We start from the raw sequence: 143,364 nt of genomic DNA, 5'->3' as shown, positions 1-143,364 counted from the left end.
TGGATTTTGATATTTATCTACCTTTTTATATTTATTTAGGTTAACAGTCTAATCATATTCTGATTATTAAAAATAATCTGCTTTTCTTGTCACATAATAAAAAGGCATACAATTCTGTATTCGCACAAGTTATACACTTCAAATGTAAATGAAGCTGTAATAGACTGATTACAAATCATTTAGCTGCACCTGATTATATAATGACTGTCGCTTTTGTATGTCTGTATATCTCCTCCTAGACAAGTGGACCAATTTTGATGAAACTTTGCTCAAAGACTACTAACTTCTGCATTTTATAGAAATTCCACAATCAAATTTATTTGTACATTTGACAGCTCAATCCTGCACCAAATGAAACTGAACGCCAGCATTCACTCATGCTCTGGAATATCAGATAAGAACAGTGTGTCAGTTCAAACACATTTCTGAAAGACTTTGTTCATGTGGGATATTTATTTGATAGCTATATCAACAAGCCTTTCCACAGCCTACCTTTCAGCTGGTTTGAATGCTGTCCTTTTGCAGGGGCAGCATATGAAGCGTGGTTTGTTCACAGTGGTAACACCTGGTGTGCAGTGGGAAATGGACTGGTTCTTATATAGTTTTTATTCTGCACTATACTGACGCATTCACCAACTTATACAAGCACTTTTATATAGTTTATATGGTTTTAGTTTCATGTACTTTTAAAAACTAAACATTTCACTTACAGGCTACCACGGCTAACGCTGCAATGCATTCTGGGTAGCTAGTTCAAATGGGTTGCACTCAGAATCCTGAATTGAAGAATTCAGAAGAAACTTCTACCATCAGTTTTGCTCAACTTCAAAGCCACAGCACTGATGACAGATCCACAATGTGTGAATTCATGTCCAGTGCTCTTACATTCAGTCAGCTGGCTACAGCGGCCGTCTACACCTTCAAATTACATTCTGGTTTCTACAAGTCCTGCTTACAAACCAGAGTTTATGTTCCTAACTTGTATTTCTTTTCAGAGACCTTTGCATTCTTAAGCTCTTAACCGCTGCTCCATCTCAAAGCAGCCTTTCCATTACGTCCCATGACGTAATGCGTCATTCGGTTATGTCGCAGAGACTTTCATTTCAATGGAAATGCTAGATGCTTGGTCAGCACACCAAGAAATATTTCTGGAAGAGAAAAGAGGTAATGAAACACACATGGGTACTGAAGACACCAGTTCAGTATTCAGTATCTACAGGCACTTTGATCAAACACAGTAAAACAATCACAGACAAATGCATAGAAGATTTACCCAAACACCACCTACAGCCACACACAGAATCCAAAGTGGAAGACACACTGGCATTTTTAAGCCTGCTCGAGTGGATGCTGTGTTTGGATTCTGTAAAAAGAATCACACCTGTTGAAGGTCTGGGACATCGTTTTATTACGATGAAACATCTTCCCAAGGACCCTGCAGTAGATTGCTATGTGGAGTCATCCCACATGAGCATGAAAGTGTGCCCACTCCTCAGTCCAGAAAATGAAATCGAAAACTTTGTTACCTCAAGTGAAATCATAAAAAACAGAAAACAAAGCAGTCTAGACTGTCATCCACTTCTGACAACCGTGCGATTGCAGCTGAAATCCAAAGAAACCGACAAAATAGAGCAGCTGCACGCAACAGGATCAGCCCGCATTTAGAAGGCTTGCATAGCATGCAGAAGATGACATGTCTTGGGGTAAAAAGGTCAAACCAGTCTCTGCAGATAAATCAGATCAGCAGAGGCTGGGTGTCAAACCTGGGATAACCCCCCCCAAAAATCTGGTAGAATCCAATGATTCTAGCATGGAAAGTACAAGTACCTGTACAAGTACAGACAGGGGAGAAGGAACAGTCAATAGAGATCCTGCTAAACGTTGGATTTCATTACGGAAAGGGGTCAAAAACTTTTTCTTAAGGCTAGTTGGCTTTTCTTCAAAAATTGAAGAAACTTAAATTCTTTACCATCAACCCTCCCCAACCGGTCATGGCAGATGGCCTGGTTCTGTCACAGGTTTCTTCCTGTTAAAAGGGAGTTTTTTCCTGTCCACTGTTGCCAAAGTGCTTGCTCACAGGGGATCATCAGATTGTTGGGGTTTCTTTCTTATATTGTGGGGTCTTTACTCTACAGTATAAAACGCCTTGAAGCAACTGTTTTTTGTTAATTTTTTAAAATGTAAAAAATAAAATGTAATCAAGTCTTACTTTCAAGGTGTTTTTTGTTTTGTCACTGGTGTCACTGTCTCTGGGTCTGCCACTTTTTGATAAGTGTTAGCCTGATCTCCTTCAAACTTGAATTGATCAGGACCCTAGTAGCTCCAGAGTTGAATTTGAGGTGACTGGAAATACAGTATACGAAGCAAATACTGAGTTTGAAAGTCGAAATTTGACAAGATTTATTCTTCGACACACCCTGAACGTCATTTCTTTAAGCAGTCTTCAGGAATAGTTCTCCAGGCTTCTTGAAGGACACTCAGAGCTCTTCTTGGGATGTTTGCTGCCTTTTGCTCTGATCTCTGTTAAGGGCGTCTTACACTGCTTCACTAATACTGAGGTCGAGGCTTCGGGGAGGCACATCCATGATTTGATGGTGGTCCATTGTGCGTTTTTCTATCCAGGTATATTTTTTTACTGCAGTGAGTTTGGGATCACTGTCATGCTGAAAATGTAAGCGTCTAGATGATATTGCAGGATGTATCAAGTCCAGATCTGATTAAACTTTTCTGCGTTCATAATTCCATCAATCTTGACAAAATCTGTCTCTCTGTCTCGTTTCAATTTGGCAGAGTTTTTTTGGGGAAAAAAATACTATTTTATAGCTGTCGAACTGTGTTTTATTCTGCATTTTTAAATAGATTTAACTAAAGAAATGGGAACAAATGATCTGTTTTTGTGACATGTGGCTAGTAACACAGAGGCTAATGATGCTATTTAGAATTTGTTCTGTTATCTCTGTCATGTGTAGACACAACGCTGGTTCATCCCTTGCCTTTCTATGTTTCAGTGATTCATAGGTCAGTGTTAAATCTTGTTAAGTAAACAAACAAAAACAAAAATCACTCTTCTGCAAATAAGTGAAAGACGAACTATTGTTCAGGAGCGCTTAAAAAAAAGAAGCAAAACATAAAGAAACAAGTGTTGGTTCAAGACTTTTGCACAATACTGTATTATGCTATTGTTAACAAATCCCATGAGAAGACCTAAATCAACATGCTAGTTTAACTCCCCACAACTTAATGTCTTCTGCTGCGCCTCTTTGGCTCTATAGCAAATCAAAATTAAAGAAATAACGTGTCCTTGTGATTGATAATGTGCTAATGTTGTGCTGGCTCTAGCGATGTGTTTTTAATTATATTTTATTTTTTAATTTTATTTACTCGACTAACTGGTACTCATCTTGAAGAATACAAGGACAGGACGAATTGCGCCGCAGTGCATTCAAAACAATTAAGACTCTCGCTGAGCAACTGCCTGAGAAGAAAACACTACAGACACATTTAACACTTAAGTGACACATGCTTGCAGCGAACGTCAGCTAGGCTTCGGGAAGATGAGGCGAACACAACAACATCTTGGCCATATATATTTATTTATTGTGGCTGATGGATTGTGTGTTCAAATGTTCATTTTTTTAAAGACTGATAAGATTCTCTGCCCAGAATGACTGATGATGTCTTAGAAAACAGAAACCTTAGATGGCATCAGGCTCTCTGCTGAAAGTTGAAATATGTCACTCAAACGCCTGGAGTGAGAAATGTTCAGTCTTGATGTCTCAGACGGTCCTGTGTATTACATCACAGTGCTAACAAAGAGAGACCAGACACATCTGTGATTGGGAGAGTGAAGGAGAGCAGAGCTTGCTGAAGATTTCTTTGAAACCTCACTAGAAGCGTGCTCCTTCTGACAGTCACATGGCTCTGCCTGTACGTTCGCTATTTAAAAGACAAAGCATTAAAAAAAATATAAAGAATTTAGTTAAAAACATTTGTCTGGCTTCTGACGTGACTGCATGCTCACCCCTCAAGCACCCAGATTTACAGCACTGCCACAACTGTGACATTTGCTTAATTTTTTCATTGTTTCACATTTTCTATAAAACAAGTACAGTCAAACACTGAGATGCTGTGGTCTAGCTGCAGAGTGACACACGCTTAATGAAGTGCTTTGGTGTTTTAACCCTCGCTCACGGCGGCTCATATGCTCAACAGAATGGAGAACAGAGAAAATCTCACTGAAGCATTCACAACAGCGCTGCATTGTGTGTGTCCCTGCTCATATCGCTTTGCTGGGAGCAAAAGCTCAGATTTGTTGTTTGGCTTAATAAAAGACAATCATCTTGTTTGGGAAACTGGGATAAATACACAACTTGAGCTCTATTATATCGCGATGATGCAGCCATGTAAATCTTTCAGTATAAAAAACATAACAGACATCTCTGCATGGCTGACAGCGTGTTTTCACTTTACAATCTCATCTAGGCTGACAATGCAGAACTGGGCAGAATATGAGCCATCTCTCTCTCTCTTTCTTTTTTTTAAAGAAACTGTTAAATGTCTCGGTTTAAACATCAGATAGTTTTTGTGTGGTATAGTGAATAAAATCTGGATTTATGGGATTTCCAAATCAATGCATTATGTTTTTATTTACATTTTACACAGTGGTTTGTATATAAGTCATTGAGTCAGGGACCTATCCTACATAGGAGGCCTGGCTGGATGGTGTAGGTACTAGAATGAAGAGGATACAGTCGTGAAACTTTACAAGCAACCAGTTCAGGTCAGAATAACAGTTTAAAGATGTGGTTTGAGCCTTAATTACTCAATTCCGTCACGAGACTGTCTCAGTTTCCCTCTTCCCTGCTATCAGTTAGCTGCTGTCCATGAAGGTGACTTAAACCCAGTGCTAAACACAGTCCATAAGACAGATACATCACATCTTGTTGAAGTGATGCGTTGCATACAATTGTGCTTTGCTAGTGTTTAATGTGTTGTGTTATCCTATCGGGACAACACGTCTTTTAAAAAAAGCATTATTTTCAAAAGATGTTGCGTTCTTTTAAGCCTCTGCACGGCTCTTGATTCACTGCTGTGGGCCTCAGGAGATCCCCTCATACCAGCGGATGAGCAGTTCAACCTATCAAGGCAGTCACTAATAACTCCTAGCATGGATCACAGAGGACGGAAGACCAGCAGCTTAACAGCAAGAGAGTCATTTATTCACTAATAAGATCTGATTTCGGTTTGCCAGCGCACATGCTCTCAGGCATGTTTTCTCCAAGTGAGACTCTCCTCCTATTAAAGCCTGACACCAACAACATCCTAACATGAACCATGTGCCTGCTTAAAGACAATATCTGCACCTACTGAATGTAGTCTCTTTCCACTTGCTAAATGCAAGTCATTAAGCAGTGCATCTTTAAAGTGCTTTAAGTTGAATAAAAACACACATCAGTGTGAAGTGTGCCGTTTGGTCGATATCAGTGTTTCTGAGGCTGCTCCTTCTCCTCTCTACATTTAACCTGCCTAAACACACATTCAGATGCATATTATCCAAACTGTGTTAATTCTATATGAGGCAGAAATTCGATATAAAGACGGATTGATTTGGACAACTGCTTCCTGCTGCACGCATTTAACAGATTCTTACCAGCAAATGAAAGAAACTCGGAGAAAAGCCTCTCCAAAGAATTCAAGTCATCAGCCCACTTTGGATTTTCATGATTAGGTCACACTTGAGAAATAGCACTCAAGACTTTATGAAATAGCATGTTAATTAAAAAAAGCAGCAGGGTAACTCAAGAGCTGCTACATCCCAGATTGATGCAGAGCTACATGATGCTAAATTTGTGATGTTTTCATCTTTTTTTTTTTCACGTGATGCTGCTCATGAAGAGTCTGTCAGAGGTGTGTAGTCTAAAGCCCTGCAGAGAGTGGTACCCAAATATGAGCTTATGAGAGACGTATGTAGATCTCCGAGTGACTGTGCACGTGTGCAGGTGTGTGAGAGTAGCTGTCCTCCTCTTTTATTTGTGAAATGAAGAGGATCAGAGCCAAAAGTGAAAGGAACTAATGGCAGGATGTCACTGCCGACTTCCTGTATGAATGTGAGTCTTTGTGCTGAGAAGCTTTTGGACTATAATAAGATGAATGCTTCAGTATGTGGAAAGCTGATAAAAGCATCAATCCTTGACATCTCCTGGCAACCTTTCCAAACTCTGCAGATTCAATCTCTAACATTTAGCCCACTGATGCCCTGAAGGTGCATCAAAGGAACACTATATTTATTACAGAATCAAGGATCTTTATGTGATCTACACTGGAGGTTCTTTAACAAGTAAAATAAATAAATAATTAATGGTTATTTAATTAGAAATAACATTACACACAGAATAAATGTTTCAGGTCTTACATTGGATTAACGAAATAAGGAAACATTAGTGATATTGATGCAGAACTGCAATGCTTTGTTCACCCACAGGGACTTTATTAGCTACACGTGTCCAACGTCTCCTTAATGCAAATATCTAATCAGCCAATTACTTGGCAGCAACAAGGGGAAGATGACCTCAAGTTGAAACCAAACATTAGAATGAGGGAGAAAAGTGATTTAAGTGACTTCCCGCACAAATATAAGCTTTACAGAGAATGGTCTGAAAAACAAAAACAAAAAATCTATCCTATGAGCGGCAGTTCTCGGGGAAAAAATACCTTGATGAAGTCAGAGGAGAAAGGCCAGACTGCTACAAGGTGATAGAAAGGCAACAGTAACTCGTAGCGACATGAAAACATAGATCCATCCTGCCTTGTATCATCAATTCAGGCTGCTGGTGGTGTTGTAATGGTGTGGGGAACATTTTATATCGCGTATCCATCTGCTGAAGACTGCTTGAGTTCACTGTACTTGAATGGCCTCCACAGTCACCAGATCTCAATCCAGTAAAGCAACATTGGGATGCATTGGAAACGCAGATTCTCATCATGAATGTACAATTTATAAATCTGCAGTAACTGTGTGATGCTGTCATGTCAACATGGACTAAAATCTCTTAGCAATGTTTCCAGCATTGTGTTGCACGAGTATTCAACAATAAACAGCTCAGTGAGTGGGCCTCTATTTGCCTTTTCTGTAGCACAAACACACACACGCACACAGACAAATGTTCTTTTTACAGTTAAAGAAAAGCAGCAAGGGTTTACTATCAAAAAGCTGTAACCAGGATCTTATTAATACACAGTAAATGAAATGAAGTAAATGTGTCTTGTATTTTCCTTAAAAAAGAAATCAGCTTTATTTTTCAGACAGGAAATGCAACAAAATACAGGATACAGTATGATGTGTTACCAAATGTCCAAACAGTTACAACAAATTTGTGTGCACTGGGTAGAACGAACAGTAGTCGCACATGTTAAACTCACCAGGCGTACAGGTCCTGTCTGACAAAGATCTAATCTACTTATTGCTTTAATGAAAACATTAAAAAGACTATTTTATGTCCTTAAACATCCTGCACTGCCATTTCCTTTATGTACATGCACAGTCATAAACATCACATATAACCTCTTAGAGTCATACAAATGACCAGATGAAAAGACTTTAAAGGACTGTCAAAAACTAGCTTTAAAAAAAATAGTCTTTCATTTGTCATGATCTACCAAAAACATCACAACATTCCCCAATGCCAAGGGCACAGGAGCTTCCATAAAAGAGGACAAACCTCACCTCTCCCCTCTATCACGCACGTCTCACACTCCCTCGGCTCAGCATAGGAAGTCACATTCATCAACACCCTTCCCCTGATTTAGGCACCCTGGCCCCACCTTGAAGCGCCCCCTTCACTCTCTGTCAGTGCAGGACATCAGCTCTCCTGCTTGTCTTTGACCAAAAGGACGGTGTGCTGCCCTCCACTGGAGGCCATCAGTACTTCACGGTTCTCCAGCTGTTTGCCTGTCATCTTCACAGGACTCCACTCATCATCTTCCTCTCCAGTGCCAAGCTGCAGGTTGGTGCCCATGCCCCAGGCATACACAGATCCTGGAGTAGGAAAAAGTGACAGTAAGGAGAGCGAGCAACCTTTTATTCTCTAAGGGTGTCGACTGTGTGAAAACCCAGGAGTGAAAGTTTAGTACTTGTTGCACTGTGAGTGATGGCTCTGATAAGAATCCTGCTTCACAATTTTGTGTCAGACAGTCAGTCACACATTTACTGAAGACTTTTTTCCATATCTAAAAACTTTCTAACCATTAAAGAATAAGTTTGGACACATTATTGAATGTTTTTTCATTATTTTATATAGATACAAACTGAAGACATCAAATATATGAGGCAAGATATATAGAATTATTTTGCAAAGAAAAAATTGATAAATTATTCTAAATATGTTTTATATTTCAGATTCCTCAAAGTAGCCACTTTTTGCTTTGTTAACAGTGTTGTAAACTCTTGGCCTTCTCTTAATGAGCTTCATGATGTAGTCACCTGAAATGGTTTTTACTTCACAGTTGTGCCTTGTCAGGGTTCATTTCTGAAATTTCTTGCTTTCTTAACAGAGTTGGGACCATCAGTTGTGTTGTGCAGAAGTCAGGTTGGTACACAGCTGACAGCCCTATTTGGCAACTGTTAGAATTCATGTTATGGCAAGAACCAATCAGCTAAATAAAGAGAAACGACAGTCCATCATTACTTTAAGAACTAAAGGTCAGTCAGTCCAGAAAACTGCAAAAACTCTAAATGTGTCCCCAAAGTCCAGTCGCAAAAACCATCAAGAACTATAACAAAACTGGTTCATATAAGGTCCGCCCCAGGAAAGGAAGACCAAGAGTCACCTCTGCTGCTGAGGATAAATTCATCCGAGTCACCAGCCTCAGAAACCGCAAGTTAACAGCACTTCAGATTAGAGCCCAGATAAATGCCACACAGAGTTCCAGTAGCAGACACATCTCTACATCAACTGTTCAGAGGAGACGAATCAGGCCTTTGTGGTCAAATAGCTGCTAAGAAACCACGACTAAGCAAAAAACATCAAGAAACACAAGGAATGGACATTAGACCAGTGGAAATCTGTGCTTTGGGTCTGATGAGTCCAAATTGAGATCTTTGCTTCCACCCGCTGTGTCTTTGTGTGATGTAGAAAAGGTGAACGGATGGTGTCTACATGTAGGGTTCCCAACGATGGTGTGATGGTTTGGGGGTGCTTTGCTGGTGACACTGTTTGGAATTTATTCAAAACTGAACCAGCATGGCTACCACAGCACCCTGCAGCCACATGCCATCCCATCCAGTTTGCGATTAGTTGGACCCAAATTATTCTTCAACAGGACAATGACCGAAAACACACCTCCAGGCTGTGTAAGGGTTATTTGACCAAGAAGGAGAGTGATGGAGTGCTGCATCAGATGGCCTGGCCTCCACAGTCACCTGACCTAAACCCAACCAAGATGGTTTGGGATGAGATGGATGGCAGGGTGAAGGCAAAAGTGCCAACAAGCGCTCAGCATCTCTATGAACTCCTTCAATACTGTTGAAGGAGACTGTTCAAGGTGACTACCTCATGAAGCTCATAGAGAGAACGCCAAGAGTGTCCAAAGCAGTAATCAAAGCAAAGGGTGGCTATTTTAAAGAATCTCAAATATAAAACATGTTGAGTTACTTCACACTTTTTTGTTTCCTACATAATTCCATGTGTGTTCATTCATAGTTTTCATGCCTTCAGTGAGAATCTTCAATATAAATAGTCATGAAAATAAAGAAAAACCATTAAATAAGAAGGTGTGTGCAGATGTGACTGGTAGTGTAAGTTACAACTGGTAGTTAACGTACAGTAATAGCTTCAAGTATCCCTACAAAACAAGGTTAACTGTGATCTCCTGCTAATAAACCTCACATTACTTTCTCTTCATGCCTAAAGTTGGATTAAACTTGCTGCCATCTCACTGTCACCAGCAGCAATGTCTAAACAAACAGGAAATGAGGGGTCATGTGTTTGTAAGATAAATTTAAAGCTAGGACGATTTAGGGCAAAGCATAGTGTCTCATTGCACTTCAATGCTTCAGAAGAAAATAATAACAAAAAAAAAGGGGCTGCAAACAGACTCAGTTGTTTTACTCTTCCCATCCTGATTGCCTTGGTTCTCACCTTCTCTGGTAACTGCATAGCTGACAGACGCCCCGCACGACACTCCTTTAGCCAGCTCTATCCCCATCACAGGTGTGGGCTCGCTCTTCTCTTCAGCCCCTTCTCCCAGACCAAGACGACCATACTCTGCTCTTCCCAGGCTATATACCTGCCCTGAAAGACAAGAGTCCAACACTCCAGCTGACTTGAGTGCTAACAGATGATGCGTAACATCTGCCTGCAATTACACACAGCCAGCTTACCTTCAGCATCAAGGCAAAGTGTGTGATGCTGTCCTCCAGAGAAGTCTACCCAGGCAGTGGTCGAGTTCTTGAAACATGTAAGCTTTACAGGGACAAAACACATCTTGGTGCTTTTGGTGCCTAAAAAGATTCATTTGAAATGATACAGTCACTGTCGCAGTCACAAATAGTACATGGCAGTAGAGTTTACAAAGGATAACGCAGGAGTGACGAGTCACACTGACCCAGCTGGTGATAGTTTGAGAGGCCAAATCCATACACATGGCCCTCTTTTGACACAGCAAAGGTGACGTACGCTCCACAGAAGGCGTCAACGAAGTGAACTTTCCCTTTCACTTTTACCATCTGTGGAACCAGCAGCCGCTCTGAGATCACAAAAATAAACAGGAGTGATGTATAGAACATTAAAGACAGTATAAAAAAGAAACATTTATGTAATCAGATATTAACATAAATCTACAGTTTTTGATCCACCAAAAAACAGAAAAGGTGTGTGCTACGTACCAAGGCCTTTCCTGCCTCCTCTGTTTGAAAAGTGTTCAGGCACTCTTCCCAGCTGCCCCTGCTCAGCTGAGCCAGACGTGTATAGATTTCCTTCCAGCGTCACCATTACCACGTGATCATTACCTAGTAAAGAAATCAGTTACACAAATATCCCAGTTAGAAACTCATTTATAGTGCACACATAGTAACATAAAGCACTAAACAAAAACCTTTTCTTTTTTACCTGAAACTATTTTAACAACGTGTTCTGTTAAAGGGACTTTAACTGGTAGAGCACACGTTTTCATCGGCTCCAGAAGACCAATAACTCCATTATTATCCTAAGAAAACAGGGTAATATGCAGACAACATGTTAGACAGTCAAAACATTAAATAAATTTCAAAGTCTTTTCCCTACATTGTGTAGAATTACAAGAAGATTATGATTTTATTCATTAAAATTAAATGCTTTCTGATTCCACTGCATACATACTACAATATACTAAAATAGTTTTTATACATTCATTTTACAGCATTGTGGAGGTATGTAACAACGACAGGAGAGGTCTCAGTGTCTCACTCCAACAACTTTATTAACTGACAGAACTTCACATATAGTCAGCGCCAAAATCTCCACCCCCACACTTCCTTTCAACTTGTGTGTGAGTGGAGCCACCTGGTGGTCCGCCACACATACCCCCCCTTGAACACACAGTCAGGTCTCCATTCAGTCCAGGACCCTGGGTCTAAGCAAACGACCCGCACGACTGAACCTGGGAGGGAGAGAACAGGCAGAGGAAGGTCCATCCTGTGAACGAGGCTGGTGAAGGCGAGCAGGAAAGGCAGGAGGAGGCTCAAACGTTGGTGGTCCGGGGGTAGTCCTGGGGGAAAACCAGAGACTGTCAACCCCAGCGCAGGAGGTCGGCCACGGCGAGGGGCCTGGGCCGGCACTACATCACTGTCCGGAAGAACATGTGCTGGTTTAAGTCTGTCAACACACACAGTCTCCCTTCGACCCCCAAAATCCAAAACAAAATGTTTCTGGCCCGGTTCAATATCAGAGAGGGAGTAACGCCGCAGCAGCAGCCCCTTGAGGGCGGCGTACTTGCCCTGGGCTGGGGGATCCCGGAGGAGAGTCATCACACGGCGGGTTGACAGCGGGTCAAGTGAGGCCACCACATGGTGGTATTTAGTGTCGTCGGCTGAAACTCCACGAAGAGCAAACTGAGCTTCTACGTGCATGAACCATGAAGGAGGATCGTGAAGCCAAAAATCCGGCAATTTAAGCGCCACAGCGAACGCAGCCATCGGCGGAGGTGGTCCGGCGGCCGCCGATGCTTCCAGGCCAGAGCTGGCTTCGTCGTCGAGCCTTAGCATGTTCACTACAGGGGTCACCAATGTGGAGGTATGTAACAACGACAGGAGAGGTCTCAGTGTCTCACTCCAACAACTTTATTAACTGACAGAACTTCACATATAGTCAGCGCCAAAATCTCCACCCCCACACTTCCTTTCAACTTGTGTGTGAGTGGAGCCACCTGGTGGTCCGCCACAGCGTTAATAAATGTTTAGGAACAACATTTAGGGTTTGGATAATAATATAGTGCTGAAGGAAAAATGATTTGAAACCTTTGAACAAAAACAATTACATAGAAAGTAATGGAAGGGTGATAAAAATAGTTGCTGAGACAGCACACAGGACCAGACTCCCTAACTAGCAGGGATAGCACTAACCCTGAAAGAGCCCCAGATGTACACCGATCCATCCTCTGTGAGTGCGGCTGTGTGGCTGTCCCCTGCCGATACCTGGACCACCTTCTCATTCAGCGTCACCTTTCCCGGGATCATCTCAGACCCCTCCTCTGATGTGTCCCGACCAAGAGCCCCTTCGTCATTACAGCCAAACGTGTAAATCTAAACAAAGAAAACAGTTTACATGAGAAACTAAGAAGCTCTTTGTTAAACGCTACAAACAGGTTGCCATTACATTTTTTTGAAGTGAGAAATAAGACAGATGTTTGCTTACATTTCCAGTTTCGCCGAGGCACACGGTGTGCATGCCTCCAGCTGTCACCTGAACAATTTTCTCTGGCAGGGACAGAAGTGCTGGCTTCTTCCTTTCAATGACATCTTCCCCTAAACCCAACTGTCCAACATCACCTTGGCCCAAAACAAGAACCTGCCCCGCCTCTTTGAAATGACTCCTGTGTGAAACTGAAACACATATACAACCAGTTTCATAGTGAGCACTGAATTTTATTGGTTTGATGGAAAACACATGGAAAATGATGAAATTAGTAAAAAGTTAGTAAAAACACTGACAATGCAGTGTGATACACTTGGGAGTCAAAAGCCTTCCTCTCACATATGTCCATAATACTTGCTTAACAGAAATATCTTACTTCAGCAAACTCAAATACAAGTGGTGTACATGTTTAAATGCAATGCCACTTTTTAGCTGGACTATCAGTTGTTCAAACTGAATCTGGTTACACCTTTATAAACTCCTGTTTTGAAAAGGGAAGTGACTTACCTTTCACCTTTTTGGAGTCTTTATCATCTTCCACAATAGCAGCAGACTTTCTCTTGGTGGTTGTCTTTTTGGCAGGCATGATAGCAACACTTTTGGACTTTAAGAAAATATAAGGTTGTGTGTAAATTGGGTAAGTTTCTTAACTAAATGGATAATGTGAGTTAAACAGTACAACAAAGTAATTTAAAGTACGCTAGAATTCTTACACCACACAAAATAAAAGAAACAAAAAGGCTAAACAGATAGTTATTAGATACCACAAATGTCTCAAATTTACAAGGCAAGGCAGATAATTAAGTACATGAACAGCCGACATTTAACCTAAAAGTCATTTGCATGTCTACCCTGGGGATGAGTAAAGTATACATCCATCTCTCTATATTACTTACCGATACTCGTAATGAGTATTTTAATTGCAGACAGAAAAGCAACGTGGACCACAATAACAAAACACTAGTGTAACCTGGAGAAAACCAGGCTACACTAGTATGATCTCTCTAAATACAAAAGCGTTTATAGACCACAATCACCCTCAAACCAGAGTCCAGACCACAGTGGTCCTGACTCTTAGACAGCACTACAGACTAGCCAGCAGACCAACATAATACACAAAAAGCCTTTTGTTGTTGTTCTAAGACTGCCCAGCAGTTCTTAGGGTTCAACAGCTGTCGGAGCCTAACTTCAATGGTTCTTTCACCCCACAAACAGCTGCGCTTCAGTCACCCCTGCTTCTCATGCTGATAAGAGACCACTGCCCACAAAAATAAGGACACGTGGTACAGTTTGAAATGAGAGTCAGTTTTAGCTTTTGGTCCCCACTATAGATCGTACGACAGACGCTGGGATTTCATAAGGAAGTGCTTGGATAGTGCTATCATCTCCTTTACAGCGCTGGACAGTTTAAATTAAGCTGCGTGATCTAACGCTGGCAGTGCCCATGTGCCCTTGCTAACATTCAGTTAACTTGGCTGCTGAACGAGTTGTATGTGGTTTAAAACATTGACTGTAAATGATCGTGTCACAACGAGCAACGAACACAGCGAGAAAGCAAGATAGTAAATATAAGTTGTTACAGCTTAACCAAAGTTAGTTGGCCGGCATTGAAAGTAAAGCTTTTCAGCCAAATGCCGGCTAACTGTTTGCTAGCCAATGCTAGCTGGCTAGCTAGGGTGTTAGCGTGACATTGAATGAATGAAACCGAGAAACATAATTTAACAATGTAACTGCGTGCGATTCAGTGGTGCAGTATTTCTCGATACTTGTTTAATCCATCTGTAAAGTGTAGGAGGTGATAATTAACTGACCTGTGAAATGTTGAAGAGTGCAGTTTGAAGTGAACGTGCACAGCCTGGTTCCCGGTCTCGAGACGTGCTACGTTACGTTCTGTGGAACCTTTGGAACGCCCGCCTCATTAAAGAGACAGTAACACTCAGAGCCACAGGAAGATGGACACAGACAGATGTTTACATGTATATATGTCTATCTATCTATGATAAAGTGCATCCGGCGAAGCCATGTATCTGCGTAAATTAAGTAATACTTGGTGCTGGAGGAAGTACTCCTATCATCTTTCTCAGAACTGGGACAGGTAGCTCTGGTGAATGAATCGGGCTACAGATCAGTTATAAATGTAAAAGTACTAACGTCTGGTGGAACACTCAGTTTTTATTATAACCAAAGATATGAGAGTATTTTCTACTCCTACTTCTTCTTATTTTGGCTGTTTCCTTTAGGGGTCGCCACAGCAGATCATCTGGCTCCATCTCACCCTCAGTACCTCAAGTACTTCAAAAAGTGCAGAATTTAGGTAAAGGTACACGTCAATAGCTGTAATAGGGCAGTGTATTATTGTTAACAAACAAAAACACCCAACAACAACAATGTAAAAGTAGTGGTATTTTCATCTAAAGTTGAATGCGTAATATAAAACCTTTACCTTATATAGTTAATATTTCTGTTATCTTGTACAGCTCAATAATTAAGCAAGCTGTATGTAATGTAAAGAAAATGCTGACCAGCTGATATTAACACAGAGACTGTTGGGAATCTTTTGATTTTCACCTTAATCCATCTTGTATCACTTTTATGTCTAATTGATATTAAGAGATAAAAATTTATCAGTAACCTACAAACCTTTTTTTTTTAGGTTGTCTGTTGTATATTTTGTAACTAGATTTCCTTTTGTCCAACCCAGACCTTAAAGATCTGTGAACATATTTTACCTTCAGTCTTGTCTTTCTTTCTTTAGCTGACGCTAAAGCTACTAGCAAAACTCTCAATTTTCTCACTGTGAAGACCTTTACCTACACATTTAATCCCAATAATATGAAAAGTGCAATTTCAACTATACCTCTCGGTTTTTTGTACACGATGAAGACATACTGCTGTAGTAAATGAAAGAAATCTATTAGCACAAACAAATAAACAAGTAAAATTACAGAAAAGGTTCTGGCAGCTAACTGTCCAGACTTTTCAGTAATTACAAAATTGAAAGATGTTGGTAATTCACACAAGATTAGTTTTTCATTGTTCTAATTATTTACTTATTTTTACTGTGGGCCCATTGTAAAAATAAATGACTATAGTCCATATGAAAAAGCAGGAACTTTTGATTATTTATCTATGGCTTAATTACTCCCATATGGGAGATTTTATCAGTAGGAAAACCTGTAAAATTTCTAAAAATATAGTTAAAAGTTTAAAATCTATTCCCTCCTTCACATATTCCAAAACTACCATCAAGTGGCCCAGATTGGAGTCTTTGCGGGAACAAATCTGGCCCCCAGGGCTCATGTTTGACACCTCCACCCTTTGGTGTCACCTTATCCAATAATCTAAAATATAACCTATTACTTAAAATACATTTTAAATTACACTAAAGGCCTTTAAACCAGCAATTAAACAAAAAATCAAAAAATCAAAAGACAGTGCAAAAACTTAAATCGCCACCAGGTGTTGCTGCAAACCCACTGTTTCTTTAGGCGTTCCAGCTTAGACAAAAGACTCAACCTGAACAGTCATTGGGTCTACTGGACCTCAGTTGCAGAGTTGTTTCACAAGAAGGTTCGAGGAATTGCAAGATTTTTAATTAGATCCAGACTATTTACAATTAAAAAGAAGACTGTCAGCTCATACAACTCCACATTCAATTAAAAATGAACTCAGATTTACAGAAAGGTGCACTTTCATATTCCCATTCTTGTAGCATTTAATCATAAACTCATGTTCTGCTTAAAAAAATAGCAACCTATAATACTTTTATATTTAAAATTTCTTTTCAAATAAAAGGAAGACAAGATATACAGAAGCATCAGATAAACCTATATCAACTTACACACACAGCACTGAGAACCCTGTAAGCTACTGGCCAGACAAGACAAGGTAAAACACTTCTGCAGTTTCAAAAAGTTCCAGCCAAACTGAGTTTCTGTTGACCGATTATGCGTTTTCAGGTGTGGTTTTTTTCTTTTTTTTGTGATAAATCCCTGATCTACACTTGAAGCAACTTACATTTAACTCTTAGTTTAGACACTATCGTAACGACCTTATTTAAAATGGCTACAGAATGTATTGCATGTTCAATCTTTAAAGGGAAGTACAAAAACTTACAAAAGAAAAAAGTATAAATGAAGAGAGATTATCCAGACGCGGTGGCACTGGATTTTGTAATGGCTCATGCAGTGGGTTGCAGAAATCAGTGATATGAAAACCAGTATTGGGTGTGTTGGCACGCATTAAAACACCAACAGCCTCCTGACCTTTTTCTATAGCTATTAAAAGGCCGACTCACATCACAACCACAAACACAGGCAAGCCAAATAATAATAATAATAATAATCATAATAATAAAGAAGGCTCAAAGAAAAGCTGTCACTACCCTTGTGATCAAAATTGTAATAGAAAATATTTTGTGCATTACAGAATATTTTGCAATGAGATCTCTTCCAGTTTCACTCTAACGTATCACAGCAGCAGTCTGTAGAGTGGATAACAAACACACGATATCCCAGAGATGTCCAGTTCTAAAACAGAATATTTAAGTCTTCAGCCAACTCCTGACCGTTTGTGTCTATTATTACTGTGTGAAGTGTTATAGGTCATCATTATTGTTACCATTTTTATTCTACGTTATTACATTAGCAAAGATGAGTTAGCTTTTCCATATACAGTAAAGAAGAAGAAGAAAAAAGAAAAAGGCAACACAGGACGAGGCCGCATTAAAGGTTGTAACTATATCCGAGTCCCTGAGGGGCACCACACAACAGCAGAGTGAGAGTAAGCCCTGTAGGTCCTTTGCCACTTCTCCACTTTATTGGCACGTGGTTCCCCCTGCCGTCTGGGAGAAATACTGCATCTGGTCTCCACCCACCAACACCTCGGTTCAGTGAAAGCAATGTAGTGAGAGGGCGATGGAGGACAAGCAAGAAGCATTCTCGTGTGGAGTCGGTTCCAGGCTTTCCCTGATAACAGTACATTCAAGAGGCGCAAAAGGGCGATCTGTCTGCATAGGGAGCAGCTGCTTCTTTGCCGGAGATCTTAAGTGCTTCTTTATCCGGAAGCAGGGATGTTAAGGCCGATGGAACCTAAAGAAACAAACAGCTCTCATGAGGCAAGATCACACCTTTGTAATCCTTAAGCTTTTAATGTACCTTATATTGCTATTTAAGGTACAGATTTTGCTCTAAAAGTCTTCTTCTGCCCGTTGTTAGTGCTGGATTCTGCCATTCAACCAGGCATGCACAAGAAAGATGACTACATGGATGTTTACTGGTCACAACTCTATTAATGTAGTAGCAGATCACCACTGCTGCTAATTCATATTTAAAGTGTTTAGGTGCAAGCAACACAAGATGGCTTTAAGTGTAAAGCAATCACAGGACACAGTGCATGTGTAGCTAAGGCAGCCGATGTCTACAGACTAAAATAAGTGACATCCTGAAGGTCGTTAACAATTGAAGGAGTATGAAATAAACAGTGTTGACACAGTAGCAAGGTAACAAGCTCCTTTGGCTAAAACCTGCTGTTGGGGGGCAGATGTCTTCAGGATGAGCGCCAAGGTTGGCTGCAAATGGCAGGAAGTGTTCAAAGATGCATCACTCTCAAGTGTGCATTACATATTTCATTGTTTCCCTGACACAACCAGGAGAAATAAATAACAACAAAAACAAAACTGTGTGGTGTTTGCATGGCTTCCCTGTGCTCCAGGTACCCGTCTTCCTCCCAAAGGCCTAGGTTTTGGGTGGTCATGCATGTTAGCTTAATGGGTGATTCTAAATTGGCCGTAGATGTGAACGCGAGTGTGAGAGGTTCATCTGTCTCTCCTTTAGCTCTGCGATGGACTCATGAGCTGTCCAGAGTGTTATAAACCAGTTTCTCGGTTTATAACAGCTGAGATAGACTCCGTACCCCACCAATATGAAGTAGTGGTGTAGAAAAACAAATCAGCAAAACACAGTACCTCACTCATTTGACCAAAGCAATCAATCAGCCAGTCAAGTTTCAACTAAAAGGTCTACCTTGTGTAAATTCTGCTCTCTTCATGAACCTCCATTTCAGTGCTCTTATAATCATTGAGCTCCTTCCGGATGGCCGCCTAGACAAAACAGCAATTTGGTTAAACATGAACTCAGAAAGAAAACGAGACAATATACTGCTAAAAATTACATTAACCTAAAGGAGTTGCACATGTTTAACATTTAAAATCATATGTTTGTAACACTGTCTTGGACATTTTGTAAAGTGCTGTATCAGAAAGCGGGTGTGCCGATAAAGCCTTTATATGCAGCTGATTACCTTGTCGGCAGGAGTGAGCTTAGTCCACGGCTTGTCTGCTCTTCTATCGTAGTCCTGGGCATCTGTGACTTCCACATACTCGTGGAATCGCAAGATTTTTCTTGCCTGTAGTTCTGCAACCGTGGGTCTTTGACTCAGCTACAATAAAGATGTTTTTTTTATGTCAGTTTAATATCAGGTAAATACATGGTTTAACACTGGGATGTTTGCCGGCGTGCTGCTTCACCTTTCTGGTCAGCCGTCGCTTGATCTCTCGAACTTCGGCTTGTCTGTCAGCCTGATTTTTAGCTGAGGGGAGAACAAAGATGGGAGAAAGAATAGAAGAGCCAAATTTAGACTTTGGCATAAAAGGCTTGGTTTGATGGCAGGTTTAAAAGCAATTTCTAAAATTAGATATGTGCTTGTTGTTGACAGATGTGAAATGTACTTTGTTGACAAATGCTGAGGCAAAAGCATCAGACGAAAGAATGAGGAGGGGTTTTGCTAAAACCCAGAAACAAAGGAGTCCAAACAAGTCAAGGATCATGAACAAAGACAGAGAGAGTTAATACTAACGCTGGAGGATGTTTCTTTGCTCGAGTTCCTCAGCAGTGGGTCTCTGACTTAGTCGCCTGAAATAAAAAAAAAGAAAAGAAAAAAGAAAAATGGAGTCCTATTTTTACACATTTACTTCACTTGGACATTCAGGTAATAAGCAGGTCAAGGATCTTTTAAAAATTGGTCTAATTTCTTCAGGAAATGCAGTTTCACTGCTGTCATTTTAAACAATACAATGATACCGCTCATCTTTACCTCGTGAGTGCAGTGCCGATTTGTGTGCGAATGGCTTCCCACTGCTCTCTGCTCTGCCAGGTGAGGCCGGTCTGTCCTGGAGGGTGGTCATCTCGGCTGCTTCTCTCCTGCGTAAACCTATCCCTGTCGGGAGCAGAGGGACGGCTGCTCAGCTTCAGAGCCAGGGTGTCCTTTCTCTTCACCCTGCTGGCCAGTGCGCCTGGATAAAAGCCAAGCGGAGAGATGCAGTAAGCTGAGAAGGAGCAGCAACACTGCACAGGTTTACAAAGAGTCCAGAAAAGCCACTAAATGACCTCCGAATCAGTTTGTTATGCTTACTCATCGGGGGCTCATCCTCCTCATCTTCTTCTGAGTCTTCATCTTTATGAGGCACAGGACCATCTGAATCACTGTCCTCCCCGTGCATGTCGTGTTCGCCTTCCTCATCCTCATCCTCCTCATCTTCTTCCTCGTCGTCGTCATTGCCGTTTCCCCGTGGGATCACACAAATGCCAGCGTCACCGACCAAGCACCGGCGACTCCTTGGCTCCAGCTCTGGCTGTGGAATCTCCCCATCATACTCCTCCTCTTCCTCATCATCTTCTTCCTCTTCTTCTTCCTCTGAGTAGTCATCCTCAGATCTAACAGGAAAAAAATACATGCATATAAAACATTTTTTCTGGTTTTTTTGGGCTAATCCTGAAGACGTGTTTTTCAATGAATTTAACTGAAATATGTCCCTCCAGCTATATCTGACTTTACAATGATGAAGACTGGACTTTTTTTCAGCTTGAAATGGATATACAAGTAAGTCCAAAGTGTACACAGCTTAGAAAATGGATGAAAAAGATCCGAAAGCTACATGCAAAGACAGATCACGTGCAGACTCCATACTTCTTCACCATGTACTGTCTTTGTATACACTGATTCATAGACTTTTCTGTGCAGAGAAACTTACAGTTTTAGTGGTTGAATGCTGACAGGCAGAGGGCGACCTCCTCCTTGGTACTCTAGAGGTGTTTCGAAAAGCAGTGTGTGTGCCCGCTGCGACCCATCTGGATGTGGCTGAGCCGGGCCGGGACTGGACAGGGCTCGCTGGATCATGATGTGCAGCGGTACGGGAGCCGGGCGCTGGGGAGACTCATTGGTCGGGCTCGGTGGGTCGAAAAGCATTGGTATGGGTTGGGGGAGCGGATGGGGGTAGGAGTGCTGATGGTGGAGGTGGTGGGTCTGTATGTGTTGGCGGGGTGGAGAAGGTGGTATGTGAGTCGGCAGGGGAGGGGACGGAGGAGGGGGAGGCAGCTGGAAGCCCAAGGGGAGGCTGCTGTGTTCCTCCAGAGAAAGTGGTGAGGGGATGATGGGATGGCTTGAAGCAGAGTCCTCTGTGTTGCGTTTGGTGACTGGGGTGGTCCTCTTAGGAGGCATCGGAGGAGAGGGTTTGGCCGGAACAAGGCTAGCGCCCCCTGTTGCTTGGGTGAAGTCACCTGCAAAACGAAAAAGAGCTAATCCAACCATAACTGCTAAAGAAAAACAGCTACAGCTTAGGCGTGTGAGTGATTTGCTAGCAAGTGCTTTACTTTTGAATCTAGTTTGTCACTGTGACGCAAGTGCACAAGCATCAGTCACACATGTATAACATACCCGGTATGACAGAAGACACACGAATGCTGGGATTACATGTCTGACTGAGCATTACTGCATCCGTACAGCAAGTTGGTTCACATGACGGCCATGAACGCACACTTTGCTCTAAAAGACCAGTGTGCAGCGAGTGCTCCAGGTCACAGAGACAAAAAAGATGCATCCATGCTCTTCACAGCCAGACTAACCCCGCACCGACACTTTTTCTATTAGCGTAGTAAAGCTCCTGAAGCTCCTAAACAAAAAGCTCAAATGCAAACCTTCCAGTTTTGCATGCACATTTGCATATTTGCTATTTGGCTCTTAAGACTTCAGAGGACAGCTTTAAGGCAACATTTCTGTTAAAAGCAGACATAATAAGTGAACAGTGCTGACAGACTTACAACATGCAGTAACCTACACTGTAATGGACTTCCTCTCTATAATAAGTCGAGCCCTTATGTTAGAAACATTTTGCCTTTTTATTCTTCGACCCATTCAGTCATCCATTCAAGTCCACCCATCCATCCCATTTGAGTGAGAGCTGAGTGGATTAGAGACATAAAATTCATTTGATGCATAGCAGAACACAGCTGGAACCCGCTAAAGGCCCTCCCTTATTCAGAGGCAAAATACACTCAACTGCACTCACACAGAAGTTGTCTCCTGCATACAGTAAGCACACTCATTATCAGCTTGTTATATGCATGCGGCTCTTATATACCAGGTCCAAAGCAATGAAGGCCGGTGAACAAGTTAAAGGCTTTTCAGAAGACATATGTTGGCAGCAGGAAAGGATGCGACATGATGAAGTGTGCAGACTCTGAAGAGGGCATTCCAGAAATTGGCACCCCAGCCAAAGAAATACCAGGGGGGCATCCTTTTACCTGAGCGCAGGCCTCCAGCCCGCCGGCACAGGTAGACAGGCAGGGACAGGTAGACATCATAGTCGCACTCTCGCTTCCAGCAGGACCAGTAGAGTGGAAGCTGAGCGTTTTCTCCCCCCTGCAGGGCGGAGACTAACAGGGACGAGATGGAGGCCTTCAGCTTGTATGTTTAATGAATGCAGCTACTTTCTGGTGTCGTGTTGTTGATTTCATAAGTTACGGCTGTGGTCAGAAGTTTACATCCACTCATCGTGGGCATGAATTTCATAGTAATTCTGGGCATTTAATGATTGATTTGAACTGTTTCAACTTTTCTTTTTCCAGGGTGGAATGATTGTGCAGCAAACATCTTTAATGAGTTAAAAAAAAAAGAATTTGGTGCACACAATTTAAATTATTTTGGGTTTCCTCTAATCCACACAGAGTCACGGATCTGACTTTTAAGTGTAGTCTACAGATTTTCCTGACTGAGGTCGGGTCTTTGGAAAGGCCATTCGAGAAGCTTAATGTTATCCTGCTTTATCCATCCCAAAACCAGTTTTGTTGTGTGTTGGGATCATTGTCTTGTTGGAATTTCAACCATCTAGCTGCTGATTTGAGGTTGAAGAAGTTGAAGAATTTAGAGGTAGTCATTCTTCTTCATTATTCCATCCACTTTATGCGATGTACCAGTACCCCTGACAGCAAAACAGCCCCAGAGCATGATGCTACCAACACCATGCTCGACAGTACCATGTTCCTAGGTCTTGTCTGACTACAAAACATTTGTCTAGAAGGAATTTGGTTTGTCCATGTGGGCAGCTGAAAATTTCAGTCGAGCTTCAAGGTGTCGGTTTTTTCTTTGTCGATATCCTCTCAGTCCAGTAAAACCAGTTTACCGTCATTCATATCATATTCGGTCACCTTTCTCACTCAACATGTGTTAATAGACCTCTCTGCTGAGTCATACCTTTTATTAATCTCTGGCTGTCTTCCACAGCATGTCTTTATCCTGTCTTCCTTCTCTCACCCCAACCGGTCACAGCAGATGGCCCCGCCCCTCCTGAGCTGGAGGTTTCTTCCTATTAAAAGGGAGTTTTTCCTTCCCACTGTCGCCAAAGTGCTTGCTCATAGGGGGGGGTCACATGATTGTTGGGGTTTTTTCTCTGTATGTATTATTGTAGGGTCTACCTTACAATACAAAGAGCCTTGAGGCAACTGTTGTTGCGATTTGGCACTATATAAATAAAATTGAATTGAATTGAATTTCATATTGACAGTTTCGGTCTTTTTCCAAAACTTGGCAAAGTAGTTACATATCCATATAACATGATCTTATGTAAGTAAAGTGTCTGGTTGAGGTGTAACTTGCTGAGGAACATTTATCCCAACATTAGTGGGGGTGAGTGTATATATTTGAGCCTGTATGTATACTTCTGATCGAGTGGATCGAGAAAACCCAGAATAAAATCAAACTTGTGCCCCAAATTCGTGTTTTTAAAGTCATTACACACGTACGCTCTACGATCATTCCACCCTGGATGATCATGACGATGCCAGTGATGAGCGGATGCAATCTTTTGAACACAACTGTATATAAACAGAGTTGCACTATGAGGGAATGGTACTGTTTCCCGAAGCGATAATCACTAAACAAACACATAGGTAAGAACATGATTACTATCCTTGTAACTGTAACAGTATCCGCTTCACGGTGTGTTTTATTAACACCTTTTGTCTCAGTTGTTCTTTGTCCATAAACTTGGCCACAAAGCAAAGAAGCCTCCTGGCTTTTAAAATACAGTCACTTCATAGTAAACTGTCAACAAGTGTACTGAGAAATTAGATTTCGAGGAGTTCTCTGTAGTGTAAATGTTAACCTGAAACTAGTTTAAGTTCCTAACTGACTCATTTTGTATTCTATTTGTGTCAAGAACAACAATTAGTATAATAAACTGATGACAAATGGGGCATTTTTGTAATCCCCCCCTCCCCCCCTACTGGGAATTAAAACACGATCCCAGATGAGGCAAAACCACAGAACCGCTACACTGTATCTGTGGAAGCAGTGGCCCACAGCCACAGGAGTCCTTGTTATCCTCATAGCGTAAAATGCTGGAATACGTTTCTGCTACAATAATCCAGGCTTAATAAGTAATTAACTGGGGAAAAGCAGCTCGTGCTGTTAAGATAGTATCGTATACAGGATGTTGTGCTGAAGAGTTTACCATCAGTAGTGCACTGACGCATAAATGTACATACTGTATACGCCAGCTGGAAAACTACACGCTAACTGAGCAGGGGTTGGATTGTTGATGTATGCTTCCTGTCCCTGCAACATCTGTTAACCTAAGAAGCTACTGTTAGTAAAAGCTTACCCAGCATGGCCGCGTTGCCCCTGTTCACAGGCTTGGGTGGAGGCAGAGGGGGCTGCTTGGCGGGCTGAGAAGTGGGGGTAAGGGCAGCGGCCGAAGACTGCTGAGTGTTGGAACACGCAGAAGACACCGATCGAACAGGTTTGGACGTCACACCCGACGGAGAAGAGAACTGGCTCGTGGGGTGGTTGGATGGAGTTCGAGGTGGACACTCGCTGCCAGGTTCAGGGGTGGAGCTCACCAGCCATTTTGGAGGCATGATCACCTGTTTGGGTGGCAGAGGTTCACGTAGGGTGTCCAGGTCAGGAGCAAAATGGCTGTCTGATTCTAAAAAAAAAAGGAAAAAGCAGCTAACCATATAGTTTTATATCATAACATGTAATTCTGCTTATATAATTTTAAAAGTTACAGCACGTCAACTGAGACTGATAAACTTAAGCAATACATGATTGGTTTTCAGCTGCAGTGCATATACTGTATTCTATTTATGCATGATCATAAGAAATACACTTCAGTGAATTAGCAAAATCTCACCAAATATCCCAGTGGATTGCTATAAATGTTTCAGCTCAGAGACTCAGCGATGAGCCACTTTTCTACAGCTCTAAGCACTCCAAGCACTCTCTGTGATAGCACTTGTTTGAGAATGGCATTATCTAGGGATCAGCTGTGAAGATAAACAGAGTAGGCGGCTGCAATTACCACCAAAAAAAACCAACCTCCATCTGCCCACCCCACTATACCCGCGAGCCGGCCCCCACGCTGTTCCCACCGCTGCGCCCACGCCATTCCTGCCGCTCTCAGGTTCGGGGCTATTTATTTACAGAAGTGTTATCAGTGTGATGCCATGTAAATCAAAGAGGAACTAATCCAGGGGAAAGCAGGAAGTCAGACTGAAGAACAGAGAGAGAGGAAGCAGGAGATGTGATAAAGATAGAAATGCGAGTGGGAGAGGTAAAAAAAAGTAGCATCATAAAAAAGAAAAAAACAAGGTAAGATGAAAAGAAGAGCAGAGCAATGACACATGAAGGAAAGTGGACAAAATTTTCTTTCTTCTTTGCTGCAATGACGTGCTATAGTGTTTGCATACTTTTCAACTCCTAGCATGTTTACACATTGGCACAGAATAACCTGTCACGTGAGCGATAACCACACAGCTGAGATCTAAAAACAGAGCTAAACACCATTATTTTTGAACAAATTCTATTTTTCTGGGAAATCAATTAGCTGTGGCACTTTACCAATTATCACTGAGCTCACTGTGCTAGCCTTAAAGGGCAATAATGAGTATAGCGATCGCGCCACATTAATTAGGAGAGGAGAAGAGAGGACGAGCTATTCCCTCATGTTCCTGAATAAGAAGCATAGCTGGAGCAGGCCTCCCGGGAGCTGACAGGAGCCCGTCTATATCTGGGAGGACAGCATATAAGCAGAAAAGTGACAGCAAAAGGGAGGGGATAAGGTACCCAAGAATCACCGACTTTTCGAATATGAAGGAGGTTAAGGTGTAAAAGGTGTGCACTTCATCGGTTATGGCCTTACACTGACAACAGCAGTGCTGCTATGATTGCAACTTGTAAAAATTGGTGGAAAAATTCAAATTGCAGGGAGGACAACTACTGGAAGTGACTCACCTCTCCGGGCCCTCCCCTCCTCAGCAGATGCATGCCGAGGGAGTGTAGGCTTCCAGTCTCCTTCTGCAGGCCGACTCCTCCTGCCGTCCTCGGATGGGGCCTTCTGCAGTCCTGGCCTCTTTTGCCCGTCGTCAGGGTGAAGCCTGCCACCATGTCTGCTCTCTTCCATTTGTCCGTGAATGTGGCCCTGCCAGGCCATATTAGACTTCCACTCGCCCTCCCCTTGCGCCCGTGCCCCAATCCCTGCGCTTCTCCGTCCTTCGTCATGCAGTCCTGTTCCCCTGGAGCCCAAAGCTCCACGGCGGTCTCCATCTGAGGGAGAACAACGGCCCCTTCGGTCATCTGGCTGGGCGAGCCATGCAGGGTTCATCCTAAAATCTGAATCTGAGGGGAGTTGGCCCTGGTTGCATGGGCTCCTGACACCACTGATGACTCCTCCTCCTCCAACAGGCAGAGTGTGGCCATTCTTTACATACGACTGCTTCACATTTTGTGCTTCTCCATCTAAAAAGATTGGTCAAAAACACTTGGTGAATACTCAAATAAATACATTAGAAGACTGAATGATATTCTGAGCTACTGAGAAAGTGCGGAAGGACATTACATGCTAAATTGATACATCTTTTAAAGTTTTACATACTGGTAGTGCTGTGTTCAATATTCTACAATTAACCTGATGCATGGCAAGATAACTGATAACTATCCAACTGAGCCATAACACTGTTAAACATACTTTTTGCTGCTTATTTCTTCTTTAAATCTGGATTTCAGATACAGTGAGGGGTGATTTTTGGGGAGATTTTAAAGACTACAAAATCAATACAGAAACTGTTCAAAAATAATTGCTATTTGCAGTTTTCTTTCCCACAGTAATAAAATGTGCCCTTAACTCAAGCCCCATGGACAGTCAGTGTTTGCCGTGATGAAGAAGCTGCTGTAGATTTAATAAATGGGCTCCTGCAACAGCGGGACCAGCAGAACGTTTGCACACCCCCCCTTTCTAAGCTATTTTGCTGCAAGGCACAATTTGTTCCACTTTTCCTCAGCTCTGGAGAGTGGCAAGTAATTTTAAACAGACATCGCATTACTTTGAGAAACAGCAAGGTGAAAGCAGTTTTTTCTCAAATTTGTTTTTCTAAATTTGTCTCAGGCACCTGCTGCATGGGAAGACAGCATGGGCGTTATTGCCTCGGGGCTGCTGCTGTCAGACGCAGACAAAGCTTTGCAAAGATATCACATTTTGAATCACACAAGTCCCCTCACCACTGTCCGGGACCTCCTTCAGCACCCCCTGTTCTATAAGCTCCTGTCGGGTGCGCCTTGTCGACATCTGCCTCTCTAGTTCTGTCAAGAGCAAAAGGAAATGACATTTTATAGACCATTTTTTCACCAAGATATTTATGATTTAAAATTTTCACTGTGATCTCATGCACCAGAAGCAATATATATAGATATATATATGTTGTGCTAATTCGAGTCACTGAACTGGACCTCTTCACCATGCTTTCTGGTTGTAAGTTTCCCATATTATTCAGTAACACTTAGAATCAGTTAGCAAGTATCTTTATATATAACATACTGTATATAACATGTGGGTGTGGCTTCTAGGCCTGAAAAGTGAAGCCAATTCAGAAGTGTCTTAAATCAGTATACTTTTAATGACCAGCAAGGGCAACTCTACTGGTTGCAGAAAGAAGTCAGATTGTACAAAAGTACATAGTACTCTACAAAAGGATAAACACCCTGTAACTGTCAAGTTTCTGCGATACTTTGCTCTCGGTTTTTCGTACAGATGCAGCGGTCTCTTATCACGTCCGGCATCAAACCATCGAGGAGACAGCCAAAAGTCTAGAACTTCAGTAACCAGCAGGTGTCACAGTAAAAACATCCATCTTTCATATACAGTCTATGGACACGACTTTCCTGTCCTGCAGGTTTTAGATGTGTCCTTGATCCAACACAGCTGATTCAAATGGCTAAATGACCTCCTCAATATGTCTTGAAGTTCTCCAGAGGCCTGGGAATGAACTAATCATTTGATTCAGGTGTGTTGACACAGGGTGAGATCTAAAACCTGCAGAACAACGGCACTCGAGGCCAGGAGTTGCCTAAACCTGCATTAGATGATATGTTAGAACTCCACCCTCTAAATGTTCACAGATGGCATGTGCCACACTGCTAAAGAGACGATTAATTAGCCAAAAAGGACGCTTCAAAACGCAAGGGCACCATGATATACACGTCATCTCTTAACGAGACATCTTGTATTCATCTTATTGTATTATGTGCACTGAAAATAGCGAGAGACAAACTTGCTTGTAACATTTGGGCGGAAACATGTTCACAGAGGAATTTTAATGACATTTGAATACAACTGATACGGCCGCTGGGGTGAAAGGAGAGGTGGCATTCGCAAAGAGAACAAGTTTGCAGCACAAACCTTCAGAAGTTTCTTTGAACTTCTCGCTGCTTTTTTTCTTCCTCCACTTCCACGGCTTGAAGATCTTGCCAAGGGTCGAGAACTTGCCCTTGCGCTTCGGGGGAGGGGTGCTGTCCCCGGTGCTGCCTCCCTCTCCCACCATTGTGCTGTGGTGCTGCTCAGCTTCATCATCTAAAACAGAAAGCACAAATTTAAAACAAATACAATAGAACTTATAACATGAAATTATAGACACCCCACTCAGCAGCGGCGCTTTCTATTTTAACTGAGCTCATCTGCTGCTTTTTAACGAGGGCCAGGATCATTATGGCGGTTATTATCTTTAGCTGTTAGTTCTCGGGGGCCGAGCGTGCTTTGGCAGGGTGACGCTGAGAGCTCACGGACTCCTCCACGTATCCACAGCTAACAGGAGAAGCCTAACACTGGCTCTGAGCCAGGATTTCTCGCTGTCAAGTACTCACATTCCTTAACCGGATGGAGTCTAGTGCCTTATCAGCCTTTCAGCCCTCGCTGCTCCCATAGAGAAGAGGGGCACACACGAATGCAGACATAAGCAGCAGAAAAAGGTTGTCAGTCATTCTGCATACATATATAAAATATATACACATGTACACACCCACACATACAGGTAACAAGAAGCAAAAGCTCTTTAAAAACCACTAATTATCATTAGGTGTCACCAAGGCTTCAAGAACTCAACTAAAAAGCAATCTGCAGACATGGCTACATACTCTGGGTCACATGACTGACAGGCCAACTGACAGCGCGCTGAGCTTGGAGAGGCTTTCAAACAGGCTGCAGCTGCTGTATTCAGCAGACATAATATTTACCAGCAGAGAGAGAACAGAGTCCGATGTAAAACATCCAGTCTCGGGCTCACACAGGATGTCTTGGCGACAGTAATGCCCTGCAGTCTGATTCCCACAACAATATGCTCTCACACAATACTGATGTGGCTTACTTAGCAGTCCAGGGAACACTAAAACAACAAAACGTTATTCCTGGATAGAAACTTTTTCTTTATTTGAGACACACACACACACACTGATACGCATACATCAGTATCAGCTAGCTGCAGTCCAGCACCCCTGGAGCTGGCAGGGTTTCAGTATCTTGCTAAGTGACACTACAGAAAGGCGAATGGTTGCTGACACAAGATTCAAACCCATTTTTTGCAGCTGAAGGACAGGCACATTAACTCCACACTGCTGGCGGTGTAAAATTTGAGTTGAGTGTTTACACAGACCTCAGAAGCCTGACAGACTGTAAACCTCGGATAGGAAAACAGTTTTAATCACAATACTTCAACTTCATACCCTACTGTGAGTTTAAAAATGGCATTTTTGACAAGTAGTTAAAAAGCAGACACTAATCTACCTTGAAGAGGGGTGCTAAGTGTCCAGCTTGCATGGTGGTGGGACTTAAAACAGCACGCCATGAGGACGCAAGGAGCATTCAGCAACCAAAAATCTACTGTCCTGTGTATATGCCAGCATCAAATCACAGATGACGAAAACGCAGGAGACCAAGTTGCAGAGAGTTGACGGAAACTACAGCAGAGAGTCCGGAGTCGAGAGACATGTCCACGCTGTGGAAATCCAGCTTATCTCTGCGAGGTAGAAATCTGAGGACTCAGACCAGCTGCCATAACATCCAGATTAAGCATTGCTTAAGGCAGCTTCTCCGCGATCCAGAACTGAGGTTCTCACACACAGCAGACCGTTCTGTCAGAGACGCCTCTGCCACAGTGGCTCAGCTGAAGCCAGTGAAGCAGGATAAGAGCTGGCTGTGCCAGGCCTGCACACTCCAAAGCACTGCAGAGATGACGATGGCAGAGGACTCAGCCCATGCAGCAGGCATCTATTTGAAAGCTACGACTGACCATATCCTCAGCGGTCTTTTCCGTTAGCCAGTGAAGCTCGATTATAAAAGGTGCCAATCCACTAGTACAAAAAAAAAGTCCTCAAAAAAGAAACAAGTACAGAAGACCCAAATCAGCTGTCACGTTCAAGAGAGCTTGTAGATCCACTCCAAATTATTCTTCACAGATACAGAGAAAAACTCTCCAACATGCCATTGTTTCAGCTGTAGTGTGAAGAGGTCTGGCATGTTGTGACACTATAGCTGAGTGTGACTGTGGGTTTTGAAATTGGAGTAGAGGGTAAAAAAAGGGCTACAAAGAGAGAAAAAGTACAGACATAATGTGGCGGGCTGGGATGGGGGGGCTGGAAACGCAGTCACAGAATCAGGGTGGAGTGCCGTTTCCTCCCAGAGAACAAAGGCAGCCTCTTCCCCTCATATTCAATAACATAGTCCACTGTACAGCTCATGGAAACACTATGCTCGAAGGTACAACAGGGAAACTAATGAATGATGATATATAAAAAAATAGCTCCATTCATAACAGAGCTACATTCTTAATAGTGTTACTCTAATGAGAAAGTCTGCCCAGATAAGCCACAGCAGACAGGAAACACGAGAGTGTGTGACTGTGCTGGTGTCTTCCTATGACATAGCCATATCCAGAAGGCACACCTACTACTCCCCCATGCAACTGGCCAGATTTCCCTCTAACCTCATGATTCACTGAGTCATGGCAGGCTGGTCAGGTGAGCATGTGGGTAAAGGAGATTGTTGCTGTAAAGGAGCATGCTATCCCGATCGCTAACACAAAAACCAAAAGTCCAGGCGGATAAATATTAGGAAATACCTCCAACCTCGGTGTAACAGTTACCTTTGTCAGGGCCGATTATGACATTTAATCCACTTACGAGCGCTGACTGTTTCCTGCGAAAAAACGTGTTCCCTAACATTTTCAACAATTTAAGATCCAGTAGAAATAAATGTCATTACATGACACTGTAATATGAGTAACGTTTTACTGCTGTACATATCTTTTTACTCACTACTTGCATAAAATGCACGATCATATAACATCGTGCGGCGCTTAGAAACTTGGAATAATTGGTGCGGTACAAAATTATGTAAAACCTCTGAGCCAGACAACATATGCAATCTGATGTTCCTGTGCAGTGTAACATAAGAAAATAAGTGCACAAGTCATGCATGAGTGTGTTAAAAACACTGTAGAGAATTAGCCACATGATCCCAGTGATTTAGCATTCCTTGTGGTGGTAAACATGAATGAGGGGCAGAATTAGGAGGGAGGCTACGCAACATTTGTGCAAAGTTTATTACACAATCACCAATCCTCAGCTCTGCTCTATCCTCTATCCTTGAAAACTAGTAAACGAGAAAATAGTTTCATGTTGTTGATGTTAGCGATGGAGGAAACCACAGCTGTGTAAAGTACACCAAGAATGTAAGCCCAGAAACTCACCACTGCGGCTATGTTGTTGTTGTTGTGGGTCCTGAGCTGAGATCTCCACACGGAGGCTCTGTCCCATGATCCAGCCCCCGAGGGGCCCCTACCTGTCCTGCACCTTTAAGTGTGCGCCTTACACGATACAGATCAACTCCTTCACCTGCCGTGCTTCTTCTGCGACAAAGTCCCCGTATGCCCTAAGATCTTTTATGCTTCTCTGTGTCTGTCATCTAGCCGCCTTCTGTGCCTTTTCTTCAATCCTTCCCCCATCCCTCCTTCGCACAATATCCTCAGACCTCCCCTCCCTCCCTCCTGGAGTTGGACTCCCCCTTCCTTGCTGACCCTCCCTCCTTGGCTCATAGCACAGGTCAGCATTCACTGAAAGATGCCTACCATTCCAGGGAAAAGACACGTTTTGTTTTCAATACGGCGCGTGTTGTAGTATGCGGTGCAGTGCGTGTACTCAGTAATATCCGTACAATGTAAAATATTCCTTTATAGTGAATTAAAAAGAGTTAACCAACACAGAAGACACTAGACCTGAAGCTGCAGATCTCAGACCACAACACACAAGATATAGTTATATATACACAACTATAATGCAACTATAGTAATGTAATTTCAATCAGTACCCTTGACCAGTAGAAATGCTTTGCAAGATCAGATGCATTACTGTTTCTAAGGAAAGGTCCAGTATGCTCTCATCGCCATCAACAGAATGACACTGACCAGGTTGAGTGGACAGTTTGATCAGAGAAATAAACATTGCACTTTCTATACAGGGTTTGCACGCTAACATTAGCTGACTCCTGCTCAGTAACCTAATGTTAGTGCAGGGTGTTTATCATGCTGCTCGCCTCCTTTAATGTCTCCAGGCACCATTTTATACACTTTTTTAACTCCCTTATATCACATTTTAAAAAGACTTGGAAGGATTAGCATGACTTTGAAATATGTTTGCCAAGAAGCACAGTCTTGTATCAGGCTTGAAAATAGAGAGGAGAGGCAAAGAAAAAGTGAGCACTTTCTGTAAATGAGAAGAAAAGCGGGAGTGGACCCCCTGAATTAGTGCTTTGATTTCGTTTGACGTTCGAGTGTCTTTAGAAGAAGAAAAAAATCTCATCTGAGCCTCAGAGGAATCCAGAGCACTGTGCTGTGTCATTATGCCTGGATAGATCAGAGCTTTGTGAGCATTTGGCTGCATCTCGAGCTGCTTCTAAAGATGGAGAGCTAGTGTGTTCGGCAGCGTTCCTTTTCTCTTCCTGTGCCCCACATAAAGCCACCACGCCGGGCTGGCTTCCAGCGAGAACTGAGCCAATCCGCATGACTCCAGAACCTGTTGGCCTGACCTGGATAACAGACTGGGACAGGCTACTTCAGCAGGGAGGGAGACTAAGTCAGGTACGCACATATGTACATAAACATCCCCAGCCCTGTCTGACAAGAGTGTGCAATGAGTCATTCACGATGGGGGAATAAAGTGAAACACAGCATTAACACTGCATTTAAAAAAACCACAACGCGTAACTCGGTACTCACCACGATTTTCCATTACAGAGTTTGAGGCACACCAATCAACATCTCCTGAAAAACACAAGTTTAATACATGAGCAGACACATTCTCAGCTCTACATTTGTTTCATTTTATACCTTTATATAATTCATTTTATTCTGTTATTTCAATTTATAGTTTTTGATGCAATTTTTCCCTTTTATGTATTAGCTATAACATTTTAGATTGCCTTCAGATATAAAGCATATGATATATAAATAAAACTCCTGTGCATTGACTTCTGTATATTTAATTGGATTTGTGCAACTGCAAAAAGTCGTACACATACACTACACAAAGTCATGGGAGGGGTGTGGGTGGTCGGGGTTCTTGGCAACAGTACAGCAGTATTTTTTCAGGTCTCTAGCATGTTGACGATGCCACCTCCAACCATCCTATCCACTCTGAAAGAGAGAAAAACAAGGTCGATCACATCACAGTCTGACATACAACACACAACTAGGAGATCCACACTTCCCAGGAATTTTCCGATAAGACTGCGAAGAGAAACCGATTACACCTGGGCGTGAAAATACAGGCACACCGACTAAAAGTCACAACTAGACAAATAATACTCCATATCTCAGAGCTTGAACCTGTCCGGGAATAAATGTCCGGAAAAGATGTATCTATGAGTTTGGATGAAGCAAAAAAAGTAATTTCTAATACCAGACTGAATCTATTGTGTATTTGAAGGTGCGTGCTGTAGGAGAAAGAAAGCAGAAGGAAATACTACAAAGGCCTTTAGAAGCCCCTGTGTAACAAAAACTGATACAATTTGGTCAGACTTTACAGAGCTTAAAGCAGACTATAGCTCCAGTCCACTAAATCACAAAAGGTCTGATGCCACAGTTTGTATCCATTGATGTATACATGGTGACGGTAATGAGTAAATGGCTTTCTGGCATTCATTCAAATCAGAGTCGTGTGTAAAATGACACTTCAGTTATGTAACCGCTCATGGACAAGCTCACAAATAGCAATTTTATGTACTCAAAGTGGTGCACCGTCCATTCTTTGCAATAGAAAAGCTGGAAAACAGAAGCAAAATCACAACACAAAAGCTTTGATAATTAAGGCAGCAAAGAAAACCAAGCAGAAATATTTACTTTTGCAGTACTGACTGATTAACAAGTATAACTGCTGTATAATTAGAAGTAAAAATACATTGTCAACGATATAGTGTTGATGCACATCTAGCTAAGCTTTGTAGCACATTGAGTCAACACTATGTTTTTGGGAATCGTCCTTCATTTGGTCCATCTTCTGTCATGTTGCCTTCAAATACTAACACAAATGGTAAATGGCCTGTATTTATATAGCGCTTTACTAGTCCCTAAGGACCCCAAAGCGCTTTACATATCCAGTCATCCATCCACCCATTCACGCACACATTCACACACTGGTGATGGCAAGCTACATTGTAGCCACAGCCACCCTGGGGCGCACTGACAGAGGCGAGGCTGCCGGACACTGGCGCCAACACAAGACTGCAAAGACTTTACAACCACACTGGTTTGGACCAATCTACTGCAGTTTTAATCAAATGGATTAAATCAATCATACACATACTGGGTATATTATTTAAAGCAGCGGTCCCCAACCCCAGGGCCATGGTCTGCAAGTCATTTGGTACCGGGCCGCGAGAGTTGAAGCTCGTGTGTGAAATTTATGGTTTTCAGAGTTTTTATCATTAACTCGGTTTCCCTGGGTCTTTTCCCATGTTGTAGTTGTGTGTCTTATTTTGAAATAAATATTAACGCGTTACCATAGCAACCAGAGAGGATTAAGGGGCAGAGAGGAGGATGTTGTTGGCACATTTCAGGAGGGCGCTGCTAATAAAGTTACACAATTACACAGTGAATTTGCGCTTATCATTATATTTACAAAATACCACAGTTTTTGTCTTGGTCGTATCATTTTATTTTGTTGTATTTATCCGCGACACATTAAAGGCCGGTCCGTGAAAATATTGTCTGACATTAAAGCGGTCCGTGGCGCAAAAAAGGTTGCGGATCGCTGATCTAAAGTATGTAAACTGTCGGGAATTTTGGGGGGACCAGGTGTTGATGTCATGCACACTTTGCTTGAGATTTGTTTGCCATCTTGGACGTGTCATAATGACCAGTTGCTATGGAAAAATGTGCATTCGCCGACTGGTTGGCACTGGTTCCTGGAGGTTGCTGGCTCTCGCTGAATCAAATTACGATTGAAAAACTCTTCCTAGCGACTGCTTTGGTTTCAGGCAGACTTCCATGGTTGACTGCAGTTTTTCATGTTTGTCTGTAAACACTCGCTAACAACCATTTCCATGCAAACTCAGGGTGACTGCAGCAATATGCTAGCAACCAAAGCAAGCACAAGGAGGTTTTTGCCAACCAGAAAGGGAATACAGATTTTGTGTGACTGGGGATATAGTAACCACTTTCCTAGCATATGCCAACAACCTCCAAATTGGCTGACAAGTTAATTGTCACATGCTTAGTGGAATGATAATATCAAAGGGCTAGGTATAGATTAAAGCCTGTTGGTGAGATGAGACAGAATGAACTAAGGCAGAACTCCACCCTCTCAAATCTACTGTGTTGGTGGGTTTCTTAGTCATATACTGCAGGAATCATATACTTTCTTTGCACATGACAACATCTGAATGGTGGGGAATTATTTCATACATTTCTGACATTTCTAGAAAGTTATAAATAAAACAATATTACGAGTCTGTTATGGCATCTTTAAATCTCCTTCAGGTGACTATTGTTGTGATTTTGCACAATATTAATACAATTAAATTGAAATGATTTAAAGTTTCAGCTATAAAGAAAATAAGTTGTTATTTTCTAATTAATTCATTAGTTCTAGTCCCAGCTGAACCTGATTAATAATTCAAGACAGTGTGTTTGTTGATTGTTTAAATGGTTCAATGACAGAACAAGACATGCAAGCATGATTGTACAGCAGAGCGCAAATTAGACATTCTTAGCAATAAAATAGCTGAAATGCTATGGAAGCCACATCTTTTAGAGAAAATCAGGCACAAATGTTTTCTGCAGTGAGAAAACCACAAGCAATCTAATGTGAAAAAAACCAAACAAAAACGCTGGTTATAATTGTCAGTGTACGAAGTGGCCCAAACCCAGACCATAAAGTTTGGCTTTGGGCCACAAAATTCCTTCTTGCTCTTAAATACTACTGATGAGCCTCACTGCAAGGCAAAATTCTGGGTTTTAATGGCCTTCATATCATCTTACATTTGAGTAAATTAGGCAAACTGCAGCTTTATTGCCTTGAAATCTAATGGTTTTGCCAGTGAGGGATATATTAAGAGAAAGTGTGCTGGCTTTTGTTACCGGAGGCCCTTGACTAGATCATTAACATTATCACTGGCCAATGTCCTACCCTGAAGGTAAGCTCTGTCAGTCTAAGGAAGCTGTGATCGTATTGCAAAATAATCCAAATATCACATATATAAACGCAAACAGTTCACTACATATATAATTCTGGATATTCAGTTTGGAATTCTTCTCTATTTCTCCTCTAGGGCAATTTTCTGGCAGGTCAGAGGTCAGCTTCCCTTTCAAAAGAAGAAGTGTAAGTAACATCACTTGCACATCAAACAGGCCAAACAGCACTGCCTGAAAGCCTGAAATTACTGTAGCCTTCGTAGTGCAGCCATTCGCATACAGACTCACACAGACTGGATGAGAACCCTAACACCACTGAGACGAGGCAGATGCATTTGTGGTCAGAGATGAAATTTTTTACACTCCCGCCCAGTGCCACAGCCTTGGCTAGATGACTCAAAATAATCGAGCTGTGCGGTGAGTGTTCCACGGAAAGAGAAAATATCTCTAGGTCTTCAAAGTACGAGCGGATTAAAGGCAGGGGGTGGAAATTAAAATACTGGGACTTTTCCATATATATCTATACATATAAACAGGATTATTCGACTACACTTCACTTCAGGCTTTTCATAAATAAAGAACTGGCTTGAGGAGATACGTTCCACAGGAAAATATTGTTCTGTTTCACTTGCTGTTGTCACGCTCACAGCCAGTCACAGATAAAAAAAAAGGGATGTTCATGGCCTAGTTCCTTATTGAGTTGTTAACCCTGTACCTGCTTTTTGATTGTACAGAACAGATCGATATGAAAGTAATGTGTTTATCGAAACTATGCAGGACCTCTGAGTTTTAACCATGAAAGATACCTTCTCAGAGGCCCCTAACAGCTGCCATATATCGCTTCACACAGCTGGACAAGCAGATCGAAGAAAACGGGATGCACACAATCAATTAATGACACAAACTCTTAATTCGAGCTGACCTCTTCGGAGAGAAGAATACATAAAAAAGCCTAACTTACCTGCCCACTTTATCAATCACTATTCACAAACTACATCCCTGCATGGCCGATTATTTCAGCCTGGCTTCCAAATCCCAAATGCACCAACCAGGTATGTGAAAGTGACTGTTAAAGACCGCCTAGAGGTCCCGACTGTGTAATCTTCTGCGGAGTGCACACACCCTCACTGGCGCAGTCTACTAGTGTTGATTCAATTACGATGGGAGCGGAAACGGCAGCAGCTGGCTGAGTTATGCCATCTTTAAATAGCAGTCTGCTTCTCACTCCAGGGTTCTGGGCACAAAAAGCTGCCAAATCACTGGAAGAAAGTAATTAACTCCATGCTTAAGTCCTAACAAGGTAGACTCTAACAAACTGAACACAACGAGCAAATGTTTGAATACAAGTTATTATGTGCAGCAGGTAGGCTGAGCTGAGGCATACTTACAGGCCAATTCCAGTGAGGTATCAAAAAGAAATAAGGATTGTAAAACAGAACATGGCGATCGAACCCATGTTGCTGTGTCTACGCTTGGACCTTTCTGTAGCTGTCTGTCCCGGGCTGCACAGTTTCTACACCTCTTTCCGAAATGGATGGACGAGGGCGTCTGTTCCCAATCTGTGCTGGGAGAGCGTCATCAGAGCCTGCCCCAGAAAAGTGCCTCTCACCACAGGGACCAGTGCCCCACTTTTACAAGGAGCCCAAAAAGCTCCTCGCCTTTGCTAAACTTTTCTTCTGTAGTGTCCTTCCACCTGCGTGAAGGCTGCACTGCAGGGGAACCAAGCATAACTTAAGTGAAGTTATTTGATTATCGGCGACAAGCTCTGCCATGGCGCACATGCATGTTTACACACCGGAGCAGGCCGCCCACTTCTGCTCCCTGCCAGCGGATGCCCTGTGAACGAGGATTGATCTGAGACATTCAGCAAAGAGCTTTTAAGGAATGTGATGCTCAGACTAGTCTCATCTGCGCGGTTTAACCAAATGAATCAGGCACAGTCGACAGCTTAACCATTGTGGTTCTCCTCTTAATGGTCCATTAAAGAGGAGGCTTCCAGTGGGAAGTGGAAAGAGCCCGAACACAAGCCATGAGCTTCTTTTTTTCTGCAAGAGCACATTAACTTCAAGAGTTATTATGGTGGATGGAACCACAGGAAATGGATTTCATTGCATGTTTAAGGAGAGAAAACACCTGATGAGACCATTAGCCAAGTTTTATCGTGTGTCAGATTCAGTAGCTGCATTGAATGCATTGAAAAGAAATTGAGACAATAAAATAATAGCCTTATTATAAACACATTTTTATTCCTCTCCATCAGGAGGCTCTCTGAGATGGAAGTTTATCAGCCTGGTCTGGAGTAAAACTGAATAATTTACTTCACTCTCATTTCCTCATGGCAGTATAGCTTATAACGTCCTTGAAGAAGTATGCACTCTCCATAATAATGGGCTGCGATGAATCCGTATAAGAAAAGAAAAAATTACAATTAATATAAATTGCCCTGCCAGACTGCCATTTCTCCAATCACACTTTGATGTCAGACACATGCACATCTTTCATCGCTGCCCTAACAATCCATGTCCTAATTAGACCTACACGGACAGCGGATTTCTAATTGTATCGCCGAGATTAAACTGACTCTTACTTAACCGGTTTTCATTCCCGAGACAAAAATACAAAATTACCTGAGAGGTTGAATCGGGCAATGTCGTAAAAAAGCATGAAATTAAACAGCTGCTACTCCCCGGCACCAGGAGAGGAAAAACGGGAGCCCGTGCGAGAAGGCTCGCGGCACCGACCTGCCCTCTCTCTCCCCGCGAGCGGATCTCGCGCCAGTGGAGTCAAGATGCTGCTGAGTGAACGAGAGACCGGAGTCAAGTCAGCCACGCAGCGAAAACGGCGACTTCCGGTGTCACACCTCAAAATAAAAACTCTGCCGGTAGACACATTTTATGAAATAGAGTAAATAAACAAATAAACATAAATAGAGTGGGGTCTGTTATCCCCCGATTTGTCATTGTTCCTGACATTTCCGCCATGCTGTGATTTATCAAGCCTACAGATGCAGGCCCTGAGGCAATGTATTACCCTTTTAATTATTACTGTGAGCTGAAGATGGGCCTATAGGTGTTACACCCCACCATAAATGCATCATATGTCCTTAAAAGTAATCCATGTTTTTTTCTTTTTCTTTTGCACACCAGCACCAACACTTACACAGAGATAAGACAGCTATAGGGACAATCGTTTTGGCCATTTCTCTTTCTCAGTATATATAGTTTAGATGTAGCATATATGGCACAATATGACGCGGATAAATAACCGGTCTGCGGACCTTCCGACGACATTCATCGGCACACACCATGCACATCCTGATCATCCAGATCCTTTGTTGTGCACGGTCTCCTGAGCAGAGCATCAGCGGGGAAAATGGAGTTCCAGGGTGTGAAACAATTGCAGCAGGAGCAAAGATGTGTGCTGACCCTGTGGCACTCGCTTTGTGCAGAAACACAGCACTTTCACGCGCAGCATCGCACTGTGAACGTGCAAATCGCTTTCTGAAAACGGCTGCTTCGCACTGACCAACTTGAGAGCGCAACTTGCAGGTTATTGTCTGTGCAGACATCTCTGCAGCAAACTCACCGTGTTGTACTCGCTGCTCGGGAATCAGCAGCCCTACATCCCTCCTGACGAACGTCCCTCCTCCGCCGCCTCCTCTTTTGAAAGTACTTACAGCCGACTTAAAAATAGCAGCCCGGTCATTTCCTCACCTCACACTTTCCCCTTCTTCCAGTGCCCGGTCCAAACATTTTGCGCACTTACCGGAAACCATCCCGAGCTGCGCATCTCGGTACCGGTAGTCCTCAGTGGGAGCGACAGCGCCGCATTAGCCGTTGAGAATACGGCTTCTCTCTTTGTTGTGAAGACTTCAATACCCACCAGGCTTTGCAGTCCACAGCTCTGGGGTGGGAAGGGGGTGGAGGGGCATACCGTTATGTTGTCCAGCTTCACACTCTCAGGATGAAGACCCTCTCTTCCCTTCCTTAAAAATAACAAAATAATAAAGGCAGCCCTGACGTACAGATTGAGCCTGCTATCATTTTAACCCCCATATGACATTTTATTAAACACACACCCTGAGTTATAACGCTGTAAGAATGAGACTGATGCCGAAAATAAAATACAACCATTTAAACATTTAATAATAATAACAGTGACAACAACAACAACTATAATAATAATAATAATAATAATAATAAACTACATTAAGTTATTGATGGGATTGTTGTAAAGCAATAATCTCAGTGTATTATATGCTCTGTGAAATTCTGTATTGTTCTTGTTTTTCCAGTATCTCTTCATAGAGACCATTCTCACTAAATCGATTGGCTGCTTCCATTTTGGGGGCGCTTATGTTTGATGCTTTTTGAATTATTTGATGATTTGTCACAAAAAAATATCAAAAAATCTTCTTTAGTTGAGTAAATGGGAGGAGTAAAGCGGACCAATTAACCAACAGTGTGGGGAAAAAAATCTTCAAAATTTTACTCCCAAGTCATAAAAAAAGAAAACTAAAGAAAAGAGCATTCTTTAAACAATGTATTCCTCTGAGCTAACAGATGTATCCTTTTTATTCCTGCTCTTTTGGCCCCATAGTGAAAATTCAGAATCAACTTTACTTAACTCTGTTTCAGCAGTAATAAGGATATGAAATTACAGTCAATTCTCTACTGAAAACGGGGGACTGTGTATAAAATGATAGTAAATAAACACTTCATTCAAAATTCATGTCAAATTCCTTAAATAAAAGCTTAAAGTCTTCACTTTGCTCAAATATTGATTTTTTTGATCAGTTGTGAACAGAGTCCAGCAAATTATGGACCCAGCTGAATGGCAGTCTGACAGCAGCTGTTCAAACTCTGAAACAATGACGCCTGCATCATGCAGAGGAACTGGACACACTCTTTCAATTTCAAGGATTTATCAGAAAATTTTAAAAAAAGATGATTTAAAAGCTTGTAGATCCACCCTAAGCAGCAATAACCTGAAGTAACTGCAGAGTTGCTATTGTCTTTCCTCCTTGTTGATGACCAGTTAATGAAACATTTAACTAGAAGCACCTGGCTGCTACTTACCCTCTTAATTACTATGGGAGCAATAAGGGTACCCTTCATTTTCCACACACTGCTTTTCGGCTTAGTTGTTATAAAATAGATAATGATATGGTGCAACACATCACATTTACTTTCAACATCAGATTATTTTTTGTCCTGATAAGTAAAACCTTAGAATTGAAAGCAGCTATACTTTCTTTTTCACATGACTTCATACACATTTCGATATAAAACAGCAGGCATGTTGAGGGATGAAAAAAGTTCTGGGAATGGGAACATTTTCTTCCAGTATTGAAAAATGGCCGTTACACCTTATTCTAGTTTCTCAGGCATCTGGGGAAGTCCTGTTCTCTGACTGCAATTTTACCACAGACCTCAAACTACACAAAGAGAATAAACATAAATTTCTGCTCATGGAGAAGTGAAAAAGGCTTACCATATTGCTAATAAAGTGTCCATGAGAGGATCTAGATCAGTTGACCTGTCAGTATCATTAAAACTGTACTTGCTAACTTTCATGCATTCCATCTGGATAAACTTTGAATTGCGTTTAAAAATCAGAAAAGACTGCAGGGTAACACCTGCTCATGGCACACCCACCAAACTGAGGGTAGAGAAGGCTGTGAATGCATATAACAACACCTCATCATTTGCTGGCAGCAGTAAACACACAGCATGGGTCATTTAAACAGCTTCCCCAGAATTTACACAAACTGTCTTTTTCAAACCTTTGGGTATCACAGGTTACATCCCCAGATCAAATCTCTATCTGAGTGAGCGGACCAGCATGTTCTGCTGACAGTGAATCAGATAAGAACACTGTTGTTTCCCTAGAGGAGGCACCAAGTTCACAAACTACCCTCAAACAAAGTTAGACATGAGATTGCGCTCAGTTGCTCAACTGTAACTGAATAAGTACACTTGGCAGATGTATGTGCATTTGTTCTCTTTTGAATGTAGCTAGTGCCACATATGTAAAGATAGGTCCACACAGCCACAGCATAATGCAGTCTGGGCCCTCATGCTAACTGTCTGATGAAAACAGATAAATTAGTATAAAGTATAAAGTAGTGAATTCGAGAATTAATTCCTTAACAAATCTTTCAGTTTTAACTGTTTATGTACTGTGTATAAAAGCTGTCTGTGTAATGGGAGCATTTTAGTATATAGTGCATATATATTTCTCGAGGTGGGATAGAACTGTTATCAGTTATCTCTTAACATCCACAACCTCACCAATACAGTTGCTTTACTTGTTAAGGACATTTTTTTTCTTTTAAAAAACTAGATACTTTTACCTTTAAAAAATGCTCTGAAATATTTGTATTAATGGGACCTTTCACTTCTTTTGTTTTGTTTTTCATTTTGGGTGTGCCAAATGGATAAACATAACCCTACCCTTAACCATAAACCTTAACCTCTAACAATGCTTCTCTAACATATGGGGTCCCACAAGGGTTAGTTTTGGGACCATTATTATTTTCTTGCTTGCTTGCTTCCATTAACTGTCATTATTTATTGTTTTAATGACATTTCTTATCAGTTATATGCCGATGACATTCAGTTGTATATGTCTTTTAAGCCTCATAAGCTGGATAGGCTGTTGACCCTAGTCCACTAAAAATCCAGGTTACTAACTGGATCTGTTACCTTTTTTCAACAAGATGGAGACCACGGTGGTAGCTCCTCTTGAACTGCCAAAAAGCTGATTCAGTTCATCTGGACGTAGCGTTTTCAGTGGGAGATACATTTCGTCACTCATCCAACTGACTTCTTCAGTCTCAGCTGACTGCAGGTTTCCTCAGCCTTATAAACAGTACGTTTGCACAATGAATGAAACTAACACCACTGATGAACAATGGGCTGGGAGGTCAGTTTCTTGATCATTAATATGCAAACTGTCATGACGATTGATCATAGTCCTACCCTGGAACACCACCAAGTCATTGGTTCAGGTATGTGGATAACACCTGGGTGAAAATCAGATCTCAGGATGTACCACTATTCGCTATTCACATTAAGTCGGTGGACCAACACATCAAATTCATCAGGGAGGATAATGAAAAGGCAGGTTAGCCTTCTTAGACTGTGAGATTTCCATCAGTAATGGGGCACATTTAAAAGTCGATGTTCACCGTAAACCTACGGGTGTCATCAGGACGCTACAACACAGAGTAAACACCATCCCCACAGATACAGCGACCAGGGAAGTAGAAGAATCATATCAAGAAGGCCCTGAGTAAATGAGGTTATCCCAGCTTTGTCAAAGCTAGGAAGGCACCTACAGAAAGCTCCAGACAATCCAGGAGAGAAGGACAACTGTTGTTTAAACGAAAACCCTTAGCGATCCCTTATGTGTCAGGAGTATCGGAACAGCTGAGACGTATTTTTCTCTAAACACAGAGTCTCTGTGGCTTTTAAACCCCAAAGCACATTGAGTCAAAAATTGGTCCACCCCAAGGATCGGGTCTCCTGGCACAAACAGAGTAATGTAGTGTACGCTGTTGATTGCCAGAAGGATTGCCGGGATTTATACATCTGGGAACCTAAACAACCTCTGGCGAAGCGTATGACACAACACAGAAGAGCTAACTCGTCAGGCCAGGACTCCGCAGTCTATTCACACCTACAGGCCAGTGGACACTCTTTCAATGACGAGGATGTGCACATCCTGGACAGGGAGGAACGCTGGTTTGAGCGTGGAGTCAAGGAGGCCATTTAGGTGAAAAGGGAAAGACCATCTCTGAATCGAGGAGGGGGCCTAAGGGTACATCTGTCGCCATCTTACAATGCTGTGATTGCAGCCATTCCCCAACTCTCTGTGAATGGTACTCATGGCCATTGATCATTGATCAATAGTCTTTGATCAGTGGTTGTTGATCAATGGTCATGACATTTTGCATATTAATGATCAAGAAACTGACTTCACAGCCCGTTGCTTGCCAGTGATCTGGTTTCAGTCATTGTGTAATGTACTGTTTATAACGTTGAGGAAACCTGCAGTCAGCTGAGACCGAAAAAGCCACTTGGATGAGTGACGAAATGTTTCTGCCACCAAAAATTCTACATCCAGATGAACAGAATCAACTTTTTGGGATTTCTTTACCTGGATGATTGAGCATCAAGACACTCCTCTTGAACTATATCCTAAATCAATAAGGGTCTTGCTTCTTTTTGTTCAAAAGCTAAATCCAGCCATCAAAATAGAATATTTAATTCTTCTCTAGAGTCTCCTCAGCTGAACTGGAAATTTTTTTTTCATGTTTTTTATTTAAATAAGCTAAAATTGATACTTTGAGCCTGGCTACATTTAACATTGAACATAAATTCTAAAACTTAATATATTGCATAATGTTACCCTGCCCCCAACCCCATTAAAAAATTGTTGAACCCATAGCATCCAAAGCTGCTTTATTTCTTGTTTTCATAACAAACCAACACCAGAGCACATTTTGAATCAATCATGGGCACTTCAGATTTCAACACAGGTTTTGATTGTTACAATGACAATGCCGTGAAGGTGTGTGTAATTAATGTTAAAAATTCTGGTGAAATATACATCCATTTTTTTCATGACAGAGCAGATCTCTGATTATTTCTTAAAATGAGCCACTTCATGTTGTGTTGTTTTCTGGATTTTACTGAACTGAAATGTTTAATTATTCCGGTTAAATCCATTAGGAATCATACAGACCATTTCTACATGCAACATGCATATACTTGCTGCATTTGATGCATTTTAACCATATAGACTACAGAATGTAACACCTGCATACGTGTAAAGAAATGGCTTTGATTTTGCCACCCCACCTGATTTCCATGCCACCCAAAGAAAATTCCTCTAGAGCCGCCCCTGCTCCCAATAGATCTTAGGAATCGTTTCAAATATTTTTTATTTTATTTTAATATCCATTTTACAAAACACACTGCTGCTCACTGCTGCTCTTTGTTCACAGGCTCAGAATTTGTTAGTTGTTCCTCAAACCTGACTAAAGACCAGGGAAGACAGAGCGTTTTAGTCTGTGACACCAAAGCTCTGGAACAGTATACCAGTACATTCAGCTGACTTTGATAATAAATAGTTTAAAACCTTTTTGATTAAATAATCTTTCTGTTGAGAATTTTTATTGGACTATTATTTATTTATTTTAAAAATTATATATCTTCAATATGAATCAAATTATCAGCCAATGTGTGTCCCGGCAGTGTTCAAATACTCTGTGTTTGGGGTGGGGCAGTTTTTTTGTTTTGTTTTGTTTTAATGACAAACTTTTCCAGATTTACTTTCCCCTATTTTTAATTGAAAGCACAAGCTTTAAGTCTGAGCAGCAAGTCAATAGTAAGTACCTGTTTCTTATTATTTTCTCAAGTGAAATAATGATAACCAGAGGCCATCTACTGGTCAACTGCAGTGATGACATGCTTCTTCACTCCAATCAACAAATACACAGTTTTCACTTTCACTATAACTTTATCATCACAATGCAACTTGGTTTCCTTGAGCGTATTCTTATGTCTATTTTGTAAAAGTGTGCCAACAATTTAATAACATAACAACAGCACGGTTCAAGGCTGTTATAAACAACAACAAAAAATAACTATATAACTATATTATTATAAATGTCTTAAATCCTCTTTCAGTTGTTTATCTAGTGCGTGCAATCAGAAAAACCTCACTGTGTAAGATAAGAAAGAAAACGAAAATGAGTACAGTTTAGGAGGGGAGTGTATGAGGTGTTATCTCTAATTAATATAACCCCAGCACTGCACACTTTGTGTGGAAAGTCTGACTGTATACCACTGTGGTCACATCAGCAAATTCTGAACTGTTTATACATCCCAAACACAGGTATTTATGACATCATGATTGCTTTAGATGTTTTAGGTGTTCCTAGTTAAGGGAGTGCTGAGGGCATATCTACAGCAATAAAGCCTATCAAGAAACAGATGACTAAGAAAAGCCACATTCTGTAATGTTCAAATGATCACTGAGAGATTTCTCAGTGTTTTTCACTGAGAAATCTCTTTAGAGCCTCTGTAGAGGCTTTAATCTGCTAATATTGCTAAGGTCTGCTATCACTGATAAACTGAGCATAAAATAACCAATGGATAACCTTCCTTGAAAATGGCTTTTCTTGGATTTACTCCACAATCATGACAAGATCTCGTAACAACTCAAAGCGAAAGAGTCGTTAAAAAGTCAACAGAGCACATTTCTGCTTTCATAAAGGATCAGTTTATCCTTCTCTCAAACAGGTCTTTGCATTTTGTCCTTTATCCTAATTTTTTGCTGATTTCTCTGAGCCAAGTTTAAAAAAAACAGCTAGGTACTGCACAGCGTGGACTCCTCCACGGGTTAAGTGGTGCATATGTTGACATGAATGGGACAGGCAGCTGTTTCAGCCAAAATACAGAAAAATGATCCTGTGCTCTGGTGGTAAAGAATGACTGCAGTGCACAATGGAGGGTAAAACTCACACTTGATTTACTGTAAAGGTTATTTTGTGTTTTTGATCGCAAGATTCAGTAAACAGACTGGAAATAAAAACAAAAACAAAACAAAACCATCCCTTATAAAGGAACAGCTGTGTGCATATATGAGCGTAATGTGTATGTGTCTGTACTGTATGTGGCTAACATACTGGGCTATTGCTGTGTATTTTATACATATATGCAAATTGTGCTTTAATGTACTTTTCCCCGTTTTTAAATATATTCTTCTTATTCTTATTATTATTAGTAGTATTAGTATTAATGTATTCCTTAATGTTAAGCACCTTGGTCAGTGCTTGCTGTTTTAAAGCTGTTTATAAATAAAGTTGGCTTGACTTGTCTACATACCCAGAGAACAGTTGTGTATGTGACAACATCAGTCTGTAGTTGTTGATAAGAATTTTTATGAATACCTAATACAGTCCTGTTTAAAAACAACAACAACAAAAACACAATGCAGTTATTTGTAAAATCGTTTAAACTCCAGATTTAATTGAAAAGTGCACAAAAGCAACACATTAAAAGTTGAAACCAAGAAAAACAAGAATATACTCATTCTGAATTTGATGCCTGCAGCACATTAAGAACTTGAGATGGTATACTTCCTATACAATACTTAGTAATGCTTAACACGCTGGAGTATGTGAAAACTAAGTTATTTAATAATGTGATCTGAGAGGGAGTGTATCAGGTGAAAAGATGGGAAGAGGTTCACCAAGCTGTGAAATATTTCACGCATGAGTGGTTCAGCAATTTAACAATAAGATTTCTCAGTGCTATTTGAAATTGGTGCTTGGGGTTGGAAATACTTCTGAATACAGTTCTTGCACGCTGAAATGCTTCTTTGCGATACATTTTGTAAAATAAGGTTTAAGCAAGAACATAACACGCCACCTTTTGTGTAACAGAGATCATTTAAAGTGGACTGAAGTCCTGTGGTCCAACCAAGTAAATTCAGATTTTCTCCTGAAAATGAAGGAGACTGTGTCCTCTAGACTAAAGAGAAGGGCCACGTGGTGTGTTCTTTGCAAACAGGTTTAAAGCAAACATCTGCAACAGTATTATGGTGAAAGATTTTTACAGGATGGACCAGCATGGCTCAGTCATAAAAAAAAGTTTAGGAGCTAAAGCAGTCAACCATTGACAAAGTATGACAGACGAAACTTGCTACAAGAAGATTTGATGCAACACAGTGACAAACATGCTCCTCTGCCAGCTTTTTCCAAGTGATGCATTCTTTCCAAAATGAAAAATGTCTTATTTTCAACATCTGCCGTCAGCACACAGTTCAGCTTGTTATGTTGTATTTTCAAAGAGTCTTTAAATGATTTGCAGATGACTACATTCTGTTTTTATTTACACTTTAAACAGAACACTAGCTTTTTCTTTCTTTAACCTCCTAAGACCTGAACTCTTCCATGGCATGCATTTTTAATTTCTCTTTGATATTTGGGCATATTGAGATCCGATGAATGCAAAAACAAAGAATCACCAGATTTTTTTTTTAACTTAATTTTTGTTTCTAAGAAAAATGAGAGCCACATATGAGGATGTTTGTTTTAAATTTTGATGAAACAGAGGCAGTATAATGTCCTCGTAAGTGGATATCAGGCACTTGTAGAGCAAAATTTAGTATTTTGGTCTAGACAACCAAAAATGTGATGTCCACATATGTGGACGCCAGGTCCTAGGAGGTTAAATCAAACTGACAAGGTTGCACTCCTTTATAGTAGCAAACACCATTAAACGCACTTAATGGTGCCCAGGATGAACAGAAGGAGGACAGAGGGCTTTTCAATTCCTATGCAATTATCTTACACATTTAACATGTCCACATTTTCTTGATTTACTGCTGAGCTTTTATTCTTGGTTAAGGATGGGTGATACAGCAGGCTATTTTAAGAGAGGGAACATGCTGTTAACGATCCTGATCAATGCCAGTTGGCTGTGACCCAGAAAATGCCTTTTGAAGTAAAGCGGAGTGCAGAAAGCCAAAGCATTTCAGGAATGTTTACAGAGTGTGCTGAATCAGTAGGGGCTGTGTGTTATGTTATGTGATCATTTGAAGCTAATTAAACTCCAGGGTCACTGCTGGTGCGGTAAATGAGTCATTTGGAGAATTCAGTGTTGTTCAACTGCATCATGCTTACCATATGAATAAACAAGATGGATTTTCAGGAAACCGGTGTTGACTGTATGATGTCTGCCTAGTTGTGAAATATACACAGACAGGTATGAAATATTTCAGCTGACAGGTCAGCGTCTGTGTTTGCTGAGAAAACAACTCTCACGTTACAAAAGCATGAACCCAAACACAATCTGTCACTTACATAACTCATATTAGGAGAGCTGTCAGCTGAAAGTATTGGTATTAGGAGAACACAAGTAATAATTATGACTTTAGAGGGGTTTAACAGCTTCATCACATACCTGCAGGTGAAGAAATGCTCTGTATCCCAGACATGCATTTATTCTGATCAATTATTGAGTCATCATTCCACGAACTACAGTTCCTCACCAAAACTCTGCATCCCATGAAAGATGATTAAAGGAATAGGCAGGAAATTATATCTGTGGAAAACTATGGCTCTGAGAGGTACTTATGTCAAGCCTGAATTCTGCTGTACGTTGCGTGTTAGTGGAAGGAGCAGCTTCACAGACAAACTGGCTTTTCAGAAAGAAGCACACTGTAGAAACTATTTGTGCTCTTGTGTTTAATTAAAACAACATTTCAATATAAAGCACAAACGTTGCAGCGCAAGCTAGAATCTCCAGTACGGTCCGCATCTTCACCACTTTGTCAAAGGTTAAAACACAGCTGTACTCAATCAATAAACCAGGTGACCATGATATGTAACTCGTACTGACTTTAGGTGTGTGTAGCCTTCAGTCGTCAATGGGCAAATCAGTGCTCATGTATGCAACACAATGCTGAATGTGACACAGAAGGAGTAAAGAACTGGGAGAATAGTGGACAATTGGATTTATCACTGAGATAAAGAGAGTTTGTCTGATTGGTAAAGAGGAACTTCCTGCATTGGAGATGGCTGAAGATGGCAGAAGCAAGACCTTGGTATTTGTATTGTATATCTCTGTGCACAGCATAATCATGATCAATAAGTCACAATAAAGGCAGAAGAACTGGCGATAAAATACACGGTACTGCCATCATTTTTCCCTGACCCATCCAGGTCACAAGTGTATAACATCAAACCACCAAGCCTGCAGGCTGCTTCTACAAACATTTGTGCATGGTACTTTACACTTGTTTTACAATCATTTTATATTTTTGACGCTTGAATTCACAGGAGCTTAGTGAATTCAAGCGTGGTACCGTGATAGGATGCAACAAGTCCAGTCATGAAATTTCTTCACCACTAAATATTCCACAGTCAGTTGTTAGTGGCATTATAGCAAAATGGAAGCAACTGGGAACAACAGCAACAAAGCAGTAGTCCACGGAAAAATCACAGAGCCAGCTGCAGTGAGATGTGTTCTCTGGCCTTGAGGCAACTCTTATTGTAATTTGTCAAGATATAAATAAAACTGAATTGAACAGAACTGGAACAACGAATCACGCTGGCAATCCAGGGTTTGGTAATTGCTGGGGATACAGTATTTGTCTGACTGCACTGTGCCAAGTATAAAGTTTGGTGGAAGGGGGGTTATGGTGTGAGCTTGTGCTTTAGGAGTTGGGCTTGGCCCCTTAGTTCCAGTGAAAGGAACTCTTAATGTTTCAGCGTACCAAGACATTTGGGATGGCCCCTTCCTGTTCCAACATGACTGCGCACCAGTGCGCAAAGTCCATAAAGACATGGATGACCAAGTTTGGTGTGAAAGAACTTCCCAGAGTGCTGACCTCGACCTGATGGAACAGCTTCCGTTCAACATCAGCGTCTGACCTCACAAACAGACTTCAGGTAACATGGTCAGAAATTTCCATAAACACTCCTGCACAGTTTAGGCTGTTATAACTGCAAAGGGGTGAACATCATAATAATCCCACTGGATTAAGAATGGAATGCACATCAAGTTCATATGTGTAGGTGAGCAATGGCAATATAGTGTATTTGCTCAGTGCACTATGAGCTATTACCTATAATTTGATTGATTGTAGATGAATTGTTTCTTCTCTTGCCACAGCTTTAACCACTTTATCTATTTTATTTTAAAAATATTCATAAAATAATTGGAAATGAAGGGCAATCTACCTGCTCACCATTATTAATCCCTGTAGTGTGGCTTTATAGGACTGAAAAAACAGCATCCTGATGTGGTTACAAGTGCAGTGACGCTGTACTAAGACACTGAAGTTGCAGAACAGCTACACAACCACTACAAAGTTTCACAAAATCAAAGGTCAGGTGTTTGTACATCGACACATGATTCTTTTTTAATCATCATTTGACACAAAATTGGAGAAACATTGTTATTGTATTATTATTGTACAGCCACTTGTCTATTACACCTCCCACAAGGTATCTGTAAGACACACCACTGAAACATAACAGCTACACCCAAACGGCTTTTGTCTTTGTGGAAACCAATTAAACACAAAATTGGCAAGTGCATAAAATTCAGTTTAATGTTTGTCAGACTTTCTTTTTTTTTTTTTAGATCAAGAGATAACTCACTCACGTGCAATTTAGGGCATAGTGCATGTCCACTGTTTTGGATTTTTCCAGCCTGTTTTCATACACACATTTCAATTTTACATCTTAATTTACTAACTTTTTTATTTTATGCACCATGCTTGTATTTTCTGTATCTGAATGAAATTGGAAAGCAATTTATATTGAAGGACAAAAGCTGATCATTTAGAAAAGGCCTGAGTAGCGCACTCTCTACTGGCAATGGAGAAATACTGCCAGAGTGTTGGTGGAAACCAGTAAAGCTCATCCATCAGCAGTAACGTGGTTTACTAGAGCCTCTCCTGTTCCAGCACCATGGACAGAGTTCTGCACTGAGACAGCCTGTGCTTTCTCACAGCTTAGCTGACACAGTCATATTTCTTTGTAAGTTAATTATTAATCATGTGAATGTTTTTTTTAATCATCTTTATCTCTGTATTGCGTTACAGCAGAGTCATTACAGTTGTTTATTACTGCTGTTGGTCCCTCTTGGCAAGCAGAATGAGGAAATGCCCTAATTTAAAATGCATGACCACAACATCAACCCCGAATGAACGTATATAGACTTCCTGTCATTTCCCTGCTCTCACTTCTTCTTTCATGTATTGCAGGTAGCTTGTAAGGCAAGGATAAAGCAGAGTATCAGAGCTGTGTGAAGCGTTGTGAAACTGCATCTGAAGATGTCTGCTATTACTGTGTCCACTGTGGATTCAGGCAGTCTGTTTGTGAGGAAAAGCTGAGACTGTGTTCAGGCCTGTTTGGAAAAGTGGGCTGCAGGGGGTCTCCCCAGAAAGCGTTGAAGGGAAGTTATGACCTGAAAAGAAATGCAGTCAAGCAGGAAATCCTACTCCAGAAATAAAAAGGCATACTATCACTCGTGTGTAGCTGTTAGTGTTTTTTGATTAGAAAGTGAGGGCCGGATAAATCATCTCTGATAATTGCTTCCTTTGGGACTTTGACGCTCATCTGCCCTCTTACATATTCACGTGTGAACGGAGAGTATGTGCTGTACAAACAGTCGGTAAGGAACACGGAGCGAGTGGGAATTTCAAAGCGTGTTCTCACCCTCTGGTTTACAAAAACATGCATTCTTTCCATAGATCCTTATGAAAACAAAGCCTGTGCTGCCTTTGAACAGCAGGTAAACTTATAACTGATGTGAAGCGCAGATTCCTGAACCATTCACCCATGTCAGGCCTCTGTTTGATCTCTGACAATATGTTTGATCCACACACAATTGAATAGCAACAGCTGCTAAATATGGTTCCCTCAGATCAATTTTCCCATGTGATTTATTAAGAGTAATCACCTCTCTGCTTTCCTGAAGCAAACACAGGACGCCACAAAGTGAAACGTAAGAGACATAACATAAGACAACGCACACAACGTCATGTGCATTTTCTTTATTGTTTGATTAAAAGAACTGACAGCTTTATAAATGTATTTACTTTTACACACAATATGCTTTTGTACAGAAATCTTGTAATATCCTTGAAAAAAAAACTTCATTTAACAAAGTCAAAAACCCCCAATGATAGTGAAAAAGTTAATTTTATAAGCTGTAGTATTAGAGCTCTATAATATAGTAAATAGAGTCTTATGCAACAGCAAAAATATGACTCGTACATACGAAGTACAAGTCTCCTCTTCCTCTTTCTGTCTTCTTAGTCGGTGCTGGCCTGGCCTGTCTGCACAGTCACACAGCTCTGACACACCAAAAGGCAAAAGTCACACATGACCTGATAACTCATATCAGCTGCGATCCTCTTCTTCTGTTTCCATTACGCCTGCAGAACTGGCGGCATATTTTCCGCCCCCTAATTGCAGGTACGAACAGACGATCTTTGTGGCGCTTTGGCTTTTCTCCATGGCCTTCCTGTGTGGGACTCATCTCTCAGCCCTTTGTTTCCCCTCCTCTGTATCAAAGGAGGGTAATTTGTTCAGGTGCTCACTGCTCTCTCTCTCATTTTCCCCCTGCTCCAGTAGCTCCACTGTTTAGCCAGCGCGCTTCACCTGAGCCCACGGAGACTTGCCTCTGTCTGAATCATGTGCACCCTGCGCCCTCTTCACTCTGCTGCACACAAAAAAGACAAACGTCAGCCACCAACTTCAAATATCATCATAATCATCATAATATAACTTATATATCGGTTTTAAAGGCATTTTAAAAACTTTCACAGCTCACCTGAGAATGCTGACTGAGTGCCGTTTTTGTCTTTGCAGAGATTTGATTTCAGGGCTGCAGAGAAAGAGCCAATAAAACACCAATAGTCATGCTTAAGCTGAAGGTTGTCACTTTAAAAACTTTTATTGATCATGATCCAGCGCTGCTTATTTTTTAGCACTCTGTGTTAACCTAAAAGACTCTTATCTTTACAGGCTCACTAAATGTTTTATGTTCCAGGCCCACAATCAGCAGTTATCGTTTCTGTCAAGGTTTGAAGAATGCTGCCATTCAACCATGCCTCTTCTTGTGTTCTCTGTTTAGCGCTTCACTGGTATCCAGATCCAGATACATAAATCACAGGACAGGGACCAGGCCGGCTTTATTACACGATCTGTGTAATCTGCACATCTAAGCCGATCAGAAACAACCTGCTTGAACTTTGTACGCTTACTCCACTCCCTCAGCTCCAGCTGCATTGTTTTGACAGTCACACCCTTGGACAAGTGGGACTCAGTGAAAACATATTTAGGCTAATAATAGCACGAGCTGTTTCCTTATACCTACTTCTCCCTGTCATCCTCAAAGGGAAATATTACCTGCCTTTACCTACAGTGAGCTAAACATATATTCTCAGCTTTGCCTTTAATCTAGTGCTTTACATTGAGGTTTTGAGGCTGTATGAGGTGCTCACCTGAGATAGCAGAATTTGGTGCAGGGTTGGTCATCGCGATTGGCACATGTGCAGCGGCCAGTGGATCGTCTGCGTCGAGAAAAAGCACCACCAAGACCATAAACTGTCGTCTTGCTGTAGAGAGAAATACAAAGTCAGTGCCTTGCTCGTGATATAACCAGCCTGCAGACTTTGCTCTTTGATATCTCACTGCTGCCGACTACAGTGATAATGACAGCAAAGTTGTTCTGCAGCGTCTGGGCTGCAAGGCTGTGAGATGTGTCACTACTATACAGGAAAATATGCTCAGAGCCTTCAGGCATTTTTCACGGCGCTTCCTTTTAAGCTCACCTGGGTGTGTTGATCCATATGATGTCCAGGTGGCAGAAATAGTGACACTCTGAGTCCAGCGGGTTAGAGCAGGCACAGCGTTTGGTCCTCAATCGATGTGTTGGGACTCTTTCTTGAACCTCCACCTCCATCTGGTTCATCACTGGTAGACCTAAACCTAGTCAGAGATGGGAAGGGTTAACCAAACACAACATCAGCTCCAGCTAAGTAACAATACCTGTCAGTAGTCTGGCTCACTTTCGTTATTTTCCACATATTTAAAAAGATATATATATATAGAGAGAGAAACACCGATCTAGATTCAAATTGATTCTGATCATTTACAATGACCAAGCAAATGAATCTATGAATACTTTGGCATAATAAGGACTCACAAACACTCCAGTTTCTCTTTGTGATTTTAGGTTTAAAAACAGCAGCAGCTTTAAAGGTGTTACAAACAAGCTGCTGTATGTTGCATATTTAACATGTCACTGCGCACAGTGTGGCTGTGATTAATGCCAGTGTAAATATTTGATTGTAGGCTGTTGTCTTACAAAAAACTGTGCCATGAACACCCCACTGAAAAAGAATATATAGCACTTACCATCTTGCACTGAAGCCCAAAGAGTGACGAGAAGCAGAACGCTGCTCTGAGCAGACATAGTGGACGGATGGAGCTCTGCAGAGACTGTTATCCATACAGTTGCAACTGTGTTCTTCATGTGCTGCCAGTGTCTGGTCTGAAGCTGTCTGAACTGTGCCACTCTTTTTTATACATCTCCTCGCCCCTCTCACTTGATGACACATTGAAAGCTCCACCCACATCTGCCTGTCATGGACTTTCAGTGTAGGACCCCAGGATGTGTGAGCTTGTGGCACATTTTCCAAGTATCTGCTGCTCTGGAAGTCATCTGTAACAGAGGTAAATGTCATTTAGAGATTACATTTGAATGACATTTATGATACCGGTCTGATTTTGAATGAGGGATTGCCTGGCTTTGTGCTGGTGGATAAGGTGAGAGGTGGAAGAAGGGGATGGAGGAAGACGTGAGGTCTGAAGAGTTGTTTATCTAATAAAGCGGAAACACGGGGAGGAGGAACAAGACAATGGATCACTGTGACCACTGTGGGAGGGGAGATGCTGCGATATGCTGGTATGCAATGGAGACATTTTAAATTAAACTAACTTTGTCTTCTCAGTAACAGTTTCTGTATTGTATCAAATGATCAATAGAATAAAGGTTAATTGATTTCCAGAATCCCAGCACAATGCTTTTTGTTTCCAAAGATTAACATGCAGATATATCAGAGACACTGTGACCCTTTTTCTTGAGTAATCAAGGCTGTAACCCTAACCCAAAGAAGTATAACATGAAACCGTGGGTGTGCTTTGAAAACTTGTGACACCAGATCAAAATCACGCCCCTCCATCCTCAATCCGTGGTGAAGTTGAGCACACAGATAGTGTGGCTCATCCCTGCCCACATGCACTTGGTCTCTCGGTCAAGTCAAGCCAAGGCAGGTCAGCTGTGCCAGAGTCACGCAGATAGCCAAATGGCCGCCTTCAAACATGTAAATACATTAAGTACACGTTGGATTATCACTATTGCGCTTCATTGCTGTCATTTCCCAAATGCTCATCAGAAATCTGATAGGAAAATGAAGTAATGAATAGCAAAATTTTGAGTACGTCAAGCTGTTATGATGAAACAATACATTTTAGCCATTGTTTTTTCCCCATTCTAATGACAGAGGAAGCATGCAAAGCTGCCAGTGACAGATGGACATGAGAGGATGACAGAATCTACTGTTTGTTTGCTATAAGAGCTGATGAAAGCTTACGCATGAATGTGCAGAACAAGCAGGAAGCAGACAGCACTTTTCCTCTGTAGGGCAGGCATGCCCGGAAAACACTTGGATATGGAAAGTATGCTGGAAAAAACACAAGACAGCGACTTAAACATAAAATAGGAAGAGGTGAACCTACAGTGGTAGCCACAGACTGACAGAAGCGAGGCTGCCATATCGCGCCAACACCAGTAGGTGGTAGGTGAAGTGTCTTGCCCAAGGACACAACGACCAGGACAGACAGAGCAGGGGATCGAACCAGCAACCTTCCGGTTACAAGACGAGCTTCCCAACCCTCTGAACCACAGTCGCCCCAATACATGGTGCACTCTACGGCTCAGCCTCTTTTACACCAACTTGGCACAAGTCTATCAAGTGTCTAGATGTAATCTGACAGTCTTGTTTAGGGGAGGGGAACACATTTTCCTCTTACATAAAAATGTGGGGATTGTGTGATGTGGTGTGACCGCTATCACTGCTGCTTTGTGATTGGGGGAATTCTTCACATTTGTCTCCCAGAGGTTAGTAGTTCAGCTCCCTGAGAAACACAGATGTGTCCTCCTAAAGCACACCCCCGGGGATCGACGTGTCACATTAGGCAGCCCTCTGCATCACTGCATGCAAAGCAGTGGAAAAGACAGCAAGCAAGAGGAATAGCCAGAGAGTGTCTTTATATTAAACCACACAATGATGTCTTTGCAGGCTTCTGTCCTGGAAGCTGTTTACTTTTAATTAAAAATCCACCCTCCTCAGTTGACTCCTTGATAAAACTTCCTACTATCCCAGCAGGGCTCCGTAAGGCGTTGGCATCTGCAATGTTTCGGAGGAGGAAGACGAATCTGTTGCTTCAGACTGCTTTTGATGGACTAAGTGTCTAAAAATAAAAGTGCCCCACTGCTGCCTGTTTTTTAATACTTTCTGTGCAACATTTTATTCACACCAGCTCTCAGGTTTTTGGCTCCTCGTCAAAAAAACTGGCGTGTAACGGCTGAGTAAGCTTTACGTAATCTCTTGCTGGTTGTGTGATTAAACATTGCTGTGCAAACTAAAAGTAAGACCAAAAACACCGGATGGCCTGAGACGCGATGGGAGAGATACTGTTTATCTGAATATTGCCCTGTGTGTTGATCTTGTTTTACACTTCCCGACGCACACCGAGAGTTGCGCGTGCCAGCGTGATCAGAAGATTGTGAGGCTTGATAAAGCTGACCTTCATAATCTCAAACTAATTCTTTAGAAGTGATAAATATATGTGCTTTCATAATAAAAAAAATGGGAGTAACAGAATGACACATATAGACAGTCACAGTTCTTGGAACTTATAACTTCTGGTTAAGAATTAGAAGGTGTGTCACCTGCTGACCCCAATGAAATCTAAAGCCAGTGAGACCAGGAAGCAGACTTGCTCCAGTGGTTCTGAGCTGAGGCTTAGGAGTACGCCCTGATTCTAGCATAGCAGCTTCATGGAAGAGAAATATATTTTTCATCTGAAACTGGTGACATCTAGTGGGGGTGCTGAAGCTGTACAGCTGCCTGGCTCGCTGACAGAAACATCTCGAACACTCAGTTTGATTGTGATTACTGTGCTTGCTGCTTTACAGGCACGAGAGCTCAAAGGATAATCTGCACGAACATATTGTGAACAAACCCTAGATCTTAACACACCTTAACACATATTGAACTGTGCAAAAGTCTTGAGCTTTCTGAAGGTTTTTTCAGTGGTTTTCTTTGGAAGTTGGCTGCTTTTTCACTCATTTTCAGTTTTAAATATAATCTTTACCTGTTAATAGGAGACTGTCATAAAAAAAAAAACATAATTTGTTCCCATTTGTTTAGTTAAATCTGTGGCACATGCCATAGGTTATCTCAGCATGGTGTGCTCCATAGAAAATTGAGGAAACTTGATAAGTGCAGGGCAAACACGGGTTTCAGGTCTAAAAAACAACCTACGGCAGATGAACAGTATCTTAAGTCATGTCATTATAAAACAGAAGAAAACTGGAGGAGATCCTAAGTGGGCCAGACCAGTGAAATTCCCCTTTCTGTCAGTATAAAAATGTTTAACTACACATTTACTCACCACATCCTCATCTAGGTTTGACTGCATTTCTAATAGATAATGGCACATGGTTTGAGCACAGATTAAAAATGCAGTTTGGGGAAGGCTAGGCAGATCCCCACATATTAAAGAGAGGTGAATGAATGTTTATTTAAAAAAGGAGGTAAGGTAGGGCATTAAAAACGAGAAGAAACGGCTAGTGGTGCAGGGGACATGCATGAGGTGTGGGCCTTCTGTCTGACACCCCTGGGCTAAAGCATCTGTGCTGAAGGTCTATGCTCTATACTTACAGAAATTACAAGCTTGCCTAAGAGCGTCCAGCATGTCTTGATGAATAAAGGTTAGATTGTACAAGCTCTGTTTGTGCCTCATGCACTGCATGTTCCAATAAATCACTGCATCCATTTCCCATTTTCCCATCAAAATAACTTCAATTGCATTTTATTTATATAGCACCAAATGACAACAACAGTCACCTCAAGGCGCTTTTGTATTGTAAGGTAAAGACCCTACAATAGTACAAAGCTAAAATCCCAGACAATCATATGACCCCCTCTGAGTAAGCACTTTGGCAACAGTAGATATTTATCATATGATTTTAACGTTTTGTCTGCTTTTCAACTGAAGCCAATGCTGATAATGTTAAGAAATCATCAAATGTGTGAAAACAATTTGTCCTAAACTTGACAAACTGTTCTGTTCAAAATGTTCCGCTAAGGCCAAAAAGAAGAAAGTCACGACCTCAGAGTCTGGTGCATTTTTTGTTTTTATTTCTTTAATGACTAGAAATTTTGCTGTGTGAAATCCGCAGGGCACTTGATCTTCTGGTACCAGCCGACGACTCGGCGTCTTAACTTTTTGTCACCAGTTCAAGATACAAGAACATCATGAAAAAGACACACAGATGTAATAAAAAGTTTCTTTCCCCCCCAATAACAAAAAGTTTAAAAAAAAAACCCAAAAAACAAAAAACCTTGAAACAATAATAATTATCATCAAAGAATAATAAATAAGAAGCACTCTTCCCTGTACAGACATATATTCTAGTCTAAAATCTCTTGTAATAAAAATAGAACTTCAGTGCATTTCCTTTGACACATTTCTGCTGCCCCTTCAGCACGTCTGCGATACAACTCTTAGTTATCCTGGCATTAAAGCAATGGCCTTTACAAAAGAAACAATCAAGGGACAAAGTATTAACCCTCCAGAAGAACATTTTTAAAAAAGCTGATATAAAATTTCACAGCCTTCTCTTTACTATACATCTCAAAAACACAAACCTGGACATAAAAGGCACAAGTAACTACAATTTTCAGTAATACTGGACAAACAAAAATGGAATTCTTTTTGATGAACAATTTTGGTCATTTACAAATGTATTTCTATTCCTTTCACATTGACAGCCCTGTTTCCAACAAAGTCAGGACCTGGATAAAAATGTGCATAAAAACAGAGTGCAGTTAAATGTGCACGTTTTGTACCCTAATATGAGAATAGCAAAACTTTTATTACTTTATATTCTTACTGTGGTTTTTGTTATGCTAGATAAAAGAAATCAACACACAGACAGGCAACCATGACGTGAAAAACTGGTGCTATGGTTCGAATACTCAAAAACTTCTTTAAATTCTTCTGTAAATCATGGATGCTGTGTCCTGCAGGCTAAAGACATATACATCTGGCTTGTGCTAAATCAGGTTTAGGATCAGCATGTGGTGCTATGTGGATTGTCTTTTTTTAGGCATGGTGATATACATTCTGCATATGACCATGAAGGCACCGAGGCTCCATCCAGGTGCCAGCGCTGCCCGCCTCTCACTCAGACTGCTGCAAATATTTTTCTTAAGAAATGTAGAAATAAATATAGCAAAATGATCCCAAAATGTTCTGAGTATTAAAATTGTGTTTAAAGCAAAACTTAGAAAAAAAGGTGCTCTCAGAGTTATAGAACGCGGTGCCCTCCTTTCCACAACACTTGGTGTTTTAAAGGGTTGTGCTGCTGTCCCGAAGTTCTTTAAAGATGGTGCTTAACATGACTTCAACTTAAAAATGTGCATATACAATTCAAAAAATTAATGTTTCTACTTTCAACATTTGTTATATTGTCACCAATTTTCAGTTTAATGTGAGATTTAAATCATTTGCAAATCACTGTATTCTGTTTTTATTTTACCGTACATTTTACAAAGTGTCAAAGTGTACCAGCTTCCTTTGGAAACAGGGTTGTATTTACATTATTACCATATATATATATGTATATATACATATACATATACACACATATATATATATATATGCACAAACATTGTTTTCATAAAGAAAAAAGTGCATCTTTATAACAAACCTGAATATTGCCAAAACAAACATTTAAATGAACAATAGTATTGAAAATGTATATAAAACCCAAAGCAATTACAAAAAAACAAACAAACAAACAAAACAGACTAGTGTAGCAAACAATAAAGCAAAATGGGATACACGATGCATCGAAGTGTAGACGCTGTCAAGTTCTCTGGTCTCTTGTGGCGGAGTCTCCTTTAGCTCCTCCCGCCACCATATCACTACCAGATGTTCGTTCCTCCCTCTCTGGCTGTTGTCCGATGACACTCGAGGCTACCGGGGGTGTTAGACTAGGGGGTGCTCTTGAACGGTCGTCACTGGCGCAGTGCTCAGTGGTCTCAGTAGAGGACCCGTGGGTGTGGACGGAGCTGTGCGAGCTGCCATATTGCTTTGAGTCTGTGGCCTCCAACTCTGGTTTGGAAAATGTTAGTGCTGTGCTAAGACCTTGCTGCCCTGACTGGCTGGTTCCTGCTGTCTGGTGCTCTGACCAGTGGTCTCCAGGAGTCCTAAGCCCTTGAGTCCTGGGGGTCCCGCCCCAGTATGTTTCAAACCTGGCCAGTGATGGCCCCTCCATTGGGGGTGATGTTGGGGACGTCGGGGTAGTAGCGTGGGACCTTGGTCTTGCCTGTACAATTTGGATCCCTCCTATTGGGATCATCGAATAAGGGACCTTGGCTTGCTGGGAGTGCATGGGAAGATGGCTGAAGATGTTGTCTGTTGTCTGGAGGCCAGGATAACCCTCACAAGTGGAAATGCGAAAAGCAGGTGGAAACAAGCTGGTGTCTGACCATGTTGGCCCTTCTCCTGCTGTTCTGCTTTTCTCCTGTAGGTGGAGCAAAGACTATGTTATTGCTAGCTCATGAGCCTGCTCTAGTACACAAAGTCCTGAGAGCTTTTTGAGAGACAGTGTAGAGAAGACATATGGATTGCTTAATGTTTCTCTGGTTAAAAGTGCAGCCACATATCTGTGACTCGTCTATGAACTAATTAGAAAATAGACTTACCACTCTCATGTGACTACCTGATGTACCAGGGTTCTCCCACGGTAAGTACCCAGGGGTTCTGTGCTGCATCCCCAGGGGCGAGGGAGGCGTTGGAACCTGTGACGATCGGTAGCAGCTGGGTGAAAGGGGAAGGAGAGGAGAAAGGGGTCTGATGGGAGAAGGTCCTCGTTCGGGGGAAGGTGAGACATGTCGGCTGGGTGAGGGGAGCTCTGTCCTCGGAGAGAGGCTCTGGATGGGTGACGAATACTCCAGGCGGGGGGAGAGGCTGCGGCTGGGGGAACAGCTCTCACTGCTTGGGGAGAAGGCTCTTGGAGATGCTTTCCAGCCTCGCCGGGAGAACACTGCTCTCCTGCTCCCCGGCGAGGCAGCTCTTCTGCCGGGCCAAACTCCACGTGGGGAGGGCTCCTGACTGGTGCAGGGAATGGGACCCGGAGGCTCGGGGTCAGGAGTGCCTTGCTTCGAGTGCCTGCTGGAGCTTGAACGCCCCCCTGTTGATGGGTGGGTGTCAGACGATACAGAGGACGGTGGGTTCTCGTGGGACGTGGACTCCTCTTCCTCTTCTTCGTCATCGTCGTCGTCGTTGTCTTCGTCGTCATCCGACTCCTCCACGTCAGAAAACTGATGCTCCTCCTGTTCCTCCGAGCCGCACACACGCTCTTCACTCCCTGCTGTTTGTGCAGACACAGAAAAACACGCAGACTTTAGATATCTATTCATGCCAACACCATGGGCCCTAAAATCTCATTTACTGGATGCGCAAAGTCGTGCAATAAATCCTCACACAAAAGTCACAAAACAGCGATTTACAGGAACAAGCACAAAGCGTGAGGACAGTCAAAGCAAAGGACAAACCAAACCCGGCACCCTTCAAACGCACTTTATAAATAGACTGAGAATGAAAAGGAATTTAATTGAAAAGCGCCATGCCTCTATTCACAAACTATCTCAGCAGCCTTGTGAATGGAAAGACAGTTTAAATGGCGCATCCTTGGCTGTGATGAGTGTAGTCTGTTGGCAAGAAAGAGACAGCGAGAGAGAGGAGGGGTTGCAGAGGAAGGTTAGGGAGGAGATCGTGAAGGCTTTGAGGCTTTTCCAGCTTTGACGGGGAGGTGTCAGCTGTGGCAAAAGGGCTCAGCTTTGTTTCGTTATATACCAAGAACTCATCCTTAAGGACAGGTTACAGCAGCCAGACTGTTGCAACAACATCAGGACGCTGTGGCATGTTCTGTATTCTTCATTTATTTATCTTATACTTTTTCAAATTTCTTATGCAAGGCCAGAGGGAGGAGAATAGAACATCGTGTTGCATAAGCTGTCAGTGCTGAACAGCTACTATTCTTCACAGGCAGGAGTTCATCCAGCTGTGTACCAAGATTTCTCCACAGGGGGAAGGCAAGTATGTGAGATTCATCCAACACCTGAAGTACCTGTTTCCTCGCTCTCCGGCTCATCCAATGATGACTCAGATACACCCATTGCCTGGCATTTTTTCCCATGAGCCTTTGACTTCATGTGTTTTGTAAGGTTTCCTAGGAAGAGAAAAAGAAAGAGAGTTTAAGACAAATGAGATGATCATTTTAGCAGCACAGCCAATAATGTGATCACTGGGCAAAAACAGCATTTTTACATTTAGGACCAAAGAGCTCATCACGTTTTAATAAACAGAACCCAAATTTTCCATTCACCTTTGGTTTTGAAGGCAAAGTTGCAGTGTTTGCAAATGTATGGACGGACATCGGTGTGCGTTTTGATGTGCTTTTTCAGCATGCTTGGCTTCTTGCAGCGGATGCCGCACTCTCCGCATATGTACTTTCCCCTGCCGCGACCTCTCACGTAAACATACTCCTCGTTGGACTTATACCTATGAGAAACAGACAGGTAAGAGATCAGAGACAGCAACTTTAAGGCTGCATTTATTAGATTTTAGGTCACTTGAGGAAAACCGGAACAAGCTGTAAGCACAACATTCACATTACCCCATTTGCAAATTTATCACGGTTATGGTGAGCAGATGCAGGGCAACATAACATTTAAGTCCAGTAATACCTCCTCTTTCTGATTTTATGTCTCTGTCTCATCTCGAAAAAACATTTTCCTCTTTATCTTCTAAACTGGTGCAGTCCCTGAATGTGTCGCTTGATGTGAAAGCGACAAGACCGGTTATTTCTGTACTGAAAACAGCACCACTATAAGCATACATTCACTGAATGAGTGTGTGTGTGTTACTGCTAATAAATACTCATAAAGTGAACTTGAGACCAGAAACAAACGAGGCAGATGCAAAATAATCAAACAGGAAGTCGACTTGTTTAGATGTTTGCTTCGACAGTCACACTCTGACAGACAGAAAACACTTAAGCATGGAAGAAATGAATGAGTGAATGAGGCATATTGCATAAAGCGCTATATAAGAACCAATTCATTTACTATTTGCCATTACATAACAACTGGGGACTAAGTAATCAGTGATGAGAGCCATTTTTTCTGAAACTGTGTCCAAATGTTCAGGCATTTCTACAATATATACAAAGGTCCGCTAAGCAGGGTGTGAAAGCATAACAGAAAACAATTATTAGCAAAAATATTAGAATGAGAAGGGTTAGATTAGAATCAGCAGTTAACCTAACCCCACTAACTGCATGTCGTTGAGGTGTGGGAGTACCCGGAGTACGACTGTGGCCTCACAGCAAGAAATACCCATCTTCAAACCTTCTGCTCAGCGTTCAGTTTGTGTGTTTTTCCTTCCTGCGTGATTTTAAAAAGCTTTTTTTATTTTTATGTCAATATAATTCAGCTTTGATCGTTGTTCATTAACACTTAAAAAACATAAAAACTTCAGACTGTGTATTTTTTTAACCTTTTAAAGTCGATTTGGCACTTAGTTGTGATGTTTTAGCTTTGCGGTATGGGCCTTGAGATTGCAACAGGGCAACGAATGTATTCACAATGACAACCCATTCAGCACAGAGCAGAACGGCCAACCTGAGGAAAACAAAGGTAATAGAAAACCGCAGATAAAATATGAGACCCGCTCATCCAGATAACCTCAAATTTGGCACTGCACTTACTCGTGTCCTTGGCAGCGCACCTGCCAAGTTTAAAGTGGATCTGATGAATGTTTGACGAGATAGGATGAGATAAGACAGCCAGACACACATACACATATTTCTTGATTTATCTGAGAGACAGAGCATTATGTTCGCCAGCTAGTTTTCAGTTAAACCCTGAAAACAGCTGCTAGGAGCCCAGAAGGTGATAATGAAAGCTGCAAACCCCAAAGCCCAAAATATGCACTCAAAGATACTTGGAGGATTACTGCAGAGTGCAGTCATCATTCTTTCTTCTTTCACATTGCACTGCGAGCAAATTCAGTGATAATAACAAAGATAACTGTGGAAGTTAGTGATTGCAGCACAGATACATGCACAAACACACACACACACACAAAACTGAGAAACAAGGCTTTCTTTATGGTGCAGGTTGGGGAAGCCCCACCAAAACCCCTTCAGCACTGAGTCCCTCCACTACACCCTGGTGCAAAGAATAGCAGCTATTCTGCTCTGAACGGGTGGCCCTGCCAACAACATCAGCGGCTAAAGAGAGGGAAGGGAAGCCTGGCTATGGCCACCAACCTAAAATAGATACTACATATAAAAATCAAGCAACACATTTAGGTCTACTCTATAAAAAACATTGTTTATGCACAAACTTCATGTTTACCAAAAGGCTATTTGTAGACACGGCGTGGCACAGAGGTCTTATATCTGAATGAATTGTCCTCTATGAAAAATCCACTACTCATGGGGAAACTCACAAATCATTCTGAATTGTAAATATCCAATCTGTGCCGACTGTGTCTAATTACAGGATGTCACGACATCTACGAGACACCAGGCTGTGAATGTTCCCCGTTGTATAACAGAACCAGTAACGGCAAATCATAACAAATTGTTACACAACTGTAAAATAGCCTCAACAGTGAGAATGTGTTGTGTTCATTCAGGAGCTGGCTACTGTTTACCTGCCGTGTATTTCTTGCTACTGCTAAAAATATCCACCCACATATCCGAAAAGAAAAAAAAGTAAAGTAAGAGAACTTCACTTCAGTTATCTAGCATTAAATCAGCAGCATATCTCTCGGTACATTCAGTCAAAAATCATGTTTTAGCTTTATGAGAGCCTTGTTGGATGCTGGGAAGAATAATGCTTCTAACCAAAAGGAGCTACTAAAGATGATTAAAACATATTTAATCCTCATTTGAACAGAAAGAAACAGAATAAACTAATATTTTTGTCCTCAGTCTGTCTGAGTGGCACGGGTAAAGTGTTACAGGGTGTAACAAAACATGCATGGTTAACCATTTGCACCAAAGAAAACAATCATGTTTTTCACTGAATCAGTTCAGCTGCTGCCCACATAAACTTCCCCAGACTTTCACAATGACTAGTAAAAAGCATTTATTGTTGCCCATTTCCTGAAATCGATTATTGAGATGACAGTGTGGTACTATTAAACTCCAGAGAAGCCTGGAAGCAGATAAAATCTGGCAAGCCACTGGAACATAAACAAAGCTGCATGATACATATTCATAAAAGACTGCTTTCTAGAATGAAATGAGTGGCACACAGCTATGATTTCAAAGTCTTGACAAAAGGGAGACAGGGATAATGAGTCGGGATGAAAAGCATTCTGTTCTCTTCAAGATTGAGTAGCTGTGACCATTTGCATGCATGGTGGAAACGCAGGAGAACATCAAGGAGCAGGGATGAGAGACAGGAAGGACACAGAGGAGGTTTTGGAGGGAATGAAAACAAAATAATGTGCAGGTAAGTGAAACTGGAAGAGCTGCCAGAGAGAAATGGGCAACACCTCTGGGGTTTTTTTGTGGATGAAAGTGCACTTCCTGAAGTTCAGTGCCTTATCTACTGTTACACGGACAGCTTCTTTACACCTGACATTCATGCACCTAAGCAGGAAATGCAGGGTGTGCCAAGTGTTAACACTCTGGAAGAGAAAAACTCAAAAATAGAAAATTTACCAAAACCAAACCAAACCAAAAAGAATACCAGTATCATAGGAAATTATCCACGTAAGGCAACATTGTATACCTTCCTTTTATTCTTTTCCACTCAATTCAAATTTTAAAAAAACCCACGTTTTTCAAAGTGCTGTACAGAAAACAACAAGGGAATAGATAAGAAGTACATAGATATGAGATATAGTGGGTGCTAAACATGCAGTCACAGTCAAAAAAGGCACGGGAGACACAGTGAGCAAGTAGGCAGACTCGAATGACATTACGTAAAAACAAGTTTTAAGTCTAGCTTTCAAAATCTCAGTGGAGGGAGCAGATTTGACTGCACAGTTTGGGGGCAAACACAGAAAATTCCCAGACTCCTCTGAGTTTAAATCTAGACCGAGGGACGGTCATCAGCTGACTGGGGGGACCTGAAAGCTGAATAGGAGTGTAAGGAACGAGTCAAACCATGAAAGGCTTAGTGGACAAACAGGAGGAAATCATAAAATAAAGATTTAATCAGATACATTTAATGGGGAAACTTTAGCTCGGAATACTCAAACCTCGGGAATAAAGCACTTGGTGCTGGAGGAAAAATCACTCAGACATTTGTGGAAAGCATTTATGTGTTATCCTGATCTGGTCTGTAGACAAATATGACAGCCTCGACTGTGACTCTGACTGCTTGCAGACTGCTTCATACTGTGCCTCCGTGTGACTTTTTATAGCCATAAAAATATTAATGAGAGCCTCACAAAGTTGGAGACAACCTTTTCCGCCCTCTCACACACACAAACCCACACATACACACACAGACGCTGCTAGCTCTCCAAATTAACACCTCTAAAACACAGACATTCGTGCCAGCAGTGAGAGGAAAAAGCTTGGCTACAGGTACAAATGAAGTCCCTCTGGACTCGTGGCCTCCCATCTGTTATTGTATTTTCTCCATGCACTCTTGTCAGCTCTCCATAGGCTGTTTTGCAGTCAGCGGGCATTGGTTTATGAAGAAGTGTAATGAGGAGCTGCCATATTTTGAAACTATAGAATTAAACAATTCTTACCCTCCTTCAAAGATGCAAACCCGAGAAGGCTCGCTCTGCTTGGAGGTGGATGGTCTCTCCACTTCTCGCATCTCTTTATTTTCTTCCTTCTTTTCAGGCTGCTGCTGTTCCTTTACTTCAGTGAGGGTGCTGGGTGGGGTGGCATGTACCTACACTCAAGACACACATGGGAAAAAAATTCAAAACAACTTATAATAAAATGTTAAGTGCTGTTAAAGCAAGATTCAGTATAATTCCAGTTGTTTATCATTATGTTTTTCTAATGGCACAATTGGTGACCATGTTAGAAAATACTAGCATAGTATGCTACTATGCTAGTATGCTACTATGCTAGCAACCTAAAGAGATGAAGACCGCAGAGCTTTGACTTCTAAGATGTAGAAGTATTCAAGAGAAAAACAGACCGTGAAATGTTCTGATGTAAGCAAATTAAACATGGTCAACATTTAAGTGGAAATGTATGTTTATTGTGTTTATGTTTACCTCTGACACATGCGGCGTCCTGCTGTTTTCAGGGGCCACTTTGACTTCGGCTGGAGTAGGGGCCGTAGCCATGGTATAAATCTCAGAAGTGTGCTTCTGTTTAGAGCAGAGCAGAGACAGGGCGACCTTTGTGCTGATGCCTGGCAAGTTGGGGTTGTGAGCGCTGACGCTCCAGGTTGAATAAACTGAAGTGCGGGGGTCCCTCTGGGCAGATGGGTTGGGTTTAACATACTTCTGGTAGCACCAGTTGACTGAGGTTGAAGTGTGGAGGCTGGGGAACGAAGATGCGCTTGCGCCCACCTCCACAGCTGACACAGCTTCCTTTTTTTGGGTGATCTTCTCAGTTGTTTCCTTCTCTTCCACCTTTTCTTCCCTGTCATTTTTCCTTGGCTGGTCTTCTGGCTGCCCATGCACATCCACACTCGTTACTTCTAATGTATCCGATTTCTTCTTTTCCTTTTCCAGCTTTTTCCCAGTTGCCTTCCTTTCTTCTTCCTGTACTACCTTTGGTTCCACACGGCCCTCCTCCTCTTCTTCCTTATGGTGGCCCTCCTCCTCTTCTTCCTCCTCTTTAACTCTTTTCTGGTGACGCTGGGCTTCTGTGCTGAGCTCAAGACTGGCTGCAGGGGACAGCATGCGCTTACTTCCTCCTGCCCCTAGTGGACCGTATCCATCTCCAGATCCTGAGGCCAGCTCTGATGACAGAGACAGAGGAAGAAGGCTCTTGACATCTGGAGAGGGGACTTTCAAGTAGCTCCTTTGCAGTGTCTCCCGTTCCACCTGGCCCATGATGACCATAGCCGTGCAAGAAACTGGTTCCTGTGAGCGGGTGGAAACCAGAATCTGGGAAAGTGTGGTATACATTGCACTGGCATATGTGGGTATATGAGTCTGGAGGCGTACTGGCACCACGAGAGACACTACTGGTGCAAGCTGTGCCAGGCATGTGGCGATGACCGGCCTCGGGTGGTGGTAGGAGATTGTCACAAGGGACTCCTGAGTCAGTGAAGAAGACACAGAAGAAATGGGGGGTCTGCTTTCTGTAGTTTGAGGAGAAGAAATGTGTGTGGTAAATCTTGGAGGAACGGGCAAGTACATGGCCTGGCTCGATGTATTCCTGGAAGAAAAATGGCGAGGAAAAGGGGGAGGAAGCTGATGGAGGGGTATTCCCAACCTTTCAGCCATGTGGATTTGTACTGGATGTATCTGTACAGGCGGGGATTCTGTGTGTGACTGTAGAAATGCTCTTTGAATGATTTGGGTGGATAGTACTTCCGATATGGCTGTGGTGACCGGGAGGAGCTGGGACAAAGACCCTGGGGGAAATGCTTGATGCCCTCTGGGGTGCAAAGGAAGCACCTCCTGAGAGGATAAAGAAATTTGTGGCTGTAACAGCTGCAAAGCCTTTCCAGTGGCATCGAGGCTAAACTGGGAGCTTACTCCAGTGGAGTACAGAGGAGAAAGATTAGAGTAGGAAGGACCAGGTTGCGGACTCTCTGCTCTGGGCAGCTGACTAGTTCTGCCTCCTACTTCCTGTTCTGGTTCCCCTAATGGAGCATGCTTCACTAGAAGACACTTTCTCCTTTCCTTCCAGGAGGATGCAGACTGCTGAGGAGACAGGGATCCATAGTCAAAGGACTTACTTCTGATCTCTGGGATCTGCTCCGTTTGTTGTGGACTAGCTGGGGCCTGCTCTGAGGCTGAGCGCCTCATCTCCTTGTGGCTTTGGTGGTGTTGGTGAGAAGCAGATGGCACCATCAACATCTGGGAACTTTGGCTACTGGGAGCTCGGGCAGCTTGCTCTGATTGTGCTACATCCTCAAAAGAAACAGAAAAGTTTGAAATGTTGCTTTCTTGACTGGGGCTGCGAGGCAAAGACATAGACTCAAAGCTGGACTCTCCAGAGGACTGGGCAGCTTCTGCCAGCCTGAGTCTTTTCTTCTTTGGTGGCAGCTTCTCTGCAGGGAGCTGGGCCAATGTCTGACTTCGTTGAGGCCAGTGGAACTCCTCTACTCTCTCTGCCTCCTAGGACAGATACATTTTTTTATAAATTTAGTATTTAAGTCAATGGTAATGATGCTAACTTGGACAAATGCATTGTATGAAGACTGTAAACAAGCAAAAAAAAAAACATAATTCAAAAAGGTACATTTACCTTTGATGAGGATGCTGTCAGCGGGGGTGACACAGGTGGCATTTCAGCATCGGGCTCCACAGTAACAAGTATCTCCGGCACTTGAATATTTGGCTGGCGGATGAGGCGAGATGTAGAGGGTGATGGTTTTGGCTCAGGTTGTGTTTGCTGACTCTCTCTGAGGTCTGGATCTTGACTTTCCATAGATATACTCTCTTGCTTCTCAAAAGAGCTAGTGTGTTGGATGACAGACACACCCTTCCTGTCCTGCTGCTGCTGTTGGTTTGGTTCAGTCTGTAAGGAAACACCTAGACACAAGCAGTAGAAAAATTAGCTCCCATTATAGGGCATCAGTATTGTGCTTTTGAGTGATGCAACTTAGCATTTTGTGGATTCTATTCCCATCTACTGTACAGTGCTACGGGTTACATGGTAGTAGTTTTTCCCGCTTTCTGTTTAACTATGTTAAGACAGTGATGTAGTTTTAGATATTCACTGCTTTAACTTTTAGGTATATGATAATCTGCATGTCTCAGATGCTAAAATGGCATAGAAAAGGTCTTCAAGAGAATAGCTGTATCGATTATGCAACTTAACATAATGATTTTAGCTAAAAAAACATATTTTGTATGTATGAGAGACAAACCTGAGAGGGCCTGCTTCTGCTCTGGTCTGCGTGGTACTGGAATGAGGCCTCCAGAGCTGCCAGACACAGCTACAGATCCAGGACTGGGAGGATCCTCCTCCAGACTCTCCTCTTTCCTCCGCTTCCTCACAGCCATGGCTAACGCTCGAAACTTATGGTGCATCATCAGCGGGCGATCTACACTGCACGCTTTGCTTGCATCCCTGCTCTCTTGCTCCTGCCCTGGGCAGATGCTTCTGTGGGCCTCGAAGACTTCACTCTCTTGAAAGCGGGCCCCACATGTTCCACATTCAAACACGGCGGGACTCTTTTGCTGTTGTTGTTGTTGCTGTGGCTGTCTGGGTAGTTCGGTGCCTCTTGTTGAGGAGGAGGAGGATGTGGTGGGACTGGGCTCCTCCAACATTGACTCGGCTCCCAGGGGAACCTCTATGGCAGGCTGGCGCTTGAGCATACGCTGCGCATGGCCGATCCTCATCTCTGCGACCACTGCTTGCTGCTCATCAAAAGATTGGCAGAGGCGGTAACCTCTGGGTGACATGGTGCCAGAGGCAAAGGGCTCTCCTTGGCTGGTTGATATTGGCATTGAGTGGCTTCTAAGCAGAGGCACTGCTGACTGGTCCTGCGTACCCGGTGGATCAGCGTCAGGATTATGGATGTGCCTCAAACCACTGGGGCCTGCGGCTTCTCCTTTGGGATCAAAGGCATAGGGGTCTTTGGGGGCAGTAAATTTGGGTGACTCCATGCTGCTCTTCCGTGACAGGGAGGAGCGTCGAGGCTTAACGCTGTCAATCTCACTCGTGTCTACTACTGCTTCATTGATAGTGATGAGCTTGGTAATGTGTTCTATTACTTGGGTTTTGGGTACGGCGAAGGAGATGTTCTTCTCCTCGGTTCCTGAGGGTGAGGAATGTGAGGGATGAGGCTGCTGCTGGTGGGGACTCCGCTGCTGCCCTCCCAGCCTTCCATATTTCCCTAAAATAATTTCTGCGTAGGTTTTGGCACTGGAACTAGGAGGGCTAACTTGGCATATGTCAGTACTGCCTGATCCGGAGAAGTAGCCCGACTCTGTGCTGCCTTTACTGCCAGGCCCAATAGAAGAAGATGATGTGGAGAGGGAAGAGGGTGGGTCATCTGGAGAAGCCATGGGCCCACGTTTTCTCTCACTAAGCCTCAGTGCAAGTCTTTGCTTGACAGCGTGGGAGTCTTCAGGCCTCTGGCTCTCCTCTGAGCTTCTCAGGCGCTCCTTACCTCCTTTCCTATGCTGCCCCAGCATCTCTTTAGAGGATTTTCTGTGCTGGCCAGTCTCGTCCTCAGACTCAGTGCTTTCTCCCTCTGTGTGTTCCTCAGGGTCTTCTCCAGCGCCACTGCCTTCTGCACCACTCAAACTGGGCTCATCTCGACTGGATGCCAGACCCGCTTTAATACGATGGGCATGGGACTTGCGGTGTTTGTATAAGTTGCTCTTGGTCTTAAAGGAAAACCCACAGGGCGCACATGGGTAGGGTCTTTCTCCTGTATGTGATCGTATGTGTTTCTGAAGAACGCTTGGCTTGGCACATGGACGGCCACAGTAAGTGCACACATATTTCCCTGGTTTTTGTGGTTTCTTCTCCCCTTTCCTAGGTGAGCTAACCCCTTCTAGGCCCTGTTGACTGGAGTGAGTTGGAACGCCGTGAGCATGCTCACCCTGGGTGGAGGACGTAGAGGGGAGGGATAAGGTTGACGAGGAGCTTGTAGAGAAGAAGCTGCCTCCTGAGGGACCTGGGGTATCTGAACGCTGCCATGCTACTGCTTGCTGCTGCTGTAACCGAAGCAGGTCAGTGCGCTTGGGTTGGCGGTTTTGTAGGCGGCCCAAGGCTCTGTGTACAGGACGAGGATTAGAAGGCTGCTGGGGTTGCTGAGGTGGACAAGAGCCCAATGAAGATTCAGATGTCACATGCTGTTGCGCTTGCCTTCCAGAGCGCTCCCCATCAGCCGGATGGCTGGGCTCAGCCTCCATAGAGTGGGGAGGAGACCTCACAGACTCGTAACGAAAGGCTCTCGGAGCCTCATTGGTCTAACCGCATGGCAGCAGAGAGGTCAGAGGCATAGGAACATTGACAGACTAAGTTGTAAATCAAAATGGAGCACCTTTTTCAGAGTGGGCCAAAAGTTATGCAAGAGGACAAAATGAGGCATCATTAAAAGGTGCCCTGGAGCCACATGGATGCAGGTAAACATGGATCATTTCTCTGTTCAAAGCAGCTCTGCTTCTATCTAGCCTCAGCCATTTTAAAAGTCCTCCCAAGGTCTTTTTTGCATCTTTTTTGTTCGTTGGCAAGACTGTTAGTTGTTCGTCTTTTAAATGGGTCTAGAGAAACAGAAAAAGCAAAGGAAGCAATGAAAGCACTGAATGAGAAAAAGGAAAATTAATCAATCATCAAGCAGATTTCTTTCAAAAAAGGTCCATGTGAAAATACTGTAAACATAACATTTCCCTTCTTCACTTTCCAGCAAAGTTCCTCTAAATAAAACCAACAAAACAAGACAAAGTAGCAATTAAGGTCCTGCTGTTTTGACTGCAGTCAAAAGTAAGAAATCAACAGATCATATTTAGAAACAGAAAACACAGTGGGCCCTGTGAGGAAGACTTAGTGTGCTTTTAAAAACCAAAAGAGTTACACCGATAAAGGGGAAGGTCAAAATCATTGGTGTCTTATTAGCAAATGTCATATTAAAATATACTTCCACATATCATATTATGAGAAATTGGGCTACCTTTCTTGCTACTGAATTGGGTCAGTGTTGTCATGACGACACTGACAAGGTAAGTGCATCAATAAGTTATTGCTCTCATCTGTCCTCACTTAAACTCTTATTAAGATAGTGGGTACTGCAAATCTATATTAAAATGCAAGGTCAAGCTGTTCTACATGGGAAACTGAGCATGTGCTCATCTGATGTATGCACACAACCCCAAGGTGTGTGCACAGCTCTTGAGTTCCTTAGACTGTGACAAATTAGAAATTAAGACTTCTACTCCAAACAGTGGAATCACAATCATATCTAACTGACGGCCTGCTTACTGGGCAGGAGTCTGAGGAGCCCGAGGCCAGAAAGTCAACATCCAAACTACAGGCACCAGAAAAGGAGACCGCAGTGTCAGGGCAAAGAGTCAAAACAAATGTTCGAAATATAGTCCTTGCATATCTGATCTGGCACCGAAGCTCAAGGGTGTAAATGAAGGGGGTTGTTTTCTAGTGGAGAAGAAGAACTTGACAGCAGCTGGGTGTCAGTGTTAGCCTCTCGCACTACACTGCCACCAGGGTGCAGTGTTTATGAGTAGTGTCTTCACACAGAGTCTACAGTGACACGGTCCTGTAAGACCTTTCATCTGCTCTTTCACACTTACACTACTAAAAAGCTGTGTTTATGAGGAGCCAAGTATAGCTCATCAGAGAGTCAGAGATGAGGCTATGATGAAATTTCATATTTTATCAAGATGTATGTACTGCAATATTTCCCCACTTACTGCCAAGCCTGCACTCCATCTCAACTCAAGACACGGGATTCTTGTACCAAAGCCAATCAAAACACACTGTGGGAATGGATTGGGTCAATCATAACATTATTGCTGAGCAGCCGTGCCCAACTGCTTACAGTCCCAGCACAGTCACGTCCAGAGTATCAGTCACCATCTAAGACGCTGATAGTGCTTACAGCTCCCTGTGTCGGAATCTGCGCTTCACTGCTCATTGAAGGAGAACACCACGTGTGTTCACTTCACAGCTGCAGACCTCTGCAACAGTGCAGACAGCATGCACCTAACGTGCCGCACAGATACCGACTGAAAGGGGGTGAAAATGTACCTATTTCCTATTATACATGCATATAAAGTACTAGGAAGGAGAGAGCTGAGGAATGAGGAAGAGAGAAAAGACTGAATCAGTGATCCAGTGGCTGAATAAACAGACCCTGCAGAAGACTGCGGCTTAAGGTGCAAGGGGTGGCAAGGCAGCAATGACAGTTCTTTATAACGAGCTACGCTTTTACTCTCTCCATATGTCTAGAAAAACACAGCACAGTCAGCCTTCATTAGAGCCAGTTTAAAGTGGAATAAAAAGAAAGTGAATCACTCTTCCTCCTGGAAAAAAAGCTCGCCAGATTCTCAGCTCCATTTCCACGTTTCCACACATCTGCTAAGGGCCCATCATCTATCTGTACAGTGTGTGTTTCTCTAAGCAGACTAGTGCTTTGATTACAGCAGACTTTCACCATCAACACTCAGCAATTACACGACATAACAAACCAAAACAGCATTAAAATTCTCCATCTTCACTTTTCTGGCTTCCATATTCTCAGTTTTACGCGAGGACTTTGTCTAGGGTTCAGCAATAGCTTTTGTGTGTTAAGTCATGGGGACACATTACTCCCCAGGCCCAAATTAAAATGAGTTAGATTGTGAGTAAATGAAGAGTTGACAGACTGAAGGGTAAATACCGACACGCTTAAGAAAAGAAAAATGACAAACAAATATAGTGGGTTAAAGAAAAGAGAGAAAGAAAAGGACAAGGAAAAATGTAGCCAGACAGACAGTTAAAAAGAAAGTGTGTAGAAGGACGATTCTGTGCAGTGAGCATGAGAAAAGCAGACAAATAGCCTTCCTTAACCCTGCCGTAATAAATGTCTCTCTTCATGTAGTCGGCTATCAGGGTGTAATTTTAATGATCCCAAGCATAGCTGTTGATGCAGCCCTTAAACAGGGCAATTAGAAGGCTTTAAGGTTGGGAAGAGCACTGCTTACATTATTCATGGCAGTCTAGACTGCCAGGTTTGAATGGGGAAGCACACAGTTAAGGCCTTCCCAGGAAGACGAGGGAAAGGAATGCAAAAGTCTAGGCGACATTAAACCCTAACACACACACACACAGACGCACAGACTCTTCCGCTTACAGAGTACATACAGTGAACAGCACTAGCCTCCTCACAGCAATGCCTTATAATACTTAGTAGCCCCAAATCCACTCTGACAGATCTGACCGACCAATCAGCCGCAGCGCCCCGAGGTGACCTACCCCCGTCAACCGATCCTCCTGTAGTTTGATGAGGGGTTTTCCTTCCTCATGATTCTAATACATACACTAGTGTACTTAACAAAAAAAAAAGATCACATTAAGACCTTGTATCATACTGATGAGGGTGAAGCAAGGTCGATCTTTGCTCTATTTCTAGACTGAGGTGCGAGCAGGAAGTTGCCAGCGCAGCTGTCATACAGTGTTATATTCTTTTTATCGGTGATGTCAGATCAAACCCCACCCCCCGAAAAAAAAAAAGATTTCATCTGTCCTGAACCATTGTAGCAGCCTTATGGTGCATTCAGAGATTTGTGGCGTGAACTAGTTTTTTATATCTGCTCCAAAAATGCGATAACCAACCAGCTCAAAAAGACGAGAGGGCAGAATGAGTGAGCAACGAGTGCAGAGTGTGTGCGTGTGTGTGCGTGCAAAAGGGGCTTTGTCAGCAGAAACAGACGTTACTGCAGGTACCCAAGGGAGCCCTGACACACGGAAGAGCTCACACTCCATCTCTTTCACACACACACACACACACACACACACACACACACACACACACACACACACACACACACACACACACACACACCCACGTGCTGTCACACACCGTCACACCCTGTCTCCACTCATCATCTCTGCCCAGCAGTTATACTTCTAAAACTGTAAAACCCTCACCAGAAAATGCATGTACTTAGCTGTGGTTACACATTGCAGCTTTACCTTTTTTTTATCTATATATAAGTAAATGCTAAAATTCCAGAGAAAAACATTATTTCAGATAACTTGTCTTTCAAATAACGCTAAATATCTGCAAAATAATATGTTTGGCTGTTAATTACTTTTTTTTTTCCTGTACTGGTTTCGATTAACATGTACAACAACGCAACTAACTTTCATTCTGACTTTCAGTATATCCGTCACTTAGCTCAATAACCACCACAGGAGCTTTGTCAAAAGTTCAAACTTGACCCACGAGGAGGGTTTTGTGTTCCTTCGTCATATCCTCATCGAGACTCTGACATATTCATGTAGCTGGTTATGACGGATAAGATTAATGCATAGGAATACTTTGCACTCTGATAACTAATAAACCTTTTTACGTGCTGTCTAAAAAAAATCTGCTGTCATACCCTTCAAACACACAAACACACAGATCTCACCCCATCCCATTCTTTCTTACTGGCAGCAGCCTGGTGCAGGTTCCCATGGAAACCAGCCTACTCTGAGCAATGGCAGATGGAGAGGGAGCTGGAGGTCTAAATTTATCTCCCAGCATCCTCTCTGACTACAGACGCACACTGGCAGCAGGAAGTGAGGAGAGGTACTGCTTGGCCTGTGCACGCACTGACAAGTTGGCATGACCCTTGACATCTAACTCCACCCCTCCCACCCCTGACCCACCTCTTTTTAATGACAGCTTGAACCAATAATTGATCATTTTCAGCATTCACAGACGTTTTACTGCATTCCTAAAATTGTAAGGTAACTGGAAAATGAGAAAAGTCCTAATACCCCTGCCATCATCGCCAAAAACTGTCGATCAAACTTGGACCCAAAATGCTACAATAGTCTGAAACGTAGGCAGGAATAGTTTGATTTGATAGACAAGAGGGGGAAAAAAACCCACGGATGCTGAAAATCACACTCGCCAAGGGATATCAGCGCTGTCAGCCGCGTGGTAAGGAAAACGCTGTCTGACAAAACACCACATACCAGAGTCCTCACTACTCACTCCCTCCCTCGCTGAGCTCTTTGCGGGACGCGCTGGGATCGCCGTACCTCTGGGTGTAAAGAAGGATTTCGCAGGGCTTCAACAAGACTGGCAGTTCACAAACTGTCGCCGTGTTCATTTTGATTAAACACAAGCCAGCAAACTGCAGGTCAATACCGGTCTTTAAATCAAACAAGGGAGAGCTCAGCTGGGTAATGCACACCTCCGTGTTTGAATTACATCTCTGGCAGCACAAAATCTGCCGCTCTGCTCACAAAAATCAACCACAACAATTAACTGACTACAACTTGGGCTAATTGCAGGCTGCCAGGTTTGCATTGTTTTATTTATGGCTGACACCTTCTCGGATTTAAATCATCTGTTTCTTTTGTAGCGACTTAGTTTGAATTATAACCCAGAATTTGACTCAGAAGTCTTCACCTTTAATTGGCGACAACCTACACTTACATCCACTTTTCCACAAAACTTCCTCAGAGACTCAGATGGTGAGGGAGACTCTGACATTAACTAAATCTGTAAGTTGTATCGTAATGTCTGCATACTGTAATTTGCTTAATGAGAAACCACAGAAAAAGACTTATTGACAACTACTTGAATCCTTCAACTAAAAAAAAAAACTCTTCTGGTTATTGACTACTCAAAAATAAGAAACTAAACTTTTAAATTTCAATAAAAAATATTTCAAACACAATAACCAACAATGTGACTCTTAATAACTAACTAGCCTGTTTGCTGTGGCTAACAAGTACACTAAAGTAATGATGAGGGAAAGAGAAGGTGAAACGAGGAAGATTAAATGGATTAGATGGATCAAAATAAGAGAGGAAGGCTGGAAGAAAAGGATAGGGTGAGTGGGGTGCAAATAGAGAAAGAGAGAGAGCGTGAGAGGGAAAGAAACAGACAGAGTTTAGATTACCTGACAGAGCAGTCTGGTCTTCCCCCTTAGAGACGCTTCACAGGCACTGTGAGACAAGCTGGGAGAGCCAGAGAGTGAGAGCGGATATGACTGTTTGAGTGGGTGTATTGCAGTGAGAGACGGAGAGAGAGAGAGGGAGAGGCTTGGGGTGAAGCAAAAAAGGAGAGATGGAGAAAGAGGGAGCGAGAAAGACACTAAATGAATGTTTCCACTGTACAAATGCAAAGGGAGGAGGAAAAAGATGTGGCGAGAAGAAAGTAAAGGCGACTCACACTCACAGAGCATCTGAAAAAAAAAAAAAAATCGCCTCATTGCAGTAACATCATTAATTGCCACATTTCTTAGTGCCAACAGAACCGTCACAGTGAAACCAAAACCCTCCGGCTTACACGATCAGGACAGGATCGTCGGCTGCTGTTTCTTTAACTCGTCACATTGCGCGGCTGTGGTACACCTCGACAGACAGGATTACAAACAGGTCTTGCACGGGGTTTTCCCTTCAACGCAGAACCCTGGAGGCGATTCCTTGCAATTATCGCCTCCTTATCTACAAACTTATCTTATTGTAGTGGCAACTGTGCCACAGCAGCAGCCTTCGTTCCTAAGTGACAAATCTTTTGCTGACATGGACGTGTCTCGTTTACGTAAACCTTCCAGTTCCAGCCAGAGTGCCACTGTGCCGCATCTGTAAATGAATTCCAGAGTGGCATCCATTCAAGCAAGCCCCCGCATTACGCAGAACTCGGGCTAGGCCTATCAGCAGTGCAACACGAGGGAGAGAGAAACAGAAAGAGAAAGAGAGAATTTAGAATGAACGGAGGTCCTGCTGTTCCACAGAGCTTTGCCTCACTGGCAGAGCACAGGAAGTGTGAGTCACACACTCTAAAATAAACACACTCGCACGGCGTCGAGCCGGCACACAGAACGAGCGGATGGCTGGCCCGCTGATCAGAAGGCAGGCAGAGAGAACATGGATCCATGCAGGCCAGCAACACGTGCTGACCTGGTTGGGATTCACCGCCTGGAAAAAGATGATTGTCTCCAGCTCTAATTGCTCTCCATATTTCTTTTCATGCTTCTCTTTTCAACCTTCTCTGCCACACACCATCTTTTTATTCCCCTCTTCACGTTTTTTTTTTGCTTACGTCACCTCTTCCACATGCACCACGGCTGGATTGTCCACATGTCTCCCCATTCTTCCTCCTCTGGTTCGTGTTTCCTCTCTTGTTTTATTTGGTCGCATTCAATAGCAGTTTTGTTCAGGACTTGGTGATTACCCCTGGCTCTGTGCGGCTGACTGCTGTAAGGGGACTGTGCTAGCCTGATGCTGGGCTACTCTCACAGGCTGCTGGCCGAGGCACTGTATTGTGTCTCCCTGAATGTGCTCATTGTCACCATTTACAGCACGCACCTTCTATACTGTACTTCCCTGTGAGGGACCTTCACCCATCCGTCATCCCTTTGTCCTCTGTTCCTAAGACTGAAGACTTCTGACGGGAAGGTGGGGATGTCGGGGGTGGAGGCTGACGCCTGGGAACAAAACTGCCACTATGGCAGTGATTGACAGGGAAGTCGCTTTACGCAGACCTAATGATTAGTGAGGCCAGGGAACGAGCAGCAGATAAACAGTCGGATTTGGAGCAAGAAAGAAAGCTAGGATGGCTTAAGGAGAACAGGACAGATCATATTTTGAAAAGTAAATTAAAATGGGAAGTGCAGCAACTGTGAAGGTGGGACATAAAGCTTTCATTAGGCTATAATAAATGGTAACTGTATACTACCCACTGGCCCAAAGCAAGCAAGACTTACAGTATGCAAAGCTGCGCTCATTTACAGTAAATGGAAACAAAGGCTCCCCTGTGGTACGGTCACACGAGGCAGCTTCATGTGTACTGCAGACACCTTCATATATAACATAATGCAGGGACAAGAAACACCTAAAATGCAAACATTGTATTATAAGAAACACTGTGCCGTTTTGAATCGGCCACAGACTATAATTTAGACCAAATGAGTGGTTTGCGCATTTACAGACAACCATACAGATGGCATATTTTTGGACTTTCACCTCATAAACTGCAGACATAGGCAGTAAAGTGGGCAAACACGGTAGTATGTAGAGAGGGTTCTCTCTGTTCCACGGGCAGATTATTTCAGACTTGTGGTCTTCCAGTAAACTGAACCCCTCTGTCCATAAAGCTGTGGTATTATGATAGAAATAAGAGTCATTTAAAGAGGGAGCGTACCTAGTCTACAAAAGCTGCAGTGGCTCGGTGTTGATCTACCTGTTTGTTTATATTTGGAAGACAAAAAAACAAAACAAAGAAGAAGAGTGCCTTTTGAGAACTAAACCACTAAATCTGGTCATTAATCAAAAAAATACACTCTGACTGTGTCACTGTTTCATGCTCAGCCTCCACTTCAGAATATAAACTTTGTATGACAAGTTTAATCACAGCAATATCTCTGACAGGCCACACGTCAGGTTATACTCCTGACTGTAGGACTCCAATAAACAGTGAGCACTGCTCAGCTGAGGTCAAATGGAGTCATTTTAAAAGGAAAAAGGATTGCTGGACAATCCCTTGGCTTAGTGTAAACATGCATCCATTCTCTGAACTGCTTATCCCACTAAGGTGGCAGGGGAGTTAAACCTTTCCCAGCTGATGATGGGCCAGGGGTTGGGTACCTCCTGGGCAACGAACACTGGCTCATTATAGAGCAGCACAGTCATTCAGGCTTACATCCACGCGTATGGCCGATTTAGAATCTTCAATTAACCTGAGTTAAATAATGTTATACATGCTTTGTGACGATAATCTGCTGCCTGCCCTGTTCACTGCTCTGACATTCAGGGCTGCATGCAGCGAAAGTAACCTGCATGTCATTAAGCTGGAGGGAAGCAAAGGAAACTGTACCTGGAGAAACTCCACATGCAAAGGCTCCAGCAGTTAATGTGATACCCAAAGTTTAAAATGCAACATCCATTTCTAAATGTCCATCCATCCATCGCAAACTAAGATGCTGATGCGATGTCGAGATGATATTCGGATGTCGAGGTCAGGTTGTAGGCACTTCCTGAAAACGTGAAATTGCTACATTTTAGCACATTTGGTACTATTTTCCAGACGATGGAAGATTGGAGATTTGTGTGCCTTCCACCAGTGGCTGCTAATGTCGCCTGAAGCAGCAAAATAAATGTGTGGTTTAAATCAATAAATATCTGATCGATGAAAAATATCCATAAATCTAAAACAAACTGTCAGCATAACTATTTTGGACATGTTTTTCCCGAGGGTACCTGCTTGTTGGCATTCAACAGGATTAAGGAAATAAACTGTATTGACAGAAGTGCTGCTCCACCTATAGGAGCATGAAAGTCACGCCATGAAGCTCCCTGCACTCAGTTTCTGTTCTGATGTTAATGCCAGAGGAGCTCTGGACGATGGCAAAAGAACAACAAACGCTATATAAATATTGAGAACTCTTGCAGAAATAGCAACTCAAGTCCAAAAAGATCTGTACTTGTGTTTTGATTATGTGAAGCCATAAACATTTGATCAAGTTATTATTAGCTTTGAACGATGATGGAAAAGACCTCAGAATTATGGAGAAGTTTTACTAGGAACAAAGTCCGGCAATCAGAAGCAACAATGAAATTGGAGAATTTGTCAACATCAGAAGAGGTGTACGGCAAGGGTGTGTGCTGCCACCTGGCCTATTTTCTCTGTACAGCGAGCACATCATGTGCAAGATTGAATGAAGCCAGGAATTGTGGTCAGTGGCGCCTAATTAATAACCTGAGGTATGCAGACGACACTGTAATCATTTCAACATCTAAAGAAAACTTGAAGAAAATGATCAGTTTTATGCCACCAATGAACTGAATTGAATCCAATGAGCTCTTTAGATTGACCTATCCTTTCACAAATGTTTGTAAAGACACTCAGTGGCGATGGGACTGAAAACACCTGACTTCAAAGATTAATAGCTGTACTTTTGTCGATATAGTGTAGCAAAGCCAAATTTACAAATCCAAAGTATCAAAAAACCCCATTGATCTTATAATGACCAGTTACAGAAAGGGAACCAAGCGGCCAGCTAATGGAGTTGAACATGCAAGTCTTTTGTTAATGCCGATCGATACATACCCAGAGCAGATGTGATATCTGACCCTGCAAAGCATTCATAGCCTTTTTTTTCCACTCAGCACCTCTGCATTTTATTTTTTAAACAAATAATCTAAATATTAAATAATATAATGCTAAATCCCTTTCTTGCTGGCTATTCCTCTAACTTTTCTGAGAAACAAAAGAAGGTAAACTTTAGCCACGCACAGCATACTCATTATCTTTTTCTTTACCACGCTGCTGTAGCATCATTAAGTGCCAGTGTCTATATATCTGACAAAGTAAGCTTTATATTGTGAGGACAGCTACCAGGAAATCGCGTCCGCATGGCTGCAGAGGGTAGTGATTATGGAAAGTAGCTTGGTGCTCATTGGTAAGTGTTACCATATATAGAGGCAATATATCATTTGCAATTTCTAGTGTAACGGCTAAACCCGGTTATTATATATCTGCACAGTATTAGTAAAAGTCTTCTGAGATCATTTTGACTCACACTTCAAAGGCAAAAAGGGTCTTCTGACATGTAACAACTTCAAAGTGAGCAAACGCATTGCAGCTGAATGGGGAGTTACTGTAACAGAAGTGAAACAAACGGAAAAAAAGAAACAAAACCTGTCTTCGGACAGCTCAGTGCCACACATCTGAATGCATAACTTGCAGCATGCAAATGACATACAAGAGTGACAAAGCATTGTGGAGGGAGGGAGGGAGGGGTTAGCTTGAGCAGATAAATATAGAAAGAGGAACTGACATTTTCAAAAGCTGTCCTCCCAGCGCTCGCAAGTTTCAGTGATGCGTAGATGTCAAGATCACAGTGCACAGTCTCCCACGCAGCCCACCGTACCCGCCGTTCACACTTGGCTGCTTTAAATTTGCTCTCTTAGTTGTGGTGCGAACTGAAAAGTGTTGGCTCGAGGCAAACCTGCGATGAGATGAAGGTGTCCAGTTAATTGAAAGGAAAGGGGACAAAGATGCAGCTCTTGGTATTAAAGCCATGTGACGAGCACGTGAAAAGCATCCACCTGAATCTCTTGGCAGGTTACCTGTATAAAAAGGTTAGAAAGTTCTCAGATTACCCAACAATGAGGGGGGAATATGCTATAGTCAACGAGTACCCTGATTGCGTTTATAGATTCCCACATCAAGCGATTTTTTATCTTGTGACAGCGATCCCTTGGTGCGGTTACTTTTGTTTTTGCTGAATCGATCTATTTTTCTCGATGAAGTCACCCAAGTGGATTGCTCCCCAGCGATGGAAAAGCCGGTGCTAGTTCCTCTTTTTGCAGCTGCTGTACTGCATCCTGTGTGAAGCTGCAACAGGTACGACTTAGCGCTGGCTGCTTGGTGTGTGACCCGGCATCAAGCTTTATCTGCACATCTAAGTAAGGGGTTATTTTGTTAATTCACGCCGCCATGCTGGAGCTGCTCGTGCTTTTACTGAGGCCTACACAAACACAGACACGGGGGAAGAGTCAACAGGTGGACGCTCACCCTGAGTGTGTTCAAACATGACAGTTGGCCTACAGAAAGTATCAACACAGCAAACCTCGGTCCCCACCTTCCTGTTGCTCGGTTGGCAGAAGGGCATTCTTCTGATCAGGGAGTTTACTCAAAGCTAGCCCAGGCCAAGTAATTGCTACCCACAGTGACAAACAACTCCATTCAGTCTAAGTGTCGGTTTACAGTTTACTCTCCCTCCTCCACTGCGAGGCCCTGCTGACCATTCTGCTTGGTGCCATGCTGCATTAGTGGCCTGTCAACAGAGCCTCTCCTGACGCATCAACGCCTCGTCAGCCTCCAGACCCGATGCGCTTATATACAAACGCCGTGTGCCACAACCCGTCTGTTTGTGTGTTTATTTCTCTGAAAGTGGAGGTGTGTGTTATGGAGAGAGAAGGAAAGAGTGCGAGACGCAGAATAACAAGACAGAGAAGAACAGAATGTGCAAATGCGTAGGAGAAAGGCAGGGACAGAGAGAGAGAGAAGGCTCTCGCATGTGGTCATTTCGTGTTTTCATAAAGTGCCTACAACCTGTCCTCAATGATCCATTTGCCATCTGAGACCAACTTTAAAAGGCTGTCAAATGCATTTACAATATTCAGCCTCTGTGTCTTGAGACCAATGCCCCCGGTCTGAATGAAACAGTTAGTCAATCACGCACAGAAATCGAAACAAAAAGTCAAACTGCACGTTTTCTTTGTGGAGTCATGAACATGTACAGATGCAGAAAAGTGTTATAAGTTTTTACTTTTCCCTTAAGCAATTATGAATGACAGTGATGAGATTTTTAATTTTCCCAGCTCCGTGAGCATTAACGCTGTCAGCATTGCACCCCATCCTCAACATCTGCGATCAAATGCCACAAACCACCTTTCCAAAACCTGGAAACTGAATGATGCCCACAAACATCCATCAGTCCATCCAGCTTCAGCGTATCCAATTTAAGGTCCGAGGGAGGGTAAAGTTATCATAGGGTGAGACCTTGGGACAGGCTGCCAATCGGCCGCACTCCTTGCACACTAACAAGGTGAAAAACAATTGTCACAATGAATAAATACAGAAATATTTGACCACCGTTGCGCTGAAAGTAAAGAAATGTATTCAGATTGTATTTAAACCAAACCAGAGCATCAAATAAAGCATCTACCTGCCCTGATATGTTTTTATCTCACTATACTGTAAGTTTTCAACTGGAAAGCTTGTCGTTTTTGCTTGATGAAATCATATCCAGTCTGATAACACAAGACAGATGGAATATGGATATACTGAAGGTTTAATGAGAACAAACGTGCATAATCATCGTGCTGCTTTCCCTGCGTTCATCTCGTCTTTCCAGCTGAAAACCCTAGAGAGCTAAAGAAACATAGCTTCACTGTACTGTAAACACGTGGTAGGAAGAATTAAGATGTCAAGATGAGTGTGTCAACACTTGCACGCTGCTTAGAAACAAAGTGCCAGCATTGAGCAAACACTTGCACTTGTCTCTCATTCCAATACCAAAATCCGAGTGCTACTTTACGGAGGTAATTTGCTATTAACAAGTGTGTGAGAGATCCAGAATTTATGTGTGATGCCTTTGTTTACGCTTTAGATGAACCATGGCAAAAACTCCTGCAAACCAAATGCCCCAGACAGACAGAAATGTGTCACTGGCTACACTCACTCACGCTGGGATGTACAGTCTAGTTTGGCCGTTTGGGATGGTAACGCTGCCGTATCACTACAAAGACACGCTGCTCATGAAGTGTCATATTGTGCATTTACGGTATGTGACACACGCGCTGTACATGAGCATTATTCTCTCTCCTGACCACCCAAACTAGAGGTAATTGAGCCCAAAGGTCATGTGACCCGCTTTAGGGGTATTAACTGTGCATTCCTCCATTTGTTATCGGCCCGTAAAGATCTCCTCTAAGGGAAACCTGACTCCAAAAGCCAACTCGCCACCTCTTCTCCCTCCTCTCCCTCCATCCCTCCCGTCTCCAGAGTTGCATCCTTCTGCCTGCGAGCCTGATCATTTGAATACAAAGCAGAGAAACAAAGGTGTCCTTAAAATAGAGATGCTGTCTGCAGTGTGCTTTCAAAGAACCACACTGCAGAGAGAGCGAGAAAATAGAGAGAGGATGAGAGGGGGGGGAAAGGGAAAGAACAAGAAGGAGAGAAAGACAGCAAAAACAACAGGCATATGGTGAGCAAATGAGACACTGTATTGATGTAGGATAGGTGGACAGACACATTGATTTCCTGCTAGTTCTTCTCTGGTTATGTACGGCTGATTTGTCATCCAATCCAGGTTGAAGCACGGTCTCTGAACTTGCCCTAAGCCGGGCTTCACAGGCTTCTCTGTCTCAGTATACACACAGTGGATCATTATGTTACCGCTCAGAATGTTTTCTGTGAGAATCGAGCATGATAGAGTGCATGACGAAGCAAAAGTATCAATTCTACCACCAATTAATTAAATGCTATCCTAACCAATACTCTTACTGCAGTTTAACACAGGCACAACAACACCTGAAAACAACACCTTGACAATGCAAGTCACAAAACTCAGACTCTTACATCTCCCTGTTTAAATGTGGTACTCCGGTTCCACCGGAGAATTTGGAAGAAACTAGCTGCCTGGCACCATTTGCTTTGCGTACCGTCCACCTTTTAAATAAGTACATAGATACTTAGTGGCATGAACACAGAGGCTTTTCCAACCCTGCAGATTAAATCAAAGTGTTTAGGGACAAAGTCTTATAAATAGCAACCAATCAGAGATCCCCTTGGAGTTTCACAGACCAGGTGAAGGAGCAAAGCTCTGTGCAGCATAAACTGTAGAGACAGCAGTGAGAAATGAAGCAAATAAGGTGGTTAAAATCATCACTGGATGATGGGGAAATCCTGCACGCTCAACAATAATTGGATGGCAGGCTAACTGAGAGGTGAAGCTCAGCGTGATAAGCTGACAGGTGTCTTCCAGACTAAACATGCGGTTAAAGCGGTTTCAGGGAACATGATACCACGCTCATATCTAACCATTGAACATGAGGCTACAGCTTAAAGCCAATCAGCTTAAAAGGGTACGAAGGTCGGATGGGCTGTTTCAGTTTCGGCACCTCTCACAAAGCTCATAAGGCATCTCCTTAAAACAGTGATTTGTTTAACCTGTTTAAAAATCAGGCAGGTTTTTATTACTGGACAGAGCTGTGACTGACTGTGTGTCTGTATTATACTAAAGCATTTTACCATAACAAACGACTCCGACTTTAAATATCCACTGAAGGCTCATAAGTGTGTTTCCAAACTGCTGAACTGCTCTTCTAAGGAAAAGAAAAGCTCTAACTGGATGGCTTCCATGTAACAAGCTTACATGCTAAGCTTTTATATCATAGTTGGACAGGAGGAGATGCCTTTTCATGCACGCTGGACAGATTGTCTGATTTAATTTTCCCCATTCTGGGAGATCGTGGCTCAAGAGTTGGGAGTTCGCCTTGTAATCAGAAGGTTGCCGGTTCGAGCCCCGGCTTGGACAGTCTCGGTCGTTGTGTCCTTGGGCAAGACACTTCACCTGTTACCTACTGGTGGTGGTCAGTTGTCCGGCAGCCTCGCCTCTGTCAGTGCGCCCCAGGGTGGCTGTGGCTACAATGTAGCTTGCCATCACCAGTGTGTGAATGTGTGTGTGACAGGTTGTGTAAAGCGCTTTGGGGTCCTTAGGGACTAGAAAAGCGCTATACAAATACAGGCCATTTATTTACCATTCCAATTCACACTGCTGGACCCAGAGAGCACTTTTAGATGAACCTCTCAGAAAACTCAACAAACTCTAAATTTACAAAACAAATCTGTGCCCTTGATTTGAGGAGGAGCTATTTTTGATATTAGATTTAGATCATCTTTTTTTTTAGTCATCATGCAGCCTTGAAGGTTTACTGCATGGTGTGAAGGTTACTATTCTAGCTGAATAAAGTATTTACGTATAACGCAGTAAGGCGGTGTTTGCCAGAGTGTCAATATTGTGAGGTAGGAGAACGTGGAACAAAGATTAAAAGATACAGACTTGATTTTCTGTCTTCTTTTCAGTCTGTAACACAGACAAGTGCAAGTGTTTGCATTCACACTACAAGCTAAACAATCAATAAGTCACTAAAGTCTGTTCATTTTCTAGAAAGCTGAAAAATAAGGGAAACCCTGATGAAGAGCATGTTTGATTCATTGGTTTTTATGGTCAGCTTCTACAGATCCAGTCTAGTTTCAACTAAAAGAAAGCACATGAATTGAGAACAGCACCAGAGTTCAATTAAATGCATTTTTAAAACAAATCAGTTCAACCAAAATAAGGTTTATTTTGGTTGAACTGGACCCGAGTGTCTAATGTCATCGTGAAAAGAGTAAAAGATGAAAACGGGCCGTGTACTCCGGTAACAGATAGACAGAGTTTTCTAAAAGTACGGAAACTTGTTTAGAGACCATGTAAAAAGCTGATGAGCAAGTCATAAGTCTGAACCCACAAAATTCAAACAAATGGCAAGATGTGCCCTCCAGTGAGCCGCTAAACTGAGAGTGAAAATCTAATCTAAAGACAGAAAATCGAATCTGCCGACTCTCAGATAGGATAACTTTCATTACTGTAGCAGTCTGACTCAAAAAAAAGAAAACATCGACTGTGCATACCATCGAAGTAAAACAGTTTCTCTGCAAAAACGGCGAAATCAAGGAGGCTCTGATTGAGAAGATGGAGCGAAAGACAAGTGGACGAGTGACGACTGATTGAAAGTCAGCGAGAACACTTCCTGTACCGATACCATAAACATAAACTGATAGATTAAAAAAATGAACATCAGTTTGCAGACCTGCCCAGCCTGTGAGTACAGCAACTGTGGTTTGGCATGTGTTGTCAGCTTCGGCATGAATCTTAACTTAAATCTTAACTAAAATGTGAAAAAGATTACTGAATTGGACGGTTTCAGTAACAGGGTGTTAAGCAGTTACAGTAGAAAGTGTGTTACTGCACTCCCACCCATAGAAGAACCTGCTGCATTTTACAACCTTTGGCTTTAAAATGATAACGTCGCTATTTGGGCGCGTTTCGATGACACACAGTCAGCAGGCCTTGGCAAATGAGAGGCAGAATACAATGCAGCACACTAGTCACCATGAAAAACTGCACTGGGGATAATCTGATAACACTGTAGTTACACAGAAAAGCAATAAACTGTGCATTACATAGATTGATGGGGTAAAACACCGGTACCCTCAACAAAACAAACCACAGCTCCTGGGTTTAGTGCTTCATGAGCAAAAAAAAAAAAAAGGAAGAAAGAAAGAAGAAAAAGTTGAGGAGAAGAAAAAAACGTTTTCAACTTCTTGATGAAAACAGCAGTTAACCTATGACACGTGTTTCACCATGCTCCCCGTGAACAGTAGTTACAACTGTAACCAGTGAAAGAGAGTTTCTATCCTTGCAACACGCACAGCTCGCACTCATAAGACAGTGCACGCCATGCACCTAACCATCGAATCCTGCAGAGCAATTTCAGTCCGGGTTTACAATCTCAGTGGAGAATGCAGCTCTCCATTCTACACCCTCCAGCCCCCGTCCTCTCCCAAACCCTCACTAGGGTTTCTCCTGATCTCCTTCTTCTGTGTTATTTAGGCACTCCCACAGTAATGGACACTCTACTTAGGGTGCTGCGAGTGGGAATCCAGCCCCTGCCACTCCAGCTCGTGAATATCAGCTTCTCAGATTTGCTGTGAGCATCCACTAAAACCTGGAGGCTGTTGAGAGAGTGCGAAACAGAGACTGGGCCTGGCGAAACAAAGAGAAAAGGACTCTCCCTCTGTCTTTTACTTCAACGCATGCTTCCAGCCGTGCATCTCAAGCGCTCTCTGTGGAAGCTGGTGTCAGACTGAGCCAGAGGACCCCTGTGACGGTGTAAGACTGCTTTAATGACCCAACTTTTCCTTTAGCTCTGGCCTCTTTCCTGGCTGGGAAACCTGTCATTAAGCAGACATAGAAGGCACGGGGAGGAGAAGGTGGGGGTCCTCAGAGGAAAAGGGCACTACCATTAAGCATATTAGAGTTGCAGAATGTTGATGAGAAAAAACAAAACAGCGTTTGCAGTGACTAAGCTGGGGCTGCTCCCTAGCACTGTGCTGACGGAGCAAAGCTGGGAGAAAAAACAGGGAGGAGGTGGGGGACTACCTGGGTGCAAACATTGGGACTGCTGACTGTTTGAGGTTGTTGAGGACAGCAGGATTACATAATAAAAACCACTGTAACATCTCAGACTTAGGAAGAGCTTCCTACAGCAATCTCTGTCTTTTCCCTCCAAAAATAAACGCTCTCATGTCTCCCGCAGTCGTCTGCTTTTGTTATGGTGGCAAATCCTTAATTATGACTTGACTTATAACACCCAGTTAATTTAATTTCACCGCTGCGTGCCGCTAGCTGAATAGTACTGCAAATCCTTTAAAAGGGGCGAATAAGGAATGGATGGATAGATTTATTTTGCAGGATTTTCAGCCTCCACAGTTTGCCCTGTGTTTTGGGAGGGGTCTCCTCCCAACTTTACCCACATCTCATTCATCTTAGCTCCCGGGAAAGCCAAGACTTTTAGCATCCAGTTGTGGATAAACATCCACATGCTTTTTTTTTTTTCCCCATTTTCTATCATCTGTTTATTTTCCCAATTACACTGGGTGAGTCTGTGTCAGCAGCTCTGGGGTTTTGCACTGGCAGGAGGCGGAGAGAGGGAAGGGAGTATCCTCTCCCAGGGTGAGGAAGTTTCTAGAGGAAGCATGGTACAGACAGTCGTGTGCGTGCGTGTGTGTGTGTGTGTGTGTCAAATACCTCGTGGTCATTATGATAAGTGCAGAAAGAAATATATTTACAATTGTGTAACAAAAAAAAGAGCCAAAATATAAAAGACAGTTTTCTTCCTTCTTTCCACACATCCCCTAATAATGGGGCTCGTGCTTTGCCTGCTGATCCGCTCAGATTGTGTCACAAATGTGTCATGAGATTACTTCACTAAAGCCACGGCGTGTTGTGGACATCCTTCACATACTTGCAGGCCTTCTGGTTAATTCTGAGGCTGACGGATAAACTCGTCTCAGTAAGGATTTATGAGGCTTTTCACACAGACAACTAAAAAAGCAAACGTGGTTTTGAGACCTGAAATTTAAAATTTAAACTTAAAAAAAAACAAAAACAAACAAGAAACTAAAACATTATTTCAGGCTAAGAAGACAAACAGATTTCTGTCACAGCCCAAAGTTTTCAGGGCCAAACTGCATCCGTCTGCTTCTAAAATGAGGCAACAAAATGCAAGCAGTTAGACAATCAGAGTGTCAGAAAGCCCACTGTTTAGCTCCCTCCTCATTTAGAGGCCAAGCCAGAAAGTGAAGCACACCTATAATAACGCTAATTCCTCAATAAACAGGAAAACACGGGTCTGTGGACTGGTGGAATTTTACAATGACAGCCAGGGTGATAATTTTTCTGTTTGCCTGTGAAAAACACGGGTTTGTTGATCACATGGAGCTATTTTAAAAGCTTAACTCGACTTAGATTGACTATTAAAAACAGTGACTCAAAGCTGTGCTACAAAAACAAGTTTTGTTTTTACATTTTTCTGGATTTATTTCATTTAAAGCCTGACAAAAAACGACATCAGATTAGGGAGACTGCCACAAGTTGGTGAATTATCCGAGTGAAAAAAAAAGTTCCTCTGAATCAGTTCCTGGACATATTTAACAAAATAACCTGTAATCTTTGCAAATTTTAGACCTTGCCTAAATAAATCAAACCTGTTCGACAAAATCAAACCAGGAAGATTTCCCACCCCCCGTATCCCCTGCACTTATTGCAAGCAAGGAAAGACCTTTTGCTTTGGAACGGCACCAATGTAGCGTGAAGAGATACATCTGACAGTGTTACACTGGAATATGACAGGCACTTTGATTTTATTGAAGTATAGCAGTCGCTCTGTCTTCTGTCTAGGCCAAGCTAGGAAAGTTATCTGTAGGAATGCTCATGCAAATATTGACCTTCAATTAGGTGAAACAGACACCCGCGCTTAGGGGCTGCAATATGGAGACATCAGCAAAAACATCGTACAGGCAAACACGTACAGAATACATCTAAGTGTGCAGAGTGTATGTAAACACATCGTGTGTCAATACGCCTCCTTTTAATGCCAGTGTACTGACAACTGCAAAATCTGAAGACTTATAAAGGTAGTTTTAACCTCAAACAGGATGTCAACAAATCATCTGCAGCATCACAAAACCACAAAAAACACGAGCTATTTGGTGCTAACACAGAACAAACGCAGACCAAAATGTGGGGAGTTTCATGACCTTTAAAGTATAAAGAGAGAATGGCCTTCCCAACTGACACCAGTTGACCACACTCTTGCATAATTAACAGCATCTAAAGTGAGGTGTTCTTTGCATGACCTTACCTGACAACGTCAGGGCATAGCTTGCCTAGAAAGACTGTGAGAAACAGCAAATAGATGCACGTGTGCAGCCCACAGCCCACATGTGCATTTTTCAGATTAATTATATTTTTAATACAGCATCGTATTCACCGGTTCGACTGATATATTGGATCACACCGCAGGGCATGGCAAATATATGTAAAGAAATAAATAAATAAGGGCATGCCCCGGAGTTCCCCGTAAGCCAACACAGCTCACATCATGTAAGGCACAGCAAGTAAGAAAGAACGGCGCACTCTCCCTCCCTCCCCACTTCAGTGACAGTGACATGGCTGGGGAGGATTGTGCTGGAGCATCGCCTGCTGTCTTGATTTGCTCGGCAGATCCACGGCAGGGTTGGAAGGATTCTGCCCTCCCAAAGCCCTCTTACCCTCCTGCGGAGCAGAAATCCCCTCCAATCCTCACTTACTGCTCCTGCAGGAGTGCCTTACTCACTGAGACAAAGGACTCCATTAGAGGAGAGGAGAGAAATCAGCTCTAAAGAGAGGAGGGAAAGCTAGTATGAGGACATGCACATACATATATATATATATATATATATATATATATATATATATATATATATATATATATATATATATATATATATATATATATATATATATATATATATATATATATATATATATATATATATATATATATATATATATATATATATATATATATATATATATATATATATATATATATATATATATATATATATATATATATATATATATATAGCAGCTGGATAGCGTAGTGGTTAAACTACACGCCTTTGGAACAGAGGATCGCAAGTTCGATTCCTGCCTGGGGCGTCTGTATCCAGTAAGGGTCCTAAGGCTAGACCCCCTATGCTAAGCAAGCCTACCGCAGACATGAGCGAGACAGATAAATATGAAGGCATGCCGGCTCGGACGTCGCCCGGATCAACAAGGTCCGCGTCAGGTGTTGAGGAACCAGGGCACCCTGACGAAAAGTGGTGCTACTGGAACAAGAAGGCATCGGTGGGCAAGGGACGAAAACAGGGCGTTGTTGGAATGCTACTACGCAAGTAACCCCGGCGGAAGGGGCTACATGAATAGGATGAGGGACCTATGGATTCTTCGATACCCAACATCCACAATGACGGCGAAACAACTAGTAGCTCAGTGTTCCAACATTCGAAAGAAGGGACTGCTCTCACAGCTAGAGATTGACGAGGTACAACACAAATGCTACGGCAAGGAGGAGTCAGGACGCCAGGTCAGGGGGGAGATATCATCACCCCCACCCGAGATTGGGTACATAGCCCCAAGTGCGATAGGAGAGTTGAGTGCGAGAGGAACTGACCTGAAAAATAGGATCATGGCCAAGCTTGAAACCTGGATCCCCCGTAGCCGGTTACCAAGATTACGTGAAGTACCCTCAGAAGGTCTGCTAGATGATGTTAATGCAGCACTACAGGCAATACCTACAACCACGATTACCGACACTAACAAGCTGATCTACAATACGGCAGCAGTGATCAGTGAGATGCTTGGCTACAAGTTGAACAGCCACAAGGGGCAGTACCCTCCATGGAGAAGGAGGCTAGAGGGCAAGATCAAAGTAGCACGGAGGGAGGTTAGCCAACTAACGGAGTTGCAGAAAGGTGCGACAAATAAGGTGCCTAAGAAATACAGCAAGCTGTCCATACCTGAGGCCTTGGAAACTGCCAAGCAAAGACTCACAGCACAACAGATACACCAGCAAAGGTGTACTCTCAGTGGCAAGGGAACAATAAGAGAACAGCACCACCAAGGCTGGAGACGGAGCAATACTGGAAGAGCATATGGGAGAAGGATGCAACCCATAACGGCAATGCTCAGTGGCTAGAGGATCTGAGGGCAGACCACAGCGACCTCCCTGAACAGGGTCCAGTAACCATCACAGTGGCAGATATCCAAGAAAGGGTCTCCAGTATGAAGAGTTGGACAGCACCAGGGCCCGACATGGTTCACGCCTACTGGCTGAAGAAGCTGACTGCACTCCACGAGCGTCTGGCAGCACAAATGAACCAGCTGCTAGTTAACGAAAGACACCCGGAATGGCTAACTGAAGGCCGGACGGTCCTGATCCCCAAGGACCCCAAGAAGGGACCGGTCCCCTCCAATAACCTGCCTCAGTACTACATGGAAGCTCCTGTCAGGCATCATATCGGCTAAGATGAACAGGCACATGGGTCAATACATGAGCGGGACACAGAAAGGAATTGGCAAGAATACCAGAGGTGCAAAACACCAGCTACTGGTAGACAGAACAATCAGCCGAGACTGCAAGACCAGACTGACCAACCTGTGCACTGCCTGGATTGATTACAAGAAGGCCTATGACTCAATGCCCCACAGCTGGATACTGGAATGCCTAGAATTGTACAAGATCAATGGGACCCTAAGAGCCTTCATCAGGAACTCAATGGGGATGTGGCGTACAACACTAGAGGCCAACTCCAAGCCCATAGCACAAGTCACCATCAAGTGCGGGATCTACCAAGGAGATGCTCTGTCCCCACTGCTGTTCTGCATAGGCCTGAACCCCCTCAGTGAGATCATTAACAAGACTGGCTACGGATACCGACTACGGAGCAGTTGTCAGCCACCTCCTGTACATGGATGACATCAAGCTGTATGCCAAGAGTGAACGAGACATCGATTCACTGATCCACACTACCAGGCTATACAGCAATGACATTGGAATGTCGTTCGGACTGGAGAAGTGTAGTCGGATGGTAACAAAGAGAGGGAAGGTAGTCAGAACTGAGGGGATTGAACTACCAGAAGGCAACATTGCAGACATAGAGGACAGTTACAAGTACCTGGGGATCCCGCAGGCAAATGGGAACCATGAAGAGGCCGCTAGAAAGGCTGCAACCACCAAGTACCTGCAGAGGGTCAGGCAAGTCCTGAGGAGTCAGCTGAATGGTAAGAACAAGATCCGGGCCATCAACACATACGCCCTGCCCGTGATCAGGTACCCTGCTGGGGTAATAAGCTGGCCAAAGGAGGAGATAGAAGCCACTGACATAAAGACAAGAAAGCTCCTGACCATGCATGGAGGGTTTCACCCCAAGTCCAGCACCCTGAGGCTGTACGCTAAGCGGAAGGAAGGGGGCCGGGGACTGGTGAGTGTCAGCACCACAGTCCAGGATGAGACAAGGAACATCCAAGAATACATTGGGAAGATGGCCCCAACTGACCGAGTGCTCAGTGAATACCTCAGGCAGCAGAAACCCAAGAAAGAGGAGGGAGACGAGGAACCATCATGGAAGGACAGGCCCCTGCACGGTATGTACCACCGGCAGATAGAGGAGGTGGCTGATATCCAGAAATCCTACCAGTGGCTGGACAAAGCTGGACTGAAAGACAGCACAGAGGCACTAATCATGGCAGCACAAGAACAAGCTCTGAGTACAAGATCCATAGAGGCTGGGGTCTATCACACCAGGCAAGACCCCAGGTGCAGGCTGTGTAAAGATGCCCCAGAAACAATCCAGCACATAACAGCAGGGTGCAAGATGCTAGCAGGCAAGGCATACATGGAACGCCATAACCAAGTGGCCGGCATAGTGTACAGGAACATCTGTGCCGAGTATAACCTAGAAGTCCCGAGGTCAAAATGGGAGATGCCCCCAAGGGTGGTGGAGAATGACCGAGCTAAGATCCTGTGGGACTTCCAGATACAGACGGACAAAATGGTGGTGGCTAACCAACCGGACATAGTGGTGGTAGACAAACAGAAGAAGACGGCCGTAGTGATCGATGTAGCGGTTCCGAATGACAGCAATATCAGGAAGAAGGAACACGAGAAGCTGGAGAAATACCAAGGGCTCAGAGAAGAGCTCGAGAGGATGTGGAGGGTGAAGGTAACGGTGGTCCCCGTGGTAATCGGAGCACTAGGTGCGGTGACTCCCAAGCTAGGCGAGTGGCTCCAGCAGATCCCGGGAACAACATCGGAGATCTCTGTCCAGAAGAGCGCAGTCCTGGGAACAGCTAAGATACTGCGCAGGACCCTCAAGCTCCCAGGCCTCTGGTAGAGGACCCGAGCTTGAAGGATAAACCGCCCGCAGGGGCGTGCTGGGTGTTTTTTTTTTATATATATATATATATATATATATATATATATATATATATGTGTGTATATATATAAGTGTTCAGCACTGTGTCTGCATCGCCTGCATAGTTTACACACTCTCATGGGACTGATATAAGATGAGACAGATTGAGAGCCTGCATCTGAGGACACAGCAATAGGATTTCAGAGAAGTTAAAGCAGAGGTAAACACTAGTTATCTTTGCAGGTGTCAGTTAATGAACACAGATTAGAGCGGTGAACAGGCATCATCTGGAGATTGCAATCTGTGCAGATGCATTGCACGCTGAGGGGTGTGGTCAGAGCGGTGTCTTGGGAGTCGGCGAGTGAAAGCGAGAGATTTGGAAAGTGGTGGAGATATCTGGTAGTGAAATATAATAACTTGCCTGCACCATCGATCAATACGCACACTGGGTGCGTTCTCTTTCTTTCAAGCCAACAGATGCAAAAAAAAAAAACAAACAAACTGGAGGATTATATGCCTGACCTCCAAAAAGTGCGATTTAATTCTTTCACATAACTGCTAACTCTAAAGCTGAAACTTTATCGTGCGTGTTATCACTTTTGCTTTTGTGTTTTTTCAAGCACTGATCAGCCTCGCCCCCAGTATTACACAAAGCTCAGCAGTGATATCCTGGCAGAGCCCCCTTTCAGACATACCTGTGGTGTGGAGCACAGAGGCTTACAATCATACTACAACAATAAGTATTGCAAAATGCCGGCCGCTGCAGACAGCGAACCCCGTGCACAAAAATGCCCTCCGTGTTGATATAAGGAGAAAACACACAGATTGTTGCATATCCTAAAGACGACAACAGAAAATACAAATCTGGTGATAATGGCAATTTATTGGGTCTCGAGAAAAGTTAGGAGTTAGGATGTAATCAACTTGTCGCCTATTTTCGAAGAAGGATTGTCATTACGTGCAGCAAACCTCTCGACATTCCACTTGGCTACCAACGGTGCTCGAGTGGGTAATGATTAACGCTTACGGAGGGAGTGTTCGAGCGAGTAACCACTTTGTTGCGCTTTCTCTTCCTGTAAGAACCTTCACTGCCTGCACGGACATCACCGTCCAAGATTATCATTGTATAACCTGGACGAGCACACCTGGGAGCGGGCCAGGTGGCGGCACTAACACACATACGGCACAGACTCTGGTCCCTGCCTGGCAAACACAAAGAAACTCCATTTGAAGGGGCCAGCCAATACACAGGCCCGGGTAGGAGGCTGAGTGTAGGCCAGACACTGATAAACAACTGTAACCCCTGCAAACAAACACAAACACACACACTGACCTAAATGACACCAAAGCAGAGTCATGCACTACACAGAAGGCCACAGGGCTAGATAAGTGAAGAAAATGCTTTTTAATATTCAGAATGCATTACAGTGTTACTGAATGCCTGCAAAAGGATTATTGGGCTACTGGGGCATTTGTGAAGTTGCCAGATTGGCACTCCTGACCTCCATTTTACTCTGTGTGCATTTGTGCAATTTGTGTATCCAAGACTTGTTCCTGGTTTACTGTTTACTGCCTCTGAGCACTACAGTGCATCTATTCTTCTCCGGTGCCTCGGAGGAACAGGATTAGTGACCAGCCACAGAGAGATGAAAGATGTGCCCTCTTACCACACATCTTCAACATGTGTTCTTTTTTCCCCCATGAAGATCCCAATAAAACCCCTCAACATCCTCTCGAAGAAAACAAGACTTAAACCTGCTCGCACACACCAACAGCACCAGAGCCAACGCTCGGTTTGAATTTTTGTAGAAAGGTGTGACGCCGTCCGTGAAACATTTCGCGTTAAAGGTTCAGTCTAAACTGCCAAGCTCGCTTTGAAAAAAACCACACATGCTCCCCGACCTTCCTGCTCCGGTGCTACAGTGCTTATCAGACCTTGCTGTCTGCAGGGGATGCATCTGAAGGTTTGAGCAGGAACTCGACAAGACCCCTTGCTGCCAATGGCATTTCATGCAGTAAATCAACACGTTGCCACCTGCAAGGTTGAGTGAGAGTGCGAGAGCTGCAGAGGGTATGCCAGGTGACTGTGGGTGCACGTGAAAGTAGGGATATGGGGTATAAGCTGTTATTAATTGACCAGAACTGGCCTGTTTTCTCAAGTGGTACTCGTGCCAGTGGGAGAGACACCAAGACATAGAGCAGAGTCGAAGTTCTTTAGTAATCACTGTTACTCCTGACACTTATATTTGCTCTTATTGTGCCTGATCAAACTTATTGCTCAAGACTTCAGCTACGACACTGAATATTTTTTATATAGTGAACTGGCATTGCTAATCCGTTGACTTGTGTGTATACACACACACACACACACACACACACACACACACACACACATATATAAAAACAGGTTCTGCAAGACCTTCGTTTCCAACTTTAAGACGTAGTAATCTCTGACAGCAGGTATTTTGTCCAATGACCAAATCCTCCACGACGCGAACAGTCTTGGAATTCTGCAAGGAAATGGAGCGGCGCTCTCCTCAGGTGCCTGCTGAGCTAGCGCCTTCCTTCAGCCAGCAACACCACAAACTGGTCTTGATCCAGGCCAGAGTGGAGCACCGTAAGTTCGCCACTTTCTGCTGATTCACTAAGAAATAATTGCATATAGGCCTCTCTCCCTTTTCACCCCACACCACCTTTACCACTATGGTGTGACATCTTACTGTATCTTTGTGGTGGGACTTAAAAGAGTACAGCTGGCAGACGTCGCCAAGGACGCTGCAGCATAGAGGCTGCTGTGTTTGTTTCCTTTTCAAATGCTTGCACTGATGAGGTACTGAACCTCATCTCCTATGTAAAACACAACAAAACAAAACAAAAACGAGACAGCATCAGCTGGCTGTGGTCTTCATCTACACAGAACAACAGATTTCAAGTGCTATGATTTCAGATTTCAATGCTTTCCTCCCCACTGCTGTCAGACTCCATAATAAAGACTTTAACTGATCAAGCACACACATCCATACATATGCAATAATACTAAGTGCAATAATCCTTTCTGTCATCGTTGTATTTTTACTCAGTTGTATATAGTATTTGTATTCTATTTTTATCTTATTGTATATTTATTTTATTTTATTCTACTGTATATAGTATTTTATTTTATTCTATTCTGTACAGTTGTGTACTGTATTTATTCTTATTGTATTCTAATTTTTGCCTCATAACTTTTGCACTGTCCACTTCCTGCTGTGACAAAACAAATTTCCCACGTGTGGGACTAATAAAGGTTATCTTATCTTATCTTATCTATCCATATCTCACTTCCTGTAAAAGTAACATCAGAGGTGGAAAACCATGACTTTGCCTTATGCCAACTTCTGATTTTACACAGACAGATAGAGTTACACTAAAACTCAATGACACAACTTCAAGTAGATGAAAAGACCAACAAAAAAAAACCTGTTTTGTTAACTGAGCCCATCTATCATATAAAAGCAGATCAACAGAGTACAAAAGCATGATGTCATCGTCCAAAAATCTGCCAAGTGTAGGTGTAGCCCATTACAAATAACTTCACAGGCCTGATCGTGAATCGCGTGTTTATGCGTAGCGTGCGTGTGCTAGCCCCCCATCCCCACCACTCCTGCTCTCCTCAGCCGGTTAGCTATTGAGGACAGCCGGGGTGAGTGAAGGTGCATGATGAAGCATATGCTGTCAGCTGTATATGTGCAGCGCCCCTGCCGCTACTTCAGCGTACAGTACTTTGGTGAAAAGGGGAAAAAAAAACTCGCTCTGCTGCTCGGGTCCGCTACACGCAACACATCTTTAATCATTTATCACCAAAACGCATCGCTCAACTTCATATCACACTCACGCTTTTCAAAATAAATAAACACCAAAAATAAAATAAAATACGGCCGGGATCAGCTGTCAACTTCACACCGTGTACCCATCCCCTCTCTGTCTCTCTCGCGCTTTCTTTCTGACGAGCACCACAAGCCAAATGAAAGTAAGTAACAAACAGCCGACACGGTTCATATTTACCAGCTTGCTACAGTGCTGGCGCTGCAGCCATTTATCCCGTTGCGAAGGAGCCAGAAGTCCGCATTTCCTGGATTGTGATGCGCCGGGATCAGCTGCTGTGCGCCCGGGTTTCTGTGCAGGGAGGACCGGAGGGGCTGGTTGTGCTTCCCACTGTTGTGTCAGACCGGACAGCGATGCCACGTTCAGCAGATCGCCACAAAAAAACAACATCTCGCCCTACGCAAGACACACTCCGCGGTTCCGCACCACCCCGCGCGGTAGGTCCGGTGGGCACCGCCCTCCCGTCAGCCTCCACCAGTGGGCTGGCGCGCCGAGCCCCGCCTCATGAATAATCATAAGCTGTAGAAGGACGCCATTGGTTGAGAGGAGCGGTTCCTGGTTAATGCTGTTAATTCTAATTAGCTAGACAAGCTCGCGCAGTGAGCGTGAGAGTTCTGGAGTCAAACTGAGCCGTTTATCCACTTTGTTTTCCTCCGTGGACCTACACCATCACCGCACACCTCCATCCTGTACCACAACAGTCTACTTGAACGAGTGACTGAGATGACATCACACAAAAGATCTTAACAATGATTTGTTATGAGCTGAAACCATAAATGAATTAACTTCAATTGCGCAAGGGTGCTGTGCCATTCTGCAGTTTTAGGACCCGATACCAAGTAAATACAGGGCCAATGTAACGATATCCCTAAGGATACTTTTAACCTTTAAAGGGAGCTTATGTAGGGAACCGTGTTATGTTTATGAGATGAATGATCATCAGTTAGCCAAAGTTGAACCCATTTTAATGGCCAATTGATTACTGATTTTTACTTTCCACAATAATTGCTTGATATAACGTTATAACAGGCCTGGTATGTAAATGTGTCTGTCTCTAAATCATATGATTCAGAGACAGACACATAAGTATTAAGCCTATCCTGCTATCGTGCTAGTACCGTTCCAATATCAATACAAGTTTAGGGATGGACACTATCGATATTTGGATCGATCTGCTCACTTCTAGTTTGCAGTTTTTGGCAGACACCCGGCTGCAATGGGTGCTGATCTGTTGACCATGGCTCTCTGACCTTCTCCTATTTGTGGGCCCATAAGTAGGGACTTATGGGAGGTAGATGCAAAAGGTCAATGAGAAAGGCATTCCTGGAGATCAAATGGTAATCAAAGGCCAGTGGACATCAGAGTGCACGAGTTGTGGTAACTGGCAGCCGGAGCTTATCTCTTCACCTGACTCACCCATCGTCACTGCCAAGGCATCCAGCAACTGAATTGCACATGTCCTGATGTTTCACTGGAGAATGCACTTGTGAGCGTACAGTTAGTCCTGCTCTTTTGTGTCTCATATTTTCTGAGCTGTCTGTGCATCTGCATCCAGCACAAAAACTCTTTGTTCTCGTGGCTGAGAACAGCTCTGCAGCGGAGAGGGGAAAAGGAAAGGAAAAGTGCGAGGGAGGTTGAGAGGGAGGGGTGGATGCGAGGAGAGGTGTAGAAACGAGAGGATGGGAAAGCAAAGAAAAACGGCGTTAGGAAGTGAGAGACGGAGGAAGAGACAGTGAAAGGAGCGGGGACACGCTGTGGTGTGAGCGCTCCGGAGTGCTACAATATGACTCTGACGAGTTTATGTAACCAGACCGGCCTGGCATTTGGCTCACAGCAGACGCCGGGTGCGCTAACTATTATATAACTGCATTAGCTGCTCCTCTGAGCTGAGGGAGAGCATGCGCACACACTCAGACTTGTAGACTTCCAGCTTAGAGCAGAGGGACTGCTTTGCACTGTAGCCTGTGCTGTGCGAGAACGTGGAAATACAGAGGAAGTTCATCAGTTCAACAGGAACGAGCAGAGCTGTTAGCGGACCATACATATTTAGTGGAGAGAAACTGCACAGCGCAGTCTGTCGGGCATCAGCATCTTCCCATCATCCAGCAACAAGTTTCCAATCCCGAAAAGCCTAATTGGGGCTTAATGTTGGGTAAATGTTTCCAGTGCTCGTGCAGTATGCCAGCAGGGTCCAAACTCAATTAGCTCCCCTGCATGCAGTGCATAATCCAATGGGCCTGGATTCCACTCTTAAAACCCAATTACACCTCAGACAGGCATTTCCAGTCATTCCGTCAAAGAGGTGGTCAGGGATGCATAACCCCTAACAAAAACGGTACTTATCTAAATCAGCATCAGGAGAAGTCAACACCGCTCACTGTTCAATATTTGCAATATGAAAGTGCGAAACAAAACTGAAATAGTCTCATGCTTTAGTGCGGAGGCAGAACTCGTTCTTGACTAAAATGCGGCCAAACACTGACATTTGCAAGCCGAGATTAAGGTCAGGGCTAACACTGCAAGTGATAACGATTGTCTGAATCAATCTAAAATTAAAAATCCCAGCAGGCCTAACTAAGCATGGCTGCAGAGCTACACTAAGTGGCTCATAATCAGCACATTACAGCTCCCGATTATTACGGCGACAAATTGCATCTGATGATAACAGAGGAAATGAAAGTGAGATTTATGACGCTGGAGCCAATGGCCGAAGACGAGGAGAGTCTTAAATCTACTCAATGAGAAAACCAGATCTCACATTTGTACACCTGATGATAGCAGGGGAAATAAAAGTGAAATTTATGACGCCTGGCTAATTTGTTCTCGGGTGCTGGTGCTGCCTGAATTCAGAGGCTGTTACATTTCAGATGGGGCTAATGAAAGAAGAGTGTTTGTTTAATAAGTCTGATTGTTTTATAATGTAAACGCTCCAGTCAGTGAGGGAGAAATGAAGAAATAGGAGATAAAACAGTTTTGTGGGGTCAAAGCGTCAGAGATTTGGAGGATGTGCTGCAAGCCTGCTCCTGTCAGAGGACAGACATGGCTTCTTTCAGTTTTGGTAGTTTACTACAAATGCCTGTGCGTTTGACAGTGATTACACAAGACTTGACATGCACTCTGTTTCTCCATGAAGTGAAGTCACATGTCAGGCACAAGTAATCAGATAAAAACTGCAAAAAGCCAAAAGGAAAGGCTGGCAAACATGCATGCAATGCGCAGTGTTCCAGCATCACCACATCACAACAAGCCAAATGCAGAAACAGAGCATTGGATATCACGCCTGCAGCTGCAGTTAAAAATTGTTCAGTTTTTCAGTAAAGTCCTTTACGCAGATGTTGCAGCCACACAACTGCTGTCCTCTCCTGTGGCAGTTGTGTTTTCCCGGCTTGTCCAAATTTAAATCTGTTGAATAGTCATAATTGGACTCCAACAAGTAACGTACATGTTTACAGAAATGGAAGAATGCACTTTGCACACCATAATATTTTCAGAGCTGTTTTCTTTAAGGATTTAGTGAAGTGTTGTCATCTTCCCCACAGTGTTTAGGAAGTCTTTGTTTCCTCAGCTTAAAGTGAAATAAATCAGATTTCAGTCTGTCAAACAGGCACAATCCATCAACTCAGGATTGAAATGGATAGGCTGATGGAGGGGTGTTGCTGCAGGAGGGTGGAGGTCCACAGGAGGCAGTATGTCCTGAATATTTCCACATTCAGAGCCGACTGGATTGAGTGAGTGCAGCAGCCAAAACCAACATGTCCTGTCTACCAGCCAGGCAAGGAGGAAATAACACAGCGGAGATTGGCACACACTGTGCTGTCTCTGTACCAGCAGAGAGGAGCGATTGCACACATTTTGCTGCTTTGATTTCGAGTTAAGAACAAATGTGTAAAACATGGTGAGAGCTGAACCCTTTTATAGACTGGAAATGGTTCACTTTCAGTTTAGCGTTGTACTCGTGTGACAACAAGATAACTACAAGTACAATCAGCAAAGCATTAGCAGCTGATGAGTGTCCCCCAATCACACAACTGATGGACAGATAAAAATCAGCACATTAGCGCCTGTGAGCTCCTTCTCAGTCCCAGACTCTGGTGCCTCATCACTTTAATCTACATGTTAGGAAAAGAGTGCAATCAGCCTGCGTCCACCATTAGCACCCATAAGCATGAAGGATTCATGTCCAATCTATAACACGAAACCTGAATAGCCCTACAATGGCAAAGCCACCAAAGAAACAAGCACAGCTCTGCCCACAAACAGGTTTTGGTGTAAAACTCCACGTTTGTAGTTGTGATTTATTTATTTAATCCAAAGTTTGTATTGAGACTCATTTAAAACAATGAGTGGAGAAGCGTTTCATCTTTATTAAAAACTGAGTCTATACATAAATTATGTTTACAGTTTATGTTACAGACCAGTGCTTTATGGCATGCAATGACCAGATCGCCACGATGTAAGGCAAGGTGTAGTAAGCACATCAGCATTAGTGATCTATTAGGATACTTTTTGAAAAGTGGAACTACAGAAAGGCACTTAATAGTGTTATGAAATTTTAAATCATGATCCAACATGAAATTTATCTGTAATATTCCCCTTAATGTGACAAAATATATAAACAACGTTAAAAAAAAAGTTAAATCAATCAGAAAACTTTTGAAAAACTGCATTCACTACACTCATATGCAGCCAAAGAAACACAACATCCGATTCATGTGTGTGTCCAGCGAAATGTCTGAAAATGACAACTGCAAATCAGGATTGTACCAAAAACTTTTTCCACAATTACAAAATATACTCACCTTATTTCAACTCATTCCAGTCAGACTGAAATTGAGGTAACAACTATATAATGCATATGTAAGAGTACTGTATCACCATTACAGCCATCGAATCACTACGAAAGTCAATACCAGCAATAAAAATCAATAACAGCAATTTGAAAATGCATTATTATTGTTTTGTACATTGAGACATTTAAAAATCCAGTTTTTAGCCTAATAATTCACGGTGCAACCTCCTTACTATAATGGCATTAGTAAATGCAGGTAGGGTGGGATTTATGCTTCACCTCCTGAACCATACCACTGCACACTGCATGACGCTGACTGCTACGGATCAATACAAGAATCCTTGCTGCAAACAGTTTGCTATACATGACATAAACACTGTTGTCTGTGGCTGTCAGAGGCATGGAAAAGCTTAGCACCGGAGAAAAATCATCTTAGCTTGGAGCAGACGAGGAAGAGCTGAGATTAGACTGGCTGTCTATTAGGACACTCTTGCTCAAGGTGCAATCACATGTATTTGCTTGCAGCCTAGTAGCCGCGGGGAAGCCCTGTTATGATCTGAAGGGCGTGCCATATTAGTCTTATCTAGTTTTCACAGTCACCTCATTCTGAGGCTCCCGATCAGGGCTCTCCTCGGTGCCCCCTGCAGTAAAGGAGTACAGCTAATCAGGGGTATTCCAGATTGAGCCAATCAGAGAGCTCTGATCTGAAAGACCTTTAAAAGGGAATCTAACTGAAATGTCTGAGGTATTGAGAAAGTGCCTTGTTGCTGAGTCGTTGTTATGGAATTTAAAACTTAGAACGGAGGTACTGGTGCTTATATGCTCACACTACAGAAGGTAGGGCGGCAAGCCTATTAATGTGAGTCACTGGAAAATGAAAAATTCCCATGGGTAAGTAAAGACTCTAAACTTACCAAACATTTAAAATCTTCTTAAACAATATCTGTTTTAATTATTACACCAAATAAGCCAACCAAGAGGTGTAAACCAACACAAACACAATAACAACACATACAAATGTAAAAACAAAAACAAAACAGAAACATCAAGAAATAAAAATTCTTAATAACATTCTTTCTGTTTCCTTCTTAGCAACTTGACTTCACCAGCCGCCAAAAAACAGAAAACAAATAATCAAATATAAGTGAAAGATGATGCACGCTCAGCTGAAATCCCTGTCAGGGAAAATAAGAGGGGCAATGAGGGTCCAAAGGTAAAGCCCGAGGCCCAGCCAGCTGGAACTCATCTTCACCCAAACAGCTGGCATAGTGCTCTGCATGACCTGGGTGTTGGTTTCTGGTCTGTTGGAGGACACAGAGTGAAAAGCAGCAATTTAGTTTACACCAACTCAACCTACCACATGTTTGGAAATTCATCCACACTTCCTCTATATACATGAATTGGTCACAAAAGAAAGAAAAAACAAAGATACTCTGGTGGTGGGTGAGGTTCATCTAAACCGAGATGATTCAAGAGGCTGACATTCAATCTGTGCTGAAAGAATGAAGAACTTTCAGGTGAACTAGTCTGCCCTCTGGTGGTTCGATTGGAGGGTGTCAGAACTTTAAACCGCCACATAAACATTGAAACATGTTTTATCCTTTGTTTTGTTTTTTATCTTTAAATGTTTTACCAAGGAGCTCCACTGCTACTGTGCCGCGATCACAAGTAGCTGTATGTAAGTAACTGATAAAGGTGAAAATTATGGATTTTAAATTCACCGTCAGGGTCAAAAGTCTCATATCGTACCTGTTGCTTCATGTCTGTCAGTCTGCTGTGAGTACTTACTTGTACCAGTTGGTAAGAGTCATCATGATGTACAGAGAGGCCAGACAGAGGTGGAAATGGAAAAAGGAGTAGTTGTAAGTGACACTCTCCTCTTCGTTGTCAACAGCCCTGCGGATACCATCCTCTCCAACCACACCCTCTCCACCTGACCCTCCGCCCTCCTCTGTCTGCATCAGCTTGTTTACCTGGGTGTTGCTGGATGAACGGATACTGAGGGAGAGACAGAATGAGGAAGTTTAACAAAAGCAAATAAAACAGAACATATATTATTTTCCGGCACTGCTAATCTTACCTGGCATAGAGAGTACAAAAGAGGAAGATGATCAATCCCACAATGCCCTGAGCATCCCACCACTGCACCTGTCCTGTAGGGCTGCCACCAGACGGTTGAGTGGTGTTGACGTTTGACACTAGACTCAACAGGCTGGGGTTACACTTACGATCTGTGCACAGAAGACCACAAAGAAATTGTACACACCAATTATAAAATGATTTGAAAAGCACATTATTATACAGTGAGAAGGTCTGCAAAATGACATATTAATGAATTAAAGTCTCTGACTTCCATCTTGACTATAATGGCAATACACATTTTTTAATGTTTTTTTTCCTCTTCTGTAACTAACAGCACTGAAGATGCAACTTTAAAGTATCAAAAATCCATGAATACACCTTTTTCCCTTTACTGTTAAACTTCTAACATTTAAACGTTTAATTATTTATTCAATGTTTTTCATCTCAACAGTGTCTTTCACACTAGTGCTTCACTGGTGTGAAAGTTGCTTCACAACTCAACTTCAATTTTATTTATATAGTAGCAAATCACAAGAGTCAGGCACTTTAATATTGTAAGTTAAAGACTCGACAATATTACAGAGAAAACCTCAACAATCACACAAACTCCTATAAGCAAGCACTTGGCAACAGTAGGAATGAAAAACTCCCTTTTAACAGGAAGACACCTCCAGCAGAACCAGGCTCAGGGATGGGCAGCCATTTGCCAGTACTGATAAAGTGTGAGCAGAACAATAGGGAAAAAAAAACCTGACCTCTGACCTTGAGGTTGAAGTCACTCACATTCAAACTCGTCTGAGATTTTTAGCAAATACACCTATCGTATTCATTTGAAAATCTGACGTCACCTCGTTCTCCAGTTATTGTATTCACTAAATTGGTCGTCCACAGCTTTGAGATGACGAGTCATTACATCTTCAGCGTCACGTCAGTGGGACTAAGATGACTACATCTTAACATGAATGTAACTAGTCAGCACAACACTGCCCATTGTGACTACTCACAGGGGACATGCAACTCACATGAAAATGAGACACAGAGGGTGTGCTAACTATTAGCAAAAAGCAGCTCTTTGTTTATTTAGAGTCCCAGGGAAAAACTCACCTTTCAAATAAAAATGCTGCGACAAATAAACAGCAAGTACATATAATAAATGACAACAGTCAGGAAACAGGAAAAAAAAAAGCATGCAGGTAAAACCGAAGGTAGACTTAGGATTAAGAAGTCAGAAGACTCACTGGGATTGTTGGTCATCGCAGACCAGGTGACATACATGGTGTAGAGGGAAATAATAGAAGCCTGAAGCAGACCAGAGTACGGTTGAGTTGCCTGTAAATAGAAAAAGTAAAAATATTTAACAAAATAATAATAAAATAAAATGTTCAGCTGCTTTGAAAGGAAGGTTTATTTAACAGTGTTTGAATGTGCTGCTTGTTTGCATCACAAACTCAACAGAGCCTATGAAAAAATACTCATTCATAAAGACTTGGGGAAGAATATTGACAAAACACTCAGAAAACCTGACCTCTGACCTTGAGGTTTAGGCCACAGAGACTTTAACTCATCTGAGACTGAAATAAATATCATAGTTTGATCTACCAATAAAGTCCTACGTTGCATGTTTTTTGAGTTATCACATTTACAATCTTTTGGGTGCACGCCATTCGCCCGCCCATAGGTTGACAATACCCCATCAACCTTTTACAACTAAGTGGTAAAAAGTACTTAAAAGGATTTAAAGGTACTTAAAACTAAAAAGTACTTAAACCATCAAAAGTTAACTAAAGCCATTAACAGAATGCAAAGAAACAACTGCCATGAGTTTCTATACAAAACATGGGGGAAAAGAAAATAAGAAATAAAAAAAGAGACATTAAGTGAACTTAAAAATAGGTGTAGTGTACTTTTGTGATACACCAATTTGTATCACAAGATAGTGTAGCAACCAGTCTGCCCTAAGTCCAAAGTGAGAGGAAGAGGAAATGCTGATGGCAAGGCAGATATGAAAGGTTTTAGTTATCAGGGCAGCAAACATTGCCTGAAGGACCTGGAAAGCAGCCCTTATTACTACCAGCACTAATTCCTGGAAAGAAACCAGAGAAAAAAAAAATACAAACAGCAGCAAAACGCAAACATCCGGGTTTCTTTCAAGCACTGGTATCTGCCAGAAAACAAGTTCAGTCCGCTGACTGCGACAGGGAGGGTGGCAGGCTTTCTGCTGCAGCCGATGAATGTACTGCTGTCTGTTAGCTATGAAGCTAAAGTGTATGAAACAAATGAAGTAGCTGCAAAGGTACAGCTGCCATGTCGCTACCAACCCAGGAGGTGAGAGAAAAGGAGATCAGTTAGAGAGCACTGAATAATGCTTACATGAGTTCACACACAGCAAACGAGGATATAGCCTACTGTAATTAATTAGGTATTAGGTTGGCTGAACAAGTTATTACAATTTTCTTAGAGCTTCTCAGATTTTCTAAGCTGTTTACATTAAAAGTTACACTTTTTGACTATAAAAATAAAAACCTCACTCTGCTTAAGCTAATAATAACAATGTGTTTGCTGTATGTGAATAACAGCTATGTACCAAATCATTAACCAGGGTATTGTTTGCATTTACCAACCTCCTCCATATAAGGAGGCTGTATTCTATTCCAACTGTAAGAGTAACAGACGAGGTACTTCTGAGCAGGTCACATGTGTGTCACACAGGGATAACGCAGACCACCATTTACTGTCACATCCACACCTAAGACTAATTTGGACACACCAGTTAACCTAACAAACACGTTTTTGTACTGTGATTACTGTTACTGCAGAACATGCAAACTACACTCAGAAAGCCAGCCGACCAGGAAGTTGTTGCACTGCCCCAAACTTAGACAACATTCAGTTTTTCTGTTTCTGGTAAGAGAGTTGGGCTACAACACAAAACATTTGCCTAGCTCTGGTAGACACCGTTCCCTAGTGGTTCACATTTTACAAATCCAGTAAATACCTTTAACCTCTTGCAATCGCTCCTGTGCGGTATCCAACATGAAGAAATACAGTTTCCATGTTTGTACCTGTATCTTTGGTAAGACGGAAACAATGGAGACGATGACGCAGAAGATAAGGTTGAGGCTGATGAAGACTTTGTGCTCTGTGCAGTTATCTGGCATTGTATAGTAAATGTAGAAAAGCACCACAGCAGCGATAGCCAGTGCATAGTGGAGGACAGTGAAAGACAGCAGCCCTGGAATTGAAATGAATACACAATAACATTAATGATGGTATAACAGGATTATTATTTTAAGAAAAATGATGAAATTGACTCGGGCAGCAGAGAAGCTCTGCTTCATCCTGTGTCAATGCCAGAAATGTCACATACCAATATAACTCAATGCTAAATCAGATTTTGTGCGCTATCATTATTTTAAAAAGTCATTACAGTATCAAATATGGAGTCTATCACAAAACTCTTGAATACGTTACCTGCAAACCAGCATTTGTTCCCATTTTCAGCATTTTCTACCCAGGCTTTGTTCCAGGAGTGGGCAAAGTCAATGAGGAGTATGAGTTGGATTATAATGAAGATAAAGGATCCCACCAATCCGAAGTAAAACCACACTGTGAAATGAAAAGGAAAAGATACAGCATCCTCAATCTGCTGAACAGGTATGTGTATATTCTCATTATCATTTCTCAAGAAAAGGATATAGTACAGTTGCTGTTTCTTGTAATTCAGCAAACAGATATTCATACCATCATGAAATGTCCCATCAGGGATGAAAAAGGCTCCCACTGTAATCCCGACCAGGATCAGAAACTTAAAGAACCAGAACCTGAAGATTTACAAACTTACAATTAGTACAGAAGAAATACAGAAGTAGTACAGTACACATACCTCCCTCCCTGAACCCATTCTTCTGCAATTTAAAAAAAAAAAAAAAAAAAAAGGTTCTCACCCATTTTGAATAGCTGCACGTGGGTCTTTACTGCTACGGACACGAATCATGATGACACAGAACAGAAAGAAGAAGCAGGTCATGGCAAAGCACATTCGATACACAGACTTGTACCCCACGATGACATTACAGTCAACCTGGTTTTCAATACCAGGTATTGAAGTTCCGCCCTTGCAAAATCCTGGGATCTGTGGAACAGATGAAAGTCAAATCAAACAAGCTTGCAGTTAAACTTAACTAAAAAAGTAAACCATGTATCAAATAGCAATTCAATTACTACTGGTTTTCAGAGGCACTGCAATACAAGTCGTGACTTAGACGTATCACTGTTTCCAGCTTAATTGTTACAAAAAACACAATGTTACGGTACAGGGTGGGCCATTTATATGGATACACCGTAATAACATGGGAATGGCTGGTGATATTAAAGTCCTGTTTGTGGCACATTAGTATAGGTGAGGGGGCAAACTCCTCAAGATGGGTGGTGACCATGGTGGTCATGGTGCGCTTACCTGCTGCTCTCTGGCAGGTAGCTCCATGCCCTCCTGGGTTTTAAATGCACCTTAGAACACACATGCATCAACACTACAATGAGCGGGTGGAGGGAGGTTTGGAGTCTTCTTTCACCCCCGTTCTCTGCGGCCTGCTGGAGCGGGGGGGCTAGGAGGAGGAGTTGGCCGTCCGACTGCGGTCTGGAGTGTGGGGCCTCCCTGCTGCTGCGGAGTCGGGGCGGTCTGCCTCTCCCCACCGCAGGGAAAAGGGTAACACCACCTGGGTCTGGGTGCACTTCCCCCCTCCAGGGGCAAGGGTACCTAGACCCGGTTCGTGGAGTACGCTTGGGGAGTGTGATCGTGTGTACAACGTCTCTTTATGTCTGTCTCCACGTTGGTTGAGTGTGGAGTAAGTGCATATGAGAGCATGAGGGTGGGAATGGATGTTTGTGTCTGTGTGTGCCTGTATGTCTGTGTCTATATGTCAGGTTAGGTGTCAGGCGCCACCTCTCTGGGGACATCTCAGGCCCTCCAAGGTTTGGAGGCCTATCTCCCCCCCCCACCACTTCCCCTGCCAGTGGCGGACTCCCTCAGACGTCGGTGCGTTGGTGGTTCTTTGTGTCCGGGGATGGGTGTCCAGGTACACACCGGCTCACTCCTTGGCGGCCGCTTATCAGGGCCTGGAGCCTGGGGCTCGCTCGGGCCACTTCGGAGGTGGGGTGCCCCCGGCCTCTCGGCCTGGGGCTCGGTCACTCAGGTGCGGCTGGCTGCCGGCGGAGCTCACGGGCGCGTCACTGCAACCCCCCCTGGCTTCTGCTCCGCGGCTGCTGAGTGAGCCCTCATCTGGGACTCTCCTCAGCTCTTTCTGGGACAGTGGCGCGGCTGCCCCTCTGTTGGTCTTCCTTGGTCTCTTGTGTTCTGAGGGCCTCTGGATGTCTGGAGTTTTGATCTCCTCCATACCTGCTTCATGCCCTGGAGGACGGGGCTGTGGCCCCCCCACACCCTCTAGCAGATCATTACATGAAGGAACCTTTTAAAAAAAAAAACAAGCGCGTCCATGCTCACAGGTGTACACACGGGTGATCACACCCACAAACTACACCCTTTTTGGCTCCTACCTCAAAGCACACTGTGTTCTGTTGATCTTATGTGCTGCACAATAATGTTTAATATTTAGTATTTACTGTCATATTCCCATATATCATTGTGATGTTGTTTATTCTATTACTCTTGTTCTCTTCTGCTTGTTTTCTTTTTTCTTTCTCAGCAGGTGATCCAGGTGATTGATATATGCATTTTTTTTCTTTTTTTTTTCCTGCCCGTTCTGTTGGTTTTTGTTTTTTGCCCTTCTCCCCCGTCCCTCTTCTCAGCTGTTTCTCTTTCACTCTTTCTTTCCCCCAGTCAAGTCTGTCCTGTATTCAGTAAGTGAAAATAAAATAAACAATAAAAGGTGAATCAAATGGACCATTACGGCAAGGCTGGGATGATCAATTTGGTAAAGTAAATCCGTTGGGCATCTTTCTTTGCCTTTAGACAATAATTCTGATGCAAAAGAGCCAAACGGGACAGGCAAAAAAAACAACAAAAAAAACAAACCAATATACAATGACCTTTTCTATTTTTCTAGTTTGTAACAACACTGTAAAAGCTGTTGTTGCAGCTAATTTTGTGCACTACAATCAGGATATGACTTCTCAGGTAACATTACTTAAATGGAGATATGAGAACTTTACAATAAATTATTTAGAGATAAAGTAGCTACAAGAAAAGGATCCAACATTAGATCTGCATTATTTTACATACTTGAGTAAGGCTTTGGTCACATAAACCCAGAGACTGGTTGGTGACCCACCTGGCAACCTCCAGTCTCTAGCCCTCACGTCATCCTTTAAAAAAAACTTACGTTCATCACCCTAGGGACCGTTTTCTGCCACGCCCGAAAAAGTGCTATAAAAAATTTATATATTAATATTTTATTCCACTTTAAATTAGCCAATCTTTTAGACCTACTTCTCCTTGAAATATTCATGTCAAGTTTTAATTACATTTCGCGGATTTTAACCCTTTATATCCCGGTTTCGTCACATGAGCGCACTGCTTTTTTTGCCCCAAAAACATAAAACATAAAACATAAAATATTTTCCAAAAAAAACATTTGAAGTAATATTTTATTGTTATTATAATTAGGCCTTTAGATGGACAAAAGATTGGCACGAACATTAATTTCGATCCGGTTTTAATTTTTTTTCCAGAAGCCAAAAATGTCCCCAGGCGGCGCTGCTGCTCCTGCTCCCCCGGGGAGGAGTGCCTCTGCCGCGGGTGTGTTTCGCGCAGCGCCGGAGCATATGGTTCGGTTCCCGTGTCTGCAGCACACACTTCCGCTACCACGTGAAAACAAATACGTCATTTCCTGTTGATTAAAAAAAAAAAAAAAATCAAACGAACCTAAGGTCATAAAATGGTCCGGAACGAGCAGCGGGCCAAGCTGCTGCTGTGCGCGGGAAATTAGTCTGCCTTTTCCGGGTATCTGTCTCGAGCAGGCCGCTGGAGAACATGTATATGTTCCAGCAGGCGTCACATGTGGAGCAAGGGCGCCACCCGGTGGACAAATAAAAAAAATTACAACTCTAAGGCCAGTACTGCAAGCGGAAGCGGAAACATAACCGAAGACGATCGATTTGACCGTAATTTTTTTGCCGTGAAAAATAGCGTTTATAATGGGTTTCAATGGGGCACAAAACGGTCCCTAGGGTGTTGAGTGTGAGTATTTTTGCTGCTAAGCCGTGTTAGGCTGATGTAAGAAAATCAGACTGAAAATTTGAAGATTTTACAAAAACGAAACCGGCTGGCAAGTTTGGCTATGCTACACCCAACACAGCGGAAATGGCGTTCATACAAATGAAAAAAGTGGCACAAAAAGAGCCCAGTATGACGTGAGGGCTAGGGGAAAAAAAAGCGCATTTCCCAGCAGGTTACTGAGTGGCTGTTGGAAGTTTCTGGGTGTTGCCAGGTGAAGTCAGTCATCAAGAGGGTGCTGCAAAAACTTTCTTGTGACTATGTTGTTTGCTACCAGATTGTCACGGTCGCCCATAGTCTGCATGGATACAATGATTTGCCTGCAAACACTTTTCTACTGTGGTGAAACTTGAAAAGTGTGACGCAAACCAGAAACTTCTCCTTTGCAGGCAAATGTGCTGTCTTTCTTGTTTGCATCATTTTTCAGTTTCACTACCACTGTGACAGCAGTTGACAGGGCTCGCAAAATCGCTAGCCCGACGTCCTGGGGCTAGCGATTTTTCCAGTTGGGCTACCAAAATCTCTCTCTGCCCTGCCCGTTGGGCTATCAGAGGAAGGAAAAATATATGTCAGTGCTTTTGCATTCTTTCGGAAATGTAGCTGGGTAATTATGTCATTGGCATCGGTGAGCCACTGTCAATATGTGACATATTGAAATCGCGTTTGAATTTGCGCTTGTTTTTTGCTTTCACTTTGCAATTGCGCGAACTGTGTATAAAGAGCGACAGCACTGATCTGTGAGTGATGATAATTTGCGCACCAATTCCTCTGACATGGTCAGCTTACTATGCAAACATGACAAGTGAAATCTCCTGCAGCAACCTTAAACATGTGAAAGGTTGATCGCGCAGAGAATTGCTGAGCGTTATGTGAGTCCGTGTGTAAAAGCAGCAGGATATATATTTTAGTTCTGCTGAGCCAAATAAGACAGGTCTGGGTGAAGAGGTGACCACAAAATGGAGAAGTTATGACAAATCAGACTATAAGGCAAAAAGAAAGTGCAGCTTCATGGTTTCATGGACAAAAGAATTTCTGTGGCTGCAATATGACGAGCTAAATAACCAGGGCTGCACATAAGTGGTCCGCAGGTGCGCATTCGCTGTCAAAATAAAACACGTGCACAAGATAAGAAGTTGCAACGCGTGTTTGCGTACATAAGATTTTCTGGAGGACAGACATTTGTTTAGAACTCTTAAAGATGTCGAAGAAGCTCCTTTAAGCAATTACTTTGGTGTTCCTCCACCTCCAAAGAAATGTCAGAAGGAGTCCGAACCACAAAAGAAGCGCGTATTCTCGGAGAAGTGGTTGCAGGAGGTGAGCTGGCTTCAAACAAATGATGAACGCACAGAGAGGTGGTGCAGAAAATCCCACTCTAGCGGACAAAAACAGTGCTTTTTATATGGACGCAAACGCGCGTTGCAACTTCTTATCTGGTGCACGTCTTTTATTTTGACAGCGAACGCGCACATGCGGACCACTTACATGGTGTATGGACTATATGGTGTATATTATGAGTAGTTGTATGTTAAATACTATTGCATATCATTATATACATAAATATGACAATAAGAACAAAGGTCTTACCTTGCGAAGCTGCGTTTCCATTCCAGGAAGGATCATGATAACAGACACAAAGGTTCCCATCAGCAAGAAGAAGGAGAAAACCAAGCGGGTGATGGTGGAGTTATTTGAAGAGGGACAGCAACCACACAAAAGACATGGTGCTGAGCCACACAGACATGAGGCCTGCCGAGGATGGAGGGGTAGGAGGAGAGAGCGATAAAGAGCGTGAGAGTTGAAGCTGAAGACAGCCACAAAAATATATCACCTGCTTAGGTGTGATGGCACTCATAAATAGGTTAGCTGAACTACTGTGTGGGTAAATTTTAAACATGGCAGTTCCAAGGGTTGATGTTTAGATACAAGTAACATGAAATTCGCGCCTCTCACTTAAATGCTTAATTACAAACAAAAAAAAAACATTAGAGCGCAAGGTTCCTCCATGTATTTTATTTCATCAACGAAAAACACTCCACCTTTACAGATACCCTAGTTCCCATATATAAACGGTTGAACACACCCTGCACTTGTTAAGCCGGTCTAAAAATGAGCTGGTTTCCTACGAAGGCAATCAAAATCACATGCCTTACATCTGGTGTCAGTAACTCGTCAGCTTTAAACATCAAACGTCACTAACTTTCCATTTTATTAACAACGCGATGAAAATGGCCTGTTCACTTCTGACTAGCTTGCTACGCTAACTGCCCTAAATCTAACGTCGAGTATTGGCAGATTTCCCAAGTAACAGTAATGATCAGCTATTTATAAATGGTCTCACATTTGTTGAAGCTATCACATGCCTAACGTCACAACTAACACTTAAACCTGACACCAATTACTAATGTTATCCTTAGTTTAACCTAACAGTGGGAGAATAAACAAAAGCCTTCCGGAAATATCTAAAACAGACATTCATATGCGATACTTACACAGCTGGCTAAAGAGCACAAAGCCAAGCAAGCCCCCATTTTCACATAAATGTGATGAAATGTATGTATTTATGTTCCGACGCCTTTCGTGTTCCTTCACTAACCCGTTAAAAGCTGCTATGTCTAACACTCGGAAGTTACTGGAGTTTTTCAAAATAAAAGCATACTTCAAACGTCATCAATCAACCCCATAGCTACAGACTACGCTATGTTCTCTATATGAAAAAACTCAAATCATAGATTCTTAGTGTGAGAAGAGTTTATATATAGTCTGAAGCATTTTGAAGAGTTCTGTCAACCAAGAAACATTTTGCAGAGCAGAACCAGACAGTAAATACACGGACTCTGAAACCTACCATCTGTCCTCTCCCTCAGCAAGAGATCATTATCTGCTGTTTAAAAGTAGATGCAAAAAGAGAGCCAGTCAGGTGCTGGCAGAAGAAGCCTCGTTAAAGTCCCTGCTGTTGTCGTATTGCTAGTTCATGAGCACAGTAGGGAGCCAACAGGGATGGGGTTATTAATAGTCCTTTTAATATAACCTGTAACGTGGAAAAAACTTAATGAAATCTATTACAAGTGTGATTACTGAGAAATAGAAGATGGTTTTTTTCCCAAGTAACTACTTCAAACATTTCTCAACTCACCGAACATTAAAAACATACTTGTCAAAAATGTACTTATAGTAACAATACACAGCCAATAAATCACCTTTCAGAGACCTCAGCTGTGAAACTGCACTTACTGCATGATTATTTGTTATCTAGTCATCGCATTTGCAAACTTAGGTGTCCACGCTGCCCGTCTGCCTGGTGGGGTGACGGCAATAACCCATCAGTCATTTACAAGTGAGGCGTAAAAAGCATTGCTTGCTTAAAAACACGTTTCATAGCATCACCACACTGAACTGGCACTGCTCCTAACACTACTGAAAAGTTAATTTCTATATCCAACACTAGGTTGCAGTATTAACCAGCAGTTTATGCTACTTTCTCTCAGCTAAAGAAGCTCCTGTGACATAATCCCCACTTGTTCTTTTTTTTTTTCTTCTTTTTTTTGTGTCCCGTTTGGATCTTTAGCCATCAGAATTGTTGTCTTAAGGCCAAGAAAGATGCCAAGCGGATTTATTTTACCAAGTGGATCATCATGGCCTTGCCATATTGGTCCATTTGATTGACCTTTATTATAATTATGAATTTATTTTATTTACAGTTGCTACAAACGGGACAGACATGACTGGGGGATAGGACAGGGAGAAAGAATGAAAGAAAGAGAGGGAGAGAAAGAAAACCAAAGGGGAGAAGAGACGGTGAGAAGGGGGGGAAGAAAGAAAAAAAAACAAAAAAACAAACAACAACAAAAAAAAAAAAAAAAACACCTGGGTCACCTGTATGGAGAAAAAAAACAGAAGAGAAAGCAAACAACAAAGAGCAACATAATAAAAAAAAAAAAAAAAACGGCACCATCACAATAAACTAGCTAGCAGTAGATATCAATAGTTACTAAATAATAAACAATATTGTGCAGCATGCAAGATAGACAGCGCACAATGTGCTTTGAGGCAGCAGCCAAGAAAGCTGTAGTCCGCGTCTGTGAATACCCGTGTGTACACCTGTGTGCATACCTGTGTGGATCAGCATGCTTGCATTCCAAAGGTTTCTCCATGTAACGATCTGCTAGGGAGTGTGGGGGGGGCCACAGCCCCGTCCTCCAGGGCATGAAGCAGGTATGGAGGAGATCAAAACTCCAGACATCCAGAGGCCCCCAGAACACAAGAGACCAAGGAAGACCAACAGAGGGGCAGCTGCGCCACTGTCCCAGAAAGAGCTGAGGAGAGTCCCAGATGAGGGTTCACTCAGCAGCCGCGGAGCAGAAGCCAGGGGGGGTTGCAGTGACGCGCCCGTGAGCTCCGCCGGCAGCCAGCTGTGCCTGAGTGACCGAGCCCCAGACCGAGAGGCCGGGGGCACCCCACCTCCGAAGTGGCCCGAGCGAGCCCCAGGCTCCAGGCCCCGATAAGCGGCCGCCAAGGAGTGAGCCGGTGTGTACCTGGACGCCCATCCCCAGACACAAAGAACCACCAACGCACCGACACCTGAGGGAGTCCGCCACTGGCAGGGGAAGTGGTGGTGGGTGGAGATAGGCCTCCATACCTTGGAGGGCCTGAGATGTCCCCAGAGAGGTGGCGTCTGATACCCAACCTGACATATAGACACAGACATACAGGCACACACAGACACAAACATCCATTCCCACCCTCATGCTCTCATATACACTTACTCCACACTCAACCAACGTGGAGACAGACATAAAGAGACGCTGTACACACGATCACACTCCCCAAGCGTACTCTACGAACCGGGTCTAGGTACCCTTACCCCTGGAGGGGGGAACTGCACCCAGACCCAGGTGGTGTTACCCTTTTCCCTGCGGTGGGGAGAGGCAGACCGCCCCGACTCCGCAGCAGCAGGGAGGCCCCACACTCCAGACCGCAGTCGGACGGCCAACTCCTCCTAGCCCCCCCGCTCCAGCAGGCCGCAGAGAACGGGGGTGAGAGAAGACTCCAAACCTCCCTCCACCCGCTCATTGTAGTGTTGATGCATGTGTGTTTTAAGGTGCAATTAAAACCCAGGAGGGCATGGAGCTACCTGCCAGAGAGCAGCAGGTAAGCGCATAGTCCCTCCTGCTAGCCCTCAATGTCTACGTGTATTCAAAATTGAGAGGTGGGCAACGACGCCAGGGGTGAGGTGTACACCCTGATGGTAATTTGGACTCCGTGTATCGTGCCCACCCCCAAGATCCTATATGTATGTGTAATGAGAGTGTGAGTAATGTGAATGTCTAAGTTGTGGGATAAAATTGAGGCAGAGGCAGCCAGAAGGGGACAGAGGGGGGGGTAGCCTCCTCTGCACCATGGTGACATACCCCTACTCCAAGGCCCTGCATGTGTGGGTGGTTGTGGTGGAGCGGGAAGAGGGAGGCAGCTGGAGATGGGGAGGGAAGGAAGGGAGGGGCAAGTGACCCCTCCCTGGGGCCAGCTCCCCCGCTGACCCCAGTAGGCACCCCCATACTCCGCGACCCGCCAGGGAAAGGGGGCCCAGGCCCATCCAGACCGGGGCCCAGTGCAGCAGCGCCTCCCGGCCCCACAGAGCCCGGGACAATCCACCCAACCCCACCACAGAGAAAACTGCACCCACCCCACCATCCACTCATCTTCCAGACTACATAAGACAATAGACGCCCAGGCTGAGATCTTCCTCCACCTCTCCTGTATCTCCCCCTCCTGCAGAGAGTTCCTGAGGAGAGGAAAGCTCCTGTTCCCCACTTGTTCTTGCACAGTGTACACAGATTTCATTATGTAAGTAAAGTCTGAAGCTACAAGTGACATTTCACATTTATAGATGGAGACATTTTACACAGAGGCATGAAATAGCACAAGTAGAGAAAAATCTATCAACTAGTTTAGGATGAAAAAAATAATATAATAACAATGTATACTTTATTGATCCGCATGGGGAAATTCCTCTCTGCAGTCGCACCCCAAACCTTCCAAACAGGGGGCCACCACTCTACCTACTGAGCTATCCCTGCCAAGCATATGTAGCTAACACATATGTTTCTGAAATCTATACTGAAATGAATGTTTATAGCTGCAAAATGTCTTTTTTTAGGACCTTTCAAGCCTCTGACAAGATGCATCACAGTTGGAGAGAGCTAATAAACAAAGAAGAAAAAGATTTATCCATTTACTCTTGACTAGGTGGTGTAATTTTAGTTATTTTAAAAGCGTCACAAGAAAATATAAAAACAGACATTAAGACCAAATCTATCAAATGTCAGAATGTTTATTCTCCTAATGCGCCACCTGGGAACTGTTTCCGATTAGGAATCAGTCGCTTCATTTTCAACTTTAAAAACGCAGGTGGGTGATTGGGTACTTCTCTGTGTAAAACCTTTGTCAGCTGCTGGGAATAGCAACTTACCCCTGTTACTCCTCTATAATGACATCTTTGTTCTGTCTCACTTTGTTTGCAGCTTATGTCTGTCTCTCTATTTTATTTTCCATAGGAAGCAGCTGCCAAGATTGCAACTTCCCTCTCGTCCATCACTTCTTCTTCATCACTCACTCAGAAGTCTTTTCTTTAAAGGAGGAGCTGTAAGAGACACAAGAGCAGAAAAACATTCATGTCAGTTTTCATAAAAGTTTCGCTGTTGTGCCTTGTAAGATGAAATGCAAATGAATGTGAAGGCGGTACAGTAAATGAATGAATACATTTGCTGTGTTATAACACTACTATATTAGACACAGAGGTTGAAGAAAGAAAAAGAGCAAAGCACTGTGAGGTTGTCTGGAAACAGCAGATACCTTATAGTTCATAAAGAGTCCATTACTAGTTAAATGACCCTTGAACTTTAATATTCTTTTGAGCTATGATGAAAGTCTCCATATATTTTCAGCTACCATTAACGGTGACAGAAAAAATAGGTCCTCTCAAATGGCCCATAGCCTGTTTTTCCAGAAATGAATTACTAATATTTGATTTCATGCTCTGCATCCCTGAGCAACTAAAATCAGTTTTTTTTATATATTTTTTGCCAAAGTGACAAAATCAAACATACAGAGGGCTTTATGCATTATCTCAGGATAGATAGAGTTTAGGGTTAACTGACCCAAAATATAAATAATGACTTTTATGCAAGCAGTAACTATTATTTAACCCAATATGGAGCCTCAACATATGTTGACACCTCAACAACTTTCTATTAGAGTTGAGCGGATCAATTTAAATATTTATAGTATCGATACCAACACTGTTATTGGTATCAGATAAATACCAGCATGATCATATTGATACTTTGTTTCTAGCCTCCAAGTTAAGTTTGTAGTTCACTGAATCATGTTGAAATCATATTTTTTTGAAAGTGGAAAAATACACCTAACACGTGCACTGTGAAAATTGCCTGAACCTTTTTGCATTAACTGTCATGTCTATTTTATATATAGCCTATAGCACATTTAAACACCAGAAGCTGACCCAGTGCTTTGGAAACAGGTACATTTACATTTTAAGTGTTCCAAAACACTGGTAGTATTGGAAAACTGGTAGCCACCTGTGCTACCCCTCTGCCTCCTATCAGATGCACCTATGGTATAAATTTGAAAATCCTAGGTGACTTTTATAAAAGTTGACCTCTGTCCTTGAGATTTTGAACTCGTCTGAGATTTTAAGATTATGCACGTATTATATAAATCCTAGGTAACTTCCTTCTTTATTTATCACATTCACAAGATTTTCAGATAACATGACCTCTGACCTTGAGGTCACTGACCTCTGAGATCTTTAGTAGATACACCTATGTTGTCGGTTTGAAAATCTTACATTTCCTTGTTCTCGAGTTATTGCATTCAAAAACTTGGGTGTCCACCTCATCCATCCGAAAACCCAGCAATAGCCCCAATCAGCTTTTTACAGCTGTGGGGTAAAAAACAGTTTCAAAATATGAGAAAAGCTAACAGGAGTTTTTTTTTTTTTGTTGTGTTTAAAAACCCACAGTGATTTATTGGCTTTAATATATCTTGTCATAGCATGCTGGTCTCCCTTACATAAGCTGCATTTATAAGTTAAAAGTATCAGTATTGGTATGGGCACTACTGGCCCTGTATTTACTTGGTAAAGGCTTGATACAAAGATCTGCAGTCACAACGCTATTTTCTATCAGTGAGATTTTTTTAGCCTAAAAAAGAGAAAATAACCTTAATATGAGTATGCCAATGAAACACTTTTTTTAAACTTATTACTGTTTTATTGTACCGTAAAACCCATACCACTTATTTAGCTGTACCCTTTGAGCTTACCGTTAGCTTTATTTAGACTCCTATTTACTTTGCTGCACATTTATCCTGACATATTCCGTTTATATAATCATTTAACTGACAGCTGTACAGCTTTAAGTTACCCACAGAGCCAGCTTTTCTGTCTGTTGTTTTTTTTTTCACCTCTTCCTTTTCCTGGCGCGCGCGCTTGCAAATACTCGCTATGATTGGCGGACTCAGACCAATGAACGCAAACCTCACTGATGACGTATGGGGTCGGTGGGTTTTGTGCGCCAAGGTGCAGATGTTAGCAGTTTGAATAGAGGGAAGAATAAGGTGGTGGAGGTCTGCTTTTCAAGACGAAGCACTTGACGGTGAGGACAATGGTCTCATGTATGTGTTTAACCAGCCGTTCAGACCACTGCTGGCAGACTTTTAAGCGGGTTTTGAACATTTTTTTGAGTAGTTTGAGGTTCAGATTCACAGCACTGAAGTAGTTATTAATGGAGTTAATTGCTATGGCCGCTGTGCAGAAATTATGGATTTTTATTGCATTAAAGTAGATGAAAAATATAGATTTTTAAATTTCAAATGTTTTGACAAGTATAGTCGAGAAAATGTTCTGCTAACATGTATCCATACTTTCAGAGTAAATTAATTATTTTGCACTAACATTTTTTGTTGTTGTTGATGTTATTGTTATGATGCAACGTCTATCGGTCGTTACATTTTGCTAGCAAACCTGGGGGTTTCGTTTTCTTTCGTTTTTTATTTTTCCAGACAACTTTTCAAGTGCAGTTTTGTGTCTTTGTTTTCACTGCACCGTCTAATCAACGAGGTCTTGGCCCGCCCCCGCCTTTATGTAAGTTCCTGTAAAAGAAAAAAAAAAAGGCAGCAGTCTCCACCTGTGGGCAGGCGGGGGTCTTATAGCATGGCTTATTCACACAGTTTTGTTCTGTGCTCTGTTGAGCTGAGAATACCTGGGGCATCATAGAGGTGCAGAACTTGTTTTGCTAGACAATTAAATTAAAGTCATGTTGTGACTGGTAAGTTAACGTATTATATAACGTTGTTTATAACTGAATATGCAGTTGGTGCCTGTTTTATAATTAGAGTTAATGAGAAAACTCATTTTATCCACATGCAAACCCACTTTTTAAAAAAGGAAATAAATCAATTCACACCAGCATAGTTGACAGATTTTAAGTTTACACCTGGGAGCCCACACTGATGATGATCCACTGTGTGTGTTTGTATTTTTCCAAAGACATTCATGACAGTGAAATGCCAAAACATGAGCTGCTACCATCAGCTCTATACATTGGGAAAGTACATGAAAAGTTCTGCATCCTTCAAAGTGTCATTGATGCTCTCCCAGTTGATACTAATTAATGTTTTTTTTTTTTTAATATCTTCTTACAGTGGTATTAAAGGCAGCACTTCTGATAAAATGGCGAGTTCTGGAGGTAGGTATAAATTGTGTGCAATGGTTTGCTCTGTTCTAGCAGCTTTTACACTTTATTTGCTTTTAAATTTTACAGTGTGTTGCTGTGTGGAGCTGATATTTGAAGTTCAGTGTTACCCTGCAGCTCCATCTTTCTTCCTGGCAACTCTAGTATTTCCTGTTTTACAGATATCCAAGTGAAAGAGCTGAATAAGCGTGCATCGGGTCAAGCGTTTGAGGTCATCCTAAGCCCCTCGACCCCAGACGCTAAGGTGGATTTTCTGTTGTCCCCGTTGAAGAAAAAGGAAACCTCACTGGATGAGATTAAGAGGAAACTGGATGCTGCTGAAGAAAGACGCAGGGTATCTAGATTGACAGCTGGCTTTATAAGCAGACACAAGGAAAAAAGTGTAGCCCGTGTGTTTAGAATTCTATAAAGTGCAACAGTTGTTTTGTCTGTCTGTCAGAGCCACGAAGCTGAAGTGCTGAAACATCTCGCCGAGAAGCGAGAGCACGAGAAGGAGGTCATCCAGAAGGCCATTGAGGAAAGCTGCAACTTTAGCAAGCAGGCCCAGGAGAAACTGAATCAGAAGATGGAGGCGAACAAAGAGAACCGCACTGCCAGGTTGGCAGCCCTCAATGAGAAGTTTAAGGAGAAGGTAGGCTCTCAGTGGTGCACCAACATCAGCTTGTGTAACATTAAAAATAATAATGTTGTGTTTCTTCTTATTTTTTAACAGGACAAGAAGCTTGAAGAAGTGAGAAAGAACAAGGAGGCAATGAAAGAGCGAGAGAATTAATCCCCTTTCGATCTCTAACGCAGTTTTCACACCTCCAAAGATAAGCTGTATTTTCATGACTGACGTTTAAACGCAGTTTTGTGCTCTTTTTTTGTTCGGATTATGCTGTTCTGATTAAGTTGGTTAGATTGAGTCAGGATGCAGTCTGGCTTTCTTGCTGTAGATTTCACTTTGGCAGCTGGTTATATTACCTTCTTTAAAGAAGCATTTGCTGGTAATAAATTGGTCCTTCTACTTCTTAATGTTAATACATCACATGCTGTTGTAAACTCTTGCTGGCAATGCTGGATGTTATTGTAGACTGTCCAGTACAGTCCCATTGTTACACCATTAAAGTTTTTATCCTTTTTCAACTTTCTGTACTGTGATGATTCATCTACTAATTATAATGAAGATGTTATAGCTTCATGCTGTATGGTTTCAGGACTCTTCTGACACCTGCTGACAGTTTTACATTTTAAGGGTTTTGCTCATTTTTGCTGTTTTGACCCTTCTGGCATATATGAATGGGAAAAAGTGGAGTGGAATCTCCCCAATTCAACTGGTTGCAAACTTAAGCTAACAGTGAGACTGCAAACTGATAGCAATGTTAGAGTCAAGAATTTTTATTTAAAAGGTCATGAACCAAATTCTGTAGTTGTGCAGGTATGATCACAGCTAAGACTTAAACAGTAATGTATCTTCTTGATATTGCACAAGCTTCTGCTATACTAAGTTACCAGTAGCCTCTGTACTTGACTAGATATAGTGTATTGAATGAAAGACACTGTCTCACGCCACTGATATGGTATCACGGGTCAATAAAGCATTTCTAAACCCATCCATCCATTCGCTTCTCCTTTTGGGGGGCGCTGGAGCCTATCCCAGCTGTCATAGGGCGAGAGGCGGGGTACACCCTGGACAGGTCGCCAGTCTGTCGCAGGGCCAACACACAGGGACAGACAACCATTCGCGCTCACATTCACTCGCACATTCACACCTAATGGCAATTTGGATTATCAAATTAACCTATCCCCACAAGCTGCATGTCTTTGGACGGTGGGAGGAAGCCGGAGTACCCGGAGGGAACCCACACAAACACAGGGAGAACATGCAAACTCCACACAGAAAGACCCCGGCCTGATGGTGGAATTTAACTCAGGACCTTCTTGCTGTGCGGCAACAGTGCTAACCACCGTGCTGCCAGCAATTCTAAATACAAAAATAATTTGATACAAGACGTGAAAAGAATTATACTTTATATCAACAAGGCAATTTCCACATCAGCTACATGTTGTCTGGGAAAACATGACAAAACTTTGTCACTAGAAGTGCTTTTTAGCGCAGATGAAAGGATGTATTTTCTGCATGTGCTCATCTCTAACTTATGCAGATTGCTGCCAACAAAAATCTCATGATGAATTCGTTATGCACGCGATGCCCTTCTTTAGATGACTGGAAAATCTGGGGGAAAATACACTGAATTACACTTAGGTCCAGTGGATTTTAAATTAAACTATCAAACTGTGACTGAAGTGCATTGTACTCTGAGTCAAAGCTGCTGGAGAACACCCAATCCATTCTCTTAAAACCACCCAGGTGGAACAGTAGAAATAAACTCACTGAAAAAAAACAGTCTAGAGCTCCCTGATACCTCAGCTTTTAGATCGGGGATTAACCACGTTTGTTGATATCAAATGCTGGATGGTGTTTTAAAATATTGCTCTATTTCTTTTTAATGATGTAATATCTGTAAATTACGTGAAACTCTCTGAATGAAACAAATAATTCTTTAAGTGGTCAAAATGCCAAAGAATAAAACTCGTGTATCCGAGCACCTTTACATATACTGTAATGCCATTTTAAATGCAGTGGCATAAACTGCACGGTGGAGTTAGAAAATGTCATAAAGTAGCATTCTTGTACGGGAGATGAGCTCAGGGAGTGTCAAATGCTCTCTTAGCTGCTAGATCTGAAAAAAATTATGTGAAATTTTAGAGGCTTATATTTATTTAATGTTTTTTCTTATTTACGGCTGACTTTACATTTTCCTAAAGAACCTGTGGCTGTGGACTTTTTCAGGTTGATGTAAGGTAGCACCTGCTTGCCACATAATGTTCCGCTTTGTGTAAGGACAAAGTTCTCGTCAGTTTTTATGGGTTTGTTTACCTTTGCTTCAACTTGCACAGAATTGCAGTCAGTGTGTAACCGGTTGCCAAGTGGCACTGGGTAAGTGCTGATTGTGTTCAGTGACCTGCTTGACATGTCTGATTATTGAAGTCTTAGAGTTTTAAGAGCTTCAAGTTTTGGTGTATAACATATTTTATTCCCTTAATTGGTATATTAGGATGTTTTTTTTTTCCTATTTTCCCCTATTTTTGTTTTCTTTTTGGAATCTTATTCACATTGTGAAATACAGTTCATTCTCTGTTTATTGCTTGGTTATTTACAGAATGTAATGAACATGAAATTAAAATTTCTTCTGTAGAATAAATTATAGTGTCTCTGTTAATAGTTTAATGATTGGCACTGGTCTAGCTTCATGGGTATTAGACTTGTGTGCTGTGTAAGGATTAACCTTTTTTCCCCAATTTACGTCAGCTCTTCATCTTCCAGTTTGTCCCATTAGAAGTCAACACATTTTTCTTTTCCTGTCCTTTTAATCTTTATGCATCACAGCAGCTACCTGTATTCTCCTTCACCACCTCCATCCTTTAGGGTCCCATCTTTTCATTATTGGCACCATTTCCAGTCCATTTAACATAGTAGCTGCTCTCACTACCATTGTGTAAACCTTTGTCTTCACTCTTGCTAGTATGCCCATCTGTGGTAAATCATTTCTGACACATGCACTCCACCGTACCTCTCACCTCTCGTTCACGCATCAGTCACTTGACCCCTCAACCGTTGCCACCTCAGCTAACCAATCCTCTCACCTGTCCTATCCACTGTCCTCTCTCTCATTCATGCACTGTCCTGACTTTCATGGGGGTTTTTTTCCCCCAGAGGATATACTCTCCAGGATCTTCCTGACTTGCTCTGTACTCTTGAAGCAGATCACAATGTCATCTGCAAACAGCATAGACCACAGACGCTCTTGTGGGATCTTGTCTGCCAGCGTGTCCTTCAAGGAAAGGGCTGAACATCGACTCTGTGTGTAATCCATCCTCCAACTTGAACCTATCTGTCACTTCTACTGCAAACCTCACTACCATCTCTCTTCCCTCATCAATCACCCTCACATTTCTGTCTCTCTTAACTTCCTCATACAGCACCGCACTTCTACTTCTATGCAGTTCCTCATTATTTGTCTGCAAATAAAAAAAAGAAGCTTTCAGACCTCGTATTAAACATCACATCTGTGGTGTTTGTTTTGCTGCTCATTAATCATTAGATCTCTTCTTAACCTATCTTCCCCTAATATTTACCGTGACTTCATTGCTACATGGATTTATTTGCCTTTTGTTACTTTATCAGTAACATGCTTCTTCTCTGCTCACACACACATTGTGTCAAACATCCCTGATCAAACATCCCTCAAACCATCCCCCATGAAAATCCTCATACCTTTCATCCTCATGAACGTTCTGATCTACAATCTCCACACGATCCAACCTTTTCTTTCTCTCTCCTTCTTTGCTTCAGAGCACTGCTTTCAGTCTCTCGATCCTTTTTCTTTTCAGCATATTTTCATCCTAATCCTTCACAACCCTTATCTTTTACATATCCTATATGGCAGTCAGTGTAAGACCTTTTCTCCATCCTAAGCGTTCAACCATGGCTACAACTGTCATCTAACAGAAAGATATAAAATATCTTTTTCTAAAATATTTATAAGATATAAAAAGAAAAAGAACAGGACCAGACCAGAAGAAAAATCTTACCAAGCTAAAATCCAATAAACAGTATGAATGTTACTATTTTTGAGAACTACACCTGAAACAGTACCATCCATTTGACTATATGATAAACTCTTTTCCATTCAGATCACATTCTAAATTGCCCTATGAATCATCAATTAGCCTAATATCGCTAGCTGCATGTCTCTGAACTGTAAACAGAGGGAGAACATGCAATCTCCACACAGAGAGACCCCATCCAGATGGTGGAATTGAACTCAGGCCCTTCACCTGTGAGGCAACAGTGCTGAACGCTGCACCACCATGCTGCACTGTCTTACAGGTTTTCTTTGGAAGTTTAATACTCTGTGCGCACCATACGCTGCAAAAATGTTTATATAAGAGTGTTTGTGTTGGAGTCTTGCGCGCAGTTCTGTACAATCCCTCTTTGTCATGTGTTTGGAAAAACAGCTGAACTCATCAGCCTGGAACTATGTCCTATAGTGCACTGCTCCTACCCTGTCTGACCACACAGGGGACAAAAGCTGGCCTGACTTCAAGAATCGTTTCTCAGTATTTTCTGGATTTCTCTGGATTGCTGGACAGACTTTTTTTTTTTTTTTTGGCTACACAAAGATGTGTGTTCAGCTCATGTTCCCCCGAGCTGACATTAAGATACAGAGAGGATAAATACCCAAAAGACCAACACATTATTATTTCTGTTTTAGGCACGCCTCTTAAATCCGTCTGGGAATATAGACTGAGTAGGGTGGTTGGTTGCAGTTAAATGAAACTTTGTTAAAGAATGGAAAGACTATAGGCTGTAAACGTAATCTGACCACCACTAAGAAGCAGGGAAATTGCCTGTTTTGATAAGCAAATTTGACCCAGTGGAGTTGGCATTGTGTTATGAAAGGTATCTCTGAAGCTGAGACACTGAAGAAGCAGTGCCGTCCAGTTTTATGGGCTTCACGATATCGTGTTTTAGTGCTTTGTCACAGTACTCAGGAAGAACTGTGTGGCAACTGTGCAACTCATTTGCACAAGTGGTGACAGTGGCTCTCGTGTTTAAAACGATTGATTTGAAAAACTTTTAAATCTTTATCAGGGCTACTGAAAGATTCATCAGCCTGTTCCCACAGAGGGTAAACTACATGCAGGTGAGTGTGTAAACAAGAGGGGAAATGCAGCATTGCATTTGCATTTTGTGGTGCTGGAACAACGAAACGGTCATTAGACTGAGGAATAACTAAATATATTAAATTCTTCTTTTCTCTTATTAACATAAACTTCAAACTATTTTAGAACAGGTGTTAACACTTAGCTAACAGCGACTGGACGTATAAAGCTCTTATATATACATATGACAGTGGAAGATTTTCTGTGGGGGAGTGGGCTCGTTTGCCGGCGTTAGCTATCATTGGTCGAATGGATTTGCAGAAGAAGCCTTGTGTTTGCTGATTGGCTAGAACATCAGTCCGTTCACCAAGCGATGTCCGCCCTCCCAGCGATTGAGCCGTGAGAGCCGCCAGGCGCCGCTCCCGTCACGTTTCTCCGCTGCATGTTCACCGCCGTCAGATAATGTTATCCATGATCTCCACGGCTCTAACTCGTCCATCCTCTCCTGTATCTTCGGCTCTGGATTGATTCTCCCGTCGAACAGGTATGTGTATTTATTTTGCCATTAGCCTCAATCTATGAATTATCTAGAACGTTCGTTGCATCAGTGGAAGGATGCGCCTCGAACGCAAAGCCCTGTCATTTTCTATCATCGTGCAGCGGCATTTCTCGGGCTCATTCAGCACTAATGCCTAACTGCAGAGTTATGTGGCGTCCACGGGGAATCGAAGCGAGACGATGGTCGGTGGAGAGGTACATGCAAATTCATCCCGGCCACTGGGTGTCAAGTTTAAAGCAGACCGATGGTGATCAGGTGCAGGCTTGCTCGGGGGGAATTGGCTGCATCAGGCCCGTAAAGGCCCGCGTTTAATACCCACTAGCACTCTCTCTCTCTCTCACACACACACACACACACAAGCGCGCTTTTTCAGTATTTTCGAGAATTTTTCTTTCATCCATAAATATTTCAACGTGCATCGCAATTGTTGGAAGCGGAGGGTGTGGACGCCGGATGGGGTTATGTTACGTAATCCCCCCCTCATTCATCACTCCACGCCATCCCTCCTGATCGCCGGCCCTTGTTCATCCCACACAGAATGATCTCTGCAACGCTGCTGCCTCCGCTCTCTGCCTTTCCTAGTCCCTTCTCCACATGTTAATCAAAAGAAGTATTGATGAATTAAATGACCTTTTTTAGGGTCCCTTACGCACACGTGACTCAGCATTCTGAGCGTAGTTTACAAAATCTGATTTAATTGGCCCAACAGAACACAAAGAATGTCTTTACAGGAAGATTTATAGAAACTTTGTATTTTCCCACATCGTGCTCCAAACTGAGCTTTATTTGAAAAGGAGGAGCTAAACTACTGTGTGGTACTTTGGCTGCTTAGTAGGCACAGATCATGCCTACTACTAGCTAGTTATACTGTGATATCGGTGTCTTTTTGGATAACTGTGTAGCACACTGTAGGTAGATTACCGTCGTCAGTTTGCTTTACCCATTAGTACTTTCTATGTCAATAGCAACACTTTTTCAGCTGCAGGTCTTTTAGATCAAACCCCATTTTCAAACCCATCGTGCATTTTTTAAGTTAGCCGAGTAGCAAACATTCACTGTGTGTCAAGTGCTGCACTTTTTGGGAAGCAATTTCTCCCCATTTTCAATCAGTGCAGAATTTATGAGCTGAGGTGAGAGCTTTATTGTACCCGAGGTCCCGTGGTGTGCATCCACCCTTCAAAGTGATGCATTATGGTGAGTGGAGCGTAGAGGCTTCAGGACACTTTCAGACACACAAATCAGCTCATTAAATTTTGGATAAGTTACCTTTGGTCCCAGCAGCTGGCTTCACCTCTCTGAGCCTGGTTCTGCCTGAGGTTTCTTCCTGTTAAAAAGGAGTTTTTACTTCCCACTGTCACCTAGTGCTTGCTCGAAGAGGCCGTTTGAGTGCTGGGGTTTTCTCTGTATTGCTTTTGTCACGGTCCGGGGCAGCGGCCGTGTGGAGAGCAGAAGGAGGACTCAAAACGCAGCACTTATTCAGGTGTGAGGGTGATTTATTGATAATATCCAATATAAAGTGGGGATGGTAAAACAGAACTAAGGATGAACTAACTGGGAGAAACTACACAAAGAAATAGCAAACCTGAGCATGAAGGGAGAACAGCAGGGAGAGCACGCAGGGGATTACACCAGGTATGAACACAGACGACGCGACGAGGAGCAGAGGAAATCACACACTATAAATACACAAAGAGACACTGGGAAATCACACACAGGTGGGGGAAACAGCTGGACCTGATTAACCTGACGAGACAGGGGAACACTAACACCAGGGACCAACAGAGGGAGCACAAACCCAGAACCCAGTGTCTAAAATCCCAAACACAAACCATCCCAAAACAGCCATGAATAATAATGAAAGTAATAACAATAAAGAACATAAACATAAAGTCACTGAGTCATGGTCGCAGGACCATGACAGCTTTAGAGTCTTAACCTTACAATATAAAGTACCTTGAGGCATCTGCTTTTATTATAAATACAATTTAATTTAATTTCAGACGGGAAACACTTAAAGCTGCGCTGAGCCATAATGTTTTGTTACCAACAGTGGATCAGAAAGGCTGTGGGGGAGCTTAAACTGTTTCTCTCTGCAGACAATAACAACTAGTTGGTCATCTTTATTGGAGCCGTTTAAACTACCGATTTATAGATCACTGCTGTTTATATCTAGACTCTTATCAACCCCACTTTTAGCCAGAGGAAGCCGTGTTATTTTTAGCAGAAAGCTTTTCAAGATAAAACCCACTGCACACCACCAGCAGGGCCTCCAACAGAAGAAACACAGTTGCATAATTAGCTGCCAAGAAGTCGGAAATGTTCTGACGTTTGACATGTGACAGATGTAATATTAAGTCAACTTGTCACATAGTTTCACTGCCCCCCGGTGGCCAACAAATTCATTAGATTAAATTAATTAATTTAGTTTATAATTTTTCATTTAATTTCATGTTGCATCTGATGGCTTTTACATTCAGTCAATCTGCTGATTGTTTTTAAATAATAAAAGTAGTGAACAATGAAAAAGATGTCAAGTCCTCCAGTGCCCACGGTGAACTGTGTGACGATTAAACCCCCCCACCCAAAATGACCTAAAATCATAACCTGTGCTGTTTTTGGGTGTCATTCTGCTCAGTGATCCAATGACCGCTGCTCAGATTTGCTTTGTGATATCAGTAGTATTGCAGTTTATAAATGTGTTCATACATGTTGACACAAGTGTGGCTCAAAGGCAGGTATTGACTAACCCTCCTCTTTGGTCTACAGTTCGCCATGGCAACGGTGGTGATGGAACAGATCGGTCGCCTGTTTATCAACGTGCAGCAGCTGCGGCAGATCCCTCAGCTGCTCGAGTCGGCCTTTCCAACCCTGCCTTGCACTGTAAAGCTGTCCGACGTTCCGTGGGTGTTCCGCGAGCGCCACATCCACACGGGGTACAGACAGCCGGACCTGAGCTGGCGGTACTACTTTCTCACCCTCTTCCAAAGGCACAACGAGACCCTCAACGTGTGGACCCATCTGCTGGCTGCCCTCATCATCTTGGTGAAGTGGCAGGAGATCTCGGAGACGGTGGACTTCTTGCGAGATCCTCACGCTCAGCCCCTCTTCATCGTGCTCCTGGCAGCTTTCACCTACCTCTCATTCAGTGCTCTCGCTCATCTCCTCTCTGCCAAGTCGGAGCTCTCCTACTACACCTTCTACTTCCTCGACTACGTGGGGGTTGCCGTTTACCAGTACGGGAGCGCTCTGGCACACTACTACTACGCTATAGAGAAAGAGTTGCACACTACTGTGCAAGGGATCTTTTTGCCCGCTGCGGCATTCCTGGCTTGGCTCACGTGCTTCGGCTGCTGCTATGGCAAATATGCCAGTCCCGAGCTGCCCAAGCTGGTCCTCAAGCTCTTTCAAGTGGTGCCCTCAGCCTTGGCTTACTGCTTAGACATCAGCCCCGTAGTCCATCGCATTTACAGGTGCTACCAGGAGGGCTGCTCCGACCCGATGGTGACGTACCACTTCTACCACGTGCTCTTTTTCTTAATCAGCGCCTATTTCTTCTGCTGCCCTCACCCAGAGAGCTTGTTCCCTGGGAAGTGTGACTTCATCGGGCAGGGCCACCAGATCTTTCACGTGTTTGTGGTGGTTTGCACCCTGGTGCAGATTGAAGCGCTGCGAACAGACTTCACAGTGCGCCGCCCCTTGTACGAGCGTCTTCACGGGGATCTCGCGCACGACGCCGTGGCGCTCTTCATCTTCACTGCCTGCTGCAGCGCCCTCACCGCGTTTTACGTGCGCCAGCGCGTGCGGGCCTCTCTCCACGAGAAGGAAGAGTGAGAGTTTAGACTATTTAAAAAAAACAAAACAAACAAGTCAAACAAAGTCTCATTTATTTTACTCTATAGTGACTGTTCTAAAATAACTTAAATGTTTTTGTCAAGGAAAGTTATCAGCTCGTGATAGTGACTTCTGATTATTTCTTCTCTGTGTTCTGCCAAACAACAGTGAACTAAATATTGACTGAGGTGGTGTTGTTGTGACTTAAAGGGGGGGGGGAAAGGGGGCTCCTGCAGCTCATCTGTAGCAATGCGGACCCTGCAACAAACCCTTACATCCTAACTTCTCTTTATTTATTTATCTTTTCTAGACGGTCTGAAGGAATGTTTTACTTTACGAAAGAAAAAAAGTCTTTGTGCACAGATTAGCAAAAAAATTGAGAGGCTAGTTTCTTCAGTTGCCTTCTTAATTGTATTTGGAAAAAATCTGACTGTCTTAATCAAATTGTAGCATTTGAATTTAGTATTTATAGTCCCTCAGACTAACTTTTAGCTCCTGTTAAGTTTTACACTGGTGCTTTTCTCAATGTCCTGATATTCTTTTGTGTTTTGGTTAGGTTTGGATATCAAAGCAGGGATTATTTTTCCATTTCCCAAGGCGCTAACACTAGGCCACGCTAATGTTTCAACACAGTCCACAAAGATGGAAACCCAATTTGAAAACCAAATATTTTACCTCCTTATGAAAAGCAGACCCTTTCCCTTGGATTCGATGACACTCTGTTGAAAAGGAGGCTGGCACTCTACACTGGTTAAAAGATGAGCGGAAGATTACTGATGTCTCCTTGTTGTTGTGACAATGTTAATCTTTCTCTATTTTCTTTAATTCAAAGGGCTGGAACTTCAGCTTTTGCCTTTTCACGTCCTGTGATGTCAGTGCTTTGCGTGAATCATTTTCATTGTTGGTCGATTCGAGTCGTGGAAAAAGGAAAAAGCTGCGTCTGACCTGCTTTTAGTATGGTTTTTTTTTTTGTATGATGAATATGTATGTGCCTCTACGCATGTCTTTTGGTATATACCGTGGATAATAAGTGTGTGAATGTCTATGAAAGCTTAGCCTTGCACTTCTTTCTTACCCTGTAAATAGCTGTATTTCTCTTGAAATTTTCTTTGCATCCCATTTTCTCCCCACCTGATGGCATTCGGAGGTGAATGCACAATATTTTTCTGTGGAATACAGCACATTACTCTTTTGCTGCTTCCTTTCAGAGCGTGTTTTGTGTCCTCCTGCCCATCAGACTGTAATGGGTATGAATATTGTAATTTCATACTGCCTCACTCTGAAGAGTCCTCTGGTTTATCTCTTTGGTTAATGGCAGTTCTTATAAAAATATCTCACAAATATGGCTTCTGTGATAACGCCGCTTGGATTTTTATCTCACAAAATCTCAAATGCCAGAAATGATCTATATTAATGACTGCACTCCTTGTTCATGACAGTGCTGTAATGTGCCAATGAATCCGTTATTGCTTCAGGGATGGCTTTACTGAAAGATGAATGAACAGACAGAATGCAAGACATCGATTTGAGTGGAGATTTAACCATAATTCTCTTGATTATAAACCTAATTATAAATTGGTCTCATCATGCACTGTCTAAATCCACACTATATATATATATATATATATATATATATTGTAGCTGACAGCACTGGCTGTGTTTACATGCATGGAGGCTGATAATGCGGTTATTCTGGTTTTCTCCTCAAATGTCATAAATCAGAATAACGTGGTTAAGTCTGTACTCCTGCTGAGAGAAACTATGTTGTGAAGCTCTTGTGTATAAAACAGATTTTCTGCACACAGTCTTCACAGTCTTCACTGAAATGATCCATTATGGGCTAATCATTTCTATTTGGCAACCAATGTCTCCTAAACCTCTGCCCAGCCCTATCTGTAACATAAGGGTGTTGTTGTGACCATCAAAGGGACCAAAACAACTACTTTATAGATTATAATGTCTTTTCTGTGTGTTAGAGAGAATGTAACTTTCTTGAAACTGGAGGGGAACAGTTACAAAGTAACAAATATTTCTTTGCTTAACTGATTATTTGTGGCAACAAAGACACTCTGTCACAGGTTGTCTGCGATACGTGCCGATTAAACCGGAGATCTTAACTGGAATAAGGCCAGCACTCCATGCAAGCGTGTGTGTGTGTGTGGGTGTGTGTATGTTCAAACGTAGCCTCTGATACTACTGAGGGTTTCCCTTTATCCCGTTCAGAAAAGTAGGTTGAAAGGGACGAGAATGTCTTCTGCCTCTAAAAATACGTGTAACTGACTGTACTAATATTCTGTTGTATTTAAGAAAATAAAGTGTTACGGTACATTCAGAAATTCTCCTATGTTGTTTGTACTGATTCTAAAGAAACTGAAATATCCAGTTTGCCAATTCTGCACCAGCCGAACAGCTGTGAAACATTTTCCTTGGGAAAGAAGCCGTGTGAATATGTTTGAGGTCACGTCTGAATTTTACCTGCCAAATTTAATTTCAATGTGATGGCTGCACTTACAGCCACACAGGGGTGATATCCACCATAATAGTGTAGAGCCTTATACACAACATTGCATTCACATTTGTCTTTAAATATAGGAATTAATTTACAGGACAATTAATAACTGGTTTTGGTTTAGAATTAATTCACATATCCACATGACATTGCTTTCTAAAATAAGTGTGCACATTTTAGTTTACACTGTTATGTATGATTAATCTTTTGTTTTCTGAGTTACCTTAGTTGCAGCTGCTCCAGTCCCTTGATTGAGGAGCCGAGAGGTGGAAAAGGGGCGGAGCAAGCTTTGATGGAAAACTGCAAATTGGCTCATTCCATAACTCGGGACCATGGGGGGGATTGGAGTTCATTTTGTTAGTTTCAGTTAGGTTTTGTGTTTTACCCCTCTGTGTTTTTGTGGGCTGATCAGCCACTATTTAAGTTTCCCCTTTGTCTCTTTAAGTTAGTTTGTCTGAGTTATCGGTGGCGCCAGTGTCCGGCAGCCTCGCCTCTGTCAGTGCGCCCCAGGGCAGCTGTAGCTACAGTGTAGCTGCCATCACCAGTGTGTGATTGTGTGTGTGAATGGGTGGATGACTGAATGTGTAAAGCACTTTGGGGGTCCTTAGGGACTAGTAAAGTGCTATACAAATACAGGCCATTTACCATTTTACCATTTATCAGTATTGTTGTCAACTTTGAGAAGAGTTCTGTTATTTTGACCTCTTTTATGGGCCCAAGATTTGGATTCTTTTTGCATGATTTAACCAATTATGTTTAAACTGTGCCTAAGTTTCCTTCGCTGCTCGGTCCATCACTTTCAGACATTTGATTTAAATATTTTAAAGAATCATAAATGACTGAAAACTGTTTTTCTCTCACTCACTCATCGAAATATTGCAAGGTTGTTACTTTCTGTAACATGACCCAAGAAACTGACTCCAGTTCCTATTTTTATTTGTAGAATTAAGCTCTTTGTGAGTATATACTCACGGCCACGCCAGATATTAACAACTGGCCAATCACATGGCAGCAATTCAACATGTCACATGTAGGCATTGTGAAGATTACCTGCTGAAATTTAAACAAGCATCAGAATTGTGACAAAAGGTAATTTGCGTGACTCTGAACGCAGCGTGGCTGCTTGGTTTGAGTATTTCTGAAACTGCTGATCTGCTGGGATTTTCACGCACAGCCATCTCTGGGGTTTTACAGAGGATGGTCTGAAAAAGAGAAACTGTCCAGTGAGAGGTCAGAGGAGAATGCACAGGTTGCTTTGAGATGATAAGAAGAATAAGTAACCCAAATAAACACTTGTTACTACTAAGGTATGCAGCAAAGCATGTTCAACCGTGAAGCAGATGGTCTACAGCAGCAGGAAGTGGAAACTGAGGCTACAGTTTGCATGGGTTCACCAAATATTGGACAACAAAGGATTGAAAAAACATGGCCTCGTTCTGAAGTCTTGATTTCTGATTGGACTACAGGTCCTGATGGTGAATTTGGCCTAAAGATGAAAGCAGGGAAGCGTCCTGCCTTGTATTTAACAGTTTGTTGGCTGGTGATGGCAGCGTAATGGCATGGGGGATATTTTCCTGGCAAACAACAACTGAGTATCGTTAAAAAGCCACAACCTCTCTGACTAGTGTTGCCGGCTATGTCCATCCCTTTATGATCACGTCTAATATCTGCTTCCAGCTGGTTAAAGGCACTAAGTCACAAGGCTCAAACTGGTTTCTTTAAGATGATACTGAGTTGTACTCATTATCATCTGTACTCAACTGGCCTCCAGATCTCAATCCAACAGGGCACCCTTAGGACGTGGTGGAACAGGAGATTTCCATCATGGATGTGCAGATGACACATCTGCAGCAGCTGTGTGACGCTTTAATGCTAACATGAACAAAATCTGTGATGAATATTTCCAGCACCTTATTGAATCTGTGTCATGACGAATTACAGCAGTTCTGAAGGTAAAAGAGGTCAAGGTAAAATGAAGTGGACAGTAACAGTACATGTAATTCTACTGAAAGCACCAGAATACACTATGATAATATAACATAGGAAGTCTAATGAATCTGAACTACAGCTGAACTACAGCTAGTGCATGTTATTTACTGTAAAAGTAAATAACATGCACTAAAGACATAATAATATAATAATATAACATAGGAAGTATAATGAAACTGAACTACAGCTGTTGCGACTGTGAAAATAAATAACATGCACTAAAGACACATGCTCAAGGATAGTCATTTCTCAGACACACTGTACCTGCTGTCACCAGCAGAGGGCAGCCTTGTCGTTTGGTGAAAGCGGCAGTAGCCCTACAGCACACCGACTTATCTCAGGTAAAAAACCTGAAGATGTATTGTGAGGTAACAAAATAAGCAAAAGCAAATGTTGTATTTATCATGGTTCGTGTTTTCATAGTAGGTTTTCTTTCCGCTGAAAATACTTTTCATCCCAATAACTGTAAAATAGACAGAGTTGTCCACATGAAGGTATACAGTAAAGACTGGAAAACAAATGAAAAACCCCCACTTAACTTAAAATGGCTCTTTTGTAATAAATGTAATAAATGCATGAAGACCAAAGTAATGCCGAATGGAAATTAGCTGATTAAAAACTGTTAGTAGGATTAAGAAAAACTATTGTGAGATTATAGAGTAGCTTTTTAGGCTAATACAGAACATGCTGTGGTAGAAATATGGCAATAATATCAAACAGGTGTTTTTCCTCATCTGTCCAGGGTACAGTCAAATAGGAGTAGCACACAATAACTTTCATCTTGGACACAGAGCTCTGACTGGTATCTAACTAGAAAACATTTACCAAAAAACCCCAAAATCTTTTAAGAACTGTTTTGTTATTTTCGTTACACAAGAAAAATAAATCTTTCCATTAGGGGGCACAAATGGTCTGCATATCTATTTACATCATGGATGTATAACTCCACTTTAAAATGAAATCCATCAAGGCAAGTTTTTCTTTGTTTCTTTTGAATAATTTTTGTAGATAGTGATACCCACTGTTGTAATGAAACACAAAACTCATTACAGGCCATCTGCAGCCAGGATTACTGAACAACAGTCTATGCTACCCCCTTTTGTTGAATTAAACCTTCTGTGAAAATGAATAAAACTTAATTATTGCTGCAAACATTTGCTTAATAGACTAAGAATAATATTACACGAGTAAATCTAATGTCTTACATGTAACTGTTCATCTGGAAGCAACGGCTGGAGCGGCTTCCTGCTAAGATTGGATGTGGGTGGCACATTATGGTTTATATATGCATATGTACGTTCTGTACGTGTGGATTCAGTCTCTCGGGTGTTAACACTTGTATTTATTTACATATGTCTGTATTCCAGTTTTTTTTCCCACATAAGTTTGTGTGGGTTTGCATCGCATCGTCCTTTTGCTATTTGTCAGTAGCTTTGGTTTATGATGATTAAGCTGCATTGTACATCGTGCATTCATATGAGGGAACTATCTCATCAGGCGCATCCTTCTGTCTCTCGTCTGCCTACATGCTCACATGCATAACATTTGTACCCTGCATGAGTGGAAATTCATATCGTGAGATAATTAGAACATCTCTAAACTACGTTTTCCAGTAATGGAAAAGAATCATTGGAATTTAAGGCTGAAATGGGCTCTTGATATATCTCCCTTGGATGTGATTAATTCACAGTATTACACACTCAGACGGTCCTAAATCAAATGGCAGAGATAGTGATAATTGCCTTACAGCCTGCTTCCTGTCCTCTAACTATCAATTGCTTCCTCAGACTCCATCAATTTTCATATGCCTGCTTCTGGAGCAGCTCACCGTCTCTCTCCCGGCTTCACTCTTCTCCATTGCCTGTCTCTTTTTCTGTCTGCGAGTTGAGCTACAAAGCTATTTCTTCTCTTCTTTCCTTTTTAAATGCTTCATTTGCTTTATATGATTTGTATCAAGGTTACCAAGGCAATATGAGGTGGCCTTGGTCTCACATCATGTTTTGTAATTAAAGGTTTGACTTGCTAGAGGGAATGGCTTTGTTCAGAGTTATTAAATCGCCTTCTCTTTTTGCCAGGTGACAGACAGCCAACTTCTCTCCCATCTCTCTTTTTTGATGAACCTCTTCTGTGCTGCCAGGTATTTTGTTCCCACATCCTTTGTTATTGTGGCATTTTCATATGGTCTCCTGCTTTTGTTATTACTTGGAGAAAAGCTTAGGGAAACTCACTGTGTTATGAAGGATGTAATCATATAAAGAATGGAACAATGCATTATCAGACTGTGAATTAGAAATGAGTCAAAATGGAAAATGTAATACCTGTTCTCCAGTCCCTCTAATGTACTCATAAGTAATAATGGCACGGTGCCACTGCATGTAGACGCTGCACAAGTGTCAAATATTTCTCCTCTAAAACCTAGTTTCATCATAGGTGTGTGTTTACAGTATAACCAATGGTTTATTTGAAATCATAAAAGTCTATTAAAACAAATGAAAAAAGACTTGAAATATTTAATCCGTCTTAGGCAGCGATGAGTTATTGATTTTTATCAGGAGGCCAAATGATAAACTCAGACTGTTGTGGAGGGCTGTACCAGTGAACTTAATATTAAGCAGATATTAGTTCAGCTTATTAGTGTAGCCTTCCACAACAGTTTATCATATGGCCTCCTATTAAAATGACTACCCCATCACTTTTTAGACCAATTAAATATTTCGAGTCTTTTTTTCAGTCTTTTTAATAAAGTGAAATAAGACCTGCTTAAAATTTGTTTTATTGGTGCGGCTCTCAACAACAGTCCCGGTTTTTTGTTTTTTTTATTACTTGGTTTTTAATAAAGGTTTTACATATTTTTACAACAGAAAAGGAAAACAACAAACAACCAAAAACAACAATCACAAAACAAGCAGTCGACTGAAAAGCACAGCTTTTCCCCACAAAGCCAGTCCCGGTTTCTATTGTGGGAAAATTGAGTTCCCATCCCTGTTCTAAAGGGAACAAGAAACACACTCTTTTGCATTCTAAAGTTC

At 42.6% G+C, this 143,364-nt stretch overlaps 7 protein-coding genes across 13 annotated transcripts; 2 read left to right on the top strand and 5 right to left on the bottom strand.

Moving 5' to 3' along the window:
- Positions 1–7,259: 7,259 nt before the first annotated feature.
- On the bottom strand, positions 7,260–14,843 carry rcc1 (regulator of chromosome condensation 1). Its single transcript, XM_080895588.1, has 10 exons — positions 14,699–14,843; positions 13,395–13,491; positions 12,888–13,075; positions 12,596–12,775; positions 11,106–11,202; positions 10,883–11,005; positions 10,603–10,743; positions 10,379–10,498; positions 10,137–10,289; positions 7,260–8,035 (listed from the first exon to the last, which is right to left on the bottom strand). The coding sequence occupies exons 2-10, from the start codon at positions 13,471–13,473 to the stop codon at positions 7,860–7,862; spliced, it is 1,257 nt and encodes a 418-aa protein (XP_080751714.1). The 5' UTR covers positions 13,474–13,491; positions 14,699–14,843; the 3' UTR covers positions 7,260–7,859.
- A 1,601-nt stretch (positions 14,844–16,444) lies between these two features.
- On the bottom strand, positions 16,445–41,029 carry phactr4b (phosphatase and actin regulator 4b). Of its 4 annotated transcripts, none has more exons than XM_080896696.1 (16): positions 40,937–41,029; positions 34,060–34,174; positions 33,758–33,802; positions 28,894–29,064; positions 27,717–27,797; positions 26,454–26,957; positions 24,823–25,146; positions 22,466–22,597; positions 20,917–21,442; positions 20,298–20,599; positions 19,980–20,178; positions 19,743–19,798; positions 19,414–19,475; positions 19,188–19,325; positions 18,911–18,987; positions 16,446–17,977 (listed from the first exon to the last, which is right to left on the bottom strand). In XM_080896696.1, the coding sequence occupies exons 3-16, from the start codon at positions 33,768–33,770 to the stop codon at positions 17,962–17,964; spliced, it is 2,601 nt and encodes an 866-aa protein (XP_080752822.1). In that variant the 5' UTR covers positions 33,771–33,802; positions 34,060–34,174; positions 40,937–41,029; the 3' UTR covers positions 16,446–17,961. The 4 variants fall into 4 exon arrangements, with proteins under 4 accessions (XP_080752820.1, XP_080752822.1, XP_080752821.1 ...); XM_080896695.1 differs by lacking the exon at positions 40,937–41,029 and adding an exon at positions 40,757–40,930; XM_080896694.1 differs by lacking the exons at positions 33,758–33,802; positions 34,060–34,174; positions 40,937–41,029 and adding an exon at positions 32,234–32,484 and having other exon boundaries at positions 16,445–17,977.
- A 12,860-nt stretch (positions 41,030–53,889) lies between these two features.
- LOC308405519 (endothelin-2) lies at positions 53,890–56,184 on the bottom strand (the record flags this gene model as incomplete). Its single annotated transcript, XM_080896191.1, has 5 exons — positions 53,890–54,426; positions 54,538–54,591; positions 55,211–55,324; positions 55,541–55,697; positions 56,127–56,184. 5 exons carry the CDS (start codon positions 56,182–56,184, stop codon positions 54,348–54,350), a joined length of 462 nt encoding a protein of 153 aa, XP_080752317.1. The 3' UTR covers positions 53,890–54,347.
- Positions 56,185–60,205: 4,021 nt separating this feature from the next.
- On the bottom strand, positions 60,206–102,297 carry hivep3b (HIVEP zinc finger 3b). 3 transcript variants are annotated; one of them, XM_080897496.1, is made up of 10 exons: positions 102,047–102,297; positions 84,702–84,872; positions 72,119–74,468; positions 71,494–71,780; positions 69,339–71,363; positions 68,856–69,004; positions 64,459–64,634; positions 64,201–64,302; positions 62,774–63,441; positions 60,206–62,592 (listed from the first exon to the last, which is right to left on the bottom strand). In XM_080897496.1, the coding sequence occupies exons 3-10, from the start codon at positions 74,115–74,117 to the stop codon at positions 61,933–61,935; spliced, it is 6,066 nt and encodes a 2,021-aa protein (XP_080753622.1). In that variant the 5' UTR covers positions 74,118–74,468; positions 84,702–84,872; positions 102,047–102,297; the 3' UTR covers positions 60,206–61,932. The 3 variants fall into 3 exon arrangements, with proteins under 3 accessions (XP_080753622.1, XP_080753623.1, XP_080753624.1); XM_080897497.1 differs by lacking the exon at positions 84,702–84,872; XM_080897498.1 differs by lacking the exons at positions 84,702–84,872; positions 102,047–102,297 and adding an exon at positions 79,821–82,242.
- Positions 102,298–106,191: 3,894 nt separating this feature from the next.
- On the bottom strand, positions 106,192–118,613 carry serinc2l (serine incorporator 2, like). 2 transcript variants are annotated; one of them, XM_080895981.1, is made up of 10 exons: positions 118,458–118,613; positions 117,553–117,714; positions 112,682–112,869; positions 112,479–112,558; positions 112,209–112,343; positions 111,800–111,969; positions 109,976–110,066; positions 108,736–108,886; positions 108,444–108,653; positions 106,193–107,956 (listed from the first exon to the last, which is right to left on the bottom strand). In XM_080895981.1, exons 1-10 carry the CDS (start codon positions 118,494–118,496, stop codon positions 107,818–107,820), a joined length of 1,365 nt encoding a protein of 454 aa, XP_080752107.1. In that variant the 5' UTR covers positions 118,497–118,613; the 3' UTR covers positions 106,193–107,817. The 2 variants fall into 2 exon arrangements, with proteins under 2 accessions (XP_080752108.1, XP_080752107.1); XM_080895982.1 differs by lacking the exons at positions 117,553–117,714; positions 118,458–118,613 and adding an exon at positions 113,194–113,765 and having other exon boundaries at positions 106,192–107,956.
- A 5,913-nt stretch (positions 118,614–124,526) lies between these two features.
- stmn1b (stathmin 1b) lies at positions 124,527–126,863 on the top strand. The gene is made up of 5 exons (XM_080896794.1): positions 124,527–124,640; positions 125,689–125,732; positions 125,900–126,072; positions 126,178–126,369; positions 126,451–126,863. The coding sequence occupies exons 2-5, from the start codon at positions 125,717–125,719 to the stop codon at positions 126,508–126,510; spliced, it is 441 nt and encodes a 146-aa protein (XP_080752920.1). The 5' UTR covers positions 124,527–124,640; positions 125,689–125,716; the 3' UTR covers positions 126,511–126,863.
- Positions 126,864–131,843: 4,980 nt separating this feature from the next.
- Positions 131,844–138,173, top strand: paqr7b (progestin and adipoQ receptor family member VII, b). Its single transcript, XM_080897350.1, has 2 exons — positions 131,844–131,991; positions 134,773–138,173. Exon 2 carries the CDS (start codon positions 134,779–134,781, stop codon positions 135,835–135,837), a length of 1,059 nt encoding a protein of 352 aa, XP_080753476.1. The 5' UTR covers positions 131,844–131,991; positions 134,773–134,778; the 3' UTR covers positions 135,838–138,173.
- Positions 138,174–143,364: the final 5,191 nt, after the last annotated feature.

This window comes from Rhamphochromis sp. 'chilingali', assembly GCF_963969265.1.
Source record: "Rhamphochromis sp. 'chilingali' genome assembly, chromosome: 11".
NCBI lineage: Eukaryota > Metazoa > Chordata > Actinopteri > Cichliformes > Cichlidae > Rhamphochromis > Rhamphochromis sp. 'chilingali'.
The sequence above is the reverse complement of the archived record's forward strand: the minus strand, read 5'-3'. Positions and strand labels throughout refer to the sequence as shown.

Excerpts from the sequence above, each read along its gene's own strand:
- rcc1 (XM_080895588.1), bottom strand. The coding sequence starts at position 13,473 with ATGCCTGCCAAAAAGACAACCACCAAGAGAAAGTCTGCTGCTATTGTG. Across the intron at positions 11,006-11,105 it reads CGTTGTTAAAATAGTTTCAG|GTAATGATCACGTGGTAATG; the intron begins GTAAAAAAGAAA and ends TTTCTTTACTAG. Across the intron at positions 10,744-10,882 it reads AGGAGGCAGGAAAGGCCTTG|AGCGGCTGCTGGTTCCACAG; the intron begins GTACGTAGCACA and ends TTGTGATCTCAG.
- serinc2l (XM_080895981.1), bottom strand. The coding sequence starts at position 118,496 with ATGGGGGCTTGCTTGGCTTTGTGCTCTTTAGCCAGCTGT. Across the intron at positions 112,559-112,681 it reads CGTGCAGCTATTCAAAATGG|GTTCTGGTTCTTTAAGTTTC; the intron begins GTGAGAACCTTT and ends GTAAATCTTCAG. Across the intron at positions 112,344-112,478 it reads TGATGGGACATTTCATGATG|TGTGGTTTTACTTCGGATTG; the intron begins GTATGAATATCT and ends TTCATTTCACAG.
- phactr4b (XM_080896694.1), bottom strand. The coding sequence starts at position 32,300 with ATGGGACAGAGCCTCCGTGTGGAGATCTCAGCTCAGGACCCACAACAA. Across the intron at positions 21,443-22,465 it reads GGCTGGAGGCCTGCGCTCAG|GTGACTTCACCCAAGCAACA; the intron begins GTAAAAGGATGC and ends TTCGTTTTGCAG. Across the intron at positions 18,988-19,187 it reads AGCTCACTCCTGCCGACAAG|GCGGCCATCCGGAAGGAGCT; the intron begins GTAATCAGCTGC and ends TGTTTTGTCTAG.
- stmn1b (XM_080896794.1), top strand. Across the intron at positions 126,073-126,177 it reads CTGCTGAAGAAAGACGCAGG|AGCCACGAAGCTGAAGTGCT; the intron begins GTATCTAGATTG and ends TCTGTCTGTCAG. Across the intron at positions 126,370-126,450 it reads ATGAGAAGTTTAAGGAGAAG|GACAAGAAGCTTGAAGAAGT; the intron begins GTAGGCTCTCAG and ends ATTTTTTAACAG.
- paqr7b (XM_080897350.1), top strand. The coding sequence starts at position 134,779 with ATGGCAACGGTGGTGATGGAACAGATCGGTCGCCTGTTTATCAACGTG.
- hivep3b (XM_080897496.1), bottom strand. The coding sequence starts at position 74,117 with ATGGAGGCTGAGCCCAGCCATCCGGCTGATGGGGAGCGCTCTGGAAGG. Across the intron at positions 69,005-69,338 it reads GGACGCCGCATGTGTCAGAG|GTACATGCCACCCCACCCAG; the intron begins GTAAACATAAAC and ends TCTTGAGTGTAG. Across the intron at positions 63,442-64,200 it reads GCCGGAGAGCGAGGAAACAG|CAGGGAGTGAAGAGCGTGTG; the intron begins GTACTTCAGGTG and ends CTGCACAAACAG.